This window comes from Pseudorca crassidens, chromosome 7 (genome assembly GCF_039906515.1).
Source record: "Pseudorca crassidens isolate mPseCra1 chromosome 7, mPseCra1.hap1, whole genome shotgun sequence".
NCBI lineage: Eukaryota > Metazoa > Chordata > Mammalia > Artiodactyla > Delphinidae > Pseudorca > Pseudorca crassidens.
In genome coordinates this window covers 114,441,255-114,572,236 of record NC_090302.1, presented here as the reverse complement: position 1 = coordinate 114,572,236, position 130,982 = coordinate 114,441,255, and the positions used below count along the sequence as shown (strand labels likewise).

The 130,982-nt window shown below is 41.6% G+C and overlaps 1 protein-coding gene across 1 annotated transcript; it reads right to left on the bottom strand.

The window, feature by feature from the left end:
• Nucleotides 1-34,790: 34,790 nt before the first annotated feature.
• Nucleotides 34,791-119,457, bottom strand: DDX60 (DExD/H-box helicase 60). The gene is made up of 38 exons (XM_067745420.1): nt 119,362-119,457; nt 113,754-113,856; nt 113,509-113,578; nt 111,647-111,836; nt 109,398-109,739; nt 107,479-107,595; nt 106,414-106,575; nt 105,421-105,579; nt 96,714-96,855; nt 95,598-95,753; nt 92,726-92,831; nt 92,159-92,274; nt 90,393-90,553; nt 86,393-86,645; nt 84,162-84,328; nt 83,460-83,618; nt 81,703-81,852; nt 79,317-79,436; nt 78,117-78,212; nt 74,951-75,066; nt 73,972-74,114; nt 73,763-73,872; nt 68,723-68,827; nt 68,047-68,175; nt 66,873-66,997; nt 64,782-64,940; nt 60,669-60,816; nt 59,147-59,299; nt 57,007-57,111; nt 55,246-55,446; nt 50,542-50,646; nt 49,607-49,748; nt 47,809-47,930; nt 42,309-42,456; nt 40,859-41,001; nt 38,593-38,744; nt 37,372-37,434; nt 34,791-35,520 (listed from the first exon to the last, which is right to left on the bottom strand). Exons 2-38 carry the CDS (start codon nt 113,755-113,757, stop codon nt 35,415-35,417), a joined length of 5,145 nt encoding a protein of 1,714 aa, XP_067601521.1. The 5' UTR covers nt 113,758-113,856; nt 119,362-119,457; the 3' UTR covers nt 34,791-35,414.
• Nucleotides 119,458-130,982: the final 11,525 nt, after the last annotated feature.

Genomic DNA, 130,982 nt, shown 5'->3' with positions numbered 1-130,982 from the left:
TAACAGAATAATAAAAGACATTATTGCATTGACATATGTTATTTAATGTGAACCGTCAATTTCCTACAAGGAGTGGGTCTGCTTACAGCTGTCCCAGCATGCTGTGACAGATGAGGGAAACGGGGTGCATGGACATCCCTTTCCCAACTCGAGACTCTGGACAAACGCAGTAAAGCCAAAGTGAACATCTCAGTCCCCTTTAAACGAAAATAAAGGTATAAAACAGCAGAATACCGCCAGATATATACTTGTCAAGCTTAGCTGTGTAAGAGACTTAGATGGAAAAATAGGCATGTGTGTGCACACGCGTGTGCGTGAGTGCTGTGTATTTGACAGCCACTCAGGTAAAGGCAACATCTCTAGCTATTGCTGTTCTTGGCGTTAGTGACTAGACAGCCACTTGCCCAGGCAACGTCAGCAGAGTCCTTGCTGCTTGTCTGTCTTCACTCCTTAACATCAGCATCAAAGCCTATCTGGGAAGTAACTCTACGATTTGTGCCATTAGTCAAGGCTGTTCCCTTCTGTGTCTGAAGATGTGCTAAATTAGGAGCAGCAAAAAAAGTACTCACTGAGTCAGATTTGGAGGAGAATCTAGTTTGACGCCACAGTCTAGCCAAGAGCAAAAGCAGGGACAGAGATGGGTGAGCCCAAGGGATAAGCTCCCAGGATACGCAGGGGGGACACACAAATGAGGTCACAGAAAGCAGCGGTTAAGGAAGGCGAGCAAGGCTAATGTGGACACGCAGGCAATAAATCTAGACGTACTGGTGATGCTGGCGGATGTGCTTTATTCCACGTGGAGAGCTCTCAGTGGCTCACAGCCTAGTCTCTGTAGATGTGTCCCCACTGGTCTCAGGGACATGGAAAATGTGCTCAGAACCTGGGGTCTGCCTGGGGGAAGAATGCAGGACATTTAGAAACATGTAATAATTAGACATCTGAAACGACTTTCAAGAGTTCAGCTCACTGCTACAGTGTATGATGTTGTATAATTTTAACTTGGGTTTTATTTCTGCCTTTAAAAAGAATCATTAGCATTTCAAGCCAAAGTAGTAACTGCTTGAGACATTTAGCATAGCTATTACACAAGCTAAAACTCTTAGAAGAAAAATGTTAGAATTCCTGATGAGAACTTAGATATCTAACGAAAAACTTTCCACCCTAAGATATCTTTATATACGCTGTTCAATAAATTGTGAAATCTATACTTTAGTTAAGTAATATCTTTTAAGTCTTTAGCGCAGCGAGAAAATCAAATCAAAAACAAATCTGGACTTAGGTAAGAAGAGATTTATTGGAAAAGACCATTGCAGTAAGTGGAAAAGCCTACTGCAAAGGGAAAACACTCTGACCGTGGGATGTGCAGGGGTCTCAAAGGTCAGCAGAAAAAGATCTTCAATTTATAGGGATTAGTAAACAAGGCTGGAAATGATCAGGTGAGGGGGAATGGGGGGGGTGTGTGGTGTGATTGCACAGTTGACCTCACAGTGACCTGGGGTTGGGGCAGGGACAGGTGATCTGGGGACCCCTCCGGGCAGCTTTCAGGAGGAGCCTAAGGGTGGATTAAAGTTCAGGGACTTGTGGGGCAGATGGGAGAAGCCTGACTAATATTTCGTCAAGTTAGCAGGTATTTTGTCCAGTTGGTCAGCAGGAGAAAGCAGTTCAGCTAATCCTTTATGAGACAAAGCATGAGAATTTGGAGGGTGTGTTGAGGATGGTCACAGGGAACAAGGGGTTGTTTGCAAGCCTCCTCTTAGTCATGCAGGAAGGGGCAGTGACCCATGTCCTGAAACACAAAGGGTGGCATTCTGGCTATCTCTGTCTCCTAGGCCCACAGGACTCAGGAAAATTGGACACGGTCAGGTTCGTTCTTTTCCCCCAAGTTTTCTGTCGAATGCTTCACTTAGTTGTTTAAATGCCAACACAACGTTGTCATCTTTGTCATGGCATAATTCACTTAGTGAGATCCTGTATGAGATGAAGTGTTTCAATTATTATCATGGTTTTTCGTACTTAAAGGTGTTCAGCTGCTTACAGGAACTTCACATGCAGGGGCGTTTACTCTACCTGATGGTCTGAGTGACAGGCACAAAATCTGTGATTAACTTCAACGCACTGCCCATGTTTAACCTACAGAAAAATAGAGAGTAACATTACAGGAATACATTTTGTTTTGATGGGTTCTCAATCTACCGCCAAGGAAAAGATAAATTACCACTGAACTGCTGGCCCTTCCAGAGACAAAATAAAGCCAGACGTAGAGATACCTCAGGACATACCCCTGTGCTTTGCATCCAGAGCCTTACTCTGTTCTGTGTAGCCCTAAAGCGACCAAACTAGTAAAGAGGCTAATCGTTTGGCTAAAAAAGCATGACTTTTAGTGCTCTTATACAGTAGCCCATTATTATGACCAAAGTTGTTATTTTACATGTTAAAACAGTGCCAAATGTGAGTGATGTTACCAAAGACGGCAGAGCAGGCAGAAGGAGGGCCCATCCCTGCACAGAAACATCAAAAACTCAAGCAAAAGCTGCCAGAAGGGTGGAAAATAAGCCAAGGTTTAACTCAGAGTCAAGAACAGGTTAGAAAAGTAGGAAAGCGCTGAGACATTTTTATTCACCCTTTCCCCACCCTCCTTCCAGCTTAGCATCAGCCTTGTTTCCCAGTCCCCGATTCCCCAGGGAACAGAGCCAGCCTTGTTCATCTGTCTGTCCTAACCTGTCTGGGAGCTGCAGGAAGGACTGAGGTGAGGGGCTTGTCTTTGTTTGGCCGAGCTCAGAGCTCAGTCAGGGAGGGAGATAGCGAGGCAGCTGCCGAGGGTGAAAGACGACAGTCGAGACTGAAAAAAATGCACAGCGCGAGAGTTGGGAGTTAAGTTTTATCTGGGGCAAAATGAGGACTAGAGCCCGGAAGACAGCGTTTCAGAGAGCTCTGAGAAACAGCTCTGAAGTGGCGGCGGCGAAGTCAGTATAGATGTGATTTTGGTGAAGGGGGAGTACATGCAATCAGGCACATATTTTTTGCAGAAGGTTTCTGCTAGTCTCATGAAGGTTACTGCTGGTCACGAGGAGCAGAGTTCACCATGAAGGATTTTAGTGCTTTGCTAGATACGAGGACATGCAAGAATTGGGCTCATAAAATCGCCTCAAAATACATATCTGAAGACCTGTTCTGCCTGTTTTCCCCAGAGCCCAGAGTGCCTGCCTCATTCCTGCTCTCCATCCTGAACTCCTTTCAGGGGGTGCTGAAGGTCAGCAGCCGCAGCAGCACATAATTTGATCCTTGCAGAGGTAGATGGCGAGGGCCAATTTGTAGGTGACAAGACAAAACAACTGAGTAACGAAAACTTCTGAGGAAAATCTAGGCGAACCCACATACGTCAGGGAATTCAGACAGCCATGCAGAAGCCTAGGGCAGGACATGTGCTTAGAAAAGACCTAGCCTTCATTACTGCTGGTCTCAAGGATAAGGGCAAGCAGGACGTGGGGGAAGGGTGAGTCATAAACGGCTTCAGTGTTGAAGGAGATCCCAGCACAGAGCCAACCTGCAAAGAAAGGAAGGAAGATTTTTCTTTCCTTTTCTTCTTCTCCTTCTCCTTCTCCTTCTTCTCCTTCTCCTTCTACTTCTTCTCATTTTCTTCCCGTTTCTCCTTCTCCTGCTCTTCCTCCTTCTTCTTTCTCTTCTTCCTCTCTCTGTCTCTCCCACTCCCCCTTGTGTTCAAAGAAATCTCTGTCCAAACACTAGCTGAATACAATCTAAGGAAACAAGGACTTCAGGGACTTCCCTGGTGGTCCAGTGGGTAAGACTCCTCACTCCCAATGAAGGGGGCCAGGGTTCGATCCCTGGTCGGGGAACTAGATCCCGCACGCATGCCACAACTAAGAAGTCCACATGCCACAACTAAGAAGTCTGCATGCCGCAACTAAGACCCAGCACAGCCAAAATAAATATTTTTTTAATTAAAAAAGTAAAGAAACAAGGACTTCAGAGGCCATACATGGTGAAAAATATACACAGATTTTTATAAAAATAGTTTAGAAAAGTCACTAAACCAAACAACGCCACAGCGGACCCCTCGAAACATAAACCCTGAGAAGGGGGACAATTCCAGAATTACCACATTATTGTATTCAAAATGTATAGTGCTCAAAAAAAATGTATGAAGCGTAAAGAGAAACTAGAAAGTATACCCATTGACAGATAAAATTGCCAAAAACTATCCCTGAGAAACAAAAAAGAGCATAAGACTTATTAAAAAAAAAATCAAAATGGCAAAAGTAAGTCCTTCCTTATCAGTAATTACGTTAAATGTAAGTGGAGTAAATTCTCCAATCAAAAGATTGGCAGAATGAATTAAAAAATACATAATCAGGGCTTCCCTGGTGGCACAGTGGTTGAAGAGTCCACCTGCCGATGTGGGGGACCCGGGTTCGTGCCCCGGTCTGGGAAGATCCCACATGACGCAGAGCGGCTGGGCCCGTGAGCCATGGCCGCTGAGCCTGCGTGTCCGGAGCCTGTGCTACGCAACGGGAGAGGCCACAACAGTGAGAGGCCCACGTACCGCAAAAGAAAAAACATAATCCAACAATTTACTGTCTATAAGAGACTAATTTTGGATACAAACATACAAAGATGTTGAAAAGTGAAAGAACAGAGAAAGATACTCCATGCAAATAGTAAATAGAAGAGAGCTGAGGTGCCTGTACTAATATCAGAAAAAAATAGACTTTAAGTATAAACTGCTACAAGAGACAAAAAAGACATTATATGTGGATAAAAGGGTTGATTCATGTAGAAGATATAACACTTATCTAGAAGATACAATAAACATATAGACCCCAAATAACAGATTCCCCCAAATATATGAGGCAAAACACCGACAGAATTTAAGAGAGAGTGACAGCTCTAAAATAGTAGTTAAAGGGGACTCTGGGAGGGCTCACGCCAAGGAGTACTTCCCAGAACCTCTGCTGTCACTGTCCTTGTCCCCACAGTGAGCCACAGCCACGCCCTGCCTCTGCAGGAGACCCTCCAACACTAGCAGGGAATCCTACTAGACAAGTCCAGTGGCTCCAGCAGTCACATAGAAGATGCCTGCTCATCATTCACTTGCCTGAGAAAATTTCACCTCATGTATTGTCTCCCTCACTGAACGCCAGCTCCGACAGCAAAGGCTCTTTTCATCTCTGTGTCTCTAGACTAGTCCTTAGAGGAGTGGCTGGTATATAGGAGGTATGCTTGGCACATGGAAAACTCAGTGCTCACTGAATCACTGCATTCTGAAGAGAGAGATTTTCCAAAAATAACTAGAGTCTAAATGGCAGCTATTCGATACTGAAACTGGGTCATCAGTAGCCATCTACAGTTTGGCAGAAAATATGCTTAAAAATTAATCTAAGATATCAGGAAACTTGCTCAAGCCTCTTAGATAGCCTCATCCACCAGAGGGCAGACAGCAGAAGCAAGAAGAACTACAATCCTGCAGCCTGTGGAACGAAAACCACATTCACAGAAAGTCAGACAAGATGAAAAGGCAGAGGGCTATGTACCAAATGAAGGAACAAGACAAAACCACAGAAAAACAACTAAATGAAGTGGAGATAGGAAACCTTCCAGAAAAAGAATTCAGAATAATGATAGTGAAGATAATCCAGCACTTCAGAAAAAGAATGGAGGCAAAGATTGAGAAGATGCAAGAAATGTTTAACAAAGACCTAGAAGAATTAAAGAACAAACAGAGATGAACAATACAATAACTGACATGAAAACGACGCTAGAAGGAATCAATAGCAGAATAACTGAGGCAGAAGAACGGATAAGTGACCTGGAAGACAGGATGGTGGAATTCACTGCTGTGGAACAGAATACAGAAAAAAGAATGAAAAGAAATGAAGACAGCCTAAGAGACCTCTGGGACAACATTAAACGCAACAACATTCGCATTATAGGGGTCCCAGAAGGAGAAGAGAGAGAGAAAGGACCCAAGAAAATATTTGAAGAGATTATAGTCGAAAACTTCCCTAACATGGGAAAGGAAATAGCCACCCAAGTCCAGGAAGTGCAGTGAGTCCCATACAGGATAAACCCAAGGAGAAACATGCCAAGACACACAGTAATCAAATTGGCAGAAATTAAAGACAAAGAAAAATTATTGAAAGCAGCTAGGGAAAAATGACAAATAACATACAAGGGAACTCCCATAAGGTTAACAGCTGATTTCTCAGCAGAAACTCTACAAACCAGAAAGGAGTGGAATGATATACTTAAAGTGATGAAAGGGAAGAACCTACAACCAAGATTACTCTACCTGGCAAGGATCTCATTCAGATTCGATGGAGAAATCAAAAGCTTTACAAACAAGCAAAAGCTAAGAGAATTCAGCACCACCAAATCAGCTCTACCACAAATGCTAAAGGAACTTCAATAAGTGGGAAACACAAGAGAAGAAAAGGACCTACGAAAAGAAACCTAAAACAGTGAAGAAAATGGTCATAGGAACATACATATCGATAATTACCTTAAACGTGAATGGATTAAATGCTCCAATCAAAAGACACAGGCTCGCTGAATGGATACAAAAACAAGACCCATCTATATGCTGTCTACAAGAGACCCACTTCAGACCTAGGGACACATACAGACTGAAAGTGAGGGGATGGAAAAAGATATTCCATGCAAATGGAAATCAAAAGAAAGCTGGAGTAGCAATACTCATAACAGATAAAATAGACTTTAAAAGAAAGAATGTTACAAGAGACAAGGAAGGACACTACATAATGATCAAGGGATCAATCCAAGAAGAAGATATAACAATTATAAATATATAGGCACCCAACATAGGAGCACCGCAATACATAAGGCAACTGCTAACAGCTATAAAAGAGGAAATCGACAGTAACACAATAATAGTGGGGGACTTTAACACCTCACTTACACCAATGGACAGATGATCCTAAATGAAAATAAATAAGGAAACAGAAGCTTTCAATGACACAATAGACCAGATAGATTTACTTCATATTTATAGGACGTTCCATACAAAAACAGCAGATTACACTTTCTTCTCAAGTGTGCACGGAACATTCTCCAGGATAGATCACATCTTGGGTCACAAATCAAGCCTCAGTAAATTTAAGAAAACTGAAATCATATCAAGTATCTTTTTTGACCACAGCACTATGAGATTAGAAATGAATTACAGGGAAAAAAAAACAGATGTATTTCAAAGCCCACACCCAACAACAGCAGAAGATTACACCCTTCATAAGCGTATCAAACGTTCTCCAGAAGAGACCATAAGTTAGGCTACAAAACAAGTTTCAACACATTTAAAATTACAGAAGTCACACAAAGTCTTTTCAGACACATTTCAGAGCAGAGTGGAATAAAGCTAGAAATCATTAACAGAAGGAAAACAGGAAAATTGACAACTCTATGGAAATTAAACAGCACACAGACAATGAGTCAAAGAAGAAATCACAGGTAAATCAGAAAACAAAGACAAATGACAGCAAAAGCAAAGCATACCAAAACTTATGGGATACATGAAGCTGCTCAGAAGGAAATTTATACCAGTTAATGCCCAAATTAAAAAAGATGGAAGATCTCACATCAGCAACCTAATTTTACACTTAAGGAACTAGAGAAACAAGTGTGATCTAAAACCTAAGCTAGCAGAAGGAAGGAAATAATAAAGATTAGTGTGGTGGAAAATGAAATAAATAATAGAAAAATAGAATCAGTGAAACAAAAGTTGGATCTCAGAAAAGATCAACAAAATTGACCAAATCTTTAGCTAGACTGACAAAGAAGAAAGAAGATGCAAATAAAATCAGAAATAAACATAGGGAAAGATGCCACAGAAATAAAAAGGATTATATGAGGTTATTATCAACAAATAACATTACAACAAAAAATTAGATAATCTACGTTAAGTGGATGAATTTCTAGAAATATACATATTACCAATACTGATTCAAAAAAATAGAAAATCTAATAAAGCCTATAGTAATTAAATAAACTGAGTCAGTTATCAAAACCCTCCTAACAAAAGTCCAGATCAGCTGGTAGTGAATTCTACCAAACACTTAAAGAAGAATTAACACCAATTTTTTTCAAACTGTTGCAAAAAAACAGAAGAGCAAGGAATGCTTCCTAACTCATTCTATGAGGCCCATTTTACCCTAATACCAAAACCAGACTAAGACATCACAGGAAAAGACCAACTTCTCTTATGAACATAGATGCAAAAATCCTCAGCAAAGTACCAACAAACTGAGTCCAAAAGTATATTTAAAAGATTACACACTATGACTCAGTGAGATTTACCCCAGGAATGCATGGATGATTCAACATGAGAAAACTAATCAATGTAACACACCACATTAATAGAATAAAAGAAAAAAGCCACCAGATCACCTCAGTTAGTGCACAATAAGCATTTGAAAAAAAAGTCCTTTCATAAAAATACTCAGCAAACTAAGAATATAAGGGAACTCTCTCATCATGATAAAGAACATTTATGAAAAGCTCACAGCTAAGGTCAGATTCAATGAGAGAAGACTGAAGATCAGGAACAAAACAAGGATGTCTGCTTTCACCATTGCTAATCAACATTTTACTGGAAGTACTAGGCAGAGCCCTTAGGTAAGAGGAAGAAAAAGAAGGCGTTCAAATTGGAAAGGAACAAGTAAAACTCCTTTTTTCACAGATGGCATGATCCCATATGTAGAAAATGCTGAAGAATCCACAAAATAACTATCAGAGCTAATAAACAAATTTGGCAAAGTCATAGAGTACAAGATCAATACTCAAAAACGATTTGTGTTTCTACGTGAAAGCGAGGTACTTTCTGAAAATAATATTAAGGAAAAAGTTCCAACTGCAATAGCATGCATAAGAATAAAATACCTAGGAATAAATTTAACAAAGGAGGTCAACAACTTGTACACTGAAAGCTACAACATTGCAGAAAGAAATTAAGGACGACCTAAAAATGGAAAGATACCCTGTGTTTATGGATTGAAAGACTTAATATTGTTAAGATGCCAAAAGTACTCAAAGTGATCTACAGATCATTGCAATCCTTATCCAAATTCCTACAGCCTTGTTTGCAGAAGTGGAAAAGACAATCCTCAAATTCATATGGAACTACAAAGGACCTTGAATAGCCAAAACAGTACTGAACACAAAGAGAGTTGGAAGACCCACACATTTCACAAGCTATAGTTATCAAAACAGGGTGGTACTGGCATGAAAATAGACAGACAGACTAACGGAATAGGACTGAGAATTCAAAAATAAACCCACATATCTGTCAGCTGAGGTTTGACAAGTTACCAACCCCATTCGGTGGAGAAAGAATTCAACAAATGGTTCTGGGGCAACTGTAAATCCACATGCAGATGAATGAAGTTGTCAACTTATCTCATACCATACACCAAATCTATTCAAAATGGATCAACAACCTAAATATAAGAGCTCTTAGAAGAAAACATAGGGAGAAATCTTCATGACCTTGGATTTGGGAATGAATTCTTGGATATGACACCAAAAGGATGAGTAACAAAAGAAGAATTAGGTAGGTTGGATTTCCTCAAAATTAAAAATTTTGTGCATCAAAGGGCATTATCAAGAAAATAAAAGATAACTTACAGAGTCGGAGAAAATATTTGCAAATCATATATCTGACAAGAGTCTAGTATTAGAATATCTAAAGGACTTCTACAACTCAACAACAAAAGATAAACAACATAATTGTAGAGTTATGGAGGGCAATGACTTGTAGAGTTACGGGCAAAGGACTTGAATAGACATTTTTCCAAAGACTATATACATCTCTTTCATAACATAAAATTAAGCTCAAAATGTTTAGTGTTCAGGGAAATGTAAAGTAAAACCACAGTGAGATATGGATCACTTCACACACACTAGAATGGCTATAACTTTTTATAAAAAAGGAAAATAACAAGTGTGGTGAGGTTGTGGAGAAAGTAGAACCCTTGTACAGTGCAGTTGGTTGTGTAAAACTGTTGCTATGGAAAACATTTCAGCGGTTCTACAGAAGTTGAACAAGGAGTTACTACATAACCCAACAGTTCTACTCCTAGGTTTATACACAAAGGAAATGAAAACAGGCACTGAAACAAATACATGTGCATGCTTCTTCACTGCAGCACTATTCACAGGAGCCAAAAGTTGAAGCAACCAAATGTTCATTCATTGGATAAACAAATTGTATATATACAAACAATGGAATAATAACCAGCTATAAAAAGGAGTCAAGTATTGCTATCACTCCAACATGGGTGAACCTCAAAATACCCTAGTGAAAGAAGTCAGACACAGAAAGTCACATAATTGTATGATTCCATTCATTAATCACCCAGACTAGTTAAATCCACAAGATGGAGAACAGATAGACACAGAACAGTAGGTGCCAGAGTTGAGGGAGGGGAGGGGAGTCACTGCTTCAGGGGTCCAGACTTTCCCCTTGGGTCAATGACAATGTTTAATACCTGGATAGAGGCGGTGGTTGTTCATTATGAACGCATCAAAAGTACCTGAACTCTTCACTTTCAAATGGTCAATTTTATGATACGTGAGCTTTGCCACAATCATAATTTGAAAAGGTGTTTTTTAAACTGTTTGAAATAAATTGCACCTTAATCACCCAAATTATTGCATCTTGAAATTATTCTCATAAGTCATAATGCAACAGCATTCATTACACAAACACACACGCCTGTCTATAAAGAATGTTAAAACAGAAAAGGTCATACCAGTTATCCTTGGTCAGTGCCGACTGGGAGCTGTTTGTTGAAGTTCAATACGTAACTGTTCAAAGGGCATCCCCTTCCACTCCTATCATATTTATTCAAGCAAAGGAGAGGAATATTTTTTGCATCCACATGAATCGTTTGTAACATAGCCTGAGGGTATGCAGAGATTTTAGATCGTTAGTGTCTTTCTTTTGAGATATGCCTTAGTCTGCTATAAAATGTGATCATTCTGGTTCTTTACATCTAGCTCACTAAAACAATAACTCATTATATTTTAATGAAGTACTGTCAAACATGCAAACAGTGTATTAAGGTTTTCTCCACTTTAATATAAATGACCAAATAAAATCAGTTTAAAAAAATCAATACTCAAAATATTGACTCTTTGAAATCATAGAAATAATGTCTCTAATTTACTAGAAATGTGAAGTCACAGTCACTTTTATCATCCCGGAATTATACTACAAAAATTTTTTGAATCTATTTTTCCTGAAAAAGTATTCATGGCTTTACAAACTTACATTGTATCAGCTACATATAACAGGAATAGCATTCCCCTTTCCATATACATCTATTTTTTCTTAAACTGCCATTCAGAATATAATTAACTGACTTTGGCCAATGATGTCCTCACAGTCATTTAGAACGTACTGCCCATCAAACCCTCCTACACTGTTGGTGGGAAGATGGTGAAGCCACTATGGAGAGGAGTATGGAGGTTCCTCAGAAAACTAAAAATAGAGCTACCATATGATCCCACAATCCCATTCTAGACAAAACTCTAATTTGAAAAGGTACATGCACCCTTACGTTCATAGCAGCACTAGTCACAATAGCCAAGACATGGAAGCAACCTAAGCGTCCATGACTGATGAATGGATAAAGAAGAAGTTTTACATATAGACAGTGGAATATTACTCAGCCATAAAAAATAATGAAATAATGCCATTTGCAGCAACATGGATGGACTTGGAGATTATCACACTAAGTAAGTCAGACAGAGAAAGACAAATACCATATGATATCACTTATGTGTGGAATCTAAAGTACGACAAAAATGAACCTATCTATGAAACAGAAACAGAAGCACGGACATAGAGAACAGACTTATGGTTGCCAAGGGGGAGGGGGGTGGAGGAGGGATAGATTGGGAGTTTGGGGTTGTAGATATAAGTTTTTATATATAGAATGGATAAACAACAAGGTCCTACTATATAGCCCAGAGAACTCTATTCAGTAGCCTATGATAAACTATAATGGAAAAGAATATATAAAAAAAGGATGCATATCTATGTATAACTGAATCACTTTGCTGTACAGCAGTAATTAACACAACATTGTAAATCAACTATACTTCAATTAAAAGAAAAAGATCGAGGAAATATTTCCTAGAACCTTCCATCCAAAATTAAAATAGGAATGTATTGCCCCTCCACATGCTGTGGGTAAGTCACCAGGGCCCCAGGCAGGACTGGCCGGCAGACTCATTACCCCCAATCACACGTGACAGGAAACAGTGGCTCATGTATTCATCTTAAGAATTAAAGTGTGCATTATATATTTGTTGTTTCTACTCTGTATATCACACACCTTCTTCTTTAGGTGCAAGGATCACAAAAATAAGGACAAACACAAACTGCCTATCACAGGGGTGCCCGATGTTGACGTGCGTTGGAACTCAGTGGTTATAGGATGGCATCTCCAGCAGGTAATGCTAATGATGCTAGTGGTGCTGGTCTCCGGTCCACAGGTGAGCAGCCAGGGCCTCTGGCGTAATGATCCCCACAGTAAGGCATAATCCGTACATGATGATTAACTGAGAATGTAACATTCTCTTCCTTACCTAATTTAATTTTCTATTTTAAAACCACTCAGGTATTTTTAAAAAAGACTTGTTCTTCCACTTCAGTGAAAAGCTGGAATTCTTATTCTGGAATACGAGTAACATGGCTTTGGTAGAGTGGACACTTTCCTGCTACTATCATCGTGTAAAAATTATTTCTCTTAAATGAACAAACAAGATAAAAGAAAGCTGCACCCATACACTCACGTACATCTTTCACCACAATGATGTCAAACAGATCTTGATTGGTTACGTTGGACAGCCAGACAAACGGGGAGACTGCCATCCTGCCGTCTGCCCCGGGCATCAGACGACAGACCAGCTCCGAGTCCACACATTCTTGACCTGAAAAGTCTAGTAAGAAACGAAGTGGAAAATCAAAGAAGTGAATTGAAAATTGTTCTCCTGTTCAACACGAATTATTTAAAACAAATCAGACTTGTTTATACCATTATTACTAAGCAAATGATTAAAGATTTTTAGAAAGGAAAATATTTAAGATGAAAATTTAAGAATTATACTGCCGGACCATCACTGGGAAGGCATTCTTCTTAAACTAAACTCATTCTGGCATCTGTTAGAGGTGCTGTTATTTGTCCTCATCGACTGGTCCAGTGGGGTAACTCTGTGTCTATCACCCAGAAAAGGGATGAACACCATTTACAAAACGGAAAACGCACTTCATTGGACCCTAGTGATCTGAGGATCTCAGGCACCATCCGCCTGTCCTTTAAAACGTATTTCATTATCAGTTAATTGCTTTTAAGGTGCTAACACAACATTGTAAATCACTGTATTTCAATAATTAAAAAAAAATGCTATGGAGCTACAAAAACTGCAAGATTTCCCATAACAGAGTTAAAATTGGCATCGCTGCCCACTTAGGCTATCTCTCCCCTTCATATCCCAGCAGAAGGGAGGAAACTCCTACCTCCCTCTCCACGGGCTCTGGTTGAACTTGGGAGGAGAAGCTACTGCCACGGCTCACGTGGTCTCCCTGTGTCTGTACCCCCCCTGCATCCCCTCCTTCCTCTCAACTTGTTCTCTAACAGCATCACAGAGACTATCTTTTGGCTACATCACATGCTCACAGGGTCCCAGGATCAGGACCCAGACCCCTTCGTGGGGAGGAGGCATTATTATGCCTACACACATTGGCCCAGAGAAAAACAAAAAAAGATAAATGTATTCACCCCTCTAAGTCCCAAATGTAGGCAATTTCCTGGATGCACATCAATTCTTTCCTATGAAGTTGACTCATTGCTAGCTAATTTCGTATTCCACGATTGAATGAACCGACCCTTTTCTCTCTCTTCCTCATAAGCTTTCCACATTCCAGTGTAATAATCTATCCAGAAATATGAATAAACCCAAGCAGCCCTTACTGCTCCATTTTTTCCTCCTTGCTTCTTCTGGAGGTGAGGGAGAGAATTCCACCCCTTCTCCCTTTCCTCTTAGGCGTCTCTCCTCTTCTTTTTTCATCCTGGGGCGGTGAGTGTATTCTCTGCTTCCAAAGCCTTTACTTCATCTGGCACAGATTAGTGCATTTTCTTTATATTTTTGTCATGTTCTTTTCCTTTACTCTGTCCTTTCCTCAAAGGCACGGGCAATGCCTCAACTTCCTTGTTGCCCCCCCCCCGTAGTACTCAAGAAAGTACTAACATACTGATGAACCCCATAAATATGCCAATAGTCCTTTTCTTATATTTCCAAAGTTATTCAGATTTGAAAGCTTAACTAGTGAAGAGCATCAATATTGACCAAAAGACAAATAGCATCAAGAGGAAAGGGGAGAGTCTGGACTAAATTTAGACAATTGCATGGTCTGTTAGCTTATAATGACACTAGAAAATGTAAAAATACTTTAAGCATTCAGTGTCAAATCAAATCCATGGTGGCTTAGCTAAATCCAAATAATATATTTCAGTATAACTTTTGCACAGCATAGATCTGAAGGATTATGTTCGCTTCCTAAGCGTTCTTTTTGCAAAGGTTTTCTCCTTATATTCTAAAGTTTAATTTTATTGAATATCTCAAAATATTGACATTTATTTTCCCCTATTGACTACACAGTCTGTTCGTGGACGTTCTCAACCTTACCAATTTCTGAGAGAGGCAGTTGGTATTCTTTTCTCATGTCAGCCAGCTTAGAAATTGTTGGGAGGAAGGAAGCAGAATTCTTTTGAATTCTGTCATTGTGTTCCTCTACCATAGCGGCAAAGTCCTTGGGAAGGTCCTTCAGAATTACCAGGGGAATGTGTAACTAGTTAAAGCCCAAGTACAGGATACCAAGTCTGGGAGACACAGGGCCACGATATTTTTAAAAGCTTGGATGGAAATATAGTTCTAAGTATAAATTTATAGTATAAATACTATAGTAAAGAATATGGGTAAAGGATCCATCTAAGTACGATCTTATCAACATAACCGTTTGTTGTAATCTTTGCCAGATTAACAAGTGAACTGCAGTACCTTGTTAATTCCCATTTTCTACTATTGGGGAGATTACATCACACTTTATTTTCTTCATCACTTTAGTGTATGGGAAAGCTATACATTTCATTAAATCTATTCTGCATCTGAATACTTATTTTTCTGCTGATCCTTTTGTCTTTTTCAGGGGCCAGTCATTTTGTCCGTAAATAATGACAATTATGAAAATAAGATCTAACACGTATTGTTTCCTATATGCCAAGCACTGCTCTAAGCCCGCTGCATATATTCATTAATTCAATCCTCACAGCAATCCTTTGAAGTAGGTACTGGTATGATGCCCAGTTGACAGATAAAGAAATGTGATTACGGCCACCTACGTGCTAAGTAGCAGGGCTGGGATGGAATCCAGGTTTACATCACTCTACCCTGCTCCCTGCTCGCTCTGCTCACTTATCCAATGCTACTATCATATTTTTATCTCTTGCAATGAGTAAAATTCCCAGAACAAAATTTTCAAATTACCGTTAAACTGAACATTCATGTTCTCGTTTCAAATATACAGTAAGTCCCTTACATACGAACCTTCAAGCTGCAAACTTTCAAAGATGCGAACGTGCGCTTGCATATCCAATCACGTAAGTTAGTACACGTGTCTGGCATACATTGTCACGTGCATGCATCCCGTACAAGTGGTTGTGCTTTCACGTACTTCACTGTACAGGATTGTATAGAACACAGTAGTACAGTATCTTTGTTTCAAGCCCAGGATGTCCGGAAGCAAGCGTAAAAGCAGCAGTGATGTAGCTGGTACAGTACTACCCAGACATCACTGGATCATTTTTTTAAGAGGGTGGATAGCATTGAATCCAGCAAGGAACCAGAGCCTGTGCCATCAGTGTCAGGCGTTGAGTGAAATTGCAGCTTGCCCTCCGTCCCCTATTGCTGACGATCCTTCAGCTCTGCCATCTCCCACCTCCTCTCCCTCCTCCAGTCAGTAACTCTTCTTGCCTGTTCCCTCGATGTCAGCCCCTGGATGCCAGCTGTTGTACTAGACTACTGTACTTTTCAAGGTACTGTACTGTAAGATTTTAAATGTTTTCTTTATTTTTTGTTTGTTTTTTATGTATTATTTGTGTGAAAAGTATTATAAACCTATTACAGTACAGTACTATACAGCCGACTGTGTTAGTCGGGTACCTAGGCTAACTTTGTTGGACTTATCAACAAATTGGACTTACGAACGTGCTCTCGGAACGGAACTCGTTCATACGTAGGGGACTTATTGTACCTCAATCGTCGTCTAAAACCAGTCAGTCTGGAATTTCCTGGTCAGCAGTAGTGAGGCAATCCATCTGATAGACCCCTTCCATCGCCCAAAGAAAGATAAGGTCATCTGCTCTTCTCTTATCTCGCCCCTTTACGTCTATAAAAACCTTCCATTTTGCACAGCTCCTTGGAGCTCCTTTCTACTTGCTGGATGGGATGGTACCTGACTCATGAGTCTTTGAATACAGCCAATTAGACCTTCAAATCTACTCAGTTGAATTTTGTTTTTTAACATCATCAAAATGCATCACTGTGATACTGCCAATGCAGTAAGTGGGCAATCATTTGCTCTCTCTGGGCTGCAGTTTCCTTTTCTTTAAAATAGCAGTAAAAATATATTTCCCCCACAAAGCATGAAAGCATAAATATACTGTGAGAAGAAGGAAAAGTGTTGACCACTCTGCCGCATTTCCAACCCTTCCTGTTTCTGGCTTTTTTCAGCAAATGCAATTGCCCATACATATAATTTCACTCTGACGAATGTTCATTCATTCATTCATTCATCCACTCAATCATCTTTTATTGGGCATTTAATATAATATTAGATATTATTCTAGGCAATATTCTCAAGGCCGCTAGCGTCTAGAAGAACCCAGTCTAGAGAAAGTGAGAGACAAGTTCGCAGACTAAGAAATGACATGATGAGGGCTGCACTGCAGCTGGTAAATGAAGTATTTAGAGCAGAACACCAGAGGGTAGTGCCCGGGAGAAGTGAATAAGGCTTCTCAGGGGAGAGGATGCTTCAGCTTGAGCTCGAAGGGGTTTGTCAGATAAAGACCGGGTAGGAGCATTCTGGAGAAACAGGGCAGCAGCAGTTCTGAGGAATGTAGCCCCACCCTGGACTCGCCCCAGGTGTGCTGCTCAGAGAGCATCAGGGTCTTCCCTGGTCCCCAGACAGAATACGTGTCAACATTATTTGATTAAGCCCACCGGCCAATTGTACCAAGAAACAGCTGCAAGCACATCCTCCTAGACAATCATGCTTGTCTTAATGATGAGCACAAATGACATTTTTTTTCTCACATGCTTCCCCTGAAATACCCAACAGCACAGGATCTGGGGAAACCTCTAACTTTACCTTTTTTAGTAAAAATACATATAAATGTTACATTCTACCACACAATAGATCAGTATTTTTAATATAAAAGGAGTTTCTTTGAAAAATCTTTTCCAGACATTCTCCCATAGCCCTCTGAATAATTTCATATTGTTGGAGTTATTATCTCTCATTTTAGAGACGAGTCATCAGAGGATCGGAGAGGTTTTGTAAAAGCTTGCGAGTAAGCTGAAGCAGTGAGTCTGTCTGATGGCATGCCCCGTCTTTCCCAGGAGGCTAACAGCGCTGCTGAGGTCACAGGCAGCTACGCAGCTGCTCCAGGGAGCCGCACAGTTGGACTTGGAGAACAACTACAGACAAGAACTGACTTTGCCCTTGATTTCCAGTTTCACTGAAATGTTGCAAGTACACTTCGCTGTGCAGAGAACCCCAATTTAGCTGAGTCACAAATCACCCCCTACCCTAAAGTAAAAGGCAATTCTTAGCTATTAAACATAGAAATACAGTCAAGAAAACTATGCTGACAGTATTTTTAAATCCAAGTTTACAAACCACCATTTAAGGTAGATTTCTCACTTGTTAATGCCATTATTTCTCTATCAATCCTGCCAAGCTCCTCATTGATACAAACACACACACGTACAGATACACACACATATACACACATGTACACACACACTCACACAAACACGTGTGTCTTTCCCATGTCTGTCAGTTACATTAAGCTATAAACTTAATGCAAAATTGTGTATCACGTTTTTTAAAATAATCAAGCTGGTACCAAGTCTTACTATGTTTAAAAAATATGAATTCAATCCAAAGGGGACATTTGGACTTAATTTATTTTCAAATAAGTGACTTAGTCTTGGGACCGAAAGCAGCACCATTCTGCCACCCCGAGTCTAACCTTCAAGTTTATCTCAGCTATTAGCAGTCACTTCTTTCCTTAAACAATCCCCAAACACATGCGCTCACTTTTCTCACCGCCTCATCTGTAAACGAGGCACCAAACCCCCTCCTACCTGTGATCTGTGGTTCCCTCCTCACACCCAACAGCCGGCAGCTGCTGCAGGATGGGGTCAGGTGTCCTGGGAGGCCCTGGGAAGACCTGGAACAGAGCGCACTGCTGCTCCGACCGAGGCCCTGGCAGTGCCCTCTCTACACCAGCCAAGTCTCCTGCCTTAGGAAGAGCAAGCAGGGTATCACAGCTTCTCTGCTTCTTCCCATTTCCTCGGCCACACCCTCTGTGAAAGTGCATTTATAGGACACCGAAGGCAAAGGTCAAGTGTGTGCACACACCTGCCTCGGGCCAGCTGCAGTCTGCACACGCCCCTACCAGCCTCTCCCAGGACTCTCCCAGCCACCCCGCACACTACACGTACCTTCCTCCACCTCCTTCTGCTCTCCACCTTGTAAAGTCTACAAGAATTACAGCAAGGACACCTGACATCTTGGGACAATTAACTGGAGCCTTGAGATCCACTGAGAATTCTTCTTCATCAACTCAAAAGTCCTGATCAGTGTGGACTAGAAATGAAAACGTCGTATGTGCTCAAAAATAACCTGCCGGTCCGATGGAGCATAAAACCTCACAGTGGAGAGTTTCTGTTCAGTAACAAAATGCAGAGAACAAGTCCAACGAACCTCCCTCAAGGTTTTAATGGGACAGAGAAATACTACACCACTGACCTAAGCATATTTCTTCATATTTTTCATGTTACAGGTATCAAGGAGGTCAGGGAAAATTTGAACAATGAGGATATTAATTAAAAACCTTTCTCTTACTCTATATAAAATAGATAACTAATATGGACCTGCTGTACAGCACAGGGAACTCTACTCAATACTCTGTAATGACCGATACGGGAAAAGAATCTAAAAAAGAGTGGATATATGTATATGTATAACTCATTCACTTTGCTGAACACCTGACACTAACACGACATTGTAAATCAACTATATTCCAATAAAAAATTTTAAAAAAACCTTTCTCTGATTGCTATGACTCCTAATATAGAATACATTCTGCTCAAGTAAATAAGGAACATGTTTGAAATATCTTAAATAACAAAGTAAGTCTACAAAATTCATAGTGTCTTAGACACTATGTTCCCTAACCACATAATCAATAATGGAAGATAAATAAGAAAAATAAAACAAAATGTCTTACATGTGCAAGTTAATAAGAGCACTTCTAATTAATTTTGCAGGGCAAAAAGAATTAATGGGAAATTTTTTTAATACTTGAATTTAAATAACACCAAAAATATTCATAAAAATGTACTGAATGCCTCTAAAATTGTGAATAGACAGAAATTTATATCATTAAGTGCTTATATTAGAAAAGAAGTTAGAATAAAATTTAGTGAGCTAAGCATGAAACTTAGCTAAAGAAGTTAAAAGGAGAACATTTTTAAAGAAAGTGATAGGGCTTCCCTGGTGGCACAGTGGTTGAGAGTCTGCCTGCCGATGCAGGGGACACGGGTTCGTGCCCCGGTCTGGGAGGATCCCACATGCCGCGGAGCGGCTGGGCCCGTGAGCCATGGCCGCTGGGCCTGCGCTTCTGGAGCCTGTGCTCCGCAATGGAAGAGGCCACAACGATGAGAGGCCCCGCGTACCACAAAAAAAAAAGAAAAAAAAAAAAGAAAGTGACAGAAAGAAATTATCAAGATTAACATTTTAGTGCCATGTAAAAAAGGATTGATAAAGCCAAAACTAATTATTTGAAAATAATAAAATCAACACAGTTTGTCATCATTTCTCAGGAAAAAAAAGAGATAACAAAAATAAATAATTTTAGGAATAAAAGGGGGATCAGAACTACAAAAATGGCAGCAATTTTACAAATGAGAAAAAGTACTATCAACAGGTATATCATAAGAAATTTGAATATTTAGATAAAGTGGAAATTTTCGTATGATATGCCAAGCTAAATAAGAAATAGAAAACTTTAGGGTAATTTTACAAATTAGAAAAAGTACTATCAACAGGTATATCATAAGAAATGTCAACATTTAGATAAAGTGGAAATTTTCGTATGATATGCCAAGCTAAATAAGAAATAGAAAACTTTAGGACTTCCCTGGTGGTGCAGTGGTTAAGAATCTGCCTGCCAATGCAGGGGACGTGGGTTCGATCCCTGGTCCGGGAAGATCCCACATGCCGCGGAGCAACTAAGCCTGTGCACCACAACTACTGAGCCTGTGCTCTACAGTCCTCAAGCCACAACTACTGAGCCTGCGCGCCTAGAGCCCGTGCTCTGCAACAAGAGAAGCCACTGCAATGAGAAGCCCGCGCACCGCAACGAAGAGTAGCCCCCGCTCGCTGCAACTAGAGAAAGCCCGCTCACAGCAGCAAAGACCCAAAGCAGCCAAAAATAAATAAATAAAATAAATTTAAAAAAAAAAAAGAGGGGCTTCCCTGGTGGCGCAGTGGTTGAGAGTCCGCCTGCCGATGCAAGGGACACGGGTTCGTGCCCCGGTCTGGGAAGATCCCACATGCCGCGGAGCGGCTGGGCCTGTGAGCCATGGCCGCTGAGCCTGCGCGTCCAGAGCCTGTGCTCCGCAACGGGAGAGGCCACGGCAGTGAGAGGCCCGTGTACTGCAAAAAAAAAAAAAAAAGAATAACTACTTTTCAAAGTTGTTTATAGAATTAAAAAATAACTTATTAGAGACTAGAGTCCAGATCAGGAGAGCAGAGTTGGAAGACCCTGAGCCCCACTCCCCCAACGGGCACACCAAAACCACAAGTACCCGTAGAACAACTCTCTGAGGACAACCTGAAAACCAGCAGGACAGGTTTTCTATGACTGAGGATATGAAGAAGGGCCACACGGAGGCGGGATGGAGGGGCAGAGATGCAGTCCAGTCAGAACCCACAGCCCCAAGTAAGTGACCCACAAGCAGGAGGGTATCACAACCGCAACGTTCCCCTGAGGAGCAACGGGTCTGACCAGCTCCAGGAGGACAAGCCCCCAGAGCATCTGGCTTGGAAAATCAGTGGGGCTTCTATCCGGGAAGGCTGGGGGGCTGTGGAGAACTGAGACTCCACTCTTGAAGTAGATTCATTGACTAATATTAGGGTGGATGCGAGGCAGGCAAGGACCTGGGGAAACTTTCTCCAAGGACAGAAGTACTGGCTGGAGACCTTTTTTTTACTCTCCTTCCAACTAGCAGGCCCGGTGCTGGTGGGGCCGTTTCTATCATTCTCAATCAACCTACCTAACACCATGCGCCCTGCCCTGGTGTTCCCCTGAGGACTCGCCCCACCCAACCCACCTCTCCAAAGCAGCTCCTACCCCACTCAACTGACAGGCAGCCCTGGCCAGCACCAATGCCCCCCAAAGCAGATCCCACCAGAGAGGGCTGGCCCCGCACACCAGCACACCCACAGCAGTCATGGTCGGGACAACCAGCCAGATGAGCTAGGGGCCAGCCCTGCCCACTGGTGCATCCACAACCACAATGGGAGGGCACACACAGCCCACAAAGAAGGTACCTCAGGAGCACCTGGCTTTGGGGACCAGGGGGCATTGAGCCAAAGGACCCCATAGGACACCTTCTATACAAGGCAACTCTCGCAGGAGTGAGAGATGTAGCTGATATGCCTAATCACTGAAATTAACACAGAGAGTTACGCAAAATGAGGAGACAAGGAATACCTTCCAAATGAGAGAACAAGACAAAACCCCAGGAAAATCACTAAATGAAATGGATATAAGCAATTTACCAGATGAAGAGTTCAAAGTAATAGTCACAAAAAATGCTCACTGAACTTGGGAGAAAAATAAATAAAATCAGTAATAAATTAAACAAAGAGATAGAAAATATAAAAGAGAAAACAAGGAACTGAAGAATACAGTTACTGGAATGAAAAGTACACTAGAAGGAATCAACAGCAGATTAGAGGATGCAGAAGAATATATCAGCAATCTGGAAGATACGGTAGCAGACATCCAAGTCCAGGAAGCACAGAGTCCCAAACAAAAAGAACCCAAAGAGATCTACACCAAGACATACTGTAATTAAAATATCAAAAGTTAAAGCAAAGGAGAGAATATTAAAAGCAGAAAGAGAGAGACAACTTGTTACAAGGGAACCCCCATAAGATTATCAACAGATTTTTCAGCTGATAAAAATCAGAAACAAAAGAGAAGTTAGCAGTACCCCAGAAATACAAAGGATCACAAGCGATTACTATGAACAATTATATGCCAATAAAATGGATAACATAGAAGAAAAGAATAAATTCCTAGAAACATACAATCTCCCAAGACTGAATCAGGAAGAAGTAGAAAACATGAACAGACTGATTATCAGTTATGAAATTGAATTGGTAATAAAAATACTCCCAACAAACAAAAGTTCAGGACCAGATAGCTTCACAGGTAAATGCTACCAAACACCCCAAAATGTATTAACACCTATCATTCTCAAACTTTTCCAAAACAACTGAAGAGGAAGGAACACCTGAACACATTCCACAAAGCCACCACCATCCAGTTACCAAAACCAGACAAAGAAACCACAAGAAAATTTCAGACCAATATCCTTGATGAACAGAGATAAAAAATCCTCAACAAAATGCTAGCAAACTAAATACAATTCAATAAAAGGACTGCACACCAAGATCAAGTGGAATTTATCCCACGGATGCAAGGATGGTTCAATATCCACACGTCAATCAATGTGATAAACCACATTAACAGAACAAGGACAGAAACCATATGATCATCTCAAGCGAAAGTAACTACATAACGTTCTGACTGAACAAATCACACCGCCTATTTTCAAAGTGCATTTTACTTTCAAATTAAAGGTAAAGAGTTCCTGGCTAACTCAGTCTTCAGAAGAGCACCAATATGATGAAAGATGCCCATTTTTAGCCAAGCTGTCAGCTGTGGTCAATGCTTTATATTAGTGAATTTTAACGGCAGTTGTGAGAGCTTGAAGAATGCAAAGGATTAAATATCACTCTAGATTGGGTTGGGGGAGGTGGAGAAATCATACAAATGTTAAAAAATGTTTGAAGCTGCAATGATTAAATAAAGGAACACATCAATTTGGAGCCACTGGGGAAAAAATCATATGATCAGCTCAATAGATGCAGAAAAAGCATCTGGCAAAATTCAAAATCCATTGTGACATAAACTCCCACAAAGTGGGTAAAGAGGGGATATACCACAACATAATAAAGGCCATATATGACAAACCTACAGCTAACATCGTAAGAGTGACAAGCTAAAAGCTTTTCCTCTAAGATCAGGAACAAGACAAAGAGGCTCACGCTTGTCACTTTTATTTAACACAGTCTAGGAGATAAAAGTCATTCAAATTGGAAAGTAACAAGTACAACTCACTAATTGCAGATGACATAATACTATATAGAAAACCCTAAAGACCCCACCAAAAACCATTACAACTAGTAAATGAATTCAGTAAAGCTGCAGGGTACAAAATTAATATACAGAACCAAACCAAAGTCATTAGAACTAGTAAATGAATTCCCTGAAGTTGCACAGTACAAAGTTAATATACAGAAATCTGTTGATTTTTATATACCAATAATGAATTTCCAGAAAACGAAATGAAGAAAACAATCCCATTTATAATTGCAAAAAGAATAAAATACCTAGGAGTAAACTGAACCAAGGGGGTGAATGACTTGTATCCTGAAAACTATGACACTAATGAAAGAAACTGAAGACTACACAAATAAATAGAAAGATATACCATGCTCAAAGATTGGAAGAATTAATATTGTTAACATGTCCATGCTATTGAAAGTAATCTAGAGATTCAATCTACAAAACAAAACAAAAAAATGTCAAAGGCATTTTTCACAGAACTACAAAAGACAATTCTAAAATTTGTATGGAACCACAGAAGACCCCAAATAGCCAAAACAATCTAAATAAAGGAAAGTTAAGCTTCGCTTGGTCATGATCCCTGATTTCAAACTATACTACAAAGTTATAGTAACCAAAACTGTATGCTACAGGTGCAAAAGTATACACATAGATCAATGGCACAGAATGGAGAGCCCAGAAATAAACCCGTACTCATATGGTCAATCTTTGACAAACGAACCAAGAATATGCAATGGGGCAAAGTCAATCTCTTCAATAAATGGCGTTGGGAAAACTGGACAGCTACATGCAAAAGAATGAAAATGGACTACTTTCTCACACCAAATACAAAAATACATTCAAAATGGATTAAAGACTTAAATGTAAGACTTGAAACCAGAAAACTCCTAGAAGAAAATACAGGCAGTACACTCTCTGACATCAGTCTTAGCAATATTTTCTTTGGGTCTCTCTCCTCAGGCAAGGGAAACAAAAGCAAAAGTAAACAAATGGGACTTCATCAAACTACAAGCTTTTGCACAGTGAAGGAAACCATCAACAAGACAGAAAACCCAGCCTACTGAATAGGAAAAGATACAGGTAGACCCTGTTTTATTGCACTTTGCTTTGTTGCACTTTGAAGATCTTGCATTTTTTACAAATTTGTGGCAACCAGCAAGTCTATAGCCATTTTTCCTGCATTTGCTCATTTTATGACTCTGTGTCACATTTTCTTAATTCTCAAAATATTTTAACTCTTCTACCAGCAGAAAGAGTATAACTCACTGAAGGCTCAGATCATGGCTAGAATTTTTTTAGCAATAAAGTATTTTTAACTGAGGTATTTACATTGCTATTTTAGACATAATGTTATTTCAAACTTAAGAGACTACAGCATAGTGTAAACATAACTTTTTACTCATTATGAAATCAAAAAAATATGTGACTTGCTTTACTTTGATATTCACTTTATTGCATTGGTCTGGAACTGAACCTTCAATAGCTCAGAGGTATGCCTGTATTTGCAAATGATATATCCCATAAGGGATACGTAAAATACGTACATCCCAAAACACATAAAAAAAAAAAACTCATACAACACAGAATTAAAAGAACAAACAATCTGATTTAAAAAGGGGACAGAGGATCTGAATAGACATTTTTCCAAAGAAGACATACAGATGGCCAACAGACACATGAAAAGATGCTCAACATCACTAATCATCAGGGAAATGCAAATCAAAACCACAATGAGATATCACCTCACACCTGTCAGAATGGCTATCATAAAAAGACAAGAAATAACTTGGCAAAGATGTGGAGAAGAGGGAGGTGTTACACACTGTCTGTGGGAAAGTAAATCAGTGCAGACACTATGGAAAACAGTATTGCAAGACGTACTTTTGTTTCTTCCCCTTCCTAATAGGTCCATAAAAGGAAAAGATCATCTGGTGGGATGCTACACAGAGAAGTGCTATTTGACGTGGGCTTTAAAGCATGGCTAAGATATAGATAAAGAGGAGGGAAACTCAGAGCTAAATATTTGGTCTTAAAAAGAGGAAAATACAGACCGTATACTGGAGGACCTTCTGTGAACTCGTTTAGTTCGGCCAGATCATGGAAGATATAATGTGTTGACAAAGTGTAGACAATATGGCTCCAAAGAAAGTTTGATGCCAGACTGTAGAGGAAGGAGATAAAAGCAGAGCTCTGATTAGCTCCACCTCAGACTGCCTTGTTCATGCCCACTGATGCCAGGTTGGGGGAGGCTGGATGCCCTGATGACACAGTGGGGAAGCACAGCGGCGATGAGGCCCCCCTCACGCTGCTTGGACGTATGGGAGGCATGAGGAAACCCAGAGAATCCACTGCCGTGTCATCCCTCACGTCTCAACGTCCCTATTCTTGCTTTTGAGATACGGCCAGGGCTTGCTGTTGCCAAGAAGAAAGACCTAGGAGACACGGGGCTGCTCTGTCTTGAATTTTTATTAAAAGAATGAAATGTTTGGACGTGTTGGGAAAAGTTAGATTTTGTATTTTTCACGTGAATCCATAACTGGGACAAGAGAAAGCTTCACTTCTTCAACTGACTGCTATGATTTCATAATTTCTGCCCTGTTCAGGAAGTCTCCTGGCAGGTGGGCAAGGCTTCCATAGCCCGGGAGTTTTCTGAAAGCCAGCTTTTGCTTCTCTTAATAGCCTTTCTTGATCCTGTTTTATGTCTTCCTATCGAACGAAGGCTCACTCTATCATCTCTATGGATATCACACATGGTAAAAGTCCCTAGTAGGTTGAGTGCTTATTAGGAAAAGTGCTGTCTAATCAACATAGTTGATGTAAAACCAAATTAGCTCTTGTTACTTACATGGGTATGCCAAGATGAACCCTACTCTAACTTCGTACTTGATCGATCGATCGTGCTTGCACCACACATCCCTGTGAGGCTGAGTTGATAACAAGCCTTTATCGTAGCTTAGAAACCTGGAAACCAAAGAATGCAGACCTGCCCTCTTGATACAGCTCTACATAGCTGCTTCGTACCCTAGGAAGGAATGCATGCTCACTCCCTGGCCCTGGCTGGTTTTGTGCAAGTCGGATGTGCATTTAGTGAACACTGACGTTGAAATAAAAGTCAGTTTAACAAACGATATATTTAGCTGGCATCGTTCTGTATTTTGCTAGATTCCTATAATAAATACTTCATATGTTTTCTCCTCGTAGCTTCTGAGTCACAAGTTGCCACCGTCATCAAGTCTGGCTTCTCTCCTTAGTCTTCACTGCTTCCAATATTTTTCCATCAAAGAAACTGCCACACTACGTTTAGGGCTTGTTGTGGAATGAAATGGAGACTATAAAGCTTAAGGAAAATAGAAGACCTGTGGGAGCTGCAAGGTACACTGCAAGGGAGTGTGTGTGTGTGTGTGTGTGTGTGTGAACCTGAGGACAGGTCAATAGCCTTCACCAATTTGAATAAGAGAAAGTGGACTGAAAAGAAAATGAAGAGTGTCAGGGACCTGTGACACTACACAGAAAAGCTAACACTCACACCATTGGAGTCTCAGAAGGAGAGGGAAAAAGAGTGGGGCTGAAAAGATATTTAAAGAAATAATGGTGACATATGATCCACAATCCCACTCCTGGGCCTATATCCAGACAAAATTCTAATTCAAAAAGATACATGCACCCTTATGTTTACAGCAGCACTATTCACAATAGCCAAGACATGGAAAAAACCTAAATGTCCATCAACGGATAAATGCATAAAGATGTGGTACATATATACAATGGAATATTACTCAGCCACGAAAAAGAATGAAATAACGCCATTTGCAGCAACAGGGATGGACCTAGAGATTATCATACTAAGTGAAATAAGTCAGAAAGAGAAAGACGAATGATATCACATATGTGGAATCTAAAATACAACACAAATGAACTTCTCTATGAAACAGAAACGGACTCACAGACATAGAGAACAGACTTGTGGTTGCCAAGGGGGAGAGGGTGGGGGAGGGATGGAGTGGGAGTGTGGGATTAGCAGATGCAAATTATTACACATAGGATGGATAAGCAACAAGGTCCTACTGTAGAGCACAGGGAACGATATTCAGTATCCTGTGATAAAGCATAATAGAAAAGAATATGAAAAAGAATGTATGTACATGTATAACTGAATCACTTTGCTGTACAGCAGAAATTAACACAACATTGTAAATCAACTATGCTTCAATTAAAAAATTTTTTAAAGAAATAATGGCTGAAAACTTCCCAAATTTAGGAAAAGACATGAACCTACAGAGTAAAAAAGCTAAATAAACCCCAAATAAAGACCATACAACGAAAACATCTTAACTAAATTTGTGAAAACTAAAGACAAAGAAAAAATCCTGAAAGCAGACAGAGAGAAACACCACATAACCCACAGCGCACACCAACTCAAGTGCCTGTGGATTTCTCATCTGAAGCCGTGCTGGCCAGAAGTGGCCCAATGTTTTTCAAGAACTGAAAATTTTTAAAACCTGTCAAATAAATTTTATAACCAGTGAAAATATTCTCTAGGATTGAAGAGGAAGTAAAAACTGTCCATTCAAGGAAAATGACCAGAATTCGTCACTAGCAAACCTACCCTCCAAGAATGGGTAAAGGAAGTTCTCTAACAGAAAGGAAAGGATTACAAAAGGAAGCTTGAGCCTTCAGAAAAGAAAAAAAATCAAAATGGGTAAAAGAGAGAAAACTATCATAGAATATTCTTCTCATGGGCTGCTTAACTCATATTTGATGGTTGAAGTAAAAATGTTAATGTCATCTGATGTGATGCTCAATGTACGTCGAAAGAATACTTATATACAATTATATTTTAAAAGCGGGAAGGGTAAAGGGAACTACGTAGCAGTAAGGTGGTAAGATCTCCGTACCAGCAGACTGTGACCAGTTACAGATGCACGTTGCCACCACTAAGAAAACTGTACAAAGTGACGTACTCAAAAACACTGTAAATAAATCAACAGGGAATCCAAAAATTTTCAGGGAATTCACGGGAAGGCAAGAAAAGAGAAACAGAAGAACAAGAAACAGAGGAAGCATGAACATTAATAGCAGCTTTATTTCCAAGAGCCCAGAACTGGAACCAAGCCAGTGTCCTTTAATGGGTTGAATGGGGTTAACCAACTGTGGTACATCCAGACTGTGGAACCGTACTCGGCAATAAGAAATAGCACAATACGGATAACATGCAGCAACTTGGATCTGTCTCAAGCGAATTACGCTGCATGAGAAAAGGCCAATCTCAAAGGTTCCATACTGTATGATTCTATTTATATGGGGCTTGAAATGACAACAGGACAGAAATAGAGAGTAATTAGTGGTTGGCAGAGGTTAGGGACGGGAAGGTGGGTAGCAGTGGGAGGGATGTGATGTTGGGTGGGAAGGGGAGAGGGGGAAGGGGGTTACAGTGGGGAGCTGGCTGTAGTTATAAAGGGGCAGGAGGAGGGTTCTTTGTGGGGATGGACTGTTCTGTATCCTGCCTGTGGTAGTGGATGCACAAACCTACACATGCAGTAACACTGCACAGAACCAGATGCTCACACACAAATGCATGCACGTAAAACTGATGAAATAAGAATAATGGATTATATTTGTATCAATTTCCTGGTTCTGATACTGTACCAATCAGAGCCGTACCTGGTTCTGATACTATACCGATGCAAGCATCTACCATTTAGGAAACTGGGCCAAGTCTATATGGGATCACCCTGTATTAATTTGTTTTATTATCATTTGTATTTGATACATAATTTACATATAACATTATGTTAGCTTCAGGTACACAACATAATGATTCAATACTTGTATATATTGTGAAATGGTCACCGCATTGTCTAGGTAACATCCATCACCAAACATCATTACACATTGTTTTGGTGATAGAAACTTTTCAGATTAACTCTCAGCAACTTTCAAATACAGTTGATCCTTGAACAACACGGGTTTGAACTGCACAGGTCCACTTATACTTAGATTTTTTTTCAGTAAATACAGAGTCGGCCCTCTGAATTCTCATCGCTGTGTCCACAGGTTCAACCAACCATGGATCGTGTGCCATGATTACTATCCACACGTGGCTGAATCTGCAGACGCAGAGTCTGTGGATACAAAGGACCCACTATGGGACTTGAGCATCGAGGATTTTGGTATCTGCAGAGGGTCCTGGAACCAGTCCTCCACAGATGCGATGGGACAACTGTAGACAATACAGTATTATTACCTAGATTCACCATGCCATACATTACACCACATGACTTATTTTATAACTGCAAGTTTGTTCTTTGGACCCCCTTCACCTGTTTTGCTCACTCCTCACCTCCCACCTCTGACAACTACCAATCTCTTCTCTACATCTATGAGTTCAGTTTTTTTGTTTTATTAGATTCCACATAAGAGATCATACAGTCTTTGTCTTTCTCTGTCTGATTTAGGTCACTTAGCATAATGCCCTCAAGGTCCATCTATGTTGTCATAGATGGCAAGGTTTCACTCTTTTTTTTTGGCTGATTTTATATATATACATATTTATACATATATATAATGTATATATATATATATAATTTTTAATCTATTCAGCCATCAATGTACACTAGTTGTTTCTATGTCTTGGCTATCGTCAATAATGCTTCATTGAAGATGGGGGTGCATACATCTTTGAGTTAGCATTTCCATGTCTTTCAGATAAACACTCACAAGTGGGATTGCTGGATCATATGGTAGCTGTAATTTTAATTTTCTGAGGAATCTTCGTACTGTTTTCCACAGTGGCAGCACCAATTTCCAATCCCACTAACAACAGTGCATAAGGGTTCCCTTTTCTCCACATTCTCACCAATATTTCTTATCTCGTCTTTTTGATGATGGCCATTCTGACAGGTGTGAGATGATATCTCACTGAGGTTTTGATTCAGATTTCCCTGATGATTAGGGATGTTAAGCATGCTTTCATGTGTTTTTTGGCTGTTTGTCTGTCTTCTTTGTGAAAATGTCTATTCAGACCCTCTGCCCATTTTTCAGTCAAGTACTTGGGGGTTTTTGTGTGAGTTCTTTACATATTTTTGATATTAACCTCTTATCAGATATATGATCTGCAAATATTTACTCCCATTCAGTAAGTTGCCTTTTAATTGTTGATGGCTGCCTTTGCTGTGCAGAAGCTTTTTAGTTTGACATAATCCCCCTTGTTGATTTTCCTTTCGTTGCTTTTGCTTTTAATGTCAGATTCAACATATCATTACCAAAACCTGTGTCAAGGAGCTTACCCCAATGTTTTCTTCAAGGAGTTTTATGGTTTCAGGATTTATGTTCAAGTCTTTAATCCATTTTAATTTTTATGTGTAGTGCAGGATAGTGGTCCAGTTTTCCAAGCACCATTCATTGAAGAGACTGTCCTTCCATGTTGCATATTCTTGCCTCCTCTGTTGTAAATTAGTTGACCATACACGCATAGGTTTATTATTTCTTATAATACCATAAACATCTACAATTTTCTCAAAATAAAAATTTTTGATAAATGGCTCTTCCAGAAAACCCTTTATAGGCCCATTGCAAATATGATTTTCCCTCTCTTGGGAAGAAGATGGGAATAAATTATGGTGGGAATGATGATTTTCCAGTAATCTCACCAAGGTCTTTATACACGTTTCTCAGAAAAATTTCACATCAGTACAACAAATGGAACATAAAGCATTTTGTTTTCGGAGTTCCTATGTAAATTCATTCTTCATAAGTTGTTCCAAGTTACTCTTTAAGGTTGTTGCTAAAAATCAAAAAGGAAGCTGCCCATTAGACCCACCTGGAAGAGGTTAGGTGTAACTCCTTCTTGCAAGAGAATACCACGTTACAAGAAATAATTTTATTCTCCTCCTAAAAATTAGGAAGTTAGATTGGCTCAGTCATATGGAAAAAATCTTCATGTCTCCATCAGACTTTCAAAACTACAAATAAGGGGTGGAAACCCATGTAACAATATATTAATACTGTGTACCATTGTTTTAGTTTTGTTTTGCTTTTTTATTGGAATATAATTGCTTTACAATGTTGTGTTACTTTCTGTGGTACAATGAAGTGAATCAGCTATATGTATACCTATATCCCCTCCCTCCTGGACTTCCCTCCCATCCTCACCTATGTCATCAGAGAACCGAGCTGAACTCCCTGTGCTATACTGCAGGTTCCTACTGGCTACCTATTTTACACATGGTAGTGTATTTATGTCAAACCTAATCTCCCAATTCATCCCATCCTCCCCTTACCTCCGTGTCCACATGTCCGTTCTCTACATATACGTCTCTATTCCTGCCCTACAAATAGGTTCATCTGTACCATTTTTCTAGGTTCCACATATATGCATTAATATACAATATTTGTCTTTCTCTTTCTGGCTTACTTCACTCTGCATGACAGACTGTAAGGTCTATCCACATCTCTACAAATAACCCTATTTCATTCCTTTTTATGGCTGAGTAATATTCCATTGTATATATGTACTACATCTTCTTTACCCATTCATCTATTGTTGGACATTTAGGTTGTTTCCATATGCTGGCTATTGTAAATAGTGCTGCAATGAACATTTACAATGTGCATGTGTCTTTTAGAATTATGATTCTCATGATATATGCCCAGTATGGGATTGCTGGATCATATGGTAATTCTATTTTTAGTTTTTTAAGGAACCTCCATACTGTTCTCCATAGTGGCTGCATCAATTTACATTCCCACCAACAGTATAAAAGGGTTCCCTTTTCTCCAGACCTTCTGTAGCATTTATTGTTTGTAGATTTTTTTGATGATGGCCATTCTGACGAATGTGAGGTGATACCTCCTTGTAGTTTTGATTTGCATTTCTCTAATTAGTGATGTTGAGCATCTTTTCATGTGCCTCTTGGCCATCTGTATGTCTTCTCTGGAGAAATGTCTACTTCGGTCTTTTGCCTATTTTTTAATTGGGTTGTATTTTTGATATTGAGCTCCATGAGCTGTTTGTATATTTTGCAGATTAACCCTTTGTCCGATGCTTCATTTGCAAATATTTTCTCCCATTCTGAGGATAGTCTTTTTGTCTTGTTTATGGTTTCCTTTGCTGTGTGAAAGCTTTTAAGTTTAACTTGGTCCCATTTGTTTATTTCTGTTTTTATTTTCATTATTCTAGGAGGTGGGTCAAAAAAGATCTTGCTGTGCTTTATGTCAAAGTGTGTTTTCCTCTAAGAGTTTTAGAGTGTCCAGTCTTAGGTTTTTAATCCATTTTGAGTTTAGTTTTGTGTATGGTGTTAGGTAGTGTTATAATTTCATTCTTTTACATGTAGCTGTCTAATTTTCCCAGCACCACTTATTGAAGAGGCTGTCTTTTCTCCGTTGTATGTTTTTGCCTTTGTTGTCATAAATTAGGTGACCACAGGTGTGTGGGTTTATCTCTGGGCTTTCTACCTTGTACCATTGATCTATATTTGCTTTTGCGTTGGTACCATACTGTCTTCATTACTGTAGCTTTGTAGTACAGTTTGAAGGTGGGGAGTCTGATTCTTCCAGCTCCATTTTTCTTTCTCAAGATTGCTTTGGGTATTCAGGGTCTTTCGTGTTTCCATACAAATTGTAAAATTTTTTGCTCTCATTCTGTGAAGAATGCCATTGGTAGTTTGATAGGGATTGCACTGAATCTGTAGATTTGCTTTGGGTAGTACAGTCATTTTCACAATATTGATTCTTCCAAACCAAGAACATGGTATATTTCTCCATCTGTTTATGTCATCTTTGATTTCTTTCATCAGTGTTTTATAGTTTCCTGAGTCTTTTGCCTCCTTAGGTAGGTTTATTCCTAGGTATTTTATTCTTTTTGTTGTGGTGGTAAATGGGATTGTTTCCTTAATTTCTCATTCTGAATTTTCACTGTTAGTGTATAGGAATGCCAAAGATTTCTGTGCATCAATTTTGTATCCTACAAGATTATCAAATTCATTGATTAGTTCTAGTAGTTTTCTGGTGGCATCTTTACGATTTTCTATGTACAGTATCATGTCATCTGCAAACAGTGGTAGTTTTACTTCTTCTCTTCCAATTTGTATTCCTTTTATTCCTTTTTCTTCTCTGATTGCCGTGGTTAGAACTTGCAAAACTATATTGAATTAAGAGTGGCGAGAGTGGACATCCGTGTCTTGTTCCTGATCTTAGTGGAAATGCTTTCAGTTTTTCTCCATTGAGAATGATGTTTGCTGTGGGTTTGTCATATCTGGTCTTTATTATGTTGAGGTAGGTTCCCTCTATGCCCATTTTCTGGAGAGTTTTCATAATAAATGGGTGTTGTATTTTGTCAAAAGTTTTTTTTTTGCATCTATTGAGATGATCATATGGCTTTTATTCCTTAATTTGTTTATATGGTGTATCACACTGATTGATTTGCATATATTGAAGAACGCTTGTATTCCTGGGATAAATCCCACTCAATCATGGTGTGTGATCCTTTCACTGTTGTTGGATTCTGTTTGGTAGAGATTAAGGGGCAGTAAAAACACTGCTTTGGTTTCTAAATGTCTGGGTGTTCAGACATTGTTGTATTGTATGTTTTACAATAATGAAAATCGGTTTCACCAAAGAAAGGAGGGACCCTTAACACGGCACATGCAAGGATGGGACAGTTCCAGGGAAAAGAGTATTCTTCTATCTCCAGACAAAATGAACCACAGGGGTTTTCTAAGCCGATGTAATCTGTGTATAAATAATGCCATACAATGGATCATCTTTCAGCAAGACGTCTTGATAGTAGGAGACAGCAGACCTTGCCCTGAGGAAAAAATGCTCTGTTCAAGTTTAGGGTCTAAAATAGGTTCTAGAATGATAATCTGAGGTTAGGCTGGGGCAGGAAAGTGACTATATATGAACTATGTTCTATAAAATGCAAATGTGTATGCAAGAGGATGGAAAGACGTGTGAATTTAACACAAAGAGACCAACGGCAAATAGATTAAACCCATTTTATTTGTTCGTGGTTTTTCAGTTACTTATGTAGAATTAAAATCAAGCCAAATCATCAGGTATGTTTTATTTAAAGCACCATGGAATTTATACCAAACTCCCATCATGTTTTATAAAAAGTAGTTTAAGTGCACTAAAAGGTACTCTTCCAACAGCCATATCTAAGTCATGGAATCACATTTAAATTAAATAGAGAGAATATATTGCAATGTCAGGATACTGTAATCATTTATTCTAGCCTTAATAGACTTTTTACAAATTATAACATTGAGGAGAAAATTGTTGAGAATGTAATATTTGTTTAGGCCTCACAGAGCAAACATTGTTCTTCAATCTCATATAAAATCCTTGCATTTCTCAATCAATCTACAGACTAGCTGAGACATAACCATTGTTACTAAATGATACAAAGAAGCCAAGGTTTAGAGATACTAAGTGATTCATCCAAGGATGCTCACAGGAGAGCAGGGCAAGTTTGATCAGAACCCTGACTCCAAACTGCTTCCCTTTCTACTTCATCATATATGTATTCCCAACAAAAAGCATGAGAATCATAAAATAGGACTTTTAAAATGCCCAAGGCAATCTTTTAATTAGTTTGGATAGACTTCATTTTCGAATGTTCTTAAATTTTTCATTAAAGGTTTCACTCAGTTGTTCAAATGCTAAGACCACGTTGTCCTCTTCATTTTCACATAGTTCACGCAAAGAAACACTGTAAATGGAAATATAGATACACATAAAACTCACCCATTCTACTGAGAGTCGGTATCATAAGAAGGGCTTTCCCCAGGGAGGTAGAACTAAGTAAATCCCACTAGATGATGAAATGTGAACAAACTGAGGAAAAGAATCATAAGGAACATATTTATCTAAAAAACAAAATAAATCTTGTCAACGAATCAATCAATCAAGACAATCACCATGCAGCTCCCCTCCCTGTATTTTACCAAGAGGATTTTTGTTGTTGTTGTTTTTTTGCAGTACACGGGCCTCTCACTGCTGTGGCCTCTCCCGTTGCAGAGCACAGGCTCCGGACGCGCAGGCTCAGCGGCCATGGCTCATGGGCCCAGCCACTCCGCGGCATGTGGGATCTTCCCGGACCGGGGCGCGAACCCGTGTCCCCTGCATCGGCAGGTGGACTCTCAACCACTGCGCCACCAGGGAAGCTCCCAAGAGGATTTTAATGGCCACCAAGTCCCATGTAACCAGATCCCTCCTCCCTTCAATAATAGCAACACAAATCTCCTTCTTTTTCCCCACATTTTTTTTTACGGAGTCATTTTGTGGGGGTTCTTTTTTTTCAGTATATACTTAAATCCACAGGCAACTACCTCTACAAAAAGCAAAACAATCCTCCCTTTACCTAAATGTATGAGAAAATTAAGAAAACAGGGTGTGATAAACAAAATAATGGCCCACAAAGATATCCATGTCCTAATCCCTAGAAATTTATAAATCCTTAGGTTACATGGCAAAGGAGAATTAAGGCTGTAAATGGAATTGAAGTTGCTAATTGGCTGACCTTGAGGTGGGGAAATTAACCTGGATTATCTGGGTGGCCCACTGTTGTCACAAAGGTCATTCTAAGTGGAAGACAGGGGGCAGGAGAGAGTGAATGTCAGAGTGACCTGATGTAAGAATCTGCCTCCCAATGCTGGCTTTGAAGACAGAAGGGGCCAAAATCAAAGCATCTATAAGCTGGAAAGGACAATCAAATAGATTGTCCCAGAGGCTCCAGAAAGGAATGCAGCCTTGACAACACCTTGATTTCAGCCCAGTGAGACCCATTTTGAACCTCTGACCTCCAGAACTGTAAGACACTAAAGATGTGTTGGTTTAAACACTATGTTTGTGGTCATTTGTTACAGCAGCAATAAGGAACTGATACACAGGTGACGAGAATGGAGAGAGGAAATCCAAGAATGGACAGTGCAGCTGGGCTCATCAAGGAATGGGAACAGTCAGGACCTGACCTTTCATCAGCCTTTTGTAACCTGTACCTGCCTTGATTCCACTGGAGATCCAGTTTTCCCCTGGTGTTTTCATTGACCTACCGCAAAGAATGACCAGCTCTGTACCCACAATACTGAATTTCCTCCTAGTTACAGACTCACAATTGTGACTCCTGGACATTTCTCCTGAACAATATTCAAGAGATATAATGAGACGCATACCATCTAACTCACTGGTTTTTGTTCTCAGTCCCCAGATCTCATCCTCCCGCCTATGTTTTTACATATCATTAACTAAAATGGAAACCTTGGTTGTGGAAACTGAGAACATGAGGGTCTAGGGATTCTTGAAGCTTTGGGATACTGCTGCCTGTTGGTCTAAAGTGCCTGGGCTGAGGCTCTGGTCTAGGTGAAAGTTCATGGATTTTGGAATTAGTTCTATTATACAAACAATGCAACAGTTGAGGAGAAGGTCTGCAAAGTCTCTGGGGAGTTGAAATGCTTCGCACCTAAGAGGCTCAGGGGCACCTTTAAGTATGAGCTCAACATTTTTCAAATTACCATTAAATCATTAGAAAATATGAAATCACTATTTAAAATGTATAACATACCTGATAGATTTAATGGTGAGGGAAAAATCTTTCAATAACTGATAAGCAGCTCCTTCATTTATCCTAAACAAAACAACATTTTGAAAATTAATGGTATAAAAACATTAAAGAATTTATTTCATATTGAAATGTTGGATTGGTCATTAATGGATTACTTTTGTCTGTCAAGATGTATTTACTAAAATCATTCCTACCAAAGACTCCCAGATGATTTAATCTGTGAGAATGACAATTATGAACTCCAGTCACAAGTTCACAACCAGAGATAATCAGTGAACATGGGAGGCTGACCTTCTAGGAGAAACCCAAGTCACAAAGTCACGATCAGGAGCGTGGATGGGGCCAGAGAGTCAAAGAGAAGAACCAAGTGAATTACTCACTGGTATCACAACTACTTTATTCACAATAATGAGTCCTACTGTCAAAAATGATCAGTGTTTCTCAAGAGGGTCAGAAGTTTTAAATACTTGAATTCACTAAAGATTGTTCAAAATGTATTTAAAATGCACATTGAATTCCCGATGGTGTGACAGAATTCTCCTCCCCCAACACGCCCACACACACGTCCATGTGCTCAGTGACTGGGCCAATTTCTCCATTCCCAGTAAATCTCTGCACACTGTTTTGGAAAATGGTTTCCCTGCCAAGGAGTTAAAACAACTGTCATAGTCTCAGTCCTCAGATGTGTGAATTATATTCTTTTCATATACTTCTGTCAGACGATGCAGAGCATGGCATTATTTGTTATTGTTATCCATTTTTAAATATATGATAATCAATAAATAGTACTAAATAAAAAACATCTGTGAACATGTGCAAATATTGGTAACTGTAGTGTAAATCTTTATGTCAAGTGAGTCAGCCTAAGTCTCAAGATTTTGCTGGTCAAACACGAACAACAATACCACCAAATGTATTTTCTCTTGCCCTTAGTCTGTAAGAAAAAATTTCAGTATGTTTCGCATGATTAACCTATACTTGAAATTATAAGAAGGTGTCTGCCTAATATTCATTACATTCATTTATTAGATGTAAAGATGCAGATGAAGACGGATATAGAAATAGAACTAGAGGTAGAGGCAGAGGTGGAAATGACAGAGAGAGAGAGGTAGAGGTGAAAAGGATAGAGAAAGGTAGAGGTAGAGATGGGGATGCTGGGGATGACAGGGATGCTGGGGATGGCTGGGGAGGGAGACGGAGACGGAAACAGATAAAACACACCTGTTGTCCTGGACCAATCCTGTCAAGGAACCGTGTTTATAGAAATCGAGCGCATAAGCATTGAGCTGCATTCTTCTTCCTTGGTGATCAAATTCCTGTGGCCACAGCACAGGAGCCCGAGTGCTATCAATGCCAATGGTGCGCAGAGTGACCTGAAGAAATAGAGCTCTCCTTAATTTACTATTTATGTGTAAAGGAAGTTTATGATTTCTTACATTGTGCTTCATAGTTCCTTCCTAGAATCAACATGTTGAAAGCACACTCTTCACAGTGAAGGAAGAGGGTGTCTCTCATCCACACTGAGGTAGTGCTGTCCCAAGTAGGACAGTAGGATGGCCTGGCTCCACTGATGAACATCACTGCCTCACAACGTACAATAAAAACTTTAACTACCCGTCCACTAGAATATAGCAAGGCTCACTAGGAAAGAAAAGCTAACTTAAAATTTTATCAGTATCCTAATTGGTGCAGGAAATACCTTTGTACACAGTGTCAGGGAGCTGGTGCCTTGCATGTCTGGAAAGAAGGCTTAAACTGAGTAACTGACAATCTTTGGATCCCAATTACTGGAACAAAAGGGAAGGGGAGGAAGATGGAGGGGAAAGAAAAAGGAAAATAAGAAAAGGAAGAATGCACATCAGTAGTTTTTCATGTCTGCTGATTTTCTGAAAACTCTATGGGGTCAACAGGAACTCTAGTGCAGGGCCAGTGAGAGTGCACACTGGTACAGCTACTTTCTAAAATGACTGGGGAGTAGCTCAGAAAGTTATTATTATTCAAAGTCCTTAGAATATTCTTATTCCGTTATGATCCAGAAAATCGTTTTGACCCCGAAAGTCTGGAAGATTTGCAATCAAGGGGAATTGGTGGATAAGTAAGGTAAAATTATGTGCGGGGATGCAGAGTCTAAACACAAGAAGAAAAGAACTACATCAAAATTTAAAGCATTAAAAATGTTATTCTTGACTGTTTTTAACTTGACAGTTATGGGCGTTAGAACACTTTAGTATTTATATTCCATTTTATACATTTAAAAGGATGATGCAATGGTTCTATTTTAACATATCAACACTTATCTGAAAATGCAATCTATATCATTAGAAACTATTTAAGTATATGATAAAAATATATGCGTCCATTTAAAATGCACAAGGGTCTATACAGTTTTTCAAAATTCTTTGAAAACAGGGTGGAGGTTTCTCAAAAAACTAAAAATAGAGGTACCATATGATCCAGTGATCCCACTCCTGGGCATATATCCAGAAAAGACAAAAACCATGATTCGAAAAGATACATGCACCCCAGCGTTCACAGCAGCACTATTTATAATAGCAAAGGCATGGAAGCAACTTCAATGTCCATCAACAGATGACTGGATAAAGCAAATGTGGTACATATATACAATGGAATACCACTCAGCCATAAAAAAAGAATAAAATAATGTAATTTGCAGCTACACAGATGGACCTAGAGATTATCATATTAAGCAAAGTCAGAAAGAGAAAGACAAATACCAGATGATATCACTTATATGTGGAATCTAAAATATGACACAAATGAACCTCTCTATGAAACAGAAACAGACACACAGTCATAGAGAACAGACTTGTTGCCAAAGGGGAGGAGGGGGTAGAGGAGGGATGGTTTGGGAGTTTGGGATTAGCAGATGCAAACTATTATATAGAGAATGGATAAACAGCAAGGACCTACTGTATGGCACAGGGAACTATATTCAGTATTCTGTGAGGAACCATAATGGAAAAGAATATGAAAAAGCATGTATGTGTGTGTGTGTGTGTACCTGAATCACTTTGCTATACACAAGAAATTAACACAACATTGTAAATCAACTACACTTAAATTTCCACAAGTTTATTCCAACATTCAAATGGGTTATCCAGTACATCTTAAATGTATCTAGTTCTCTATACTTCATTTCTGACACCACCGATCCAGAATATATGGGATTTACAGCGTCTACAGCAACACTGGGAAAGCCTGAAGATAGTTTTATGTGCTCTTTTCACAGCAAACCTCTGCCAATCTCCAGAAAAGTGGTGATCCTGGATTTCTGTATACTGGAACAGGGTTCCTCAGGCCAGGGTGACAAACTGGCCTCAAGAGCACCTTTCCCTGGGTATTTCTGTCGATACACCTGAAACTCTTTTCTATCTGGGGAATCTGAAGCCCTTGCTGAGCTGCCCAGAAGCATAAATCCAATTCTTTCTTAATGACATTTTACTTATAAGCCTCGTTTTCCACTTACATGGTCTGAAGTTTCTAGATGAAGCAAACTGCCGTCAGAGTTCCCAGAGAGACAGGCAAACGGAGAAATGGCTATTCTGCCTTCCTTGCAGCTCATCAAGTGAGACACAAGTTGTGAGTCTTCACACTCTTGACCTGAGAAATCTGGCCATAAGAGGTGGGCACAAATCAGCTTTGAAGATTAAGCCAGACTGCCAAGCCTTACACACCTGCTCTAGACCAGGAGGCCAAGGGGAGCCATTCAACTTTCAAGGACCAACACTGTAATGAAGACTGAATAGGACTGATCACATACAGTAAGAAGCACATCCTGGCATAGAATACATTCAATAAATGTTAGTTATTAATACTATTATCAACGGTATAAAATTTTGTATTATATTTTAGTTGCTTTGATCAACAGGTCATAAAAGACTAAATTTAAATGGTATCCTCTTTTAGCCCAGAATCGTTGTTATTACCTTGGTCCTTTTTCCCACCGAACTCAGACTTGGCTGCAGAATCCTTCTAGACAGGCTGATTCAAGCAGCCACCATCAGCAGGTTTGGAAATGGCGTATGAGAAGAAGTATGTTTTCCATTCCTCCCTTTGTAAAGCACCGGAGGGCGCGTTCACAGTCGGCTCTCGTTTGTGACTGAGGCCGAACCTTCCCGTTCCTTTTCTTCCTCCTCTGGATGCTCGCCACACCCTCTGCCACTGTCTACTTCCTGCTTTCACACTGTCCAGAAAGCTACACGGTCCTCCTCCCTGACTTCTTCCAGCTGAGGATGTTACCAAACCAGGAAATGGCTACCCAGAGCTCACCCCTTTCCCTGTATCCCTGTCACCGTTTCCAGTTTAGTTTCTCCCAGAAGATTTCCAGCCAATAGCTCATGAAAAGTAAGAGCAAAGATCAGGAGTGTTGACTACGTGCTACGTGCTGTTTGGAGATAAGTTACAGACATTGGCTTAACTATTTAAAGCTCACCCAAACTAGGTGGATAATGTTATCCTCCTTATTTATCTGTTGAGAAAATCGAGGCAGGAATATGGAGTCCCCTGCTCAAAGTCCCACTGCTAACAAGTAGCAGAGCCAGAGCTTGGACTCAGGTCATAATGCAGAGAGTTTATGCTCATGACCACCATGCACAGCTCCTCTCAAGGAAAAAGTGACAGAATCGCTTCTTGTTTCTCCTCATCTCATAGGTGTCCTTACTCCATTTTCCAGGCTTGTCCCAAACCCAACCTTTAATCAATATGGTTTATAAATGACTCTATTCAATGTCATTCTCCACTGTCCTTTACTTAATTCTAATAATCATACCGTCTTCCTTGAAAGAGCAGAAAGGATCCCCTTATTCTAAGGCAGACTGATCTTTCCCGGGCTCTACTCTTCTTATGGGATAAAATATACTTATGGCAAGATTATTTATTTTTTAAACTGTCCCACAATGGAGCTAAGATACACTTACCTATTTTTGACAATGGGAGCTGATGTTCTTGTTTCATATCAGCCAGTTTGGAAACAATCAGTAGGAAAGAGGCAAAGTCCTTTGTCACGTTTGTGTTATACTCATCTAGAGCGGCCTTGAAGTCCTCAGGGAGATCCTCCAGAAACACCTAAATCATCAAGGAGGTCATCAAAAAAAAAAACAAAAACAAAAAACTGGAGGCCAAATATTTTTCAGAGAGATCTACGTACCATCCTTGAAAACTGAAAGTTTAGAAGAACTGCAAAGAACAATGTAATGTAATTCTATAGTTAATCTATCTATTCAGTAATGTAACTGTTCCATTCTTTCATCTATGAAATTCAGGTGAAATTCATTTTTTATTCCTATTTGTGTTATAAAAGCCAATACCTTTGCTCTTAAAAATTTGTTTTCATGCTACTTAATCAAAACTCTTTTAAATAGAAGTATGCCCTCAAATGACATTAGACTTGTGAATATTTCAAAGAATCTAGTGACATGTTTGGAAAGCAAGCAACAATATAAAGTCCCCTTTGTGCCTGGAATAAACCTCACTCAATTGTGAGGGTCTTTAAAGCCCCACTGGATTCATTCTTCTAATATTTTGTTAATTATTCTTCTATCTATATTTTCATAAGAGATACATCTCTAATTTTTTATAATGTCCTTGTCAAGTTTTGATATTAAGTTTAAGTTTTGCTCCCTCTTTTTATATTCTCTAGAAGAGTTTGTGAAAATTTGCTGTTATTCTTTAAATGTTTAAAAAAGTTCACCACTGAAGCCATCTGAACCTGGGTTTTTTTAAATGGGAAATTAAAAAAAAATAATTGGTTACATTTCTTTAATGGCTATCAGATATGAAATTATTCATATAGTCCTTGGTTAGTTTTAGAAAGTTGCATTTTCTAGGAATTTGCCCATTTTGTCCAAATAGTCAAATGTTTTTTTTCCATTTGATGTACTACATAAGATCTGTAATAATGTCTCATTTTCTTTCCTGATAATTGTAATTTGTGCTTTCTCTCCCTTCTTTGTCAATGAGTCTTGCTGTGTATTCATCACTTTTATTATAAATCTTAACAAAGAAGCAACTTAGGCCTTGCTGATTTCCCTTTTTTTACAATTGTTCTCAATTTACTTTATTTCTGTTCTCATTTTATTACTCTTTTTCTTGTATTTCCCTTAGGTTAGATATTCTGTTTTATTTATTTTGCTTTGTTTTGTTTTCTCCTAACTCCTTAAGCTGAAAAGTCAAATCACTGATTTTTTTCTCAGCCTGTCTTCTTTTCTAAGATGTGGTTATAAAGGCTATAAATGTCCCTCTAATCATTGCATAAATCACATCTTATATTTGTATGTACTCTTCATTATCATTTAACTAAAATATTTGATAATTTCCATTTTATTTATTTTTTGTCTTATGTGTATTTAGAAATGAAACGAGTTTGTTCAATTTTAAGGCAATTACGGTGTTTCTGGTCCAGAAACATATTTCACATATATATATTACCAGCATATATCTGACAAAGGTACCAATAACACACAATAGAGAAAGGATAGTCTTTTCAAAAATGGTATTGGCAAAATGATATATACATGTAAAAGATTGAAATTGGACCCCTACCATATGCTATACATAAAAATAAACTCAAAACGGTTTAAAGACTTAAATGTAAGACCTAAAACTGTAAAATTAATAAAAGAAAATATAGCGACATTGGTTTTGGCCATGATTTTTTAATGTAACATCAAAAGTATAGGCAACACAAGTGAAAATAAACAAGTGGGACTACATCAAACTAAAAACCTTCTGCACAGCAAAAGAAATAATCAACAGAGTGAAAAGGCATTTCTGGAATGGGAGAAAATATTTCTAAACCAACCATCTGATAAGGGATAATATCCAAAATACGTAAGAATCTAGTACAACTCCATAGCAAAACAAACAAAAAAAAAAAACAAAAGAAAAACGGGCAAAGGACTTGAAAAGACATTTCTTCAAAGAAGGCATACAAACTGCTATCATGTATATTACAAGTTGCTCAGCATCACTAATCATCAGGGAAATGCAGATCAAAACCACAATGAGATAGCACCTCATACCTGTCAGAATGGCTATCATCAAAAAAAACAAGATTATAAGGGTTGAAGAAAAATTTTAAACGTAGAAAAATTCGAACCTTGTACACTGTTGGTGGGAATGTAAATTGGTGCAGCCACTATGAAAAACATACAAAGTTTTCTTTAAAAAAATTAAGAATAGAACTATCATATGATCCAGCAATTCCACATCTGGGTATATATCCAAAAGGGTTGCAATCAGGATGTTGAAGAGATACCTGTACATCCACGTTCACTGAAACATTATTCACAACAGGCAAGACATACAAACAACCCAAGTGTGTATCAGCAAGATGAATCGATAAGAAAGTGTGCTGCATACATACAGTGGGATATTATTCATTCTTAAAAAAGGAGATCAACATGGATGTACCTAGAGGACATTATGTTAAGTAAAATAAGCCACACAGAAGGACAAACACTGCATGATTCCACTTACATGGGGGACCTAAAACAGTCATACTCATAGAAGCAGAGAATATTGTCAGGGGCTGGGTGGAGGTGGAAATAGGGAATTGTTTTTCATTGAATATAAATTATTGTTATGCAGGCTAAATAATTTCTGTAGATCTTCTCTACAACGTACTACCTATGTTAACGATACAGTACTGTGTACTTTAAACTACATTAAGAGGATAAATCTCATGGTAAGTATTCCTAACTAACTAAATAAAACCAGAAGAAAAATTTTGGACATGGTGGATATGTTTAGTGCCTTTGTTGTGGCAATGATATCACAGGTGTATGCATACGTCCAAACGCATTAACATGTGTATATTAAACGTATGCAATTTTTATATATCACTTATACCTCAAAAAAACTTTTAAAATAAGGTATGCATAACCTCTTGATATGTCATGAAACCAATCACAATATATTTACCCTGTTTTAACTTATGTTTAAAACATACGCTCAGTATCTGTACACATTCATGCATAAAAATAAACAGAGTGGAGTGAAAATTATATTCCCATTTTCTTATACCTTCCATTATTTTGGTCAGAAAGTCAGCTATCCATCTTATTATTGCTTTTTTCAAGGAAATGTCTATTTCGGCTCTAGCTGATTTGTGTTTTTCTCTTTGTTTTTGACTTTCAGTAGTTTTAGTTTAATGTTTCTTTATCCTTCTTGAAGTTGACTGACTAATCTTTTGAAACTATGGAGTGCCGTCTTTCATCAGCTTGGGAAAATTCCCAGCTATTATTTTTGAATACCCTCTGGCCATTCTTCTCCCTCCTCTTCTTCTGGGATTGCCATTATATTACATTAAACCTTTTGAATGTGATCCACATTCTCATATGCTATTGCTTTTATTTTCATTTTTTTCTCCCTGTGCTACAATTCAGACACCTTTTATTGAGCTATCAGTCAACTCACTGATTTTGACTTCTGATATGTATATTCTGATCAGACAGTACATTTTTCAATTCTGGACGGTCCAATTAATTACCTGGTGAAATTCTCTATTCTCTCATCAATTTTGTAATTATCTAGTGAAAAGTCTCCATCCTTTCATCAATTCTATCTCTTCCCCCATTTTCTTGAGCAGTCCTTATATTCTAACTTCAATATCTGAATCATCTTCATGTTGATTATTATTGCCTGCTTTCATTCCTGCTAATTGGTCATATGTTCTCGCTTACTCACTTTTTTAGGTTTTTTTTTTCTTTCACCAGAAGTGTTTGTAAAAGGACCTGATAGACTTCAAACAATGTTATCTTCCACTGGGGTGAGCTCCCCAATTTTGTGTTTGGCCAAGTGAGTGAAGATGTGATCACCTCAGTCTAAGTAGAGATTGAAGTGGATTGATACTGTTTTCCAGTTTTAATAAGTCTCAGTCTACATCTGGTGCATCTCTGCTCTTAAGCCCTCTTGGGTTTTGAGTATGAGGCTGGTGGGTCTCAGTCTTCTCAGCCCTAAAAGATTCCCAAAGATCCATGTCATTCCTGTAGAGCTTCATAACCTACATTTATATCTTCCAGCCCTAGATGGCTTTAAAAATGCCTTGAGGGTAATATAAGCCTATGAATACATTCAAACTCTTCCCTCTAGTGGGTTTTTATTTAGTAAATGCTACAAGACTGCAAGAAATTTGGTGTAACACCCTGACATTTCATGCAGATATGACCCAGTGAATGTCCTGAGTTAACACTCTCTCAAGTGTCTACTCTGTCACTCCAGCCCCATGGAATCACTAAAAGCTTTATTGTTGTGTTGTGTTTTTTACCTCATAAGAGAGGCTCTCTGGATATGCTAAGTACAACTTTCAACCTCGTCCAGAATCAACAAGTTCTTTGAGAGAAAAATCATGGTTGGAGAGTCCAATCACACCTTGGGTAAGTTCTTGCCATTTTATAATTTTAGCCAATATAATCCTCATCCCTTCCACAGCTCTCTGTTGCAACAGGAGTGATGGCCACCTAGCATGTCCCACCTGGAAGTGCTCAAATTTCTAATAATCTTTAAAGGAAAAAAGAGAAATAGGAGGCCTCCACTCAAAATCTTTTTTTATTGTACTTTTTTCTATCATAACCATCTGTGTAAGAACAGAGATACTGACTTGTCTTTTGTAAGAAAAATAAGTTTATTTAACCAAAACAAATAATAGTCCAAGAATGTACATGTGATGAAAAAGATATGAAGATGAAAAGTCAGTGACTAAAATTGTGTTCACTGGTCTAGAGAACACTCTGTGAGGTCTAAGAATGGTAACTTAACATCGTGATGTTAGACAATATAGATGAACTCTTCTCTTTTTGTTCTTCTTTGTCACCTTTACCAAGGTTATCTGGTATAATAACCAGCCCTTCCCACTTTCTCAGATTCTAGTGAAATACATTAGTAATAATATTTGATGCTGATTTAATGACAGGGAATCATGATCAAAGAAGTCATTGCAAATAAAATCGGACAACAGTCTGTGTGTCAAGGGATGATTTCTTAGATGACTATTCTAATATTTTTTCAGTGAGAACATTATAGTTTACAGCATACGCTTCCTGTCCATAGACCTACTGCAAGGTAAAAAGACGCTAAAAGAACTAGAGATTCAATGATGGGAACTATTAGTTCATTTAATGTATAATTATGTACATTTTTTTCTTTAGCCACTGATTGCTACACGTTTATACAATCCACCAGAACACATGAGCAGAACTTTTTATCCCATTTTTCCTCAAGGCATTTAATCTTTTGATAGATTTATAGAGGAGACATGTGAATTACAGATTAAATATAACACTGATTACAGAAGAAGAAATTATTTCTATAAAACAAATGAACTCTATATTAATAAAATTCTACTGCTGTGGAATCATTTACGGTAGGATCTGTTAAATTATCTTAATTATTTAATGTTATCAGAATCATAAATTTTACCTTGGATTGATAAAACTTGAGCGTAGCACCTTGGAACTTTGCTGGAAGATATTTTCTGCCAAACAGATTTGCCAATACTAACACTAGCTTTTCCATAACATCTTGAGAAAAATGTTTCGAGCCTATACAAAATAAAATATCTTGTCATAAACATAAAAAGTGCATTAATCCCATTTTTAATGTTTCAATTGAACAATAAATTGAATGTTATATTGCATGTTATTTCATGGAGACTAGAAATTTGTAACAAGTGTAGCGACTAGGGAATGACTATCTCTGCTGGCAGTTTTACACCTGTGCCTCCTTTTTCCTTCTTGCCGCTCCCCCTCTACTTGACTCTTGTAACTCCAACCAAAGACCCTTGTCCCCTTACCTGGGACCTTCCTCTTTAGTCTATGATTGGTTTTCTTAAGCATTTAATGATCATGACCTCACCTCCTCAAAAGCCTCTGATCGCATCTCAATGCCTCATAAACAAAATCCAGTCTCCTCGGCCAAGCACGTAAGGGTTTCCACAACTAACCCACAAATAACCCCCCAGCCCCCTCCCCTCCCCTCCCTGCCACTCATGTTAATATACTGTCAACCCCAACACAACATGGTAAAGCAACTATACTCCAACTATATATATATATCCCATCAACCTGACTCACTCCCATCCTCCACAGCACATGACTGTTACATGGTCGTGTTAAAAAGTGCCACCTTTAATAACTTGCTCATATTCGAATCTTGGCTCAAGACTTACAATATTTAGGTTTTGTGACCATGGCAATTTGTCTAACTTCTCTGTTTCCTCATGTACAAAACAGCAACGTCCATATTATCTACCTCATAAAGCTTCTGTCTCCATGTCTATAACCGCACACACCTCCCTACACACACACACACACACACACACACACACACACACACACACACACACAGCAATAAACACAACTGCACTTCTTGTTGCCTGAAATTATTTCTCCTCTTACAGAGCTTCTGGGAGACAGAACTTCCTGAGGATCCTTGTTTCACAGAACAATGCACATTCAGAGCCTAGTGACATTGTGTAAAACAGAGTGTCCCTGCCAGTTAACAATGGAAGATAAAGCAAAGTTATGCTGTGAAAGGCAAGAAAATCACCAGGCATCAGGAACTACAACGAACTTAAGCACAGAGACAGAAATATTTATTTTAGGGACATAGTTTAAAGCTCTATGGTTTAGTTATAAAAATCAAAGGCTTTTATAAAAACTGCATTAAATGAAACATTAGATGGGCTTTACAAATGGAATTCACAAAAAATGTACACAATTTGACAAAAGCAAATCTGGGGGAAAACAAGTTTCTAGATCATGCAACTAATATGGTATCAGCTATTTAAATACACTATAGGATTATATTCAAAGAAAATATGATTGGAGGAAAATATTCACAAATATCAACAGTGAATATTTTTTTAACATGATGGTTTCCTATACCCTTTCCTCCTATGATGAGCATATATTACATTTAATTAGAAAAATATTTACCAAAAAATCATATATTAATATTTCTGAATCCTGGAATCAAGGCATCTCTCAAGTTAATAAGAAGTTGTTATTTTTAAATAGTTGCCACAAAATATGGCTTTCTCCTATGTAATCTACATTAGTAGGTATATAAAACTTTATTTCATCTAATTTGGTATCTCCAAATTATCTAAATATTAACTTGCATTTTCTTTGTAGAAAAAAAAAGATTTCCTGAAGTGTTAGCTTCACTATAGCATCTTTGCTGTTTTTAGACCATACGTATGAAACGTCAAGCTTACCTTTCCTGGTTGGCTGACAGAGATTATGGAAAAGGCCTCTTACAAGAAAACTGACAAAAACAAGATTGGAAGGCTCGTGATAATGCAAATGTGACACAAGTCCAGCAAAGCCTGTAGGATTACCTTCTTGATCTAAATAGCCCTAAAGAACAGACATAATTTATTAGTTTGACTCAACTCAACCACATACCTTAATTAATAGACAGTTTATTAAGTGCCAGTTTAAAACAGTACTTAATACTGAGAACTAAAACATGGCTGCCATAACAGTAAGCAAAAGATGTTGCAGCCACCAAGCCATCACATTCCAGCAGCCTGGATGGTGAGCCCTGAGGGAGCTCAGGATGGAGACAGGCTGCTCCACCATCAAGCCCTCAGCCACTGCAGCCCCCGCAATGGTGCACCTGAGGACACTCAGGATGGAAAAGTATAGGACGCTGGCCCCAGAGAGCTGAGGTGCAGATCAAAGGAATGATTTCAGTGAGCCCAGACTCTTGCATCTTCCCATACACAGAAAAGCGCTAAATTCCTTAACTTGAGATGTCTGGCTTTCTTTAATGAACAGTCATCTTCTGAAGTTCTGACTACCTGGTCTTTATTGCAAAAACCCCTATATAACCTAGCTCCTCCCTTGCCTCTTGGGAGCAGTCCCTCAAGTGTTATTTGAGATGCTATGTCCTGGGCTTGAAGTCCTAAGAATGTCCACCGAATAAAACATAATTCTCAACTTTCAGGTTGTGCTTTTTTTTTTTTCAGTCCACAATACCAACATAAGAGAGATTAGTACTCATTACCTGGCCCACTTTGATAATTAAATCAACTGTAAGTAATAGGAATCCTTGGCTATAACCTTGGAAAGACTGGAATTAGTTCAAGATGATGAGAAACAGAGATGGTATCGATCCTATCTCACAAAAAGGCAAACACGGTCCTACCTCCTTGACCAGGAATTGCACGGAGAACAGAAAGTACAGTTTCAGCATCTCCAGCGCCCGGGGCTGCTTGAAGGAGATCAGTGAGTGCTTGAGCACCGACAGCACCTGAGGAGAGGAGGATGTTAATTCACACTGTGCTCCTGCTGAGAAATACACTCCTGGATGACAAGAGAGGTGCATTGGAATTTAACATTTTTTCCTGCATATCACGATGCTTTGACATCTTAAAAACCTTGCTGGCTGGGGAGAGACTGATACTCCCAGGGCTACTTCCTAAAGGTAACAACAACTTGACAAAGCTTGCTTTCCTCTACAAACCAACCAATGCCGACTTTACGCCCCACCTGCTGCCTTACCTGAATCTCACACAGCAAGCCAATATTCCCCTGTCCTAAAGCACCCCAGGTGCTAGGCAAATAGAGACCACCAAGCCCACCCGAATGATTCCAACTACCCAGTCCCAAACTATTTACTCTGAGATGCCTTGCCCTTCCCATGGGCCCTCTCCCTCCACTCGTGGCTCTTGCCTCCCGACCATCCTGGGGTCTCGTGAAGCCCTGCATGGTGCACCCTGCCTGCATTTCTAGGACCTCTTGAGTTTCTACTTTGTTTCCCTGAGCCTCTCGTCTGTCTCCTCCCGTGGCCACATCTGACTGACCAGCTCATAAAAGAATATAAAACAATCAAATATATATTACTAATATCCATTTTACCCCACAGATACCAGAGCCACCTAAGATTCAGTGCGATTTCACATTTTACCATATTCTTACAGGGCACACCCTTCCCCTAACAAAACGGAACATATAAAACCGAATCACTGGAAATGAAACATGTTGCCAAATAATCTGGTAATATATGTGGATCCAGTTTAAGAGCTTACAATCTTGGGTTGTTCTGGAAGAAAATACGATATTATTGATACATTATCCCATGTCCTGCAGTATCGTTGCAAAAACAATGGAATCACGTTGATTAAGGTCAAAGTAATAAAAATATTGAGATAGTAAAACAGCATCGAGGTAACAGTTCAGATATCTTCCAACTGCCCACTACAACGTTTATGAGGTTCAAGTAAAAGGAGAATTTCCCAACATCACCGAAATTAAACGTGGCTGCCTTTAGGCCTGAGAGTTCATAGTACCTGGGAAGAATCTCTAGTCAATGTAAGGCCAGAGGACTAGGAGGGAGAAGGAAGGAAGGGAGAGGGGCAGTGGGGGAAGTGGGGAGAAGGAAGGAAGGGAGAGGGGCAGGGAGGGAAGGAGGGAGAAGGAAGGAAGGGAGAGGGGCAGTGAGGGAGAGAGGGAGAAGGAAGGAAGGGAGAGGGGCAGGGGGAAGGGGGGAGAAGGAAGGGAGAGGGGCAGGGAGGGAAGGAGAGAGAAGGAAGGAAGGGAGAGGGGCAGTGGGAGAAGGAAGGAGAGGGGCAGTGGGGGAAGGAGGGAGGAAGGGAGAGGGGCAGGGAGGGAGGGAGGGAGGGAAGGAAGGAGGAAGGAAGGAAGGGAGAGGGGCAGGGAGGGAGGGAGGAATAAGGAAGGAAGGGAGAGAGAGGGGCAGGGAGGGAAGCGGGGAGAAGGAAGGGAGAGGGGCAGGGAGGGAAGGGGGGGAGAAGGAAGGGAGAGGGGCAGGGAGGGAAGGGGGGAGAAGGAAGGGAGAGGGGCAGGGAGGGAAGGAGGGAGAAGGAAGGAAGGAAGGGAGAGGGGTAGGGAGGGAGGGAGGGAGAAGGAAGGAAGGGAGAGGGAAAGGGAGGGAAGGAGGGAGAAGGAAGGAGGGGATAGGATGTACCATCCATCACCTCTACTTTGGGGTGATACGTTTTCAGGGAGCCAAAAATGCCCTTTCCTACAACTTCTCCTCTCTCTGGCTCTATATTTAGAGCAACAGGCAGGAAACAGCAGAGTAGCAGAGGGTAAGCGACCTCTGGTGTTTCACTGTAACTCCGGAGATGCAGACCACGTCACTAAAGTCTTATTACGACAGGAAGAGTTCTGACTGCGGTGCCTACTGCAGTTCGTGGTGACGAATGGCCTCCACAGGACCAATCTGTGGACCAGTCTGTCGGTGACATTGGCAGAAGATGAACTTTCAGTCCAGAAAGCTACATAATTTGAAAATATGCTAAATGCTGAGGTTTGGGCCAAAAGCTATTCATCTAGCTTCACATTTAAAAGGGTATTTAACCAGCACTGAAGTGAGCAGACAGTGAAACCAAAAGAAAAATCATGCACCCTCTTTCTTGGCAAACCACCAGATTTGAAGGGATGTACTTTCCTTCAAAAGTGAGAGAATAGAAAAACCCACAAGAGATCAGTTCTTTTAAGAAAATAGACCAACTTCCTAAAATTATTCAGTCATGCTACAACTATTTATTGGGTGTCTGTACCAAGAATTAAGACAAACAAACAACTTTGGCCTAGGGTGCTTACATTCCAGTGGGAAATATAGAGAAAATAAACATGATAGAGATGGTAGATATAGACAGAGACAGAGATTTGCAGCTGTGTAAGGCGTGGTGTGTGCTATGTATAAATGAGCAGGGATCACAGTCGGCACGGCAGACGGGGGTCCATCGACAGCGCAGGAGGAGTGGTGGCAGCAGGCTAACAGCAGAGCAAGAAATTGAACAAGATGGAAGAGTGAGACTGTGCACACATCTGGGGGAAGGTTCTGGAAGCAGCAGAAACAGCAAAGCCGTGCCCCTCGGAGTGTTACGTGCCTACTGTCGGAGGAGCAGGTAGTGGGCTCGTGTAGGAGAGCAGGACGTGGTGAGTCCAACAAAGGAACCTGGGACCATGCTCTGTAGAAACTTACAGACCATCACAAGAACACTGGCTTCTACTCAAAAGTAATCTGACCTATGAAAATGGGTTTTTTTAAAAAACGTATTTTGGAAAAATTCTTTGGCATCCTCAATGGAGGCCAAAAGATACGACCTCTTATGAAACAAGGCACAACCGCATAAGGTAAATGGACAATATAAATCGACATTTAAAAAATAATACATTATTATGATATGAAAGGGTGACATGGGAAGCAGTGCACAATCTCGGGGAAACAAGTCCAGCAGCAGAATGAACATCCACACGGTGTCCCTAAGTAGTAGATCTGAAACTTGAGAGAGTGCATCAGAGACGCAGGAGATAAACTCAAGTGTTCTCTCATAATGAAGAAAAACAACAGCGGAGAACAGGAAAACGACTTTTGATTTTAAAAGTTGTAACTTTTTCTGGAAACTGAACAAATCAAAACGGAAGCAAATATCAAAGATCTAACTTAAGAAATCTTTTCTTAGCGCCAGAACGACCTGAGCCCTGCACAATGCCAAGGTTCTTAACACTACTGAATTGTACACTTAAAACCGGTTAAGATGGCAAATTTAATGTTACATGTATTTTACCGCGATAAAAACTTCTGAGCATGAAGACTGGAAGTTTTCATCATGTAATAACTAAAACATCAATAAAACATAAAAGGAAAGACACACAAGATAGAAAATCCTGGGGAAAAGAATTTAAATATACAGACTTTTAAAAATACTCATTTAATTACATAGGCAGAAAGAAATAAACCATAAGGAAACAGGAATTAGCACAGTTCCTCTAGAGGAGATTTCAAGAGTCTGTTCCTCTATGACAGTAAATGCCAGAGGGCAGTGAAGTGATTCTAGCTTGATGTGATAAGTAAAAAGAATATTCCAATAAATTTATGCCCACACTTGAGTCTTTTATGTGTGAAGGTTACCGAGAGAGCTCCTCACACAGGCCAAGGCAAAGAAGACCAGCAACTCAGAAAACCTTTTTGAAAAAAATTAAAAAGTTTGCAAGAAGACGTATGCTTCTCTCCTGTATAGAGGTAAAAGATAAGAACTCAAACATGGGGAAGTTTTGGTCTAAAATGATAGGCACCTGGTCTGTAGGAGCGTCAACAACATGACAAGAGGCTGCTCATCACAAAAGTCCTGGAAGAATCCTCACCGTGGCAAACGGGATCCAATTTAGAGGGCAGGCGAATCAATATACAAACCCAGGGAGGAGTGGGTCCCTTTCACAATGCATCTTCATAAGGATGAAACCAAATATTTAATTACGAATTTTAAATTTCTCATTGTGGGATTAAACTCAAAGTATTTATCTCAGCAGAAAACTTCACGGTAAGTTTATAACCACAGTCTTAAGTCCAACTAAATATAAATATATCTTTGCAAGGAACCAAATACACACCTACACTTAGAAATATGACTGAAAAAAATAGCAAAATGAGAATGTGACTGTTTTTGGAGAGTCAAACTAGGTGTAGGTGCTTTTTTTCTTCCTTCAACTTTCTGCATTGTCCAAATATTCTTTGATGAACTTGGGTTACTTTTTTTACGAAAAATAAACTCTTTTATTACAAAATCATAAACACAATCTTTTTGTAACCCAGATCTTTTAAAATCCATAGCTAGCACCCTTCACTCCTATGGGGCAATGTTTATCATACGTGAAAATAGTAATCTGGGGGCAACTCCAAATGCCCATTGGCCATAAATTCTATGATTGACAGAGACAACAAAACTAATTATTACTCTCCCCACCCACCCCCAGTTCTCTACCAGCCAAGACACTAGCAAGCATTAAAGACTGGTGACTCCAAGAAGCTATCACTACAGATGTAAAAACGAGCCCGGCCAGTAATGGAGACTCAGCCCCAGAAACCACCCCACAGTACCTTTGCCTTAGCGTCCTCCGGGTCATCTGCCTTGGAAGCCAGAAGCATGAGTCTCAGGATCAGGGAGATGCTGAGAGGGAACTGCCCTCTCAGTTCAGGGACGTTGGATTTGATGAGCTTTTCGATTTTAGGGAGTGGAATACCAAAGAAATACACATCTCCCCCCAGGTCTTGACCTCGTCGTCCGGCCCGTCCAGACATCTGCAAACAGAATAGAAGCACAAAGTAAATCTTTCCTGAACAGTTTCTCCATCACAGTATAAGAACTGAGCCTTTTATACTGCATTAGAGCAAGTACACTGTGAAGATGTCCAACCGTTACAGAACTGAGACTAAAATCCAACTGGGTGCCAGGCAGGAAATTCACCGTGGCTGAGACAGAGGTGAAAATGAGACATTCGTCATCCTGATGTGCTTATTTCAGTCCCCAAACTGTGCTAGATATTTGTATAATGATATACAGCAAGAAGAAAAAAAGACGAGACCTTGGTTTCCAGTTCACTTACAGCTGAACTTACAAGTCTTCCTCTCTTCCTTCCCACCCCACTCCTTTGTCCCTTTTCTCTCTCTCCCCTACACACGTGTGTGCTGAGTGACAAATCACCATAAAAATTGTGCACAAACTGAGATGCAAGAGTGAGATAAAATTCAGAAACGCTACTTGTACAAAGGAAGTTAAGAACAAACTCTTTACAGAAGTTATATTAGTTCTCCTTCGGTAAGTGCTCAGAATGTGCTAAGTCCTTTACACCTTTTTTATAAAGACCCTGCAACCACTACCCTATGAGGAGAGTGTAATCATTGTCTGCATTTTACAGTAGAGTAACCGGGGCTTGGGAAATAAGAAACTCACTGTAGGCAAACGCCAAGAAGTGAAAGACCCAGGACTCCAACCTTGGCATTTCCACTGCCAAGTTCACCATCCATGACGCCGGCCCCAGACCCCTAAATGAGAGATTCCCAAAGATGATATGGGGGGAGGGTTCATGCCCAGAACAGCAGCAGCAGGAGAAATCCGAAGGACAGGGGTTGGTAAAATGGAGGAAAAACTAAGGATGTTGTATTGGGTAGGAACAAGGCCCATCAGGGAATAGAAAGGAAGTGTTCTGTGAGGAAGTGGGGTGGGGGACACTTGGATAAAACCTGTAATGTTGGCTGACAGATGTAGCAGAAATATTCACCAAGTGATCCTGAGCAGGTAAACCGTCTGCGTTCAGGACACAGTGGAGTCAGGAGACCTGAAAATTAGGAAAACTGTTTAATGACTACAAGCTCAAAATGTATGATGAAAGACGGCGGAAATGGAAATTGCAAGGCCAAAATCAAAACCACTGGAGGAGAATAACAAAGTCGGCTTGGTAGTACAGTGCACAGCAGGGGCAAAGACAAGAGAAGCATGAAAGAGAACCCCAGGGCGTAAACTCAGGGGCAAAGGGGCTGGACGAGGAGGGAGTCCTCAAGCACCTTGCACCTGTATCTTCCCTACAAATCACTTCATTGAATTCTTGCAAATGCCATGGGACCGTTCTTATCATCCCTATTCTGGAGATAGCAAAGAAGGACCAGGCAGGTTAGAGATCTCACCCAAGGTCACGTAACGCCAAGCCCGTGACCGGCCCTATACCACAGCTAAATGTGACTGTCAGGTTTGCAGGAAAGTCCCCGTGAATTGCAGCACGTTTGCAAACCAAGGCTCGCCTTTCTTACTCTTTTATTGCCTATTTTAGCAATGCAGTAGGGAGTTTCTGCATATCACAATACCTGTCTGTAGTTTAAAGCATCCAGATAGACTGAGTTTTGAGCAAAAACCACAGATTTACAAGGCATGTTGATTCCTAAAGCAAGTGTCCCCGTAGCGGTCACCACCTAGAAGGAGAATAAACAGTTACTTCATAAAATAGCATTCCAGTGGAATGCCACGGAGTGACTGAAAGCCTTGAACTACAGGACCTAGAACGTTGGCGTTCTTGCTATGTCATATTTCACTGCTCAGGGCCTTGCCCCTCACTCTGCTCTGCCCAGAATATTCTTCTCCCACGTATCCAGTTATCTGGTTTGTTCAGTCCTCCGCTCAAATGTCAAATAGAAATTTCTGGACCACCACATCCAAAATGATGGCCCCGTCCTCATTATGCCTACTCATGGCATTAATGACCATCTCAAGTGTATCATCTGTGTGTTTACTGTCCTGCCTCAGACTCCAAGCCCCTTTCACTGTCGTGTACCCCACCCCCCAAAAAGAGTACCAGGCACATGACAGGTGCTCAGGAAATACTCTGTAATAAATGACTAGAAAGGGAACTTCCCACAACGGGAATAATACTGTTATATACCCACTTATGAGCAGTGGCCAGCCTCACCCACTATAACTTATCTGTGAAGATTATTTCTATGGAAATAAATTATCTAAGTAATAGAGCAAATTAAGTTTCACCTTTTTCCCTGAATTGCCATAATAACTGACCAGAAAAGGAGTAGGGAAAATTTTACAGTTTCTTAAATAATCTATTTTTACTCATTTTTTTTCATATAATGCTGGGTATTTCTAATTGTTATTTCTATTTATATTGATTATCATAAAGTCATAGTTGAGGTCAATGGTGAAGTATATGGAATAATTTTCTTTAATTATTCTGAACCTGATATCGATACCCTGTCAAAATGAAACACACCATTTATTAACTATTTTTATAAAGTTCTTCAATAAGAACATGAATGGGAAAAGAAAGAACATTAAATTTATACTATAACTAGAATAAATACCTTTTGAAAAATGTGTTCTCAATAACAAAGCTATCTCTGTTTCCACAGTACTCTGCCTAGCGGGATCTAGTTATCCATTTACTAAGCTACTGGTAATTGAGCAACTACTATTTAAGATACTATTTTAGACCCAGGATATGCTGATCAAAATAGTTGTGCCTCCTTACCTCAATTCATAATCATGTAAAAAATTTTGTTTCTGGTTATTGACTTTTAAAATAAATAAATAACTTGTTATTAGTTAAGAAAAAAGCTAAACAAAGTTGTTAATGATACATTTTGGGGTTTTTTCCAGATTACAGAATTACCCTTCAATTAGGATGTCAGATTTTCTTCAAGATTTATTTATTAAGATTAAACGATACTCCCTAGAGTAACAGAATCTATCTCTCCCCTCCCCACCACACACAAATATAATGTACATAATTCAAAAAATTAATGTGGCAAATTAGAAAAAGTCAGGGTCTATTTTAAAATATTACTCAATGTCTAAATTAACTAGGAAATCATATAAACCCTCTTTGTGAATGTATCCAGAGGATCCCCTCACATCTTTATGGGACACACCACATACATAACAAGGGCTGGGTGTCAAGTGATTCAGGGAACCTTCCTCCTGTCCGCCACCAGGGACAGGACAGAGTATGAGGATGGTACCGCTAAAGTCTGCCGAGCCGTGCAGCTGGCCCCCGGAAGAGTACATCCTGGTTCTTATTTCTCCTAGTACACCGGGAAAAGATCTGATAGAAATGCTACCCTGAATGTCCTCCACACCCATGAAAAGACATCTACAGCCAAAATCACACGAACAGCTGACAAAATGCCATGAACATTATAAATGAAAAGTGGGCGTTTATTCCTAGATCGCCACAGGTGTATTTCAAACATAGTTGGAAATAGTTGGAACAGTACTTGTTTAGGGGATACTTGAATCTCACGAAAAAGAGATAAACTGAATGAGAGATTTCAAACCCCCTCCCTCAACTAAATGAGATGGAAAATGCAGTGGTATCGTGGGACGTTAAAAAAAAAAAAAAGACATAATTAGATTGGAAAAAATGGTTATCTTCCATTCGTTATGGGTGCCCAGCTTCATACAGACAGAGTTTCAAGTTATAAAATGAAGAACTTTACTTACCCTAATAAATCCTTTCCTAAAAAGAATCTCAACTAACTGCTTTTCTCTGGCGCTCAAAGAGCCGTGATGATATCCAATCCCTCTTGCTGCCAAAGCCTTCAGTTCGGCGCCTTTCCTTGAGAATTTCACTCGGTCAAACACCTTCTGCAAAGTCTGAAAGAAGCAAGAGTTTTAGGGATTTTGATCGTCTCTTATCTAATTTGAATTTAAATCAGAATTTAAAATGGTGAAATGAAAATAACAGGCACACTATATAATAATTTAGCTAAATGAGGCCAATTATTTGAAATTAACTCTACATATAAAAAACATTTTATGGGAACAACAGTAACTATCAGACATGTTCCAAAGTCTTGGAGCAGAATGTCTCGCGCTGTTTCACCCCATTTCAGGGGTGAGAAGCACTGACCAAGCAGTAGACAATCCCCAGAGGAGGTGTGAGTGTAGCCGCTCCAGCCTGAGGGAGGTCAGATCAGCCCCAGGAGTTCTCCCTGGGGAGAGGGATTTCTCCAAGCAGAGCAGGTTCCTTACCTTACATGGTCTGGGAAGGCTTCCTTCTCACTGTAAATTGGTCACAGATAGCCTTAAAAATATCCCTGCCCTAAGGAGGAAATCCACTTGCATGCAGAGTTTTATGTGCTAAAATAAACACTGCTTATGAAAGAGAGAAGAAAAGAAAAAACCCCAAACCCTAAATCCAAAAGCAAAATACCCTCCATGTACAGTCAACTGCACAATGGGATATCAAGGACCCATGAAATGATGATGGTTCTCGAAAAGGAGGAAACCATGAAATTTACAAAAGAATGTATACAATAGAATGCACATATACACACACAGACATATGCCTGTATGCACCTATGTGTGTATGTATGTATGTGTGTGCATGTATGTGTGCGTGTATGCATGTGCATGCGTGTGTGTGTGTGGTCACAAAGACATGAAAGGTTCATCCAGAAGGGCAGTGATTACTTCCGACGGTTGGCATGGCTTTTCTTGTTACTAATTTGTATTTTCAAATTCGTCTACCAAACGCATGCATTATTTGCACTATAAAACATTTTGAAGAAGAAACGGCATGCCACATTTAGATATTTCAATGTCTTTTTGGTGGCATGTTTTGACTGTAACACAGAAATCCTGAGCTTTAGAGAAACTGTGTATATATTATTTCAAGTGTATTGGACCACATGTACCGAAATATTCGGTTGAGGCGTGTGAGACCGGAGCGTAGAATTCAGGCTGTGAAAAACAGTATTGCAGGAAGAAATAACGGAAGGGCAGCCACCCCCAGGGGTTAACTATTAACAAGCAAGAAATCTTCTACAAACCTAATCCTGTCTTCTTCAAACATGCTCTGCAGAGCCCTCAGGGTTAGGTAAAGACAGAAGGCCATGCACAAGGATTTCTATTCTGGAAGCGACGGCACTGAGGTATCACACCCAGCAGCGTCTGGAGCTGCGCAGTAGTAGCGGGAGTGTGAAATGATTTCCAGGAGCATTGCTCCATCCTAAGGACTCACCTCAGCATCTACGGCCTTCTGATCAGCATATGTGCAGTCCTCAGGGATCTCCAAGTTCTTCTCAAAAACCTTGAGGAGATTAGCACATTCAGCTTCATGGATTAGGCTTTGATTCATTTTTCTGGGATTTTTCTGGCTTCTTTTATCTCTGTTTATAAAAACAAATTTTAAGTAATGAACGGCCACATTTGGCCACCATAGGAAGCCCGGGACATCCTTGATCCCCTCATCACCCAGACATGCACTGCTACATACACCCAGACCACCCTGAACCAACCTTCTCCCTCGGAAGCCTCTGGAACTGGTGACCCCTCATCAGAAAAGTCCCCTATTGTGTCTGAATATTCCCCTCCCTTCCTCCTACTCTAAGCATCCTTCTTGCCAAATCCAGTTCTCCCAATATGACCCCCCTGTCCCGTGCTAAAGTGATGAGCATTTTCTCTCTCACAGGCTTGGAGGAAGGTAGATGCCCCCGGCTCCACATGGCCGAGTGCAGGCCAGCTCCTTCTCTCCTCCTGCTACAGCAGCTCTGAGTTTGGTTGCCAAGGGCTCTTGGCGACACCATCCCCTGCAGAATTGCCCTCTGCTGACAAGAGCTCCCAAGAAATGCCTGTAAGGTTACAACACCTCCTGGGACTGGGAATGTGGCCCCCAGCCAGTACCTGACTGATAAGAGGTACACGAAACAGCCCCCTCAACCCACGCTGGCACGACCCTGCAGTGCACCCAGGCCTCCCGGTTGGCCGGGGTCAGCAATATTCCAGCAACACCACACCCTTACGCCTCTTCCTCACTTTCCCTCTGTTGCTTCGTCGCTTTCTTGCAGGTCCCGCTCAAGCACACCCCTTCAACAGATCACTTCCATGAGGTCCCATCTCAGATCTCTGCGGGGAATCTGGCCTAAGACACTGCCCCACAGACACTGGCTTGGACTCAGTCACCAAAGCGCATTATCCATCACTCCATGGGAACCGCCTTTCACAGACACCCACATCTCTCGTCCTTTCTTGGTTTGTCTTTGGTGAATGAGTAAAGCTGCTGCCATATCAGTGAACAAAGGATGCTGCAGCCATCAAGCCACTACAGTCACCCCGACAGTGAGCCCTGAGGGGACTCAGGACGGAGACCCACGGGCTGCCCACCGCCAAGTCCGCAGCCTCTGCAGCCCGCCTCCATGGTGCACCCCGAGGGGACTCAGGATGGGAAAGCACAGGACACTAGCCCCAGCGCTGAGGTGCACATCAAAGGAATGATTTCAGTGAGCCCAGACTCTTGCATCTCCCCATTCACTGAAAAGTGCTAAACTCCTTAACTTGAGATGTCTGGTTTTCTTTAATTAAGAGTCATCTTTTGATGTTCCGACTACCTGGCCTTCATTGCAAAAACTCCTCTACATCCTGGCTCCCCGCTTACCTCTTGGGAGCAGCCCCTCAGAGCTGTCTGAGAGGCTGCGTCCCGGGCTTAAGTCCTTAGAACGTCCAGCAAATAAAACCTAATTCTCAACTTTTAGGTTGTGCTTTTTTTTTTCAGTCGACACTCTCGCCTTTGCACATAAGACAGCTCCTAATATGAGAATATGTGCTAACCAGTGTCCCGTCTAACTCCATTTCAGGGGTGAGAAATACAGACCAAGCAGTAGACGCGCCACCAACTCACTTCCTGGGACATTCCCTTCACCTCCAGGGGTAATGCCGGTACCAGCACAGGCAGAGGGCTAACGAAGGCCCCCATACTGTTGTCTAAGGATTTCTAAGTTTTAAATTGAGGTACCAAACTTTCAGATAAAATACAACCTCCTCCTACCCCGACAAATAAAGCTCCGTAACCACCTGGAATCTGAAGGGTGAGAGGGAGCTCCAGAGGGATGTCTCCTGAGCTGCACCAACTCCTCATTTTAAGGGAATGGCTGCAGATGGGGAGGCCGGCTTGGGGTTCTCTGAAGCAAAGGGCCCAGGGCAAGGGTCCCAACACCCTCAGTGTAATCATGGTGCTGAACGAGGTAGGAAAATGCTGACGGAAAGAAAATGCACAACCTAGAAGTTGAGAATTACGTTCTATTCGGTGGACATTCTTAGGACTTCAAGCCCAGGAGACAGCAGCTCAGATAACTCTGAGAGACTGCTCCGAGGACGTGATGGGAGGAGCCAGGACGCACAAGAGTTTCTGCAACAAAGACAAGGTGGCCCGAACATCAAAGGATTACTGCTAATTAAAGAAAACCAGACACCTCCAGTTTAAGGAATTTAGCGCTTTTCTGTGTATGGGAAGATGCAAAGTCTGGACTCACTGGAATCGTTCCTTTGATGTGCACCTCAGCTCTCTGGGGCCAGTGTCCTGTGCTTTCCCATCCTGAGTCCCCTCAGGGTGCGCTGCCGGGGAAAGGGGTGGCTTGCTGGCTGCAACATCCTTTGTTTACCGATATGACGGCAGCATTCTTAGTTCACGAAAACATTCGTCTTATTTTTAAAGCTTGGCTTGTTGGTCACTAATGCAACGTGACGTCGTGACTGCCAGCGTCCTGAAGAAAAGCTAAGCGTCTAAGCTGTCTAGTGATTGAAAAGGCTGACACCTACCATCACTTCCAGGGAAACAGCATAACAGGCAGAAGGAAGAGACACAGAAGTGTCAGCAGGAAATTCTGACCTGCTCCGGAATGTGAAAAATCTGAGCCCGAGAAGCTCTAAAAGCTGTTTCAACTTTCAGGGAAGTAACTACCAATCACTGCAAAATATTTATGGACCAGCTGTGACCTGCCAAGCAATGTGTTAAGACTGTGTAAGCAGCTCTTTACAGGAAACCGCCCTCAGCAGGAAGCCCCTTTCCCTGTCACTTTAGCAGAGCTGCATCGTGACTTTTCACCAGGCACCCCATGCTCTACTCATCTCCGGCCCAAGTACACCTTTCAAGTCTTTAGATCACACAATACTTTGCCTAACGTATCGGTTCTTTCTGCAGATCAAAGAAGGAGGAGAGAAGAGTCAGTAATTAACAGGTGACCAGATCTCTTCCCAAGCTTCCCCTTCAGTAATCTCCCCAACAAACGGCGTGATCGAGAGAACACCTAGAGGAAGATGACGAGGATTCCACGAGCCTGCACACAGCGGGGGATGGCGATGACCCTGACCCCCCCATCTCAGTGATTAACTGAGATTACTCCCCTCCTTCCCTTTAAAACTTGCATGGCCAAACAGAATCTCAGAGGTGGTTTTGGGGGAACACTGAGTCCACCATCTCCCCACATTGCCGGCATCCTGATTAAAGGAACCTTTCCTTTCTGCCGACATCTGTGAGTATGTAATCGGGTCCAGCGAGAATCAGGACCCGAGTCATTCGATAACGACTGGACATATTAATGAAAAGAGGAAAACGCATGGTCCCTGCTGTGAGAGAGCTTAACAATTTAGGAATAAGACAGCAACACATCGTAATCGACCTACTAAATACTGCAGCGTAGCAAGAGCCCGGGAGAAAGGGCACTAAATCTAAGTGGGGCATGAGGGCAAGCTTCAGAGAGGCACAGCGAACTCATGAGCAGAAGCTCTGGGGGCGAGCAGGAAGGAGGGACCTCAAGGCAGAAGGGCCATGTCACGGGAAAGTGCAGGAGGACGTGGCACGCAGGGAGAAGAGTAAATATTAAGTATTGAAGGATGAGAGTAGTAGGACGTGATCTGAAAAAGTGAGGGCAAAACTCCAAACATGGTGGTCCACCAACAATGGCCCAGGAGAAGGAACAGTGAGTGTGGATAAGTTACTCAACGAGAATGTCAGCAAGAGTGGTGTCAGCTACACCGCAGGGTGGTGAGCCTCGGAGCTCCCAAGTCCAAGAAGAAGACCTCTGTGATCGCCCGAGGAAGATGCGGGCCCGTCCAGACCAGGCTGCCACTGAGGATGGGAGGGTGGGAGGAAGGAAAGACGCATCTCAGACGCAGAGTCATCAGAATTAGACACCGAGAACAAGGCAGGAGCCAGGAGCACACACAGTTCTCCGAAGCACAGAACCGGCCTGCAAATAAGGGACAGCTAGGATGTCTGCATAGCCCAGTGTACACTCCTGTTGGGACTTGTGACGTATTTCAGCCTTCCAACCACCAGTGCGTTGAGTCACATACTCACATTGTCTTCTGTGTCTCAAGGGATTTTCTAACTTTTCGAAGTTTGCTCTCCATGTCATAGGCCTCCTTATCAGCCTTGAGGGGCCTTCTGCTCTGTTGCTTTATCTCTAGGAACCTTTTCACACTTCCAGCGCTTCTCTCTACAGCCCCTAAATTAAATCTGGAAACAAAGGAAAAGAACGCTTGCCTTGAAAGTAATGTGATAAATACAATTCAGTCATATAGCCATCCACTGCTGTCATCCTGACACACAGCTGTTGAGTTTTTAATCTCCACTTTTATGAGCTTCATCCTGAACAGGCACACGAGGTGTTCTGGGTCGGCAGACCCATCATTAACCGCCTTACAGGAAACAAGAAGTCCCCCCCTGAGGCAATGGCAAGCAGAGCCCCCAGAGATTTCTCCTGGAAGAGGGGTCAGGCACGCCACAGGCAAGGAACAGATAACAATGGATTTTCTCTATTTACAGAAGAGAGATGTTCCTTCTTCCTCTCTTAAGAGGTGAGAAAAAATTGTTTTACTCCTTTTTATTTATTTTTATTGTTATTGTAGTTGTTCTTGTGTCTAATTCCACTGGTCTTTAGGTCTGTCTTGTAACAGCATCAAACACCCTTATTGTTAGATAAATATATGTAAGTCCAGATTTTTTTTTTCCAAAGTATAGTTGATTTACAATATCATGTTAGTTTCAGTTGTACAACATAGTAACTCAGTATTTTTGAAAATTCTATTCCATTTAGGTTATTACAAGATCAGGGCTATCATTCCCTGTGCTATACAGTAGGTCCTTGTTGCCTATCTAATATATAGTAGTTTGCATCTGTTAATCCCAAACCCCTCATTTGTCCCTCCCCACTTTTCCTCTTCCCTTTGGTAACCATAAGTTTGTTTTCTATGTCTGTGTGACCGTTTCTGTTTTACTTACACATTCATTTGTATTATTTTTTAGATTCCACATATAAGTGATAGCATACAGTATTCGTCTTTCTCTGTCTGACTTATTTCACTAGAGAATATTATGGTTAGTGAAATAAGTCAGATTTCTTGACGGCCAAATCTTTTCTGAATTTTAGTGCCTCCTTTGCTTTTCTCTGTGTGTTTTTGTTTTCAGTTTTATTGAGACATAATTGACATATAATGCTGCATACGTTTAAGTTATACAAAATATGACAAGTTGATAAAGGTAAACATAGCAAAACGATGACTGTAATAAGGTTAGTTCACAAAACCACCACCTCACAAAGTTACCTTTCTTTCCTTTTGTGGTGAGAACATTTCAAATCTACTCTTAGCCACTTTCAAGTATGCAATACAGTATTGTTACCTGTAGTCACCATGATGGAATTAGATCCTCAGGACTTATTCATTACATAACTGGAAGTCTGTACCTTTGACCAGCATCTCCTCCCTTTCTCTCACCCCCATGTCCCTGGAAACCACGAATCTACTCTGTTTCTATGAGTAAGGCTTTTTCAGATTCCACATACAAGTGAGATCGTACAGTAAAATTTTGCTCTTTTAGGCAGGATGGAGAGAATTGGGGGTTTTCATCCTCACTTCTTGGATTGTGACTATTTCTTTCTAGGGACCAGGTAAACCCAGGGGTTACTGGCCTCTACAATCCAGAAATGTCTCCAGAGTCTGGGCTTTATACCTTTTGAAATGGAAATCCCTAGGGACATATGGTCCAGACTTCCTGGCACCTTGGGATTTAAACTAGCATATTGCAAGGCTACTTTAATTTTATGTGGGGTAATTGTGTGCATAAACATTCGATCTCTTTGTAAAAAACCTAGGTATTGACTGAAAATTAACAAGACCTAATTAAAAATACACTAGTTTATAGTAAAAGGAGAAGAAGAAATAGAGAAGGAAAACCAAATAAAGAAGGTGATATGTAACAGCACAAGTAAAATTATTTTTGTAAGAACTAACTAGAAAGGTGTAGTTTTAAATCGGCACTCTAATAACAAAAGGGCACCAAAAATCGTATTGAACACTATTTTACAAGAGTCAAGTTTGTGTAACTTCCCTCTACTTAAAAGAATGCATCTAATACAAATTACAACAAAAAACAAATTAAATGACTTACAAAAAAAACAGTGCAGGTAACTTCTCCATTTGTCTTAGCTTTTCAACAAGACGTGGAAACATACGTGCCATGTTTTCTGAACTAACCACCGAAGGAGGACGAAGATTCCTCAGGACCATTCTGGCCTGTAGCAGTGAAAAGAAAATTATTGTAAGTTCTGCGTAATGAAGACATGAATTCCTGCCTCTGGCTAAAACATTTTCATAGTTATCTAATCTATATTTCTGTGGTTCTTTAATAGACTATGTAACAAAAACAAAAATAATGAAAGTATAAAATAAAACATTGCAAAAGAACCATCAAAGAAATATATAAATCAACATTTATATATCATATACGAGAGAACAAAAAGATAAACAGTAACACCCACGCACATGCGCGTGTGCAATTTAACATGCAATTTTTTAAGGCAACACAAATCAGTCAGGAAGAGGATCATTTGGTAAATGATGCTGGTTCCACTACATGGCAGGAGGTGGGGTAAATCAGTTTCTCTCTACATCATGTAACATATATATACATGATATAAGTTTCTCTCTATACCACGTATCACTTACAAATACATTTTAAAGGTTTTTCTTGACAAAATAAGTGGAATAAAATATAATTATATAGGAGCAGGAGGTTAGTTAAAATAGAATGGGAAAAACTCACCTGAGAAAACTCTAATATATGTCACACCCCCAAAATCAGAAACCTTAATATGTGACAACAGAGCAAACTCCAAAATAAAAAGACCAGCAACTTACTTAAAACAAATATTCGTAACTCATACGACCCCGGACTAAGGTTGTAATACAAAAATAGTTCCTACAAATTAAAAATCATAAAAGAAAAAAATACTTTCCAGATGAAAAAGAGATAAAGGGATGAAAAGCTCTCCTCAGCTGCTGTCACTGTGATTCCCGAGCATCATGACCAGGAAAGGGCCCCTCTGTCCTCATCCGTCAGAACGTGGAGCACACGCCAGGGCAGGGACAGAGGACAAGACAAGGACATAGGTCCTTTCTCTCTCTCTAGTCTATCTCAGAATCACTGGACTTCGTGCTCAACTGAAAATCCTACAATGGAAGCTGAAGATTAAAGAAAGCCAGAAAATAGTAATGACTGCACAGTACAACTCAAGGGGACAAGAACACAGAGGTGCTTCACCCAAAACATGTGTGATAATTACCTCCTGGACATGACCGCTCTTCACCCAGCCCGTCAGTTCTGCCTTTAAGCTCTCTTCATACTTTCTAGCATCCACCTTTCGAATGACTATTTTATTCTTAAAATGAATGAATTCCTCCGGACACAACTCCTTGAAAAGGAATACCACAAAATTCAATAAAATCATGCAAGAAAATCCAAAAGTGTTTCTCAGCAATATGTCTCACTAACAGAATTACAAGCGTCTTGAGAGTAGAGGATGAACTTCTATCTCCCCAACATTTCTGGTGTGTAAACCTAATAGGATGGTGAACTCTTAAGGCAGAATGTGCAGCAAAACCAAACAGGAGATGAACAAAGATGGACAGAGAGAAGGGAGGGGCGCGAGAAGAGAGAAAGGCAGGAACAGAAACCCAGGACCCAGCACATAGGAGGGGAGATGAAAGGACTGTCCTATCACAGAAAGTGAAAGAGGAAGCGTGCTCAGGAGTTCAGGGGCATTCCGCCCAGTTACAGGAAAACACAGACCGTCAGGAGGAAGGCTGTCTAGAGAAGGGGCGACCTTATTTTGGAAAGAGTCCACAGGTAACTTTCAAAGATCAGATGCAAGTGATTAGAAAGAGTGAGAGCTTGTCTTTGTGAGCAGCAGGTACCATCCACTTCAATCAATTCAAAATAATTGCAGAATTACTATTTACCTGAGCCCTGGGCCAACCTTCCCAGAATTCAAACATGGTATCATAAAGCTGGATCATTTCTCGAGGCGAAAGGGTAAGATCAGAAGGGAATCCAAACTTTTCAATCTATGTTTAAAATAAAATTGAAAAATTTAATATTCCTTCTATTCCATCTGACGTTCCATCCTCTGCCTCAGCATCACTCATTATCATGAACCCAAAGACACTGAAAATAGCACTGATCTAACATGTTCAGTAATGGCTCAGCGCAAACAAAATACTAACCGAGAGTGTCCCTGATTTACCAAGAGAGAAAAAAACTCAAAAGCCCACCGAAAGGTTTTTATATTTCCTAAGAGGTTTCAGCTGAGCCAATTCTCTTATGAGGGCTGGGAGGCTCAAAGATCTGTGGACTCAGTTTAGACAAGAACACACAGCCTCCACCCTGTAACTGGAAGTGGAACTGATTTAATTATGAATATGATTCCTGGCTTTTGAGCACCAAGCCAGGCTAAAAGGGGCAAATCTGATTTTCTCAAGTCCTATGATAACTTGAAGGTCACCTTCACGACACTCAAGGAAACTTCTCCCCAGGTTACTGACTTGGTTCTGCTAAGCCTTCTGGATATCCACGTCATTATTTTTCCACAAATATTTTAAAATATAAATTAAAAATTCCTGTTCTCCAAAACCCTTTACTGCAGTAAATGCTACTGGATTCAACCACTGTTGCTACGAATCCACTGCCTGTGAAACTATGATCCCTGAGACGCTGGCAGGTTTTCTTCAAAAGAAAAGTTGACGACAGGGGGGTTTTATTCTAGGAATAGGCTTCCTCAAGGGTTCTCACTGGAAATGTTAAATCTCCAAGAAGGGGCTACAGTATCCAGATTTCTCCAAAATTATTTGACAATAAGAAACTTGTTTTCGTAAACAGCTACTAAGTTATGAAACTCAGGTTTGGAAGTTCTGGGCTAAAAAAAGCCACCCCAAACAATACAGCTGAAAAAAATTGTTTAGTAGGATGGAAAGTGCAATCAAGTTTGAATCAGAAGGTCTAGTTCTAATTCCACCTCTAAATGCCAGTTCCTCATCTACAATATAGGATCAAAATATCTGTCCTGCCACCTTACAGACTGTGCTAAAAGCAAACAAGATAAATACATCAGTACAGGTTTTTTAAAACTTTTTAAACTAGTAGATAAATAAGTCTTGAAGAGCTAATGCCCAGTATGGTGATTACAGAAAACAAAGCTATATTATGAACACCAAACATGCTAAGAGACTAGATCTTAATTGTCCCACCACAAAAAAGGGATGCGGGGTTTCCCTGGTGGCTCAGTGGTTAAGAATACGCCTGACAATGCAGGGGCCATGGGTTCTATCCCTGGTCCGAGAAGGTGACACATACCGTGGAGCAATTAAGCCCATGCGCCACAACTACTGAGCTTGCGCCCTAGAGCCCACGAGCCACAACTACTGAGCCCGTGCACCACAATTACTGAGCCCGCACGCCTAGAGCCCGTGTTCCGCGACAAGAGAAGCCACTGCAATGAAGAGCCCGCGCACCACAACGAACAGTAGCCCACGCTTGCCACAACTAGAGAAAGCCTGCGCGCAGCAACGAAGACTTGACGCAGCCAAAAATAAATAAATAAATTTTAAAAAATAATAAAAAGTAAAAGATGTTAAAGAAAAAAAAAAGGGATGAGGACTCAGACTTGACACAGGTGGCAGACACACTGCAAAATAAATGTATCAAATCAACATGCTGCACCCCTTAAACTTATACAAGGTTTTATGTCAAATGTATTTCAATTAAAATAATCAACCAGGCTTTGAAGGAGGCTTGTAAAAATCTATAGGATGCAGGTGATTTCCTGGAATCACTGTTCAGCATCTGAGTCTGTGCACTGAACTGACTGAACAGAAAAAACTACATTTTGCCAAATAGTACGTGAATATGTTATTTTGGAATGTTAGCATTTTCTTCTCTTATTATTACTACTTAGAAGTGGCAAATTATTTTGCCTAAATAAAATAAATCCAAGAACTATCATAATTTTTAAGACACAAATCTTCTGTTTTGGTCACGAGAATGCTTATGATTTCTTAGGGCTTTTAAGCTTTTAAAAAAGCCTGCGTGTCCTTATTTCTACCATGGAGGGCAATTCTGCCTTTGCCACGGATTTGCTGTCAGAATTAAGTTACGTAATACGTGGCACAGGCCTAGTAAACCGCCTGGCACGTGATCGATGCCTCAACTCTCGCTGTGACTGATGAATGACCAACCTACAGGTCTTAATGTTTTTAATCAATTTCAGGACTCGGTGGCTAAAAGCTGGGCACTCCCTTCAGCTGGTCTTCACGATACGATAACTTACGAGCTGGTAAAAAACTGAGCCAGCCCAGGTGTAAAAGGAAGAGACATAAAAGGTCACAGATTCACACCCTCCTTCATTTATGAACACACAGCATTACTCACGATGTTGTTTGGGCAAATCACATCGTCCCCAACCTCGCAGGTGACGGAAGCACTGCTCCACATGCAGGCGAAAAAGACCAGTGGCTCGGCTCCTCCCACACTTGCTGGGGCTGACGCCGTCAGCCCACCCCACCCCCGGCAGCCTGCAGCTGTCCCTGGGGGGCCGGATAACTCTCCACTCTGCCAGAAACGAGCCTCATGTGAAGGTGGGCACTCCCTCACCTCACTCATCCTGCCCCCCTCCCTTCTGGGACCACCCTTGTGACAGAGCTACAGAGCGGACGCCCAAGGGGGACGGCACTACTCTTTACGTTGCCACAGTTCATTACACTTTTCCACGCCACCCACTCTCGCACATCAATCTGAGGTCTACTACACAAGATCAGGAAGCATCTCTTTCAGAAAGGCCGACTTGCTTTTTTACCACTGATGCTTTAGGAAACATCCCATACACACAGCTGCCAAAATACATATTTAACACTGTCCAAGGCCCGTTCCTACTGCCAATGTCCGGGAGCCTGAAGGAGACTCATGCAGCAGCGTGACGTTTGCAGAGGTCACGTGGGGTTACAGGAGCTGGAGCAGCTTCCCAGTTGATTCATTAATAGGTACTGAGATAGAGGAAAGGCACTTGGACCAAAATGCCCACCTCGCCAAGTTCTCCCAACCACCGTGCTCACTGCTGTTTAAAGACAACCTTCCCTGAACCATCTAAACACAACAAGTGACTGTGAAAATACTACGCTACTTAAAAACACCAGGAAATAATGTGGAAAGAGAAGAGAAAAGGAGAGGAAGACAGAGAAGGGAGTCTTGTTATCAATTTTTGGGTTATCATCACTATTCTAGTTTGGGGATGTGAGTTAGGTCACAGGAATTTTGTCCACATTTTAGTTTTCTTTAGAGTGTAAATAGAGCCACTGCCACACAAAAGAGAAAGTTCCAGAATAAAATCCTGTTGGAAAATTACCATCGCTAGGATTCATTCCGTTGCTTTCAGAAGCTACTGCATCACAGCCCAAAGGCTATAAAGTGATTCTCACTCACTCCCTCACCCAGGCACTTGTCCACCAGATTGTCCAGAATACAGTGATACGACTGCAGGCTCTGGAATCGGTCTATCTGAGACTGCATCCCAGCCCCACCCCTTCCTCAGTGGTACAAGTTCTCTCTGCCCCACCTTCCTCACTCGCCAAATGGGAATATCAATACAGCATGTATCCTAAAATGGTGACAAAATGGAGACAAAATACGTAAAATTCTTAGAACCCAAAGTAAGTGCTCCATTTGGGTTGGCTATATTTGTGTAATATACATTTTAATTTTATATACATAGCAGTTAGTTACAAACTCTGTCTTCAAGGACACAAACTCTGTCTTCAAGGACTTAGTCTAGTAAGAAGACAAGCATGTAAAGAACTTCAGCAGCAAGCTGGCCATAACTGTTGTCATACAAGAAAAATATAGACAAGGTGCTACGGAGAGAAGACTCCATCCAGCTAAGGAAGTCACAGAGGATTCTGGAGAGGTTTCCCATTAGAAGAATCATCAAAGATGAACAGAGTCTGGACAACGGGCACTTTGCATCTGTGCTGCAACACTCCAGTTTATATATAAATCACGAGGGCTTCCAGGTAAAATCCATCAAGTGGATGAACAGAAAGGACTTGGGGCCAGTTCCTAGAAGACCTGGGAAGCCTAGCTAAGGAGCTGTGCCTTTTGCCGGTTCCAAAGAAAAGCCACTAGAGGCTCGGCAGGATAAGAATTATCCTTACTAATTATTTATCTAAATTAGCTTTCTGATCCAGATGACTATTTAGGCAGAACATGGAACTACTCCGTGTGACATCAAATATCTTAAATAAAGAAACCTCCATGTGCCTGAAAAATGGTCCATTTAGAAGGCTCATCTGACAACAGAATTTAGAGTATATTTAACTTATCCAGTCTTGGAAGGAAGGCAAACTATTGCTTAATTATCACTTTGAGAGGCAACCAGAGCTTTAATGGGCCATTCCTGAGAATAGAAGGAAAGAGGAAAAATAATATGCAAGAAAAATTAAGAAATCTTCCCCCACTCAAACCCCAGTGCGCCACATGAGGTCCCCTGAAGACCTCCACCTTACTGATTCACTACCAAAAAGTCATGTGATTGCTATGTTAGTGAAAAGTGTCTTTTCCTTGTTTGACCTAATTCACAGCAATCAGATTCTCACACGTACAAGGTACTGTCCACACACAGTTGTAGCTGCATTAAGAGAAGAGTTAGTGTCCTTGAAGGTGGACAGATGGGACACAGGTGCTGAGAAGAAGGAAAATGGGCAAAGAATAAAGAAAATCGACTCCAAAAAACTTCAGGTTAAGATGTTCAGTCATTCTTAAGCTTTGCAGATGTAGACACCACTGAGGAGCAGATGAAAACTATGAAGTTATTCTTGTTACTCTTAAAACTCAGGTTCAATATCTGTTACAGAGCATCGATTCTGTAATTCTGATGAGTGTCGCCCAGGCAGCTTTGCAATATGATACAAACCACCGATGTGGCTCAGAACAAACATGGAGGAACCATCACTCACATGGTCCACGGTCAGCGCAGCGCACGGGTGAAAATGGTCAAAGGAGATGTCATGATTGTTTACTGAACATATGTGCTTCTCTAAATCATTGTATCTCTCTGCATAGAGCACTGGAAATGAAGAGCAAGGATTTCCAAATGAATGAACACACAATGGCTGGAATAACTTGAAAGGAAAAGATAAAATTCCTATGAATATGTCAAACATACCAAGTCTCACTTTATACGACTGCTTCCTCAGTAAGTAGTCTTGGTGAGAACTGGCGCGGCAGCCGGCATTTCTTGAAGAAGCAGTATTTTTTTCTATCATACTGTCCGTTTGTTTCCAGTACTGTTTTATGGATCGTAGCCACCTTAAAATTTTAAATTACATATTATTTAGGCAGAACATGGAACCACTTCCTGTGAAAGGATTTTAAAGTACTTTAAATAAAGAAAATTTTATGTGCCTTAAAAATTACTTAAGGGAATAGGCCCTGGAGCCAGATGACCTAAGATCGAATCCCAGCCTCCTTACCATGGGCTGAAGCTCTTGGTTGGATCACAAAATCTCTCTGGGCCTCATTTTCCACATTTAAAATGGAAATAATAATAGCAGTATGGAAAAGACTATCTAACAGTAGTAATGAAAATAATAAATCATAAGGGTTGTTGGCCATTTAAAATAAATTAACATATGCAAAGCACTTAGAACAGCACCTGGCAAATAGGAGTCTTTGCTATAATTGTTGTTGTTAATGGGCAAAAATCTAGCCCCGTGGATAAATAATATGGGGTTTTCAACTAATAAGGCTTCACTATCTTTCTAAGCATCTACAAAGTGGGACAACGTAAGAAATCTCAAGGTCCATGGCAGAGCATGTCATTATACCATTTTAATTTTATTTCTTGGTAAAGGACAAAGAAAAGGAAACATAAATCGATAACTTCCGGTGAACCTTTTTTGAGATATGGGGGAAATTTCCTAGTCAGCTGCAGATCCAGCTGGAAAAACCCTTGATTTTCCTTTATAGAGTGTGGGCTTGCTCAGCACCTGCCAGGAGGGGTGACTCTGTTCCTTGAATATCCAGAGATAAGGTAATAAATTCACCAGAAAGTTATGAAACTCTCCAGAACCCAGATAGAAAGCATGACATTCAAACATTCAAAACAGATAAGCATTGTATCCGGACTAGAAGCTAATGCCTACTCGGTGAGATGCTCCGGGTTGCTAATGGTAGCAGAAAGGGCCAGGAAGGGACAGCGGATCATGACAAGGAGATGCTCCCAGACTTCTGCTCCAATTTCTCCACCAAGACAGTGGACCTATTAAAGACAAAAATTCTCCATTAAAAATGAGCAGAAGGTCTGAAGAGATATTTTTCCAAAGAAAACAGATGGCTAACAGGCACATGAAAAGATGCTCAACATCACCAGTCATCGAGAAATGAAAATCAAAACCACATGAGATATCACTCGCCTCTGTCAGAACGGCCACCATCAAAAAGAACACAAATAACAAGTGTTGGCAAGAATGTGGAGAAAAGAGAACGCTTGTGCACTGTTGGTGGGAATGTAAATTGGTGCAGCCACTGCGGAAAACAGTATGGAGGTTCCTCAAAAACCTAAAAATAGAGTTACCATATGATCCAGCAATTCCACTTCAGGGTATTTATCCAAAGAATACCAAAAGATATACCAAAAGATATAAGCATTCCCCATGTTAATTGCAGCACTATGTATAACAGCCAAGACATGAAGCAATCTAAGTGTCCACTGAAGGATGAGTGGATAAAGAAATTGTGGTATGTATATGCAGAATGGAATATTATTCAGCCATAAAAAAGAATGAAATCTTCCCATTTGTGACAACATGGAAGGACCTCAAGGGCATTACGCTAAGTGAAATAAATCAACAAATCAGACATAAAAAGACAAATAATGATCTCACATGTGAAATCTTAAAAAAAAAAACCCACACACAAAAAAACAAGCTCAAAGACATAGAGAACAAATAGGTATTTGTAACAGGTGGGCATGGGAGAAACGGGTGAACTGCTTTTGTTTGTTTTAGTTTACTTTAAATAAATTAAATAATTTTTCAGTTGATTTAAAATCAGCGAATGAAAATAAGACAGGGAAACCTGAATCATCATACATGGTCTCCAATTACCTTTAATCAACCATGCCAAGTTTACATAAATATTGGCAAATTCAGGCAAGAGAAAATCTTGACACAAATTCTTTTAATTCCCATAACCAATCCATCAATAATTCCTCTTTATCTTACTTTCCAAAATGTCTTTCAGATCTAAGTATTTTCTCCATGTCCACGGCCCCCAAGTCAATCACGATACCCTCCTGGCCACCCTCCTAGCTTCCCAGGCCATCCCCTGAACACTTCACATCACAGCCAACAGATACGTCTCAAGGATGAATTCCATCAGGCCATGTCCACAATTAAATTTCTTCAATATCTTCCCATTGCATGAGGAACAAACTATAAACTCCGGAACAGGGCGTATATGTTGTGCTGGGAGTAACCACCCCCCACCTGCCTCTCCAGCTTCATTCAAGCCTCTCTCCCATCCTGCCCTCACTTTCCTCCAGACACACTGAACTTTGCTTTGTTCCCTGACCACATCTTTCCTACCCCAGAGCTTCCACATATATTGTTCCTTCTGCTCTTACCTCCTTTTGAACTTGCAGAGTTCGGTTCAATGTCGCCCCATGGGAAGACTTTCTGACCAGCCACCGCAGAGCCGTCCCCCTGCTGTCTCCCTGCCATCACCACAGTGGGGTCACACTGATCCATCTCGTCACCATACACACCGATGCGGGCTGCCACCGTCATGGGTAGGCGTAGCTGTCTATCCCCTTTTTTCCAATGATTCTGTGACTTACCCTGGGCATTCCCAGCACCAACAGTGCCTGGCACTGTGGAGATACTCCTTATATATTTGCTGAATTAACGAATGTCCTTTGACCAAATAAAGCAAATGGAACTAGATTTAGGGAAGATTCTCAAATATGGTCTCCTTTGAACAGATTAAACTATGACACCTGGCAATCAACTGGAAAGAACGTACCATCAGAGCCAGACAATTAAAAAAAAGAAAAAACTTCCCCTGTCCATTTGGCTTTGCCCTAGTCAGATAATACACCAGCCCGTCAGCTTTACCCTGACATAAAATTCGGGAAACTGAGGTACCCCATGTCACAGCATTTCAAAGCTTTGAGACTAGAGTACAATTCAAGGTTCTAGATTGCCAAGACAAAGCTGTTGGATTTTTTTTTTCAATATGAATATTCAAGGCCTTCAGGATGTAGCATATACAGAATGAGCAGAAAAAAAAAAAAAACACAGTAAGTCAGATTCAAACCAATCAAAGCACAGCTCGCTTGGTAGCTTCAAGCTTTACAACAGGAAAAATTACGTGAAATACAGGCTTGTCATTATTTTCCCCTTTAAACTGAAAACCCCTTGGAGCAAAAGAATTCTTTTATAATGTTTTAAGTCTCTTTGAATAAATATTCTTAATTCTGCTGTAAAAACTTTCTCAATATCCTTCATTTGCTCTATAAACGTCCATCATTTTCCATCCTGCTCTCTCTGCCCAGGGAAACTGACCCACAGAGGCTACTTCAAAAGAGCTCCAATGCTCTCTGGTTCCATTGGCTTTGGCCAAAGGAGAGCCTGGGCAAGAGACCTGAAGGAAATGAGGGTGAGGTCTTTGTGCCATTGGCCGCCTTCCTAGCAGGTTACCCTGAGCCAGGTGTGCTCCTCGGCTAAGGTAGCTGCCCCTTGCAAAGCGGCCAGCACACTCAATCTCCCTGTGGGTCTCATTGACCATATCTTTCCTTGTCCCTTTAGGCTGAGGGGTAACCTCCTCGCCCTGGGCTACTGCACTAACGGCACAGTTCCCCCCGCCCACACACCTTTGCAAAAAGCTGTTCTTGAATTCGTCCATTTTGTGTGTGTCGTCTGTTTCCTGCTGGGACCACGACTGACAAGATACTGTACATAACTGACATCATTGTTATAGCCCCAAACTCTTTGCTTTGGAGATCAAAGATCAGATTTTTGGAATCTCTGTCCAGGAAAACTTATGCCCTGGTGGTGAGTTCTACTCCTCTGAAACAGTGGTCACCAAAGACAGCTCCTCTGCCATCCAGAGGTCCGCAGACACAGATACCCTGTCCTGAGCCAGAACAGGAAAACGGAGCCCAAAGACTGGCGTGATTCACAGGGGAAAGACAGTGTCCTCCGCAACCGAAACTCCACGCAGACGATGAATGCCCCGAAGCAGAAAATGTCTTCAGTGTGGCGCTTATGCAACCAGGAACTCAACCCAGAGAAATAATACCAAACCTACCTCATCAAATATAACATATCTGATCCTTTTCACCCACGCCTGGCGATGCGGAGCTAGCAGCAGAAGTTCAAAGCAGGCAGGCACTGTGATAAGTACCTAAAAACAAAAGCATTGTGCAAACAAACACTTCTGAGCACTTGCTACACCCAGATGTAGTTCTAAGAATATAAAAGAGAGAGTTAAAACTCCTGAAGGGACCTGCTGATTAAGTAAAATATGATATATTCGTTTGAATCTTGTGACACTGCAATTTTTATAGGTCAAAATGGTAAGATATCAGATTTGAAGTTTAAATTCTTATTTATAAGCATTCACGGTAATAATAGGAAGAGTTCATTGTCGCAGGTTTATTCCTTCAAAATCTGACCCCGAGGTTCAGTTTAGGTTGAAAACCGTTTATTAAAAATGAACAACTATGGAAGTTGGGAGAGGATGGGGCAGAGGGAGAAGGTGAACTTCAGAACACACCTGGTGACGCGCTGGCCCACCTAGCTTGGACTCTGGAGCGCATGGCGGCCATCAGTGCTACTCCACACGCAGCCGAAATGGCCAGTGTCTCTGCCGCAGCCCCGCTCAGTCCCAGGGTGCCGAAAGTGGGCCAGCACAGGGGCCGACAGCCGGCCTCTGTCGGACCTCACGCCCCGCCCCTGGGCAGCGGTGCTCTTACAAATGGCGATGTGGGTGTCACATCTCACATCTACCATGCAATGTGCTAGAGTCACGTTTTCACTTTCTGTTTAGCTGTAACTGTTTTCAGTGAGTTTAATAAGGAGGGAAACTGTCTGATTTACTTAACACCATGAAGTCCATCCATAAATACAACAGTTTGAAATTATGATGAGTATCCTTCCCATCAAGAAAGGTCAAGAAACAGTTATTCTGAATGGAAATCAGTTTGTCAGTTTTTATAAAATGGGGTTCTTCAGATCATTTTCGATCCACTTATAAACCAAGATGATGCCATGAAATATAACTGAAATCTGCAATCAAAAGCTAAGTGCCCCTGAGAAAGATGAGCTCCATTTCTTACTCTCTGGAATATAACACTGTTAAATTTTCTCTAAAGCCACTTCATCTTTTATAAATTCAAGAAAATTACTTCTACAAGCCCTTGTCAAGATACTGCATTTCTACTGAAAGAGACTTCTAAGTACTATCATATAATTCAATAACAAATGCATTAATTAGTGTATGTCCTACCTGGGAGTTTAGAGCCTCATGACGATAGTCCCGTGTAAAAACACCGCACAGAGATTCACCGTTTGGCAGATTTTTGCTAAAACGATTCTCAACAGTTGCTGCCACCTGATTGACAAGGGCCTGATTGACAGGGGAAAGTATCCATTAATCACATAATAAAGTACAGGGGAAACCTCAGAGAGAGAACGACAGGCACTGTCTAAAATTACGTACTGCTGGGAGGGCAGGAAGCTTCATCACCCCTTTCTCCTACCATCTGCCTAACCCACGGGCTGTCTTTGAGCTCTGTGACTACACGTGAACTCACTTATAACCTCAACCCAATGTAAAATGGGAAAACCCGGCTTCATCAGAGGGAAAAAGCAGGAAATGTTGCCCACGCATGACAAACAAACTGCTGATACCTGGGCCACCAAGGCTTAGAAAGAAACCGTGAGTCTATGTAGAACGGCCAAGGAGGGCAGCCGGGATGGACGTGTGGTTCTCGTATTTGGGGGCATCCCCAGACCTCTACCTGCGAGTGTACAGGGGACCCACACCCCGGACTAGGCAGGTGGTGGCCAGCGAAATCTGAGCGTGTGCAAACCTATACACATCTCTGTATTTCACACTCTATGCCCAAAAAAGTCTCACCTAGATTAAAATGTAAACTTTAAAACATAAGCATAAAGACACTAGAAAGTGGACATTTTCATATATTTGAGCACACTCGGAAACACTAAACGGAAATACTGATAGATCTGACTACACAAAGATATTAACAAAATATCATTGATATAACCGCAATATAGCAAAAAGATAAAATGACAAAAGTATATTGGTTATACTTTACAGAGAAAAAGTAATATACTTATTATACAGACTTCTGGCCAATCAATAAAAACGCAATGCCCTTCCACTACAAGAAAAAGAAAATGGGCAGATGTCATGAACAAGTAGTTCATGATTAAAGAAATATCACTGCCCAGAAATCATACGGAAAGGCTCCCCAATCAGTGATCACAGAAATGCAGATTTATTATGAGATGGAAATTTTTACCTAGCAGTATGGCAAAAAATGTTTAAAGATCATAGGAATGTTGGAAAAAAATAAGAGGATATATATACTTCCATATACTGTCAGAGGGAATAAAAATGGATTTAAACTTTTAGAAGAGTAATTTGGCTTCTAAAACCTTTGGGTTCTAAAACTTTTAGAAGAGGAATATGTATTGTGTTGAATTACCAATTCCACCTCCAGTAAGCTTCATTTTTCTTGACATATTTTATTAATTTCCTGCTATGAACACTTACTGCTTTCGTAACCGTGAAAAACGAAAAAGTTACAATCAAAACTAAAGTGCTAATTTCAACTAATCATGTTGATCAGTCTGGTTCTGAGCCCGATCCCAAGTCACTCAACGCCACATTTTCCTAGGAACTAAAATGGAGTGAGATCTCATTTTAATCTGTAGAATCAAAGTTATCCCAAGTAAATCTGCCTTTCTTAACAGTAATCGCATTAAAAACAAGGGGTTGTAAATGAGGATATGCAAACTTATACTTCCTGTAAATCAGCCTTTCTCCTAAATGACAAAGATCATACTTTCTGTATTTAAGCTTGGCATTAGGTGGTTCCAGCCATAAAAGAAATATGGCAAAACCACCTGGCATGAGAAACACATCAGGCACTGACGCCCAAGAGCAGACAGGATGCATCCCATCAAGAGCAGAGGCAATGCGGGGTTCCTAAAGACTCAACATTGCCCGACATAGTCGGGATGCTTCTCTCAGTTTGAGCAAAAAGCTGAATGACAAGATCACAGGACCAGACCTCTGCCTTACAGTGCTCTAAGGGAAGTATTACTTTGGCCTCTCGGACTGGAAGGAGAAAATGCAGGTTAGAAAATAAAGTGAGACGCATGGAAACAGAACAGGCTGGTGGTCGGCTAGGGTGGGGCTAAGGGCGGGGAGAACAGGTGAAGGGGGTCAAAAGGTACAAAGTTCCAGTTATAAGATAAATAAGTCTGGGGATGTAACAGTGACTATCGTTAACAATACGGTATTGTGTACCTGACAGTTTCTAAGAGAGCAGATCTTAAAAGTTCTCATTACAAGGAAACAAAAAATGTATAACTATATGAGGTGATTCATGATTCATGTTCACTAGAATTATGGGGTGATCATTTAACAATACATACAAATATTGACCATTATGTTGTACACACGAAACTAACAGGTTACACGTCCATTTTATCTCAATAAAAGTGGAAAAAAATAAATGGCGAAGAAAAATAAAGAGAGCTAGATCTACCACATGACTACGTGCATTAAACTAAAAGAGGAGGTTCGGGAGTGAAAGAGAAAATTTAAGTCACTTGAACAACCTCCCAGCCCCCAGACCTACCTTGGTGGGGGCCACGTACACGACCACCCCATCGTCGCCATCCCGTAGCACCTTCTCCATGCAGTAGTAGGAGGCGTAGGTCTTCCCTGAGGACGTGGGGGCCACTATGACCGCAGACTCATTCTTGTCCACGACATCCAAGAGCTCTCGCTGCAGGGTCAGAGCACCGTTGTGTCAGCGCCACGAGAAGCACGTTAGCAAAACAAATACCTTAAGACACTTCCAGCATAATTCTCTGAGCCGCAAAGGAGTGGCTGCGAGTTGAAAACACACCAAAAGATACACGGGAACTTGTGAAGAACTCACGGCCTCCCCCAGAAGAGAGAACTGCAGTGCTTTTAAGCGTCTGGAGGTGGGTTTGTGTGTGAAAAACAGAGAGAGGGTCTGAACAAAATATCTTGTCCTTGGGTAGATATTCTTTCTGATTAGTTGTCATTGACTAAGTGCACAACGGCTCTGAGAAATGAAGATCTAAGAGTATGTATTTTTGTAAGGGTGAAAAAGTAGCTGAACAGAAAAAAAGATCAATGATGAATCATTTTACTACTTATCTTGTACTTTCTAAATAGAAGGATGCCAGCCCGTACTTTGGAGGGCATGTGGGACCTTCATTAAAACAGACTCCCGGGACTTCCCTGGTGGCACAGTGGTTGAGAGTCCGCCTGCCGACGCAGGGGACACGGGTTCGTGCCCCGGTCCGGGAAGATCCCACATGCTGCGGAGCGGCTGGGCCTGTGAGCCATGGCTGCTGAGCCTGCGCGTCCGGAGCCTGTGCTCCGCAACGGGAGAGGCCACAACAGTGAGAGGCCCGCGTACCGCCAAAAAAAAAAAAAAAAAACCAGACTCTCATCCCTTTAGCCTATGCTTTTATTCATCAAAATGAGGACTAGTGAAAGGATCATTAGCCTGTGTGATGGGCAGAAGATGGAAAAGCCTCCCAAAGCCCCATCCTGCACACTCTCTGAATCCTGGTCCACTCTGGGTCGCACCTCAGAGCAAAGGCGACATCAGAAGAAGTGCAGCGGAGGCGGGCGTAGATACCTGGAGGGTCCTTAGCTGCTTCGCGTTCTGCACTTCAGGAAGGAAGGACCTGGTCCCCCTGCCCCAGAACAGCAGGCAGGGAGTTTCTGAGGCACTCCAGCATCATCAACACAAGGACGATAAAGTCAGATTCTGATAAGACCATCTGTTAGACTGAACCTCTGAAATGGCATTTTCATAGCCAAACATGTTTAACTGATAAGGTTCGAGGCGATTCTATAAGGTTGAATCAATGCAGAAACGCACCCTTTTATTCCTAATTTTCTAGCCATCAATATTAATTTTACACTTATTTATAGAAAAGTAGCTACTATGGTCACGGGTACAGGCTGTAAATATCTAAACAACTGTCTCTACTGTTTAAACTCCTTGAATGTCTCTGTCACATCTCTATATTTACATAGGATATCCTGCAGACACAGGGAAGCCTCCATAATGATACAGTCGGATGACAAAGACAGAACTTCAAATATATACGTGTGAATCCATCAGAGTACCTCCAAGAAAATGGTCTATTTATGAAAAGTGGATGATATGAGAAATTCACTTTCTTTAAATGGGAAAAAGTCTACATTTGACATTTCCCATGACAATTTTAAATAAGATGACTCAACATGAAGAACTTCATGCCAAATGTGCTGTGTGGAATCATGAGAAGCTCCTGAGATCAGATTTAATAATGAAATACAAAAATGTTTCTTTCATCCAGTCATTACCTGCCAGGTGTCAGGAATAAAGTCCTGGACTCTGGGGTCTGGATCTTTCCTCTCATCTCGTACCAAATACTGGCCCATGTACTGCAGCTGAAACCGAGCCAGCCCAATGCCAACTGAGTATTTGTTCTTCTTCTTCTCCTTCATGTCATTTTCTGTGACCTATAGGAGTTTACAAGCCCATTTTGAAAGTGATTGTAAATTATAACACCCTTTAAATGATTAAAAATATTTTTTAAAATAAAATAACTGAAAACTAATTTTCACGAGAAAAGCATTTTACCATCTTTCAAAGTTTGCAATATTCATTGAAGAAATCTCTTACCACCTAAATCATTATCTTAACTAAGAGTAAATAGCACACATCAAGATCTTCAGATATCCATCACGGCACTTGAGCTACAACCTGATATCAAGACAACTGAACAGTCGCAATATAGTTTTTAAATGTTTTGCTAGAATTAAACACAGGATTAGTTTTAAGGGTCTGCAGAGACTATCTGGCATTTTTGTCCAGAGAAGCTTTCGTAAAATTTTCTAATTCTAGGTTACTTCAAGTTGAGGGAGCTGGATTACTAATAATGATTATGAACTTGGAGTAAATATTTTCAGTGAAAAAAAAAACCCAGGTAACTGTGCTTATAAGACACTTGAGGTGCACCTAATAATTACTCTACTAGAATGGAGCTATTCTGAAAACATTACCTGCGCTGGATGCAAAGTACTTGCCAACTCCTCAAATCCTAAGTACCTAAGGCATCTGGCTATGAGTTGCCGATCTGCCTCTTGCAAAAGTTCTGGGTATTTTTCCATCACGGAGTAGATCCTTTTCATCATTTGAACAGCTATACTTAAATCTTTTGTGGTTTCACCTTGGTAAAGAATAAACAACAAAACTATTATAAAGGCCATCAAAAATAATAAATGTTTGATTGTCCAAGATTATTCACTCAGGCTATCAACCTGACCCAATTAAATTCACTGTCTTACTTAGCATTAATGGAGGTTTTGGAATACAGAAAACTCAATAAAATGAAAGTGCAACTAAACACATTCCGACATCTCTGTGGATAACTGAGATGTAGCTCTGTAAGTGTTGGGGGAAAAATGACAATCTTGTAGCTCATGATAGAAATAAGATCACTAAAGCCCAAGTTGGTCTAAGTTCTAAGGAATACAAATCTTTCCATGTCTTCTCTACTATGTTCAAAGAAAAATGTCCAGATGAGTCTAAATATCTGGTTAAAAACTTGGGCTTCCCTGGTGGCGCAGTGGTTGAGAGTCCGCCTGCCGATGCAGGGGACGCGGGTTCGTGCCCCGGTCCGGGAAGATCCCACATGCCGCAGAGCGGCTGGGCCCATGAGCCATGGCCGCTGAGCCTGCGCGTCCAGAGCCTGTGCTCCACAACGGGAGAGGCCACAACAGTGAGAAGCCCGTGTACCGCAAAAAAAAAAAAAAAAAAAAACTTGGCAACATTTATTGAACCCTAATGGTGACCAGAGATAAGTATCTGGTGTAATCACTGGAGCCTTTAAATTCAATCAGTCTGTTACACCTACCAGATCCAAACCGTGCTAATCCCTGTCCATTTCTTTCCAGTCACTTACATCCTTTCTAGTCTCCCTCACGGCTGGTCTTTTCATACTTCACATGTTAGGGCAGTTTTGATTCGCCCTTTCTTCCAATCAACCTACATTTTATCTATTTAACAAATATTACCAAACACATGCTGATGCTATAAAGGCTACAAAAGAAATTTAAGCCACTGTTAATCCTGATCTCTCTCAGGGCAACTGCAAATCCTGACACAACATCTTAGAGAGACCCACAGAGGCCAAGTCTTATGCTTCTCACTGGGATGAAATCCTCAGCGAAGTCTGTCGTTGCAGGGGCAGATTGAAGTTTGTAGAATGACGGGGTAGGGGGGGAGAAGAACCCCCAGTGACCCCGTGTTCAACGGATTCAAGTGTGGAGACGACCAAGACAGACAGGTCAATGAGGTATACTCGGAAGTACTGTCAGTTTGGAGGCATACTGGCCCCTCATCATTTCACCTGCCATCAACTTACACGTCTCTATCCAGCCATGTTTCTCTCTTACCTGCCTCTTCCTGCCTCTTCTTTTCTTTTCTACTATCTATTGTAGCAGTTGTAAAGTAGAGCACATGGAAACCACAGCAGTTTCTGGAAGAACTCAGCATGCCAGGCGAACCTGATCCGAGTTTTGCCCAGAAAGAAAATGCTCGCGCTTCAGATCTCAGAGATGAATGACAGACTCTCCCTGGGACCTCGCCATCTGTGGGTCCCCTTAACGAGGCCCACAACTCTCTAAGTGGTTGTTTGTAAACTTTGACTGGGAATTGATTTCAATTTTTTTATTGGAGTGTAGTTGACTTACATTGTTGTGTTAATTTCTGCTATACAGCAAAGTGATTCAGTTATACATACACATTCTTTTTCATATTCTTTTCCAATAGTTCCCTGTGCTCTACAGTAGGACCTTGTTGTTTATCCATCCTATATGTACTAGTTTGCATCTGCTAATCCCAAACTCCCAATCCTTCCCTCCCCCTCTCCTTGGCAACCACAAGTCTGATCTCTATGTCTGCATGTCTGTTTCTGTTTCGTAGGTAAGTTCATTAGTGTCATTTTTTAGATCCCACATGTAAGTGATAAGGAATTGATTTGAATTTGCTTATGAATGTGCTGTATCTTTGCTACTGGGGCCCCCTTTGAGACTTCACTGCTCATTGATAAAATAGAGGTAGTAGTACTGAGAGGACTTCTCCAAGGACAAAATCAGATAATGCATCTAAGGCTTCCCTAAGCCTTCTAACACAGACTTCCAGTTAATAAATAACAGTTATCATCATTAGATTTTTATTCTTTTCCAATGTATTCAAACAAACAAATCAACAGGCACTCACAGCCACATACCTTCACCACGGCAATGCTCTTTCCATGCTCTCAAGCAGGCAGTAATCCCCACCATTTCAACTCGAAATTTCACCGGGCTACTTTTACATGATTTCAAAAAATCTTCTAGGTTCTTTATTCCAGAGTTTAAATTCTCTTTCATTTCCTCCTCAATAGAAAAGGACAGAACATTCCATTTTTTCTCTTCTTTTTCTTCTTCCTTGGCAAACAGCCTCTCCTTATTCTCTCTAGTAATTTTTTCAGCCTTGGTCTCCTGCCCCAAAAAAGAAGGAAACATGTCATAAAACAAGTTGGAAATAGTCCAAGATGCCATTGCATGAATGAGACAATAGTTTTAAGTGTATATTGATTATTTTGAACGTCATCCCATTCTTGACAAGGCACAATCTTCACTTCAGCGTCTGTTTCTTAACACTGAAGCCTCTGTGAATTGAAATCTTTGGACAATCCAACTTAATGACTATAACGCCTCTGTGCAGATAATTTTTCTAGATTTCTAAGTGGTGTAGGTTATAAATTGAAGAGTAAATGTAATACAATCAGAAACACCAGGACCCTGGTTTTTCTGTCTCCTGATCTCTCGGGAATTGGTTTTCCTCTTTCATTCCCCATGGTCACCTCTCTACCCCAACTTGTGCTTCTAGATATTTCTTCCACAAAGCCTTGCTCAACTCTCCCAGCCTAAGTACGTATTCCTCCCCTGCCCGGACGTCTCTCTATCAAATGCTCATCACAGACAATGCAGTTGTGATTTTCCTTGTCATGAGACAGGAATGTGCAATAGTTGTCGGTGTGTCCCAAGCACAGCACAAGTTCATCCTCTTTTATGGGTGAATGAGGAAGGGGCAGGTAGGAAGGAATATCATAAATAAACCGGTTTGCTCTGTCTAGACAAGCATTTCCAACCAACTTACACACAATATAGACCCACTTCTACTACACTTTTACCTACTTGACTTATTAATGTGCAAAGAAAATTAGAGAACTGTTGTATCCATAAGAGAACACTGACAAACCTTCCATTATTCTGCTTAGTCATGAAACTCATATCTAAACTTTGCCTTTAATGAAGTCAATTTTCATTGTCATCACTTTCTCAGTATTTAATTCGAATCAGTGGAGCTTCTCCAATGTTTCAACTTCCCAAATGTACTGTCCTGTCCTGGGATAGCTCGGCATGGTTCTGTCTCAGTTAGGACAAGGACAAGCCCTGGCTCTTTGCCAGGTACAATGTGTTTGTTTTAGCTTGAAGTGTTGCTGGAAGAGCACATTTACACTGTGCTGAGGTTGTTTAATCTCCACGAGATAATTTACTTAATTTCCAATAATGCAGAAGATAAAAAAAACATGAAACTTTTTTCAGTCTTTATACCTTACACTAGGTAATTAGAATTTTTGCCAACTTTCTATTTTATAACCTCTCTCTCTCAAAAAAAAATAACTATATAAAAGAAGCTTTTCAGTAAATAAAAAAGGAATAGTTGTAATTGGATGGTCTCACTAAAGATCAAATTGCCTGTGAAAATAAAAAGGAGGTTGTCGCCACGAGGAGAAAAACAAAGACCACCAAGCTGGGCCTGAGGTGGCTTGTTGACTATTAAAGCAAAAGTCCTCATGTCTGCTCAAATATTTTTTTAACTTTAGGTATAATTGAAAAATTGTAGGATATTGAAAGTATACATCACGGTGGCTTGATATACATGTACATTGTGGAAGGGTTCTCCCCACTGAGTTAATTAACCCACTCATCAACTCACATATTTATCTTTTGGGGGAGGAGGGGAGGGGAGAATATTTAAAATCTACTCTCTTAGCAAATTCAATGATATGATGTATGGTTATCCACTCTAGTCACCATGCTTCTCCTCTCTGTTTTTATGAGTTTGAACTTTTTTTTCTTTTGGATTCCACGTGTAAGTTACACCACGCAGTATCAGCCTTGTCTGTCTGACCTACATCACTTAGCACCTCTAGGTTCAACCACGCTGTCACAAATGGCAGAATTTCCTCCTTGTAACTGAATAATATTCCTATATATATACAGACCACATCTTCTTTATCCATTCACCCCTTGCTGGATGCTTACGTTGTTTCCGTATCTTGGCTGCTGTGAATAATACTGTAATGAACATGGGAGTGCAGAGATCTCTTCTACATCCTGTTTTCTTTTCTTGGATAAATACCAGAAATGGGAATGCAGGACTATATAGTAGTTTTATTTTTAATATTTGGAGGAAATATACCATTTTCCATAGTGGCTGCACCAATTTACATTTCCACCAACAGTGCCCAAGGGCTCCCTTTTCTCCACATCCTGGCCAACACTTGTTGTTTCTTGCCCTTTTAATGATGGCCATTCTGACAGGTGTGAGTCGATATCTCATAGTGGTTTTGATTTGATTTCCCCTATGACTAGTGATGTTGAGCATCTTCTCATGTGCCTGTTAGCCATCTGCATGTCTTCTTTGGAAAAATAACCATTTAGTTACTCTGCCTACTTTTTAATCAGATTGTTCTATTTTTTGCTATTGAGTTGTATGAGTTTTTTGTATATTTTAGATAGTAACCCCTTATCAAATATATGATTTGCAAATATTTTCTCCCATTTTGTAGTTAGTTGCCTATTCATTTCTTTGATGGTTTCCTCTGCTATGAAGAATCTTCTTAGTTTGATACAATCTCACTTGTCAATTTTTGCTTTTGTTACCTTTGCCATTGGTGTCAAATCCAAAAAATCATCACCAAGACCAATGTTAAGGAGCTTACGGCTTATGCTTTCTTCTAGGACTTTTACAGTTTCAGGTCTTGAAGTCTTTGATCCATTTTGAGTTAATTCTTGTGTATAATATAAGATAGGGTTCCAAGCCTCGTTCTTTGGCATGTAGCTGTCCAGGTTTCCCAACACCATTTATTGAAGAGGCTGTCTTTTCTCCATTGTATATTCTTACCTCCTTTGTCATAAATTAATTGACCATACATGCTTGAGTTTATTTCTGGGCTCTCTATTCTGTTCCATTGACCCATGTACCTGTTTTTATGCCAATACCATAATGTTTTGATTACTAAAACTTTGTAATATAGCTTGAAATCAGGGAGTGTGATGCCTGTAGATTTGTTCTTTTTCCTGAAGATTGTTTTGGCTATTCAGGGTGTTTTATGGCTCCATACAAATTTTAGGACTGTTTGTTCTATTTCTGTGGAAAATGCCATTGGAATTTTGATAGGGATTGCATTAAATCTATAGCTTGCACTGGGCAGTGAAGACATTTTAACAATATTCTTTCTTCCAATCCATGAGCGCAGAATATCTTTCCATTCATTTGTATCCTCTTCAATTTCTTTCATCACTGTCTTGTAGTTTTCAATGTACTGTAACCTCCTTGGTTAAATTTATTCCTAGGTATTTTATTCTCTTTGATGCAATTGTAATTGGGATTGTTTTCTTAATTTCTGCTCCTGATAGTTCATCATTAGTGTATAGAAACACAACAGATTTTTGTATATTGATTTTGTATCCTGAGACTTTACTGAATTCATTTATTAGTTCTGACAGTTTTTTGGGGCGGTTTTTATATAATATAATGTCATCTGCAAACAGGCAGTGTTACTTCTTCCTTTCCAATGTAGATGCCTTTTATTTCTTTTACTTGCCTAACTGCTCTGGTTAAAACTTCCAGTCCTATGTTGAATACAAGTGGTGAGACTGGGCATCCTTGTCTTGTTCCTGATCTTAGAGAAAAAGCTTTCAGGTTTTCAGCTTTATCATTATATCATGACCTTCTATCTCCCTTATTACAGTCTTTGTATTAAAGTCTATTTTCTATGGTATAAGTATAGCTACCCCTGCTTTCTTTTGGTTTCCATTTGCATGGAGTATCTTTCCCATCCCTTTACTTTTCTAAAAATGTAGCATGGAAAGCAACTATCAAAGGGATTGAACAAATAACAATAAAGGACAATGAAAAGTAAAAAAAAATTTGATAGAATGAATATAACCTACCTGTATCTTTTTGCTCTTGGGTTCACAGAAATTCTTCCTTGGCTTGATAGCTTGAGGTACAACAAATTTTGAAGGGACCGATTCTAATGACTTCCCATAAAATCGTTGAAAACGATGATACATTTGCACAGATTTAAGATGATGAGGATCTCTAGATTTTTCTGGAAAAGAAAAGGCTTAAAATGCAACATTACTACATATTTTCAACAGCGTTCTCACTAATCCTTCACACCATCCCACACACACGTGCACTTTTCTTTTTAGTTTGGAACAGTAACTTAGGCTGATGACTTTTGTTAAAGAAGGAATCTTAAATCACACCATCTCTTGTCCACAGAATGATTCCTTACTTTATTTAAAGGATGCAAGGGACAAAACACCCTTTTATTGTACACCTCTCAAAGCAAATATCAAGATGCTATAAAGAATGACAGATTCTGGGCATTACTTCTGTTTTGTGCCCTGTGAATGAAGTTAAGAAGGGGGAAGGTAGGGCTTCCCTGGTGGCGCGGTGGTTGAGGATCCACTGCCAATGCAGGGGACATGGGTTCAAGCCCTGGTCTGGGAAGATCCCACATGCTGCGGAGCAACTAAGCCCGTGCACCACAACTACTGAGCCTGCACTCTAGAGCCTGCGAGCCACAACTACTGAGCCCACGTGCCACAGCTACTGAAGCCCACACTCTGCAACAAGAGAAGCCACCACAGTGAGAATCCCGTGCACCACAACGAAGAGTAGCCCCCGCTCGCCGCAACTAGAGAAAGCCCGCACACAGCAACTAAGACCCAATGCAGCCAAAAATATAAATAAATTAATTAATTAAAAAAAAAAAAAGAAGGGGGAAGGTTAAGGTCAAATCAGGAAGATGTCCATCTAGGGTATCACGGCTTCTTGTATCACTTGACAGAAAAATCCTTACTCCAGACCATGGCCACAGAGCCAAGAACTTGGCAGCTCAGAAAGACTCACTGTGGAAAACTCCAATGACATAGGAAATCCCAACACTCAAGGTATGACTTACTCCCATCCCCAGAGAAAACTACAGCACTCACTTCAAGGGATTGTTAAGCAGGCTGATTTTTCTATATCTGTATCTACATATGTAAATCAAACGGCTCCGAAGGATGTTAATGATTGATCTAAAAACTCCCTTGTATTTTTCAGGATATTAGTAGTTGTTTCTAACAGCAGGCTGGGAAGTGTTCCGTGGGAACATGCTTACTAGGTCCACTCTGACATTCTTCTGAAGGTAAGTTCTGTCCACTGGAAGCAGGGTGGGGGTGAGCATGGGGTAGACAAAAGAAGACAAGGGATGAGCCGGGGAAAAGGGTCCCTAAATCAGTCTCGGCTAACTTGCTCTCAGTGGTGCCACAGCCTCCATCCCGAGCGTGAAGGTGGGTAAACTGCTGCCCTTGTTATGGGTGACGTGAAAGCAGCTGCTACTGCTTGCAAGCCTATAGCCTCAGTATTTCTGCCATCAGGGAGCACACAGGTGTCTTAAACTATAAACTGTCTTGGCTTAAAGCAGCTGCTAACTTTTGTGGGACAAATGCCACCTCTGTGCACTTGCTCCTAAGACAGCTGTGTGCCCCTGTACACATGACGGTCAGCAAAGTGGGGCTCTTTCCTCACCCTCTTTACTGACATATATCTACATACCTTGTACATTATTGTTATTCAAGAAATAGAAAAATTTTTCATTGTAACATAAAAGGCAGAAAGTGAAAGAGATTTTAAGGTATTTCACCAGAATCGCAGAACTCACCATCAAACTGACCCTTTGTCCTGTCATAATCATCACTAAGGGGTCTGTGGGAATGCCAGTGCACAAGCTCATCAAATTCTTTCTGCTTGACCAGTGAAGTTACAATAGGATCATCGCTATGAGATGAAAAGAAATATAGGCACATTTTAAACTGCGTGCCTCCCAATACAGCACAGCATAGATCTCATTTAAAAAAAATTTTTTTTAAAAATCATAGCCACTTTTCCTCTTTCCGAGATATAATGTGGGTGATAGAATCCAAAGAGCAGTTTAATGGGGCTTCAGAACCCAGAATCCACCCCATATCTCGTGCCATGGACATCAACAAATATTCATCCACTCATTCATTAATTACAAACACACAGCTGGAATGATTTTACTCTAAGGTTAAAACTATGTTGATTTTTAAGCTAGTTAGGATCACAAGACATTGGTAAATTTGAAACTAAACTCATTATGTGTTACAAACACAGATTACATCTAATATAACCTCTTTATAAATAATCTGTCCAACTTTGTAAAAGCTCTAATGAGTCATTCATCCATTCCACCCAGGGGCTCCTATACCTCGTTAGGAAAGGCAAATCTTTCAAAAGGTCCCCGGCAAACTTATCAACCACCTGACATGACACTGGAATAAAACCCAAATTAGCCATCTTTTCCTTGGAGGTATCTGTAAAAAAGTAGGAAGACAAGGTCAAATGTGAAACTTTCATACAGCAATGTTACATATCATTTTCTAAAATTTCACATTTAAAAAAACATCATGTTTCATTGATCTTATTTATTTACGTTAATCAATTCTAGCCCTTCCCATAAAGCTATTTTCCACATTAAAACATTCTGGAACACGGCAGAATATAAAGAAATAGGCAGCAATTAGGCATGTAGGTAGGTAGATAGAAGGATAGATAGACGGATGGATGGATGGATGAAGAGATACACTGACAGACAGAAAAACACCTATGTTTCCTATTTCAAATGTTTGTTCCTTTTCTTATTTCCTATTATGAGACAAGGAATTTAAATATGGAAGTCTCACTCAGAAATCTCATATATGCTTTTATAAAAATAAAAAAGAAGTAGGGGGAAAATACAGATGTCAATGAAATTATGTTATATCATTAGTCTTCTCTTACATCCTCCTTGATGTTATGCCCATGTACACCTACATATGATAGATGGATATCACACGTCACATATTGATCGTATATACAACAGCTGGCTAACAAATGCCCCTTTATCTAGTGTCTGGTTCATAATTCTAGGTGAGCTGCAATTGCCCTGCTCGGTATTTCCTTGACGTCCACCGTTCCTGCGTTTGCCTGAAACCTTCCTACGAGTCCCTACAACTCTCCCTGAGCACTTTCTTCTTGCAGCCTTGAGCGCAGCCAGAGTCCTAAGGATTTCATGCCCCCTGAGACTTGACGAAACTCACAAGGTAGATACCCCAGCTACCTTGCTCTTTGGGTAAGACATCTCCAAAGTGGTTTGCACACAGTTCTAGGATTCCCAGTAAAACTTACCTGCAGTTGCCCACGTGGAAACCTACGCAATAACACGGCCTGCACTGACTGTGTTTTCTTCCTGGTATTACCTAAGCACTCCCTTATTGGATCTTCCTGGGAACAATAAACTCCTTGCTCTCAAGCGTCTTTGTCTGGTGGAACTCATTCTGACATAATGAAAGGGGATATATATCCTTCCCCTGTACTCTGAAAAATACACTTGTATCAATACATCCTCAACCCCCCTTAGCATTCTTCTTTTTTTTTTTAATTTTAACATCTTTATTGGGGTATAATTGCTTTACAATGGTGTGTTAGTTTGCTTTATAACAAAATGAATCAGTTATACATATACATCCCTTAGCTTTCTTTGTCACTTTCCATCTGGGGTCATTTTATTCTTCCTGAAATTCATGATATAGAAATGTCTCCAGTGACGACAGGATGATGGATAAATCAGTGTTTGTATTTTGAAAAATGTCCAAGCTACTCATTTCTTAAAACTGTATTTTAAGAATAACATATGATTTCATTATGTTCTGACTTCTATAATGATATTTGGGAAAGTCTATTATTAAAGACTAATTTTTATTCCTTTGTAAGTAACTCTGGTCCTTTTAAGATATTTATTTTTTACATTCTCTAATCCCACTGCATCGTGCCTAGTGTGTATATTTGTGCGTGTGCGTGTGCACGTGCATACGTTTGCTTTGTCCCGCTCGGGACTCATCATATGCCCTGAGTGCGCAAATCCCTGTCTTTCATCGTCCAGGCAAACACTAGCCACGGTCTCGTCAAATATGGCCCAATCTACACTGGCTTGGCCTCTCCTTCCAAATCTCCAAATGAATGAAAGATTAGACAGCTTCATTCTGTCTTCCATGTCTTTTAACATGTATTTTATCATTTTTTATCTCTATTTCTTTTGTTTGTTTTCCGGTTCTTTTAAAATTTCTCCAGCTTGAGATATAACTGACATATAACCCTGTGTAAATTTTAAGGTATGTAATGTGTTCATCACTATTGTACCTGTAGTTCTTTTGATCTATTTCTAGCTCACAAATTCTCTCTTTAGCCAAATCCAATCAGCTTTTGAACCTATCCATTGACAGTCTTTTCATTTCTACAACTTTGAATATTGTAAAATGTGAAGATGTTTTCTATGATTTTGTTTTTCACGTTTCAAATTTCATATTTTATTTCCTCAAGCATTTTTAAACACACATATAGTATATTCTACTTGTGACAATTACAAAATCTGAAATACTTAAGAGTTCTCGTTTTGCAGCTTACTGTTTGTCCGGGGGCTTATTTCTCTGCTGTTTATAAATTTGCATGTGCACTCGTATGTGGCAGAGAAGCCCTGTAAAATCAGGGTATATGAGGATGTTCCTCTACAGAGAACACGCCAGATTCCTTTGATCGCTTGAAGGTTATTTTCCGGCTTAGAGTTGTCTTGACTCTGCTGACTGAGTACACTGAAACCCAGATTCTTAGGAGGGCAGACCTACAATTAGAAATTCTCAGAGTGACCCAGAGATCAGTCTCTCCCTTCATGTTTGGCTCCTGGAATTTCCCTCCTATTGTTTTGAGCTTACTTACGATTTTGTAAAAAGGTGTTTGGTGTCTCTTATCTAACTTTTCCATCATTACGCACAAGAGATTTTTCACTTGATCTACACTTCAGATTGATAGAAATGGAAGTCACTGGCTTTCTTAAAAATTGGCAACAACGTTAGTTACAAGGAAAACATATCACTGTTCAAAATTATACTCAAAGGATTATCTCCCCAAGGATATGACAGTATAGGTCATTTTAAATGCATAGTACCCGAAAATTATTTATACTTGCAACATTTAGTTACTGGTGCTTTCAAAACATTTCCAGAGGAACGATGCTTTTATTTCAAATTAATTTAGCGATTTATTACCTTTGATTGGTGATGGATCCTTTTTAAGAAAAGGAAATTGTTCTGTTCTCAGAGGAAATGGCTTTCCAACATCAAACTTTGTGACCAACTTTGATACAGTATCCCAGAGATGTTCATAATCTTTCATAATGCCATTTCCCAAATTCAAATGTAGCCCTACATGAGTTCAAAGTAGTAAACACTGAAAGTCATTCACACATACACAGAAGCACACATTTTAATTAAATTCACAGAGCTCTGAAATACTTGTCAAACAGTGAAATTTTCTGTGAGTGCCACACGGAACCTAGAGCCAAACGGTCCCTAGTGTTGACTGTGGGGCTGAAGACTTTAAAGTTTATCCTGTTTCCCTATTTGATAACTATTAACATTATAACTGCCTTAACTAACAATAACAGATGGTGAATATCTAACTATTCTTCAAGGTAACAAAAAATGTTATGTCACACATAATTTTATAATCAATAAAACAGAATAAAACTATGATTTTTCAAAAATGAGAAAGTTTGTAGAGGATTGCTAAATTTATTTGTAGCTAACTCATTCTAACACTTGCAATATGTAGGAACCAAATCTTAGAGGTCAAAGAAGCTTCAATAATGCTCTATCAGTTTTAGTTCTCTTAAAATGTCTTTTATTTTTCTTTGACTACGAATAAACAGCAGATGATTTCTTCTAAAAAAATTATTCAAAGAGAGAAAAATTAATTATATACAACAAATATATAAATCAGCTTTATCTTTGGAAAAACTTAAAATTCCCTAAATATCTAATAGTAGTACATGATTACATTAATTAGAGTAAATATTCTGAAAAATGTTCTGCGTATATTTAACTGAAAAATTCACCTGTTACAATTATCTAGAAATGCCAAGTTCCCAAAGATGTATTTTTTCCAAAAATACTTGTGGAGTAATATTAAGTTAAAAACATTTTTAAATACAACATTCACTCTGATTGCAACTAAGTAAAACTTATATACACGCATAAATAAATATCTGAAAGAAAATGACTGCTATATGTTGCAAGTATAGGAAAATAATTTTGAAGCTTTAAATCCTTGTAATGTTTATCTCTGGGTAAAGGCATAATTATTATAAGATACTAGGGTGGTACCTTGAACACTTTCATTTTCATAGTAAAATGCTATATTCTTCAATAAAAGCTCATCACTTAAGTCGGAAAGGTGAGTTAAATCCAGATTCCAAAATTCAAAAACGTCTATATTACTTAGGATGAAGTATTCACACCACTTTTTCTGAAATTGGAAATAAAAACCACGTTAGTGACAATTTTTACATTAGCAAGAACCTAGAAGACTTCAAACATCTCAATAATCCAACTGAAAGGCAAGTGGGCTGGGCTCTTCCATTCTTACGGACGTGAGCCCTTCCAGGCTGGGTCATAATGAATGTGTCACACCTTGAAAGATTTAAAGTTAAAATAAAATCAGGCTGACCAAGAATGATTCAGCATAGTCCTTATTCCCAGTCACAGAAATCCGTACTTGACTCTTACAACTTTTCTCCCACAGATACGGGACTAGAGAAATACTTCTGCTTTCAAATGTGCCTCTGTTCTTTCCTCAGGGTTTAATGCTTCCAATGTTACTTTCAGGTCAAAACAGCATTTAAAAAAACAGCATTTGATTGTTTAGGGGATCCTTCACAAAGATCCCCATCCACCTACATCCCTGGGCAGCTGTGTTCCCGCCTGTCACGGGCAGAACGTCTTCAGCGGCAGCACTGAGCTCAGAACAGGGCAGCCGCGACTCAAGCAACCGCAGTGCACAAACCTGGTCATCCCTTGAGTCAGCGTTCGAGTTTGGGGAGCTGGGTTGAGAGGGAAAAACGGAGGCTTCTCTGCTCCATACACGATAACACACCCAGGCTCTCCAAACGTGAATAACCTCTTTATCTATATGGATGTGGAACTTTAACAGCGTTATCCAATAGAAGTGGGACGCAGGCAAGCTGCATACATTACCTTAAACTTCCATATGTTTCTTAAACTTTTTTCACATTAAAAAAAAAAAAGCTGAAATTCATTTTATTTTATTCAACCCAACATACCCAAAATATTGTCATTTCAATGTGTAATCAATATAAAATATTCACAGAATAGTTTACATGCTTTTCACACGAAGGTTATGAAATCTGATGTCTCTTTTAAACTTAGGCACGTTTCAAGTGCCTAATACCCAAGTGTGGCGATCGGCTCCTACCCTGGACGGCCCAGCTCTAACCAGGTGACTGAGGATGGCTGCATAGGGTTCCTGATGAGGTCACAGGTATCAAAGAATCAGGAACCCGGTACCTAGGGTGGAGTTTTACCTACAAATAAAACACGAATGAGCTCTCTTCAGGGCCATAAAGCTGTGGTCCTCAAACTGCTGCAAAACCTCCCCTGGAAAGATTATTAAAGAGAAGACAGGGCTTCCCTGGTGGCGCAGTGGTTGGGAGTCCGCCTACCGATGCAGGGGACGCGGGTTCATGCCCCGGTCCGGGAAGAGCCCACATGCCGCGGAGCGGCTGGGCCCGTGAGCCATGGCCGCTGGGCCTGTGCGTCCGGAGCCTGTGCTCTGCAATGGGAGAGGCCACAACAGTGAGAAGCCCGCGTACCGCAAAAAAAAAAAAAAAAGAAGAAGAAAAAAGAAAAAAAAAAAGAGAAGACAGCTTGCTAGGCAGCATCCCCAGAGGCTGATCCAGTAGGTCTGGGGGGAGCCCAAGAAACTGCATTTCTAACCTGTTCTTAGGATGCTATTGGTCAGGGGGCTGTACTTTGGGTACCACTGCCATGTAAGGGCTGTCCCCACCCCCGGGCCACAGAGTCTTTCCCATAACACCACTGAGTAAACAAAAATATGCGAAAACAGGACACCAAAGCTTCCTCACTGGAGCCACTTCATCTGAGAGGTACCTCCATGTCATCCCCAAGTGTCAAGATTTGAGCCAACATCAAACTCTCTCTTCCACGTCCTGAGCTACCTTCCCCAGAAGCCTGAGGATATGCCCTTCACTGTGAACATTTCAGAGGCTGAAATTATGTTATGAACTTAGGCTTCTAGCTCCCAGGTGCTACCAAAGTGAAGCACGGAGAATGGTGAAGACAGATCAAGGGGGGGGCTCACCCAGGTGACAGTCAGCCCTCCCCACGTCGGGAGAGGAGAAGATGAGGAAGGGCACAGACTGGGAAGCTGGGCAGAGATGAAGGTGGACCTCGGCTTGGTCACTTATTAGCTGTGCTAATGGGCCCCGCAGCCCTTCTGAGCCCAAGTTTTCGTTAGTAAAATGAGGACAGAGGAGGAGTGATGTGTCTGAGTGAGGCAATAGAGGTCAAGGACACGCACAGAATAAACGGTAGGCCCTCCCACCACATCCAGCAGTCCACGCCATCCTAATCAAAGGTGATGTCTTCTACCAGCCAAAGCCACAAGGAATGTCCTGCAGGGCCATCTTAGAACATTCCGTAAGGCAGAAAGATTTTGTAATGTTCTTTTCAACTCGTGCTCACTGTACATAAGAAATTGTTTATAAAACTCTCTATAAATGAAAAGTATACATTCAGAGCATTCCTTTAAATCTGTAAATCAACACCACAGTTAACACATTCATACTATTCAATAGTTGAGCACATGTAATTCAACCTCAATAAAGTTGACCAAAAATTAAGTATTTCTCAGAAATAAAATTACAGCAGAGCACAATATTATCGATGCTATAATGTGTTATTTCAGGATCTGACATGCTGTATCAATAGGCTCAGTGTATTAAACTGGCATGACTTATATTAAAATGTCTAAAGTGAATTAAATGGGAACTAGGAATAGAGTCTTCATAAACCTTTTAATTAGCCACAGTCTGCCTCTGCCTGACAGAACCAAAAACGCCTAGAGCAAAGCTCCCCCGTGGGACCTGGGACACAGGAGAATGCTTTCACTCGAGCGTCAGCAACCCCCATGATACTGTGTCCACCACCTCACAAAACCGTTGAAAACTTCTGTCAGAGCAGTTGTGAATGTTCACAAGTATGACCCAGGTACGCATCGACGGACTTGTCTGCACCTGAGCTGCAGCTGCTGACCCGACACCTCTGTCAGCTGTTACAGTAAACACAGTCTATGCACCACCAGCAGAACTAGTCCAACCACTTCTCAGTCACCCTCAGGTCAATCCCCTCCAGGGTCTGCACTGCATCCCCCCAGCCAGACCCCAACCGGGGCGTTTACACAGGGGTCGCCTCGTCTCAGTTGGAAGAGGGTGCCCTCCGCTCAAGATGCGGCCCCAGATGGACAGGGCTCTCCTGTGTTCTGCTCAGGCCACAGACCCAGCCCCTTGGACAGAGACTGGCTGCTCGCTGGCTTCCACTGGGTCCCCTGGAGCTCATGTCTACCAAAGACAGCCCTGAGACGCTGAGGGACTTGCCACGACATTTCCCACTCATCTCGCCTGCCTTCTGAGGACCCTCAAGCCCAGAGGCCCACCTCCGCACCCTCATCAGCCAGCGGGACTCACCTGGGGCCTGAGGACCTCAGATGCCCTCCCACCCCTGGCAGCACAGGGGCCACATCTCCATCCTTCGTGCCCGGACCCCAACTGCATTTTCTAGACCAGTCCTCTGGCACACGCGGCCCCAGGTCTCTCGGTGAGGCCGTCTCCCAGTCTCCATGCTGCCGACACGTCCTCTCTGTCACAGAGCCCGAAACCTCAGGGCGGACTCCATCACGCTGCCCACCCCACGCAGGGGACCCTTCACTTATTCTCCAACGGGGTCCCCTCCTCACTCATGGACACTCTATGGGAAGGGGGAGGGAGGCGCAGTGGGGGCAGAAGAAGACAGTTGTCTTTTCAATAATATTTGTTATACATGGATCAATGTACAGCAAGTCCCCTACATACGAACGAGTTCTATTCCAAGAGCTTGTTCGTCAGTCCAATTTGTTCGTAAGTCCAACAAAGTTAGCCTAGGTACCCAACTAACACAGTCGGCTATATAGTATGTACTGTCATAGATTTATAATACTTTTCACACAAAGAATACATAAAAAACCAACACAGGATAGTAAAGTGCACAAAAGCACAACCACTTGTAGAGGAACCATGCACAGGACAATGCATGCCAGACACATGAACTAACTTACGTGACTGGACGTGCAAACACACGTTCACATCTTTGAAAGTTCGAAACGTGAAGGGAACTTACTGTATTATTATTTTAAAAGCCAGGAATTTGGCTTTTGTTTTTCCAATCCCCAAAGTAAGGGCACCTGCCAGTCTAGCCGGAGGCCAGGCTTATGAGGGAGAGGTAGTGCAGAAAAGCGGTTTTCACAGACGTTCTTCACCTGATAGAATTCGGGGAGTCCATGAACTTGGGTCAGAAAATTACATTTTTATTTTTGCTAACCTGTGGCAAACTTCGTATTTTCTTCCATTGCAAACCCAGACAAAATACCGTCCCTCCCAGGCAGTAGCTGGGATCGGGCACCAGTAGGCATCACAGATGTTTTCATTATAAGCACTGCAAACATATCGAGATATTGTTGACACTCACCATCCATTGAAAGTACGGTATTTATCTGATTATCTAATGTAGTAACAAAGAAGCACATGTGTTACTATATCACAAACGATACGGTTATAATATTTTGATAACAGTATTTCACCATAACTGATTTCCCTCAGAACCTTATTTGAGGCATTTATATTATTCTGGGCCACAGCATTTATCAGATAGCCATAGGGGCCCCAGAACAAAAAGGCTAAGAAGCCCTGAAGAATTCCTTCTTGTGTGGTTCTGACACACCTGTCTGTGTCAGAGGACGGAAAAGTGAGGAAGAGGGGACCACAGTGCAGATCATGGCCTTTCCCGATGAACAAGCACCTCCCCTGCCACCTGGCTCCATGCATGGCTTGAGCACAGGATGGAGAAGAGGGGGTGTCCTCGTCACTTCCGATCTATCCTCCTACCCCGGCCCAAAAGCCTGCCGCCATCCGTCTGCTCCGTCTGGAAGCCCCTCCTGACCGTGCTCCTAGGTCCCCCACGTACCCAAATAGCGATGACTTTCCTGCCTGGCGCAGCTTCACCAGCACCACAGATAACTTCAGCCTCCAAGAAGACGATACCATCGACACTTCTCGAATGTCTTGTATCCAGCGATCCCCCTCACCCCTCTGACCCAGGTCACATTCTCCCCAACATACCCATGCCTGCCATCACCAGGACCTGCTCTCCGTCCTTGCCTTGCTTTGGGCTCCCCCATGAAGCAGACCCCGAGCCTCAACTTTATGGAAAAGCACTAATTTGTGACTGCTCTCAAGAGGCGCCCGTGAGGGGATGCAGAAGTGAGACGGGAAAAGAAAAGAAAACCAGGAAGGACCATGTTTTCCAACCCACGACCCCTGTGGACAACCAGAGCTTAATTCCACTGGGGAATTCTGAGAGCGTAGAGCACGTTTCAGGGTTACCTGCCCCGACGTGTAAGGAAGCTGGGGTCTCCTGCACCCAGCCCTCACCTGCCGTCGGTGGGGCATTACACCCCAGCATTTCAGACCCAGAAGATCAAACCTTCAGGCAGAGAATGGCAGGCATTTACAGTAAGATGGGAAGTAAGGGAGAGGGAGAGACGGGCCAGGGAATGACTGTCTGCCTGCCAAGCCCCGAAGAGGGGCTCCTCACGCCCACCGCCGGCCCATCCTTCCAGCCCTGTGTAATGGCCATCACACTCCTTCACTGATCACACCAGGTCCCCCAGGTCAGCAGCCCCTCTGCTCTCCCCCTGCACGATAGGGTCCTTGTAGCTTGTCTCTGGTGCTTTGTTTCCTAGCCCAGCATTTGCACCACCCCCTTGCAAAGATACGGAAACCTCTTTCCTGTCTTCTTTTCCATAAAATGGTACAAATCCACCAAGGGCGTCCGCCCCGCCTAAACTCTCTTGTTCCTTTCTGTACATATCATGCCATCAGCTGGCTTCCTTGTGCCTGCGGCCATGTGGTTAGGACCCATCGGACACGGAAAAGTATATGATAACACATACGGGTGCCACTATAATTCTTCTGTCAAATATGTCAAGGGAAGCCTCCAAAGTACCAGGCAGGACAGGGTGGTATGTCCCTCTCAGTAGCGCTTACTCTTCCCCGCCTCCAGTAAATATCTCCCACATATTTCACTGTTCTTAAACTTCCGGGCCTGCTTCCTCGCCATGACTTTGAGCACATGACTTTGTCTCTACTTCACAGAGGAAATTCACACCAGCAAGCAGGAAATTCACACCAGCAAGCAGGAACTGTAAACAGACCCCACAACCTCCGTCACGGCCAATCTGTACCATTCTTTCTTCACTCTCTCCTGTAAGAACGGCCATACCCCTCCCTCCATAAAAGGGCATCCTCCGCATGCCCCCCCCCTCACCTGACTCTCCCTGTATTTTCATCCTATCCTCTCTTAGTTTCCATGATCAGCATTTAGACATGCTCCATCTGTCATTTTAAAAGCACTCTTTTTTTATTTTTTTATTTTATATTGGAGTACAGTTGATTTACTTTGTTGTGTTAGTTTCAGGTGTACAGCAAAGTGATTCACTTATACATATAAGTGTATACATATAAAAGAGTAGCCACTCTTTTTTAGATTCTTTCCCTGTATACATCATTACAGAATATCAGGTAGAGTTCTCTGTGCTACACAGAGGTCCTTATTAGTTATCTATTTTATATAGAGTAGTGTGTATATGTCAATCCCAATCTCCCAATTTACCCCTCCCCCCTTACACACCCTGGTAACCATAGGATTGTATTCTATGTCTGTGAGTCTGTTTCTGTTTTCTAAATAAGTTCATTTGTATCATCTTTTTAGATTCCACATATAAGTGATATCGTAAGGTATTTGTCTCTCTCTGTCTGACTTACTTCACTCAGTATGACAATCTCTAGGTCCATCCACGTTGCTGCAAATAACATTATTTCGTTCATTTTTAGGGCCGAGTAATATTCCATTGTACATATGTGCCACATCTTCTTTATCCATTCCTCTGTTGATGGATATTTACGTTGATTCTGTGTCTTGGCTGTTGTGAATAGTGCTGCAGAGCACTCTCCATTGACTCAGGTGCCAGCTCTGCCCTTTGCCGTTCCCTTATTCTCAGCCTCTTACACAGAAAGTTCTCTCCACCGTTGTTTTCCCTCCCACTCACCTCTGAATCACTGACACTGACTTTCCTCCCCACCACTCTGCTCACCTGCCTCTTGATTCCCAGCAGCAGTGAGCCCTGTGCCCTCAAACCCAGAGGACTGTGCTCAGTCCTTAACCCCCTACAGCTCTCGACACACCTGATCCTATTAGCCACGCCCACATTTGGAGACACGGTTCCCGTCTCTCAGAGCCATCCGTTCCCCTCTCTCCTCTCCGTCCATTTCAGCAGTTCCTTCCCAGCACCTCAGCCTATGTGGGACCACTGCACGATGGACTTTCTCGGGTCTCTGCCCCGGGCCCTCTTATCATCTCTCTCCCAACATAATTTCGTCCACTACATGAACATCCGTGGGCTGATGACTCCCAATCTTTACGTCCAACGCATCCCACTCTGCGGAGCTCCAAACCAGTATTAACACAGCTCACCTGGTACCTCCATCTGGGTATGTCCTTGGACCCTCAAACGCACTCTTTCCAAAACTGAACACACGGCGGCCTCCACCAGCGTCCCGTGGACCATGGCACCCTCCCCTCCCCCTGGAGGCTCAAGAGGAGACTGTCCCCCCGACTCTTCCCTGCCCCCGCCGCTCACTCACTAAACCTGTCAACTCCACACCTCAAATCATGATCGACTGCCCACTGCTGTCCAGCCCTCTGCCCATGCCCTTGTCCCCAACATCAGCACCACTTACAGGCACGGAGGTGACAGTCACCTAACTGGCTTCCCGAGTCCACGTGTCACCTCTCTAATGCACCCTCTGCGCTGCACCTGAGACACCTGTTTTGAAATGAAAGCGCCACTGACCTAGAGACCATCCAGCTGCCTCTCGCTGTGCTTGGCATCAGGTTACGTCTCCACCCTCCTAACAGCACCTGAAGGGGCCACAGGGTCTGCCTCCGACCCGTCCCTTCCACTTTGTCCCTTTCCTGTGTTCTTTCTAGTCCAGGGACACTCGGTCACGCCATCCTCGGCACGATCACACAGGCTGCTTTACCTCCTAGAACCTGGTGTGCAGCCTCCCTCCAACCTGCTAACTCCTACACACAGACTTGGGTTACTTAACTTCTCTTCATTTCTGAAGAGAAGTCATCCTTTTCAGACTGAGTTCAGTCTTTTTAGTATCAGATTCTAAAGCGTCCTGCAGTTTCTATCCTGCAGGAGTAGTTTTAAAAATTCCTTATCTGTCTCTCCCTGCAAAATGTAGCTCTGTGGAAGTGCTGGGCAGGGTGGGTGAACACCTTCTTTTCCTGTGATCCACACGATGCACGTGCATTAAATAAATATTTGTGGACCGGCTTCCTAACTGATTGGTTCTAAAACACTTTCCTTGGACATTCTGACTATAAGTATCAAGATCCTTAAAAAATGTCCATTCAAATTGATCCACTAGGGCTTCCCTGGTGGCGCAGTGGTTGAGAGTCCAACTGCTGATGTGGGGGGGACGGGTTCGTGCCCCGGTCTGGGAAGATGCCACATGCCGCAGAGCGGCTGGGCCCGTGAGCCATGGCTGCTGGGCCTGCGCGTCCGGAGCCTGTGCTCCGCAACGGGAGAGGCCACAACAGTGAGAGGCCCGCGTACCGCAAAAAAATAATAATAAAAAAAAAATAAAAATAAACTAATCAAGAGTATACTTACCATTGTTAAGAAAGTCTGAATGTCCTTAATCCAGCGGGAAGTGATGAATCTGGTACATGCTCTTTGGGAAAGAGGTAAGTGGAGGAGAAATGCCACGCTGAGACAGTGCAGTCTACACCAATCTGTCACCCCCTCCAGGGTGGGGCAGTTCGTCTCCACCTGCATCAAATAAAGAAGGTGGGTCAGAAGACCGTGGCCAGGACACCACCTGATGCCTGGGCACCTCAGAGAAGGTGCAGCTGCACCACGTGGGCAGGAACCACACGCTCTTACGCTGTTCACTCTGCATTTTTGCAAAAGTTCTTTTCTTCACATAACACACACGTTGGGTAAGAGAGACAGGGAACCGCCAGCTTAGTAGCAGTTTACATGAAGCAACTTCCTGTGTTCTTAGTTGAGCCCAACTTCACATGAGCTGACCCAGCAGCGCATGACGTCAGGAGCTCACAGGATTCTGCACGGCGGGGCATGCGTGCACATGTGCAGACACACAGGGATGGCTAGTTGGTTGGCGAACAAACCCACACCAGTCTACAGAGTCTCAATGGCCTCTGTCAGCCCTACAGAAGCTGTGGCTTTAGCATCTGTCCAGCCAGGACAGCAGGAAGCTCCTTGCACAAGGCAGTGGACAGAGTGGAGCTTGGATAAGACACACAGACCTGGTTTCAATCCACACTGTATTTCATCCTTGGGTTTGACGAATGTTCCCTGGACTCTCTGAACCTCAGTAAGAATCACAGCACCTCCCTTAAACTGCTGTCGTGAAGACTTAATGGCACAAGGCATGTAAGAGCCCAGAACATCATAAGGGGGTAAACTCTCACCAAGGGCCACTTTCTTATCTTCCGCTGGAGGGCTGGACACATTTGACTAAAAACGTACTAAGGGAAACATCTGTGAGTAGAACACCAACCCATCTAACAGCACAACAGATGTTTCAGTAAAATCAAATAGATAAAATTTCACTGGTGTTTCACGGTAAACTTATCATACCTGTTGGATGTTAGCTTTCTGAGCATCAGTGGTCTTCGATCTGTTTTCTAAAAAGTGATGGTATAAACTCAAAGACAAGGAGCACGAAGTAACACAAAGAACTTGCCGAATGTCAGATCCTTCTGGCCACAGTTGCTTAAGCAGAGAAATAGTTTCACATGCCTGTCACAGAAGGAAATTGTAAAATGTCGTGGTATTTAGAAAAATGTTTTCAATCATAAATGATCTTACTAGAAGAACTCATACCGAAGAGAAAAATAGATATGACTACACAAAAACATTTCTGTTTAAAGCAAGAAACAAAATTCAAAATGGGAACATAATAAGTATTTCAATGAAATTATTACAAGTTTAAATATGTAAAGAGCTCCTATAAATCAATAAAACATCTAAGCCTTTAATAAGAGATGAGTAGATAATTCACAAAATACAAATATTAATAAAAGTGTTCAACCATTTTAGTAACAAAAAGGACAATTAGCATATTTTTACTTTCAAATTAGCAAAGTATATTTTAAGGATAATAGCACTGGAAATCACGTGACGTGTCATTTCTCTTATATTTGCAAATCAGAGTATACATAGGCACAGAGTTACTGCAAAGCTATTTGGCAATACATATGATTATCATTATGTATGTTGATACTTTCTGATTGACTATGCAAGTTCTAGGTATGTAGGTTAGGTAAGTTATACAAAATGTGTACCAAGATTTATGCTCCAAGATGTTCATCACAAAGTTATCTGTTAAAGCCAATTTTCAAACAATTTAAATGTTCAGCATTAGAGAAATATTAGGCATCCAGTAAAAATAAAATTTGTGAATAATTTTTCTGATAATCGGAAAAAGTGGTGTATTAAAGTCTGTTATTAATATGTTTGTCTGTTAATATTATTATAGTGATATTAATTTCCTGGTTTGACAAACGTACCTTGGTTACATCAGATCTTAACACTGGGGGCGGAAGCTGGGTGAGAGGTATATGAGAACTCTGAACTATGTTTGCATTTTTTTAGTAATTAAACAATTCATTCAAATCAAAAGATTTTTAAAAGTTTCAGTACCTCTTCCATCATATCTTTCCATTTTAAATTTCCAAAAAGACGTCCTAATGCTAAAACTCTACATTCCTTCAATTGCTTAATCAGGGTTTTATAAGCATTCTCAAAGTGCTTTTCATGCTGCAAAAGGAAGGCAAGTCACATAAATTGTCATAAATAATATATCACATTACTTTCCAACTAAAGAAAATCATATATTGAAGATAATATTGTTACAATATATTTCTAAGTTAAAAAAAAATACACTAATGTAATTACAGATCATCAACAATGCTTTTAAAGCCTGCCTGTCTTCCCCAAATTAATTTTTGTCGAGGTCCATTTTATTTTTTAACAACTTCATCAAGGTATAATTAACATGACACAAAATCCCCTCACTTTAAGGGTACAATTCAATGGCTTTGGGTAAATTTACAGAGTTGCGCAACCATCGCCATAATCTAATTTTAGAACATTTTCAATATCTCAAAAAGAAACAATTTACCCATTTAATGCACTAGATTTTATTAGAAAAAAAATTCAAAGAGACACAGAGAGAATACCATAATCGCCTTCCCCAGGTAATGAACATCCAGCAACAGCCATTATCAACATGCATGGCATTTTTATACACATTTCACACAGTCCTCAAATTGATCAATGAAATCACCTCTTTAAGGTGAGTGTTCAATAAACTAGGAAATAAATTATTTTACCAGAAATAAAATCCTCCATTAAAAAATGTCTTTCTTGAGAAAAGACTAGCAAGGAAGTTTGTAGGGACTCTTCAAACACAGAATCAGAAATTGCTCTAACAGAATAAAAAATGAACAGATTACAGGACCTCCTGTCACTACAAAAAATAATTTTTTAATTAAAAAAAAATACACACACAAGGCAGTTCCTACTCACAGCAGGCAACCAGAGTTGGAAATAGTTTAATGACTGAAGTTCTAACGAAAGCAAAGTAAACTATCTTATTGGATTTTGTGATAGCCATCCAGATGTGGCCAGTGCCACGAGGGGTGTGACCCTCAACTCAAAAAAGTGAAAATGTTAACTGACACAAAAATCATTTTGATGATATATAGAATTGTCTTCACATTCTAAATTCCCTATAAGTAGTGAAAATTACACAGAAACCAAATTTATTTCTAAAATTGGTGAGCATTTTTGAATTCCCAAATGTTCAATACAGTCATTACCAATTATACCAATACAGCAAAATAATAAGATCACAGGATTAAAATTCTAAATACTTTGAAAATTCTATTAATGATTTAATGTTAAGAAATAATTTTATTTCAGGGACCTCCCTGGCGGTCCAGTGATTAAGACTCCATGCTTCCGATGCAGGGGGCACAGGCTGGATCCCTGGTCGGGGAACCAAGATCCTATGTGCCATGCAGTACGGCCAAAATATTTTTTTAATTTTTTTTTAAATTGTATTTCATCAACTTTCACCATTGTTTTCTCATGAAAAGCTACCATATTCACCATCATTTCACTAGTATGTGGACGCATGTCTGGCCTTCCTAAGTGGAGATGGAAGCGCATGCCACGCTTAAGCACCGAAGTGCTGGGGTCAGGCTGCCTCTTTTAAAATCCAGGCTGTATTACTGGATTTGGAATTGACAATGGGCAGATTATTTGTTCAAGTATCTATTTCATCATCTGCAAAACACAGACAACACTAACACCTCCCTCACAGGGTCACTGTGAAGGTTAAATAAAATGACTCATGGGAAGCACCAAGCACTACTGTTATGACAACAACTGCCCAATAATGACTGCATTTTTGTTTTATTATTATCATTTCTATTTTTCTACACCTCTCTGTTAAACCTATGATAATTTCCATAAAAGAGGGAGAAATAAAACTGAGTCAAGTAATGCAGAAATTTCGTGAAATTCTAAAAGTTTGTCTTTTAGGTGCAAACTACCTTCTGGAAAATCAACTGGTGTTTGTACTTGCTCGGCATAAAGTACGCGTAAAGTCGAAGGACATCGGATGCTTGGCCCGAGAAGAGCACGGCATTGACATTCATCGCCCAGGACTGCATGATTAAAAAGTTGAAAAGGTGTACTTGTAGATGGCTCAGGCTTTCATCGGCAACGATCAGAAAATATGGGTAACTGTCTTCCAAGAAACTTTTCCACTCTTGTGAGAAGCACCCAGAAAAGTCTGTTCGGACATCAATGTTGGTATTATGCTGAAGGTGGAGAATTAACGCCATTCTCAGAGGAAGCAATTCAGGGATGCTGTTGTATGCATGTTCAGCATCCTGTGGGGTAGACAATTTTGAAATCATCATTTAGCCGTCTACTAGTTTTGCTGGTTAACACATACCATGAAACTCATTAAAGGAATAGGTTCCAACAGTCGTATTCTGTTTTATAGTCAGAACATAGATCCTCGATCCTTGACTGTCATTTTGCAGATATATGCCACAAATCACAATTTGGGTTTAAATACATGTTCCCCCTTTAACTCACACTTTCCCTTCCCATTCTAATTCTTCTCCTCTCCAATCTCACTTCAAAAAGAAAAAGGAAAGAAAAATATGTAAAAGCAAATGGTAGCTATAAAGCGTCCACAGGGAAAGCTGGGGTGGATCGCGCTGCAGGGACAGTCCCAGGTCACCCGGAAGTAGCACCGGTTTTTATCAAAAGCCCACAATTCATGCATTGCTCGCAGGCAGTCAGCAAGGCTCAAATATCTAACAATAATATGGATCACAAAAGAACTGAACAGACATGCACTAAAACCTCCAAGAATAACACACTGGTTACCTTTAGGGGTAGAATGAGGAGGTGGTGGTGGTATGATACATACATGTATTTGAAACTGTTAAAATTTCATTAGTTATATGCACATTCAAATCAAGGAAGACCAGGTATCTTCCCTTGGATGTATTTACTTCAGAGCAAATAAGAACGAAGCAACATTGGTGAGTTTGATCCACCTCTGGGCTCAAACAAACTGGTTTTTTTTGGTTTTTTTGTTTTTTTTAGTTGCTGGAGTAGGAGTTTATTAATTTATTTTTGCTGTGTGGGGTCTTCGTTTCTGTGCGAGGGCTTTCTCTAGTTGTGGCAAGCAGGGGCCTCTCACTATCGCGGCGCGGGGGCCTCTCACTATCGCGGCCTCTCCCGTTGCGGAGCACAGGCTCCAGACACGCAGGCTCAGTAGCTGTGGCTCACAGGCCTAGTTGCTCCGCGGCATGTGGGATCCTCCCAGACCAGGGCTCGAACCCACGTCCCCCGCATTAGCAGGCAGACTCTCAACCACTGCGCCACCAGCGAAGCCCCCACAAACTGTTGAGTTTTGAAGACAGAGGTGGACCTACTTGGAGTTGGGAGATTAGAACCCGGAGATCAGCTCAGTTGCTTCCGAGGACACCCCTCCCCCTCCTCCAGGGTCCTGTGTGTCCTCACAGGAAAGCTCCATGAGGGCAAATAAAAAATAATCCTCTACAAATGACCCAATTTCATTCCTTTTTATGGCTGAGTAATATTCCATTGTGTGTATGTACCACATCTTCTTTCTCCATTCGTCTGTGATGGACATTTACGTTGACCTGGCTATTGTAAATAGTGCTGCAATGAACACTGGGGTGCATGTTTCTTTTTGAACTGGGTCATCTGCAGAGACGTGGATGGACCTAGAGACTGTCACACAGAGTGAAGTAAGTCAGAAAGAGAAAAACAAATATCGTATATTAACGCATATATGTGGAACCTAGAAAAATGGTACAGATGAACCGGTTTGCAGGGCAGAAATAGAGACAAAGAAATAGAAACAAACGTATGGACACCAAGGGGGGAAAGGGGGGAGTGGGAAGAACTGGGTAATTGGGATTGATATATATACACCAGTATGTATAAAATAGTTAACTAATGAGAACGTACTATATAGCAGAGAGAACTCTACTTCACTTTGCTGCACAGCAGAAACTAACACAACATTGTAAAACAACTATACCCCAATAAAAATAATAATAATAATCCTCAATGTAGTAATTTCTGAATACTGGGATCCTGGGTCACTTTTTTTTTCTGTTCTTCCCTTTAAATTTGCTGAATTTTTATAGATCTACTTCACTTTGAAATAAGAAGAAAAACCTACTTATAAAACAATGTCATTGTAGTCTCAGTTCTCAAATCATAGAAAAGAACCCAACTGTCACGTTACCTTGAAGAAGACGACGGCAAACTGTCCTCCTTTATTAATTAGATCCACAAGGTAGCATTCCACCAGGTAAAAGAAGTGCAGGCCCTGTTCAGGCCGCAAGGATTTCTCACAGATGTATGTCATCAGCAGTGAGTCTCCATCAATCAGAAAAAACTCAGACTCAACAAAATCATTCAACAGACTGTCATAACTAAAATACAAACAGTGAAAATGAAAAATTACACAAAGATGAAATCAGGCCCCAAAGGCAGCAGCTTTATTATCATTATTATCTTCATCATCATTATCATCAATAGCTTGATTTACTGAGTAATTCTTTCACGTTGGTCTCTACACTGACTTGCCAAAGACACCCGCACGCATGAGTGTTCTTCACAGGAGGAATCAGCATCACCTCCGCTCAACAGGGAAGGAAACTGAGGCTCAAAAACAGAGCACGTTATCTAAGGCCAAAATGTGGGCCGGACTCAGGGACTCAACACCTATATCTGAATATAGACCTTCCTGCTTCATCAATCTCATCCTTTCTAAAGAAGATGTGGCACATACATACAATGGAATATTACGCAGCCATAAAAAGAAACGAAATTGAGTTATTTGTAGTGAGGTGGATGGACCTAGAGACTGTCATACAGAGTGAAGTAAGTCAGAGGAAAACAAATACCGTATGCTAACACATATATATGGAATCTAAAATTAAAAAAAAAAAAGGCATGAAGAACCTAGGGACAAGACGGAATAAAGAATAAAGACACAGACCTACTAGAGAATGGACTTGAGGATATGGGGAGGGGGAAGGGTAAGCTGGGACAAAGTGAGAGAGTGGCATGGACATATATACACTACCAAACGTAAAACAGAGAGCTAGTGGGAAGCAGCTGCATAGCACAGAGAGATCAGCTCGGTGCTTAGTGACCACCTAGAGGGGTGGGATAGGGAGGGTGGGAGGGAGGGAGATGCAAGAGGGAAGAGATATGGGAACATATGTATATGTATACCTGATTCACTTTGTTATAAAGCAAAAACTAACACACCACTGTAAAGCAATTATACTCCAATAAAGATGTTAAAAAAAAAAAAGAGAATTACTGTAGAGGGAGGAGACATGGGAACATATGTATAGCTGATTCACTTTGTTATAAAGCAGAAACTAACACCAGTGTAAAGCAATTATATGCCAATAAAGATGTTAAAAAAAAAAGAGATTACTGTAGAGGGAGGAGGACATGGGAACATGTATAAATGTATAACTGATTCACTTTGTTATAAAGCAGAAACTAACACACCACTGTAAAGCAATTATACTCCAATAAAGATGTTAAAAAAAAAAAAGAGAATTACTGTAGAGGGAGGAGGCATGCGAACATATGTGTATGTGTAGCTGATTCACTTTGTTATAAAGCAGAAATTAACACACCAGTGTAAAGCAATTATACTCCGATAAAGATGTTTAAAAAAAAAATACATGGAAATTGTAAGCATGATTTCGAGAAGATTGAATAAATGCTCTCAAATACGGGAAAAAAAAAATCTCATCCTTTCATAAAATGATGGGTTCATTGACAGCCATGGACAATAAAGCAAGAGAAGACTGTTTCCACTGACCATCAAACAGCTCTAAAAGTTCTGTGTTCAACAATCTCATATATATATATATATAAAATACTATAATACATATACTAAGATAAATGATAAATAGATTAGATATGTGGATAGATGGAAGGATGGATGGATAGATAGATAATAGACAGACGGTAGATGATAGATAGATGAAAGGTAGATAATCGCTTTAAGGCCAATCCGATACACAGCGAATAAGATGTAGAACTTTATATCTCTTGATTTATTACTACAACACTCACTCAGCTTCTGCCATTTCATCCAAAATCAACTGTGACATTTTCTCCAAAAACTTCAGGTACTTTTCTAAATCTAAAAAAAGAGAGAGAGAAAGAGAATGAATTATTTTCAATCAATTCTTTTTAAAAGAGCTATCATCTACAAATTATTTGAGAAAGAAAAAAGTCATAAAGTTAATTCTATTAAATCTGTGTAGCTTGCAGAATCATTATTTTACAATTTATAAATATTTTAAATTGAAAATTACCCATTCTTGCCACGTGCCTCCAACCTGATGGAAAATATTAAATATAGCAAATATCCTTTACTGTGGTACCTCTAAGTGGCAGATGCTAATGAAAACAGCAGACCTACAAAGAAAGAAAAATTAGAAATGAATTATTCCATCAACAAACGGTACTGAATGACTATTGTGTGTTAAACAAAACTTAAGGCACTGGGAATACAAGAATGAACAAAAGTCAAAATGCTGTCAGTTCCCATGAAACTTAAAATTTACCAGGAAAGATAAATATCAATCAGATAATCATACGAACAATGGAACATTGCAAATGTGACAAAGTCAAAAGGTCAGTGGACACTTCCCTAAAGAAGCAATGCTTGAGCTGAGTTCTGAAGGATAAGACGAGATATAATTAAACAAAGGGGTGGGGTGGGTAGCACTGCAGGCAGAGAGAACCCAGAACACCTGGCGCAAAAGCCTTGTGGCAGGAAAGTGTGTGGATGGTTCTAGGTCCTAAGAAGAAGCCAGCCGCGCTGGAGTGCAGAAACACAAAGTCATGCAGAGCCTCTGATCGCATGTTTGTCATCCTAAAATCCACTGATGGATTTTAAGCAGGTAGTAATGTGATTGACTGTGCATCTTGGAAGATTACACTGGCTCCAGTACAGAGAATAGATGGGGTGAAGCAAAGACCCCGCTAGTGAGGCGGAGAGAAAGCCACTGTTCTAGAGCAACGGTAGCAGCTGCATGTAGTGCAGCTGGACAGTAGTTTGAGGCACATGTTCATCTCAGATACTCAGAAGGTGAGTTTGACATGATGAGGTAATGGATCAGCTACGGATAGAGAAGAGGAGCCCCTTAGGATTCTACCTGATGCAATCGCATGCAAGGCGAGGCTGCTCCCTGGGCTGGAAACCTTGGGATGCGGCCAACGTCAGGGAAAGATCCTAAGTTCATTTGTGGTCAGCCTGGGTTCGACTTACTATGGGATATGTCCTGTAAGTAATTAAATGTACAGGTCTAGAGATCAAACACGAGGTCTGGGCTAGACCGCAGTGTGAGAGCGGTTTCAGTATTATGGTTAAGTGAGGCCACCGGTGTGGATGAAGGCACTTGGACAGAGAGACACAGCATCAGGAAAGACAGTATCAGATACACGAGATGAGATGGGTTAAGTCACAGCATCCCAGAGGTTCACGGGTGCCCTTAACATCTCAGGACTTTTTTTTTTAAATCGTACTCCTAAGACAAAATGAATACCTAATAGTTCATGTATTAAGCAGTGAGCTCCAAACAAATTAAGTCCTAACACCTTCATTTGAAAATATAATGCACATAAACTGAAACAGATAATACAGGTTTTGAAATTAAGTAACAATGACTAATGGGACATGAGTGCATCCTGGGCACTGGGCAGATTTTCAACCACAGCTATGTTGGCAGAATAAAGCCTCCTTCATCTGACAGGTAAGGGACTCCCGGCCTGTTCCCCAACCCTCACAGGAAGCTTTCCATATGAAACTTTACCCCAAACTGGTTCTCACCTAAACATCACACAGAATCCACAATCATTACGCTCAGTTCTCTCTCATGTAAGGGAGAAACATGCTAAATAAAATAAAACCAGCTACCTATCATAATAACCACGAGTGAATATGTATAAAACATTAGAATCGCTCGACATTTAAGGGGGAAGAAAAAAAAATACGAAGCCAGAAGAACAAACATGATTCAAGGACAGAACAGTCCTTAAAAAAAAAAAACTCCAGTTAGAGTTCTCAATAATGACAGTGACATTAACTAATAAAATAGTAACAGGTTGCTACAGCAAAACAAAAAAAGTAAATGCTCATAAAAATTTTAAATACAATTTCAGAAAAATAATTTATGCACAGAACAATGGAATGGGCATGCTGAAATTTCAAGTTAGCGGATCTAGGGGTTAAAATCCAGGAAATTTCTTAGAGGAGAGAAGAGAAAATCAAAGAGATGGAAAATAGAAAAATTACTAACATATGGAGGAGAGATCAACAAGTTCTAAGTCCATGTCACAGTAATTCCAGTCACAGAGAAGTACGATTGCAAAGTGGGGTGGGGATAAATTAAAAGTAATCAAAGATATAATAGTTAGCATAACATAACAATATTAGGCCAGAGTTAAAGAAAAATATACTTTTTTAGATGGAAAAGTTTTTCCAAGCACTGAGCAGAAATAATGGCAAAAGAGAAAACCATGCTTACACACAGCTTGTGAAAACCGAAGAGCTCCAGGAATACAGAGAAAGACGGAAGCACCACAAAGAGGTGTAAGGCAGATGTGAGCAGAGGGAACACGGGCGCTGTCAGCAGGACGCCGGGCTTCTCACCCCAGTTGTGAACGTACTACAGTTGAGGTAAGTTACGTTCTCTGTCTCACTTCACTCATCCACTCATCGGACAATCATATTACTCCCCCTGGCTGTGTTTGCAAGCCATTTAAAAGTATGAGCTGATGCATACAAATGGATTAAAATAGTACCTGGCACACAGATACAACACATCAAAATGAGAGCATTACTGGATGTCTTGATAAAAGAAAAGAATACTTTCAAAGTTCTGAGAGGAAAATGTTTTGAACTAAGAATTCTGTATCCAAACAGTCATTCAATTCATCAGGAGAGGGAAAAGACAGTACTACTAGACATTTAAGAAGTCAGGGGCTTCCCTGGTGGCGCAGTGGTTAAGAATCCGCCTGCCAATGCCGGGGACAGTGGTTCGAGCTCTGGTCGGGGAAGATCCCACATGCCGCGGAGCAGCTAAGCCCGTGCGCCACAACTACTGAGCCTGCGCACCACAACTACTGAAGCCCACGTGCCTAGAGCCCGTGCTCCGCAACAAGAGAAGCCACCGGAATGAGAAGCACGCGCACCGCAACTAGAGAAAGCCCGCACGCAGCAACGAAGACCCAATGCAGCCAATTAAAAAAATTAATGAAAAAAAATTTAAAAAGCAGTCGGAAACCTCACCAACGACTCATCTTAAATGAAAATTTATTTTAAAAGATAGTACAGAAAATTGAAGAAAAAAGATAAAGAGGACAATCAAGAAACATTGAAATTATGTACGGTCCACAAAAATTAAAGGAAGCTAAAAAGAAAAATAAGAGGATGCATGACACTTTGAATTTTGAGAAGTATCCATTTCAAGCAGTAGTCTTAGTGATATACAACTATGTTTCCCAGGCAAAGATAAAGACTTCCTACTACTGTACATAATCATAATTTTGTAAGTGCTGCTAACTGCTTTTCCATTTTTGATTCAAAATAGAAACAAATCACAAGAATTAAAGTCATAAAATACTATAAATTATGACAAAGATTTATAGTATGAAATTCATACAATGAGCCAAATAGGGAGGTTCATACATGGGGAGGCTTCATTTCTGTGAGGCGGGGGGTAACCCAGCTCACAAACAGAGACAAAAATGTAGAACTGGGTGGTTCCAGTTTACAGCTTCTAGTAAACAAATCGATCTCGGCATTTTTAGGTGGTGACACAACAAAAATAGAGGCAAAGAGCTGTTTCCATACAGAACTACACCAGTGTGGAAATACTCCAGCGGGGGGGGAGGGGGGGCGGGGAGGGATCTTAAACCTGAATTTGATCAAATCTCTGGTAGCAAGAACTGTCACTTAGAAATTTAGAAAACAGAAGAACATCTTAAATGTTAAAATATGCCAAGAGGACTAGGAGAATCACTACAAGACAAGATTTAAAAAAACAACAACCGGGGCTTCCCTGGTGGCACAGTGGTTGAGAGTCTGCCTGCTGATGCAGGGGACGCGGGTTTGTGCCCTGGTCCGGGAGGATCCCACATGCCGCGGAGCAGCTGGGCCCGTGAGCCATGGCCGCTCAGCCTGCGCGTCCGGAGTCTGTGCTCCGCAACGGGAGAGGCCACAACACTGAGAGGCCCGTGTACCACAAAAATAAATAAATAAAATAAAATAAATAAAAATAAAAACAACCCGGCTTCCCTGGTGGCACAGTGGTTAAGAATCTGCCTGCCAATGCAGGGTACACGGGTTCGAGCCCTGGTCCGGGGGTATCCCACATGCCGTGGAGCAACTAAGCCCGTGCACCACAACTACTGAGCTTGCGCTCTAGAGCCCATGAGCCACAACTACTGAGCCCACGTGCCACAACTACTGAAGCCCACCTGCCTAGAGCCCGTGCTCCGCAACAAGAAGCCACTGCAAAGAGAAGCCTGTGCACCGCAAGGAAGAGTAGCCCCCGCTCGCAGCAACTAGAGAATGCCCTTGAGCAGCAACGAAGACGCAACGCAGACAAAAATAAATTAATTAATTAAAAAAAAAACAAAAGAAAAACCACCACCAATATAAACTTTCAAACAAAACCCCCCAGCTTATTAAGAAATAAATTGCAAGAGGATGAAAGAGATGGTAACAAACTTCCAAACACAGTAGTGTCAGAACCTTGTTTGGGTTCTGATTTTAAAATCTTAAATTGAAAGAAGGGGAAAAAAAAGAGGAATCGTGGACTACACGTTGAAGGAGAGACAGCCAGAGCCAGAGTACACGGTCCAGGTGATGGTGGAGCACGCAAGGGGACCGCTCCTGAAACAAGGCCTGCAGAGGAGCTGACCCGCAGTGGGCAGGACTTGAGGGTGGCCTCTGAGACCCCAGCCTCCCCGGTGTGCCCCGCCCCCCATAACCTGTCCCCTGGGCGTGGGCAGGACCTGTGACTTTAGTGGGACAGCGTCTCCCCTCATGGGGGTACATCTGCGAGACTATCATACACAGGAGAAAGGAGATTCTCCTGCTGGCTCTGCAGACCTAAAGCTGAGGCTAAGCCCCTCAGCGGGGTCTCTACAGGCCAGGAGGAGCCTCCGGCCAACAAGAAACAGGGAACTCCAGCCCCACAGCTGCAAGGAACTGGATCCTTCCAGCCAGCGGACGCCTTCATTCCAGCCGGGAGATGCAGGTCCGGGGCTCAGCCCCCTGCCTGGACTTCCCATCCACTGAAACTCTTAACACGGTGAATTTCGACGGACTTCAGCCACTGAAGTGGTGATCATTTGTTGCACAGCAATAGAAAACGAATGCGTACCCCGTGACCGTGAATACTTCGTTAAAAAAATAAATAAATTCTTACAGCGCTAAGCCACTGAAATGTAGGAATCACCTGGGAGACCTTATGAAAATGCAGACTCTGATTCTGCAAGTTTGGTTTGGGTCCGAGGCTCCGCAGGGATGAGGAAGCTGCTTGGCGCTGCCCCGTCCAGGGCTCACCGGCCCTGTCCGCCTCTGACGCGCTTTGGTCTCCCCAGTAGCCCCATGCCCACCCTTTCTCCGAAGAGGACCCTTAGTGCCTGAGCACTCGTCTCCCTCCTCAGACCTCAGCGCTCCACGCGCCCGCCCCCGCCAGCGCGCACTTCCCCCTTGCAACTCCGGAGCTCTGCGACGCGCCGGCCCCCGGAGCATCGCGCATCCCTCGCCCCCGCCCTGCATCCCCTGCGCCCAGCGCCCGCGCCGGGCACCTCCCCGCCCATCAGGTCAAAGACCTCGAGCCCCTGCGAGACCGCAGCGCCCCGGGACCCGCGAGACGCCCTCACACCCTTTACCCCGGACCGAACCTGGAGCCGGACCCGCAGCCTCTGAAGGGCAGCTGAGCGCACCGCAGAAAGGCAGGAGGGCGCGGAGCGTAGAACCGGTGTAGGGGTCGGACGGGGCGGGGCGGGGCGGGGCCCCCGGAAGGCCAGAGGTCCGGGAGACTTTCGGTTTCCTTTATCGTTTGCAGGACTTCAGTTTCAAGTTTCGTTTCACCGCGCTTCAGTTGTGTGAGCTGGTAGGTGGTTTGAGCATCCTTCCGTCACAACATCCAGCAAGAGGCAGCAGAGGACTTTGAGATTTGGGCATGAAATAGAGGGAAATGAGGCAGAGAAATCCGGGACATCTATCTAAACAAGATAAAATCAAGAAGAGGCGGAATTAGAAATAGGTGAAATGTGTCCACCTAAAAAATGTTCACAACCTAGAAGTTGAGAGTTACGTTTTACTCGATAGGAATTTTTAGGACTTCAAGCCCAGGAAGCAGCATCTCAAGAAACCCTGAGAAACTGCTCTGAGGAGGTGAGGGGGGCGGAGCCAGATTACATAGTTTTTGCAAGAAAGGGCATGGAGTCTGAACGTCAGAAGATTATTGTTAATTAAGGAAAACCAGATATCCCAAGTTAAGGAAATTAGTGCTTTTCTATATATGGGAAGATGCAAGAGTCTGGGCTCACTGAAATCATTCCTTTGATCTGCACCTCAGCTCTCTGGGGCCAATGTTTTCTCATCCTGAGTTTTCGCATGGCTCACGGCAGGGAGTGGCTGCAGTCTGATGGCTGCTAGATGGCAGGTATTCTTTTCCTTCCTGAGTTCCCTCAGGGCTCACCGGCTCACTTTGGAGGGCTGCAATCGCTGATGACTGTGACGTTCTTTGTTTAATGATGTGTCAGGAAATATTCCATTTCTCAAATGTAAGGTACTGTGGAATCTGAAATTCCACCTTTATGCAAAAAGAAAAAAACCAGTTAAGAACGCGTGAACTTGGAGTTTCTGTGATGAGAAGCTGAGAATTACCGTTCTGTGTCAACTATATTTGGAGCTTTCATGGACCGAGAAACATCTTTCTGTGAAATCGAAAGCACAACATTCTCACTGTTGTTTTTTTTTTGCCGCACCAGGTAGCTTGTGGGATCTTAGTCCCCCTGCCAGGGGACTGAAACCCAGGCAGTGAAAAGGCAGACTCCTGACGGCTGGACGGCCAGGGAATTCCCTATTTCTCACTTTAATTGATGTTATTTTTACATAATTTCTGCCTGTTGATGTTTGCAGTTGCTTACTGTGCTCACGTGCTTAATTTCATGAACTTCATGAACGCCATAAATGTGCAAATACGCTGGAATTCCAGGAAGTGGTGGGTGGGGGAATCTTAGCAATAGTGGGAAGCCAGGAGCTGCTCTGTCCGCAAGAAAAGAAGAGAGGTCCAGGCTCTCACTGATCCACAGGGGAAAACAGACAGATGGCCATCGACTGGAGAAAAGGGCAGGGGCTGAGAAGGTGGACACTTCTCACAGCCATCAGGCTTTTATTGATTATTTATTTGCAAGTTTGTGATGTGTTTCTTGTGATGATAGTGAGAAAGAAAACAAGAGAACCTGGAACTTGACACCTGACTGGTCTAAAGTGACGCTCCGTTTGTGTCCCTCCTTCGCCAAGCTCTCTAAGGCGCTTGCCTGGGGCCAGCTGGGCAATGCCCCTCCCTCCTCCTGCCCAAAGGTCAGTGTCCTGACTCCTGACACCCATGAGCTCAGAGCAAAGGTATCAATACTTTGCAGGATGGACTGAAGTAAGGCTCTGGAGCTCAGGAAATGATTGGTACTTACCCAGGGGGCTCGGAGGGTCCTTACCAGAGGGAGGTGGAAGCCACCTGCTTTTTGGCATGGTGGCCTCTCGTGGTCTACATGCACTGTCTACACCTCTTCCCCTCCGCCGAGTCCTTGAGCCCCTTTATTCCAGATCTGCCTTGAAACTGCTCTGTCAGAGACCAGTGATGAGTCATTGATTGAGAAATCAGGATAATGGTCCTCTGGTCCACGATTCACTGACTTCTCTCTCTGAAATTTTTGAAAGATTTTAGCCAATCTCTCTTTTCCTAAGAGCCTCTTCTCCCTCGGTTTCAGTTACAGTATTCTTTAGCTCTATTTCTTTCCCTCCCATCTCTTGGGATTAATGGAGTGATCACGTAACAGTTGCTCAAATTAGAGCCTGGGGACTGCTGTTGAATCTTCACTCAAATCCCAGTGAACTTGAGCTCCTAACATGGATGGAATCTGGCACCTCTGTGCTGCCATTTTCCACAGGCCAGTGAGGGCATCACCACTTCTCACCTGGATGGCTGAAACAGCTCTTCCCTGCCGGACTGCAGTCGGTCCCTCCATCCCATTTCCACCTGCTGCCAGGGTCACCAGTGAGCATGGAAAACGGAGCCTGTCCGGTCCCTGTTGAACACACGCCAATGCTTCCTTCATTGCTTCTGGATTAAAGCAACCTACTAGTCCTTCCTCTTTGGGGGCCTCCAACCATTTGATAGGTCTCCTTCCAACCGCCCTCGAGTCAGGGGCCACAGCCAAGCGCAGGACCCCTGTCCTGGACAGACGTGATTGACAGGTGGCTTGTCCCATGTACTCACAGCCCCGGAAGGAGCCAGCCCCCCAGGCAGGGCACACAGGCCAGGACCAGGGAGCAAAGTCACCAGGTGGGACTGTAGAAGGCAGATTTGGTCATAACCAGAGGGTGGGGTGACCCTGGTTCCCTTGGGAAGTCGTGATTGCTTGCTGAAATAATCGTGCTGGTGGTCAGGGAGTGACAACTCCTGGGTAAATGCAGCTGTTCCGGAGGACAGAGGAACTGGCCGGGGTTGGGGGGGTCGGGCATGGGGGTATATCTGCTCTCACCTGACAAGCCCCCCAGAGAGCAGATGTGCCCCTGGAGGAACTCAGGGATCCCTGGGAGGCTCAAAGATGTCGAGGATGTCAAGGCAGTGAAGCTTCCCCAAAATATGGCACGTCAGCACGTGGAGCATCTCAGCTGGACGGCAAGAAGCAGAAAGGTCACTCCAACCACCACCTTTACATCCTTCCCTGAAATCAGGGGATACTCCCCCCCCCATCCCCCGGGACCAGAGGACAGAGGGCATCCTCATCACCAGAGATGGGGAACACAGGGCCAAGGAGGCAGAAGGCTGTGTGAACTCACCTGGTCACTTCTCACCTTCTACTACCCCAGCCCAAAAGCCCTCTGTCTTGCCGATTCTTCACATACTTATTGTTTCTTTGTCTAAAAGGTATAAAATCTTCCTGCTCTGCATGCACCCCTATGTTCATAGCAATAGCCAAGACAAGGAAGCAACCTAAATGTCCAGCAACAGAGGAATGGATAAAGATGTGGTACATATATACAATTGAACATTACTCAGCCATAAAAAAGAATGAAATATTGCCATCCGCAGCAACGTGGATGGACCTAGAGATTATCCTACTAAGTGACATAAGTCAGAGAAAGACAAATATCATATGATATTACTTATATGTGGAGTTCTAAAATATGACACAAATGAAGTAATTACAAAACAGAAATAGACTCACAGACATAGAAAACAAACTTATAGTTACCGGGGGAAAAGGGGAGGGATAAACTGGGAGATTGGGATTGACATATACACACTACTGTAAAATATAAAATAGATAATAAGGACCTATTGTACAGCACAGGGAACTCTACTCAATACTCTGTAATGGGCTGTATGGGAAAAGAATCTAAAAAAGAGCAAGTATATGCATATGTATAACTGATTCACTTTGCTTTACATCTGAAACTAACCCAATATTGTGAATCAACTATATGCCAATAAAAAATTTTTTAAAATCTTTCTGCTCTAGTCACTTCTTTTGGACTTCATTCTCTTGTGAAGGGTCCCAAGTACAGGGAAAAAATTCAACAAACTGTGTATGCTTTTCTCCTGTTCATCTGTTTTATGTCACTTTAACACTCAGGCTCAGCCAGAGACCCTAAGAGGGCAGAGGACATTTGTCCGCCTCTACAGTAACATATGGAATTTTAGGCCTTACGATACCTTGACATCCATTTAAACCTTGGTGATGACCCAGACTTTTAGTGAGCAGGACAAATACCTCTCCAGGAAGCAAAGTGGAGCCCTGGCCAAGCGGGAGAGAGTCAGGGGGAGAGGCGGCCCATGGAAATGTGAACTTCAGAGGTGCCCGTCCTTGTGGGCACTAAAGGGAGTTGAGGGGTCTAAATGGCAGGAGTGGGGGAAATGCAACCCCCAGGGGCAGAAAGTTCACTTAATCAATGCCTGTGGCAATGGTGACACCCACGGAGACGGCGGGGGGTGGGGAGGCATGTGCTACCTTGTAACTTAAATCAGAGCTCTTTGAAGAGTCCCTTGGTCCTCTTAACTAAACAAATGAAACCAGCTGCCAGGGACCTATAGGGAAGGTGGCAATGGCACTGAACTTCCTTCAAGGCCCAGCACTGTCTTCTGAGACAGGAAATGAGTCCTTACTGTGGGTGACATCTGGGTAACATCTGGAACTCCTAAGGGGACAAGACATGCCCCAGTGAGGTTGTCTGGGGTTGAGCATGTGTAGAGATGTCTGTTGCCTTGCTTTATATGTGAGTATCTGCAAAGCAAAGATCCCCAGCGTTCTTCACCCCAAAAGGAAGGATTCGCAGGCCACCAGCCAGGTATATGTGAAAATGCACAGATGGGGACCATCCTCGGCCGGGCATCGGAGCTGCGACGGCTGCCTAAAGGGTGGCCGGCTGTGCCGACCTCGGCCCCCCCTCGGCCAGGACACCTGGTTTAAGAGACAGGAAATCAGCCGCACGTCTCTGAGTTCCTCCATACACGGTGACGGCGACTCCATCTATAAACTCTGCAAACTCCCAATTCTGTTCACTCAGTTGATCCCAAGGGGTTCCCCGGGCAGCCGAGGGGTCTGGGAGCGGGGGGCCTCCTCCAGCTCTGGCCTGAGGGCAGGGGCCACAGAGGACGTGCCCTGCTCCACGCTGGGACCTGCCGGAGGGTCCAGGTCCGGCTCCATCCTCTAGGGAGAGGCCTCGTCACAGTTCCATGCTGTGGGGCATTGCTTTTATGACTCAAAGCAATGAGTCCAGAGAACAGAGGGTCATGGGCTCAGGGTCTGTGAGAGCCTCTGCTGCCGGGAGATCCCAGCATGTACAGTGCAGAGCTGAGGAAGGGCAGCGTTTTATATCAGAAGCCTGTGGGTACCATGGCCATTGTAGGTGGTCCAGACACTTCAGGAGTCTTGAAAGGAGACTGTTAATGCCTCAAGAGCGAAGGAGTCTCGGAGGGCACTTTCGGAGTGCATGCTGATCTCAATGTGGACTGACTTTACATCCTTCTGTGCAGGGGGCCCCACTGTGCCCAGAGCCTGTGGAATTTATTCAAGTCAGCTAATCCTAAACTGCTTACCCTGCCTCACCAATTCCTTTGCATGGAAACCCCAGTAAAGGCACTGCCCACAATTCTCCCTCTCCTCTGCCCCCTGACTGACCCTGATGCTTCCTCTGAGTGGCCCAGCATGGTGTACTCCCCCCCGCCCCGAGAATTTGAATAACAAAGGTGTCAGACTCTTTCTGGTGTCTGCTCTTGGTCGCTTCTGGCCTTGCCATGCGTCACCCGAGGTGATGTGGTGAAAGCGAGTCCCACGCACTTTCCCATTTACCACCAGAGCCCATTTCCATGTGCATCTGAGGTCGGGAGGTGGGGTCAGTGGCCTTTCCTTGGGTCCCAGTTCAGCTTCCAAACAATTGCTTCTTCTTATAAAAAGTCCTGGTCTTTCAAGCGTTGGTCCTTTGAGTGGACGGTCCTTCACCCACATTGTTTAATCAAGACTTTGGATCCAGTTGGGCTCTTGACTTTCTTCTTCACCCGAAGTCCTGCCATAATCCCGGGGGATGCCAGCACACTTGTCTACCAATTCCATGCCCTGGCATCTTGCTTCCTATTTGTGGTTTTACCTGCTTGTACCTGCTGATCGTTGCCTCTATGCATCTTCCACCCCTTGATTCTGCAGCAACACTTTCATGCTCCACTTCCAAAATCCTAAGTCAAAATATCTATCAGTATGTAGTGCTGTGTAACAAACTACTGCCAAATTTAGAGGCTTAGAGCAATACCCTCAAACCTCGTATGTGTTTATCCAGAGCATTAAATTGACCCTCACTGATTTTAAATCCTTGAAACAAAGTGTCCTCTACTCCAGGCCACACAGTGAGAATTCAACAAACAGTACTGTTACTGAACTGGAAAACACACCAGAGAGGTTCCACAGCACGTAGAAGACAAATCAGCGAGCTGGAAGACGAAGCAGAGGTATGCAGCCAAACAGAGCAGCAAAGTGAAAAAAGAAAAGTTGTATAAAGTGAAGATACCTTAGGGGCCCTTTGGACACCATCGATCAGAATAACGTTTGCATGATGGGGGGCCCAGAAGGAGAACAGAGAGAGAGCACGAACCAGAAAAATTAACAGAAGAAATAGTGTCTGAAAACTTCCCTAATCTGAGGAAGGAAACACACATCCAGGTCCAGGAATCCCAGAGAGTTCTGTATAAGATGAACCCCTAGAGGGGTGGGATAGGGAGGATGGGAGGGAGGGAGAAGCAAGAGGGAGGAGATATGGGGACATATGTATATGTAATAACTGATTCACTTTGTTACACAGCAGAAACTAACACACCATTGTAAAGCAATTATACTCCAATAAAGATGTAAAAAAAAACAAAAAGATGAACCCAAAGAGACCACATCAAGACACATGAAAATTAAAATGGTAAAAGGTAAGGATAAAGAGAGCATCCTGAATGCAGCGAGAATAAAACAACTTATTACACACAAGAGAATTCCCATAAGGCTATCAGCAGATTTTTCAGCAGAAAACTTACAGGCAAGAAGGAATGGCATAACATATTCAAAGTGCTGAGAGAAGAAAACCTCCAAAGCAAGAATTCACTACCAGCAAGGTTATCACTTGGAATTAAAGGAGGGATCAAGATTTTCCCAGATGAGCAAAAGCTAAAGGAGTTCACCACCACTAAACCAGCCCTACAAGAAATATTAAATGGACTTATTTAAGCTGAAAAGGAATGACACTAATTAATAATAAGAAAACAAATGAATATAAAATCTCACTGAAGGGGCTTCCCTGGTGGCGCAGTGGTTGAGAGTCCGCCTGCCGATGCAGGGAACACGGGTTCGTGCCCCGGAAGGTCCCACATCCCGCGGAGCGGCTGGTCCTGTAAGCCATGGCCGCTGAGCCTGCGCGTCCGGAGCCTGTGCTCCGCAATGGGAGAGGCCACAACAGTGAGAGGCCCGCGTACCGCCAAAAAAAAAAAAGAAAAGAAAAAACTCACTGGAAACTGTAAATATAGAAAAAAGGTAGTGTTTCAATCACTTATAAAGAAAACACAAAGGTTAAAAAACAAAAGTAGGAAAATTAAAATTACAATGATTTTTTTTTTTTTTTTTTTTTTTTTTTTGTGGTACACGGGCCTCTCACTGCCGTGGCCTCTCCCGTTGCGGAGCACAGGCTCCGGACGCGCAGGCTCAGCGGCCATGGCTCACGGGCCCAGCCGCTCCGTGGCAGTGGGATCTTCCCGGACCGGGGCACGAACCCGTGTCCCCTGCATAGGCAGGTGGACTCTCAACCACTGCGCCACCAGGGAAGCCCTACAATGATTTTTAAGGGATACATAAAATAAAAAGATGGAAAACATGTCATCAAAATATAAAACTTGGTGGGGTAGTAAAACGATAAAGCTTTGGAATGTGTTCAGATTTAACTTGCTACCAACTTAAAACAGGCTACTGTTTACATAGGATATTACATGTAAACTCCATGGTAACCACAAAGGAAAAAAACAAAGTAAATAAACCAAAGAAAATGAGAAAGGCATCTAAACATGACACTAAGAAACCACCAAAACACAAGGGAAGAGAGAAAGAGAAGTTCAAAGGAACAGAGTGAAACTACAAAAACAGACAGAAAACAATTAACAAAATGGCCATAAGTACATATCTATCAATAATTACTTTTGATGTAAATAGACTAAATTTGCTAATCAAAAGACATAGAGTGGCTTAAAAAAAACACTCTATAGGACGAGGGGAAAATGGCGGAAGAGTAAGACGCGGAGATCACCTTCCTCCCCACAGATACACCAGAAATACATCTACACGTGGAACAACCCCTAAAGAACACCTACTGAACACTGGCAGAAGACCTCAGACCTCCCAAAAGGCAAGAAACCCCCCACGTACCTGGGTAGGGCAAAAGAAGAAAAGAAAAAACAGAGACAAAAGAATAGGGACGGTACCTGCACCAGTGTGAGGGAGCTGTGAGGGAGGAAACGTTTCCACACACGAGGAAGCCCCTTCGCGGGCGGAGACTGCGGGTGGTGGAGGGGGGAAGCTTCGGGGCCGCGGAGGAGAGCGCAGCAACGGGTGCGGAGGGAAAAGTGGAGAGATTCCCGCACAGAGGATCGGGGCCGACCGGCACTCACCAGCCCGAGAGGCTTGTCTGCTCCCCCGCCGGGGCGGGCGGGGCTGGGAGCTGAGGCTCAGGCTTCGGTCGGAGGCAGGGAGAGGACTGGGGTTGGCGGCCTGAACACAGCCTGCAGCGGTTAGTGCGCCACAGTTAGCCGGGAGGGAGTCCGGGAAAACGTCTGCACCTGCCGAAGAGGCAAGAGACTTCTTCTTCCCTCTTTGTTTCCTGGTGCGCGAGGAGAGGGGATTCAGAGCGCCGCTTAAAGGAGCTCCAGAGACGGGCGCGAGCCGCGGCTAACAGCGCGGACCCCAGAGACGTGCCTGAGACGCTAAGGCTGCTGCTGCCGCCACCAAGGGGCCTGTGTGCGAGCACAGGTCACTCTCCACACCCCACTTCCGGGGGGCCTGTGCAGCCCGCCACTGCCAGACAACTACCCCGGAAGAACTCACGGCGCGCCTCAGGCCGGTGCAACGTCACGCCGGCCTCTGCCGCCGCAGGCCCGCCCCGCACTCTGTGCCCCGCCCTCCCCCGCGGCCTGAGTGAGCCAGAGCCCCCGAAGCAGCTGCTCCTTTAACCGCGTACTGTCTGAACAAAGAACAGACGCCCTCCGGCGACCTACACGCAGAGGCGGGGCCAAATCCAAAGCTGAGCCCCGGGAGTTGTGCGAACAAAGAAGAGAAAGGGAAACTTCTCCCAGCAGCCTCAGGAGCAGCGGATGAAAGCTCCACAATCAACTTGATGTACCTGCATCTGTGGAATAACTGAATAGACAACAAATCACCTCCCAAATTGAGGAGGTGGACTTTGAGAGCAAGATTTATGTGTATGCTTCTGTGTGAAATTTTGTCTGTATAGCTTTGCTTCCAACCATTTGTCTTAGGGTTCTATCCGTCCGGTTTTTTTTTTCTTTTTCTTTTAAAAAATTTTTTTTCTTAATAATTATTTTTTATTTTAATTATTTGATTTTATCTTACTTTATTTTACCTTTTTTCTTTCTTTCTTTCCTTCCTTCTTTCTTTCCTTCCTTCCCTCCTTCCTCCATCCCTCCCTCCCTCCCTCCCTCCTTTCTTCCCTCCTTCCTTCCTTCCTTCCTTTCTTTCTTTCTTTCCTTCTTTCTTTCTTTCTTTCTTTCTTTCTTTCTTTCTTTCTTTCTTTCTACTTTTTCTCCCTTTTATTCTGAGCCATGTCAATGAAAGGCTCTTGGTGCTGTAGCCAGGAGTCAGTGCTGTACCTCTGAGGTGGGAGGGCCAACTTCAGGACACTGGTCCACAAGAGACCTCCCAGCTCCACATAATATCAAATGGCAAAAATCTCCCAGAGATCTCCATCTCAACACCAGCACCCAGCTTCACTCAACGACCAGCAAGCTACAGTGCTGGACACCCTATGCCAAACAACTAGCAAAACAGGAACACAACCCCACCCATTAGCAGAGAGGCTGCCTAAAATCATAATAAGGCCACAGACACTCCAAAACACACCACCAGACGTGGACCTGCCCACCAGAAAGAAAAGATCCAGCCTCATCCACCAGAACACAGGCACTGGTCGCCTCCACCAGGAAGCCTACACAACCCACTGAACCAATTTTAGCCACTGGAGACAGACACCAAAAACAAGGGGAACTACGAACCTGCAGCCTGCAAAAAGGAGACCCCAAACACAGTAAGATAAACAAAATGAGAAGACAGAGAAACACACTGCAGATGAAGGAGCAAGATAAAAACCCACCAGACCTAACAAATGAAGAGGAAATAGGCAGTCTACCTGAAAAAGAATTCAGAGTAATGAGACTAAAGATGATTCAAAATCTTGGAAATAGAATGGAAAAAATGCAAGAAACATTTAACAAGGACCTAGAAGAACTAAAGATGAAACAAGCAACGAGGAACAACACAATAAATGAAATTAAAAATACTCTAGATGGGATGAATACCAGAATAACTGAGGCAGAAGAACGGATAAGTGACCTGGAAGATAAAATAGTGGAAATAACTACTGCAGAGCAGAATAAAGAAAAAAGAATGAAAAGAACTGAGGACAGTCTCAGAGACCTCTGGGACAACATTAAACGCACCAACATTCGAATTATAGGGGTTCCAGAAGAAGAGAAAAAGAAAGGGACTGAGAAAATATTTGAAGAGATTATAGTTGAAAACTTCCCTAATATGGGAAAGGAAATAGTTAATCAAGTCCAGGAAGCACAGAGAGTCCCATACAGGATAAATCAAAGGAGAAACACGCCAAGACACATATTAATCTAACTGTCAAAAATTAAATACAAAGAAAACATATTAAAAGCAGCAAGGGAAAAACAACAAATAACACACAAGGGAATCCCCATAAGGTTAACAGCTGATCTTTCAGCAGAAATTCTGCAAGCCAGAAGGGACTGGCAGGACATATTTAAAGTGATGAAGGAGAAAAAACTACAACCAAAATTACTCTACCCAGCAAGGATCTCATTCAGATTTGATGGAGAAATTAAAACCTTTACAGACAAGCAAAAGCTGAGAGAGTTCAGCACCACCAAACCAGCTTTACAACAAATGCTAAAGGAACTTCTCTAGGCAAGGAACACAAGAGAAGGAAAAGACCTACAATAATGAACCCAAAACAATTGAGAAAATGGGAATAGGAACATACATATCAATAATTACCTTAAATGTAAATGGACTAAATGCTCCCACCAAAAGACACAGATTGGCTGAATGGATACAAAAACAAGACCCATATATATTCTGTCTACAAGATACACACTTCAGACCTAGAGACACATACAGACTGAAAGTAAGGGGATGGAAGAAGATATTCCATGCAAATGGAAACCAAAAGAAACCTGGAGTAGCTATTCTCATATCACACAAAATAGACTTTAAAATAAAGACTATTAGAAGAGACAAAGGACACTACATAATGATCAAGGGATCGATCCAAGAAGAAGATATAACAATTGTAAATATTTATGCACCCAACATAGGAGCACCTCAATACATAAGGCAAATACTAACAGCCATAAAAGGGGAAATCGACAGTAACACATTCATAGTAGGAGACTTTAACACCCCACTTTCACCAATGGACAGATCATCCAAAATGAAAATAAATAAGGAAACAC

Bases quoted from the DNA above. Each gene is read 5' to 3' on its own strand.
- DDX60 (XM_067745420.1), bottom strand. The intron at 111,837-113,508 runs GTGAGTGTTGTA...TTTGTATTTTAG, and splicing joins GATGAAATGGCAGAAGCTGA to TTATGACAGTCTGTTGAATG. The intron at 55,447-57,006 runs GTATTGTGATAT...TTCTGTTTGCAG, and splicing joins ATGCTTTAAACTACAGACAG to ATGTCTGGACGGGCCGGACG.